The 123,116-nt window shown below is 44.2% G+C and overlaps 3 protein-coding genes across 3 annotated transcripts; all 3 read left to right on the forward strand.

Annotated features, from left to right (window-relative positions):
• Positions 1 to 2,288: 2,288 nt before the first annotated feature.
• LOC128330919 (vomeronasal type-2 receptor 26-like) lies at positions 2,289 to 28,763 on the forward strand (the record flags this gene model as incomplete). The annotated part of the gene is made up of 7 exons (XM_053264285.1): positions 2,289 to 2,371; positions 4,551 to 4,842; positions 7,543 to 7,713; positions 8,176 to 8,391; positions 9,009 to 9,204; positions 12,504 to 13,112; positions 28,465 to 28,763. Coding segments are annotated over exons 1-7 (1,866 nt in total), but the record flags the coding sequence as incomplete, so codon positions are not given.
• Positions 28,764 to 40,768: 12,005 nt separating this feature from the next.
• On the forward strand, positions 40,769 to 53,684 carry LOC128330920 (vomeronasal type-2 receptor 26-like; the record flags this gene model as incomplete). Its single annotated transcript, XM_053264286.1, has 4 exons — positions 40,769 to 41,227; positions 43,892 to 44,740; positions 45,457 to 45,652; positions 52,816 to 53,684. Coding segments are annotated over exons 1-4 (2,373 nt in total), but the record flags the coding sequence as incomplete, so codon positions are not given.
• A 36,313-nt stretch (positions 53,685 to 89,997) lies between these two features.
• Positions 89,998 to 117,149, forward strand: LOC128330921 (vomeronasal type-2 receptor 26-like). Its single transcript, XM_053264287.1, has 7 exons — positions 89,998 to 90,135; positions 90,852 to 91,079; positions 106,038 to 106,307; positions 109,647 to 109,862; positions 110,497 to 110,724; positions 111,152 to 111,278; positions 116,248 to 117,149. Exons 1-7 carry the CDS (start codon positions 89,998 to 90,000, stop codon positions 117,147 to 117,149), a joined length of 2,109 nt encoding a protein of 702 aa, XP_053120262.1.
• Positions 117,150 to 123,116: the final 5,967 nt, after the last annotated feature.

Below are 123,116 nucleotides of genomic sequence, written 5' to 3' on the forward strand. Positions count from 1 at the left end.
TCCACAACAGGATAGTGAGTAGTGCATCTTTTGATTTAATGGTTGTATTGGGTCTTTTAGGTAGGACTGATCTAATGTATGCCTATCTGGTTTAAATTATTCTAGTGGAGATTCATTATCAATGTCAGCTTCTGATATGCCTAACATTGAGGCTGCAGCATCTAGCCATGGTGTGTGAATGGACCTTAGCAAATCTAATAGCACAGTCTGATCTCTAATCATTTGCATTACAAATCTCCTGGGTTTGATCTCTGGCATCTCCAGGCACAACTGGGAAACTGCTCTGTCTGAAAGCAGATTCCCTGCCAGTCCCAATAAAGAATAGTGACCTAGCTAGACCAATGGCCTGATTCAATATAAGGCAACTTGATATCCTTGTATGTCCATATATCATACCAAGCACAATGATTTCCAAGGAGGTAATGTAATGTAATGTCATGTAATTTTATTTACAGTCATTGACCAAACAGAGAGTAAAAACCAGTAAACATTAAAATATGTATATACATATATACAGTTTAAGATTGGGGTGATATCCCATTATACCTTTTAAAAGCAATATAACTAAACTTAGCTACAGGAATAGAAATTAAAGCATCTTTGTCTGAAAGCCGATGTTTTACAAGGTTAGCATCGGATTGATCTGCCAGTTTACATATTAGAGGAGCAATAAGGCGTTCCCTGGGATACAAATGGAGATTACAGTGGAGAAGGATATGTGCGACAGTTTCTGTATCTCCTCATCCACAACGGCAGTGTCGTTCTTCTAAAGGCACACCTTGAAACCTCCCAGCTAGAAGTGCGGATGGAAAGGAATTAACCCTTACTCTTGTGAATATCCATCGAAACTTAGAAAAAGTAATTGTCGACAGATATTTTGCGGGGAAAAGATCCATATTAGTTCTTATAGCTCTATCAAACTCTGGAAGCGCAGCCCAGTTTTCTTGGATCTCAATATCAACAAAGCGTTGTTTCACTACTCTTTTCGCGTTCACTAGACCCAATTCCAGCAGTTGGGCTGGGTCTAAGCCTAGAGAGGTGAGCTTCGTACTTACTGTAGTACACCATAATGGCTGGGGACTAACTGAAAGAAACTCAGGAATTAAACCAACTGGTCGCAGATGTATTTTCAACCAGAAATAAATAATCAAAAGCCAGGCCTGAGATTCAATTTTTATGAAGCCAGCCTCTGTCCTTAAAGTCACATTTGCTGTACATTTTGGTGTACCAAATAAATTCCTCAAGAACCCTGATTGGGTTCTTTCCAAAGTGTCAAACCTTTAGTATGGACCTAGTTGTATGCCATACAATAATTGCGGAATGACCTTTGCAGTATAAAGCTTTAAGGCAGCTGGTATGTAGCCTGCACCCTGAGTTCTGAAAAATCTTAAGATTGCTGCTGTGCTGCGTTTTGCCGAGTCTGTGACCATACTAAGATGTGCTGATTTCCCAGCATTATGTTGAAAAATTACCCCCAGGTATTTTATTTGATTTACCTGTTCTAGTCAGTGTCCATCTAGCATCCATACAAATTTTTTAACTTTATTGGTGAAACACATGATTTTAGATTTGTCATAATTAATCTGTAGATGCTCATCTCTGCAGTAAAGTGCTATGGCATCTAACGCTCTTTTGAGCCCAACCCTGGTTTGAGACAGAATTACTGCGTCGTCAGCATACATCTGGATTGGGATTTTCTTGTTGGCTAGTTTTGGTGGGTGTGTGTCAGATGTCTGCAAACACTTTATCAAATCGTTAATGCAAAGGTTGAATAGGTAAGGGGCTAGTACACACCCTTGTCGCACCCCTTTCCTAGTGGGTACTAAGTTTGTAAGGTTACCAGCATGGTCTAAACGCACTCTTAAAAAGGAATTTTCATGCATTTTGATGAGCAAGAGTAGAAGCCTTCGGTCCATAGAAGTAGCCGCCAATTTAGACCAAAGACGGCCTCTAGAAACTGCATCAAAAGCCATCTTAAGGTCTATAAACGCGGCAAACAGGGGTCGCTTATTCCTTTTTACCTGTTTGTCCACAAGATGTTGTAATATTAGACAGTGGTCTAATCCAGATCTGTTAGCTCTAAATCCTGCCTTCTCATCCTCAATAATGCACTCCTGCTCCATCCAAGCACATAGTTTGACACAGAAGTGCTTGGCATAAAGTTTACTTATGATATTTAAAAGGCTTATTGGTCTATAATTAAAGGGATCATCCCTTCTGCCTTTCTTATGGATGGGAACCACAATCGCCGTTCCCCAATCCTGGGGGAATTGTGCTGTTTGATCAATATGTCTGAAGAGAGCAGCCAGCACAGGAGCCCACCAATCTTTGTAGAGCTTCAGAAGTTCCGGCGGGATACAATCGTTTCCAGGTGCTTTCCCGCATTTCAGTTGCATGATTAATTGCTCTATCTCTTTAGTGGAGACCAGAGACCAGTGTGGTAATGAACCTATTTGAAGGGGGCCTTGGGGAGAGATATCATTATAAAGTGCCCGAAAATGAGTTTCCCATCATTCTTGGGTTATTGAACAGGCCTGAGTGGAGTGTATCTTATTATTTGCTATTGAAATTAGTCTCCAAAAGCTCATTGAGTCGTTGTTCTTCACTGCACTTATTAAAAGTGACCACTTCTTTTGTGTATCAGCCCTTTTTTTTTTATCTAAGAAGGGCTTTATATTCCTTTTTCTTTTTCAATATTTCTATAACCAGGTCTGCAGAGGGATTAGAGCTAGCATATTTTGAAAGAGTAACAAGATGTTTTTTAGCCCTAATACACTCATAATCGAAACCATTTTTTAGGGCGGTAAGATTTTAGTTTTGATCTGGCGTGGTCCGGTTTGGTTATTAAAGCTTTAATTGAGCAAATAAGGATCTCATAGTTCTCAGTGACACAATGGTCTCTATCCTGGTCGGTTAAAACACCGAGTAGATTCCTCCTAGTCACTTTGCCAATCTCTGAGTTATATTCATGTGTGTTCAGGTGTATGTGAAGCAACACTATTCCTAGGGTTCTAGATTGCCCACCCAACCATCAAAAGTCAAAAGAGTCTGAGGAAGCCAGTTCCAGTTGACAGTTGGTCAGGAGTCGTATTTTCAAATTTCTAGTTTTAAATAGTTTTTCTCTCTTTTGGTTAGAAGTAGGACAATCATTCTTTAGCAAAAGGACATTTAGCAGCACAGTATAGCTCAACGTTGCCTGGAAAAAGAAACTGGCAGGAATACAGAACAAGGATGCAGAGGTGAAGGGAGAGAGCAGCTAAATAGACCTGGTGCAGTAGGGAAGCAGCAATTTATTAGACCCTTCCCCTCCCCAGGAAGCCCTCTGGGCCACCTGAAAATCTGCACAGCACTCAGGGACATATTTTCAGGTGGAACACCTGAAGAGAGGGCTTTTGGGGGGAGGGGAATGTGCAGAAAATTGCTACTTCCCTGCTGAGCATGTGCAGTTAGTTAGGCAGTTCTGTTAGATGGCTTTCTTGCTGCACTGCCACAAGAAACATTCCCCGGTGTTTGGGCAAAACCCTTGTGGTTGTCCGTGCTCTGGAGATAGCGCTTCTGCTAATGTCATAGGTGTTCAGCTGTGTATGCAGGGAACAGGGGATAGAGAGGACCTCATTCAGGTCTGTCATAATACTCCCTGCTGGTGTATGGTGGAGGGGTGGGGGTTTGCATCCGGACAGACAGTGGATAATACTCTTTTTATTCCTCCCCAATTGTTCTTTCCAGTGCATGACTCTACTCCTGCCTCCCCTGAGTGGAGGCTGTCTTTGAAGCTCTATTAGAGTCAAAACCTCTGAAAGGAAAATCAGACACACCAATACAAATATTCTCAGCAGGAATATTGATCGATATTGCTACATCTTTCACATTAACCTATGATCTTAGGAACTCACCCTCATATTGTCGAAATGGAGAGGATGCCACCTTTTCTTTATGGAGGGCAGCAGCATCTCTAAGACCTCCTTTGTCATACAGCTGTATGACAAATGGCAATAGTAAAGTATAGATCAGTGGTAGAGCATCTTTTTTTCATGCAGTGGGTCCAAGGTTCAATCCATGACACCTCCAGGTTGGGCTGGGAAAGACTCCAGCCTGGAACTTTGGATAGCCATCACCAGTCAATGTAGACACCACTGAGCAATAGTATGACTCGGATTAGACCAGTTTCCTATGTCCCTAGGAATTCATGAAGGGGAGCTTTCTCCCAATGGCTGCATATCAACAATGGGGAAAGATGTACTGGCTGCATATCTGTATGTCAGAAAAAATATACAGTTGGGCTTAAAGTCATTCAACTATGTTTGTTTGTTTAACACATTTGTATTCTGCCCAAAATGCAAGTCTCTGGGCGGTTTACAACAAAACAATAAAAACAACCAATAAAAAGATTAAAACATTTCAACCATTAAAATTTAAAATGTTAAAACTATTAAAAACACAATCAACCTATTATATGTTGTCTTCCATACTTGCAAGCAGAATAAATAGAAATGCAATAGACTTGTTTTGCTGATCTATGCATGTAAAACTACATTAAAATCTCATTGCAGTTTAATGCCTAAAAATTACCAGCATGTTCTTGCCTTCATCTTTGCAATTCAAGAGATCAACAGGAATGACCATCTCTTACCCAATATCACACTGGGATTGGAAATCTATGACAATGTTTTCAATCCGCTGAGAGCCGTTGGGAACACTCTGCAGTTCCTCTTCACAGGGCAGGGGAATCCCTTCAATTACAACTGTGATGGGAAGCAGCAGCTAGTCCTTGCCATTGGTGGGCTCACCTCCCCAAATTCCATGCAGATGGCCAGTGTCTTCAATACCTACAAGATCCCACAGGTATGTCTGTTCCTACAGAGGAGTAGCTGTAGTCATTCAGAAATGGCTACGTTCCTGAGGTAGCTCAGTTTGGAAGCAGCTTTTGAGAAGAAAGGGCTTCCTTGTCTGGAGGAGGAAAACGTCTGTTTTCTTTCCTAAAGAAGAAACCAAGAGGGCAAGCAAACCAACCAACAAGGGGGAAAGGAGAAGGTAAGTTTCTTAGGGTTAGTCTTTTATAGGGTTTAATTTCTGGCTGTACCCCTACTAATTGTGCAAAGAGGCACCTTTTTGATGTGGTGATTAACTTTATTTAGCAGAGGGAGAGTAACTGGCCTGATCCAACCACAGCACAGTATCTTCAATGACTGTTGCTGATGTCTATATTTCTTTTTAGATTGTGAGCCCTTCAGGGACAGGGATTCATCTTATTTATTTATTATTTCTCTATGTAAACCACTCTGGATACTTTTGCTGAGAAGTGGTATATAGATATTTGTTGTTGTTGGCTGGCTAGGGGTTCATTTTTGACAGGGCAGTTTCAATTTCAGTTTCAGTTGTGCCTAGAGAGAAAATGGGTGGGGATTAGCTACCGCTATGCTCTGAATGTGGCTCTTTTTGGAAGCCACCCTTGAGAAGACAATGCTGAGACAAGGGCAGTTTTTCTTTTTGGAGATCTGTGAGCAGGAGTTTGGTAACAGACATCAAATGAGTTTTGTGAGGGGTTTAGTAGGGAAGTTGCATGTGGGCCCAGAAGTGGTCTCCCTTTATCAGAAACAAGACACCAAGCATGAAAAAGTGAGTACTGCCCCACTTTTGTAACTTTCCTAGAGGAAGAGCTTGATACCTTTAATTAGATGATGATTGCAGCTTAGACCAATCTGTGAAGGAAACAATCTCTATGTCTGCATTCACACAGAACATGAAACCGGAGGTGAAGTGACCTCCAGTTTCAAGAACTGTATGTCTGTTTGTGGACAACCACAATTTCAACAGAAAATGAAGTTGAGGTTTTCCTCCTCTGAGAGTGATTTGCAGTTTTGGTTTGTAATGAGGACCACCACCTGGACAGTTCCACCTGAGGACTTGGAACCAGAGTTCCAAACCACAGTTTGTTCTATGCAAATTCAGCCACTATATTCTAAATTCTAAATAACCAATAAAACCAGTTATGAAGCAAGAATGCCCGCTGAAGAGGGGGTGCCTCCCAGAGTGTGACTATCTGCCTGAGGTACAGAAGTTGTGGGTGTGCGTTCGGTGCAAAGAGCTCCTGGCTCTCAGGTAACAAGTGCAAAGAGCTCCTGGCTCTCAGGTAACAAGTGCATTCTCTTGAAGCAAAGATGGCGGACCTGGAGAAGCTCAGGGAAGCAGAGAGGTTTGTGAATGAGGCCCTCAGGAATGTGATAGCGGCATCCTATTCCCATGCTCACAGCTCCTCTACTCTCATAGATGATGATGATGATGATGATGATGATGAAGATGATTAATTCAATTTCTATACCGCCCTTCCAAAAATGGTTCAGGGCAGTTTACACAGAGAAATAATAAATAAATAAATAAGATGGCTCCCTGTCCCCAAAGGGCTCACATTCTAAAAAAAAAAGTGAGATAGAAACCAGCAACAGTCACTGGACGTACTGTGCTGGGGGCGGATAGGGCCAATTACTCTCCCCCTGCTAAATAAAGAGAATCACCACAGTGAAAGGTGCCTCTTTGCCCAATTAGCAGGGTTGAAGATCTTAGGGATGTAGGGCATCAGTCTGAAGAAGTGAGGACTACTCTCTTAGAAGGGACACCTTCTTTGGGTAGTGCTCCCAAATCCTCTCACACATAGGATACTCCTCCGGGGATTGGGGGCCTCCTAGTAGTGGGCAATTTGATAATTAGGAACTGGGGAAGAAGAGTGAAACAAAGATGATCAGGGGCATGGTGCACCTTTCTTATAAGGTAAGTCTACAATGTCTGGGGCTTTTTAGTTTGGAAAAGGGGTGGCTATGGGGAGACATGATGGACGTTTATAAAATTATGAATGGAAAAGAGAGAGTGGACAGAGAGAAATCTTTCTCCCTCTCTAACAAATCTCATGGGTCTGAAGGCCAGGTAAAATAGGACCAACTAAAGGAAGTCATTTTTCACAGAGCAGAAAATTAATCTATGGAATTCTCTGCTATGGGATGTGGCAAATATACAGTAGAACCAAAAAAAAAAAAAGGCATGCCCTTACCTCTTGCCAGTTGGCTTCTCAGAGGCATCTGGTAGGCCACTGTGTGAAACAGCAAGGCTGTTCTTATGTTCTTGAATGGAAAGGTTTTCATCCCCTTCCAAGTCCTTAGAGTGTTTTCTCAAAAAATTAAGGAATAATTACTCAGTCCACTGTGCAATGTCTTGTTTTCAATACATTATTATTGTCATTTTCTTTCAATATTAGGGCCACAACTCCCCTGAGCACATTTTCTTTCAATCTGTGTTTCAACCTTGCCCCAGCTTTCACTTTCACGTAGGAATAGTCTTTAATTTTTCTTCATCCTGTTTAGAATCCTATCCCAGTATAAGACTCAATGGTACCAGTCGTTCCTACTCAAAATAGAAGTATTGTCTTATCTGATATATTTGATGGAAGCTGAAATTTAGTGAATTGAAGAAGTAATACCTTAATCAAGAACAAAGGGATGTCCTTGTAATACTGTTTTTAAAAAACAAAAAACAATTTCCCCCCCCTTTTAGCTGAGTTATGGATCTTTTGACCCTGTGCTAAGTGATCAAACCCGGTTCCCTTTTTTCTTCCGGATGGTTCCAAGTGAAGACCTTCAATATATCGGGATTATTTTTCTGCTGAAGCATTTCAAGTGGAATTGGATCGGTCTGCTCACATCAGATGATGAAAGTGGAGAAACATTTCTTCAAAATATGAGACCAAGACTTCTCCAGAGCAATATTTGTATTGCTTTGGCACAATCCATTCCAAAAGTAACGAGTCACACATTAAATACACACACTAAAAAAATGCTGGTGGAAATAGCTAATGCTGTCTGGAAGGAAGCAAAGATGAATGTGGTTCTTGTCTATGGGGATATTCATTCTGTGGAGGGTTTACGAATAATCTTAGAATCCTACGAATTTCATCATAAGCTTCCATTGCAGAGAGTGTGGCTCATAACTGCTCAGTGGGATTGCACAACTCTTTCTTCATGGAATAAATTCACAGGGAAATCCTTCAATGGTTCTTTGTCATTCACACTTCACACAAAAGTGGTTCCAGGATTTCAGGAGTTCCTGGAGAGCATAAATCCATACCACTCTATGATATTTTTCATCCATCAGTTCTGGTCGTATGCTTTTCTCTGTTCACTCCCAAAGCATGGCTTATATGTTCCAAATCAAGACAACTGCACTGGGGAGGAGAAACTGGGGAGCCTCCCTGAATCTGTGCTTGAAATGGGCATGTCTGGGCAGAGCTATAACATCTACAATGCTGTTTATGCTGTAGCACATGCTCTCCATACTATGTATTCTTCGAAAACTAAACAGAAGGAAATGGAGAAACTCGGGGGAAAGAGTCTTCTGTTACGGCCTGTATGTGTTTCCTCCTCCTTGTTTGCATTTCACTTCTCATTGCATTAGTTCATAACTCATAATAGCAGTTCTGTGATATAATGTCTGATTGTGGCATGCAGTTCCTGACATCCTGACTAACAAAGCACTGGTGAAGCAGTGTGAGGTAGCTTTGGCTGAGAGAGAAGAAACACCCAGAATCACCCATGAACTTCATGGCTAAATGGGGATTTGAATCTCAATTTGGGAAATTCAATTGGAAATCAAATCAAATTGCCCTTTTATGGGGTGACACAATTATTATGCTTTTCAACAAAAATAAATTTCAGGAAGCAAACCTTATATCAAACATCTTGTAAATGTTTATTCAATATTCAGTATTGTTTGATGTTTTAATTAATAAGTGAATATTCACTGCTGTAAGATCCTGTACTACTCATCAACAGGAATTGCTGTTGCTTCCCGTGGCTTGCTACCAATATAAACATGCTTAAAGGTATATTCCTGATAGGTATATAGTATATCTTCTCAGCGACATCTTCCAGTTGGTGATCAAGGGATTTGTGGTTAAAGTGATAATGTTAATGCAATTTTCCACAATTTGACCCAGGGTGTGAACTTTTTCTCCTCCCAATTAGCTTCATGCTTTTCTGAGCAATATCCATTTCAACAATAGTGCTGGGGAAGAAATCTTTTTTGATGAGGAAGGGAGCCTGCCATCAGGATACGATATCATCAACTTGGTCACATTCCCCAATGACACCTTCCAGAAAGTCCAAACTGGAAGGATGGATCCCCTGGCTCGTGAAGGAAAAAGGTTCACCATGAATGCAAGTGCTACGGTATGGAACCACAAGTTTAAAGAGGTATGGAGACCTGTCCCGCCTCACCTTGCTAGTTTCCCTGACTTTAAGGGGTTTTCTCACAACCCAGCTCCAATATCAGGAGTCAAGAGGGTTGGGAGGGAGAAATGGGCTGAAAGGAATGGAGTGCCATGATGGGGGATGCTCTGCTTCTCTCCTCTGGGCAATGCTCCGGCAGTCTCAGATTGAGGACTCCAGCAGTAGGGTCCAGGTGACCTCCCCCCACCCCCAACAGAGGAAATTATCAGCCTGACCCAAGACTTGCCTTGACCATGTTTGATGCCTCTGACCTCTTTTTGTCTGCCTGCAGTCAGACCCAACTTGGCTTTTGCCTGGTTCAGGGAATAGAGCCTGAATATGTGGATATTTGGTTTTGAGAATAATAGAAGTGGGGGAAATCGGAACATACTTCCTTGTTGTTCCTGTTAGATGCAACCCCGTTCCCGGTGTGTCGAGAGCTGCCATCTTGGATCCAGCATGATTGCCCAGCAGGGAAGACAAGTTTGTTGCTATGATTGTGCTCAGTGTCCTGCGGGAAGGATTTCAATACAGATTGGTAAAAATATATATATTGGGAAACCAAATCCAAATGTTTAAAATTCTCTATCTTATTTTCTACATCAAATAGATGACTGAATTTCTCAACATACTTCTGTTGAACTCAAGTACCCTCTGTGCACTACACCTCCACTCACCCTGGGCCACCCCAGCACCCCCCAAGTGCAGTTATGGGGCTGCTGAAACCTCCATTATTGCCTATTGAGAAAAACTAGGGGTGAGTCCGAACCGGTCCGGCGGCCATTCTAAGGAATGGCCGAACTGCCGGACCGGTTCGGCCCTTGCTGGTTCGGGTCCGGGTGGGGGGTATAACTTTAAGGGCGGGAGGGCTTTCTTACCCCTCCCGCCTCTTTGCCCCCTCCAACGCCCGTATTTAACTGAATAACGGGGCGCTGGAAACCAGCCGCCCCCGCCCCCGCCCCCCCCCGAGCAGATTTACATGCAAAGGTACCCATACCCCTGCCGCCGCCGCCGTCGCCCGCCCGCCAGCCAGCCAGCCAGCCCTCCCTCCCTCCCTCCCAGCTGCCCGCCCGCCCACCCGAGTCCTTACCCAATGCTTTAGGAGAAAACGAGAGGAGATACCGAACAGAGCTCCTCTCGTTAGGAAGGCCTCCAGCAGATGGATGGCGCTTTGCGCGTGCTCGCATGCGCGCGCCGCAAAGGACACCAATCGCCGGAGGCCCGGTCTACCCGCCTGGAAAAGACATACGAGCGCGCTCAGACATATGAGCGCGCGCAAAGTGCCTTCAGTCTGCTGGAGGCCTTCCTAACGAGAGGAGCTCTGTTCGGTAGCTCCTTTCGTTTTCTCCTAAAGCATTGGGTAAGGACTCGGGCGGGCGGGCAGTTGGGAGGGAGGCAGGGAGGGCTGGCTGGCTGGCTGGCGGGCGGGCGGTGGCGGCAGGGGTATGGGTACCTTTGCATGTAAATCTGTTCGGGGGGGAGCGGCGGCGGGGGCGGCTGGTTTCCAGCGCCCCGTTATTCAGTTAAATACGGGAGCTGGAGGGGGTGAAGAGGCGGGAGGGGTAAGAAAGCCTCCCGCCCTAAAAGAAAGGGCCCCCCTTCGGTGCCGGTCCGGACTGGTCCGGACCGTGCACATCTCTAAGAAAAACCTTAAAGACGCGTAAACTTCAAAAATCACTTTAAAATGATCCCTTTGCCCAATTCCTTTGAAATAATTCTGGTAGCTTACTTGCCCCCTTTGGACACTACCACCCACCACACTCCACCCTGGGCCACCCGTTTCCCCCCAATGCGAAGAGATGCATTTGCTGAAACCTCCATCATTCCCTATTGAGAAAAACCTTAAAGACACTTAAATTTTAAAAATCACTTTAAAAAAAAAACAGCCCCTTTCCCAATTCCTTAGAAATAATTCTGGTAGCTTCCTTGCCACCACTAGGCACTAACACCAACTATACTCCAACCTGGGCCATCCCTTTCCCCCTGACATGAAGGAGAAAATCTTAAAGATGTGTGAACTTCAAAAAAATCACCAAAAATCAGTCCTTTGCTCAATTCCTCTGAAATTTGAGTGGTAGCCTCCACCCATTAGGCACTTCCATCCCATACCACTCTTTTGGCTCCAGGACGAGTTTCTTTGGATGATAATCAGTTCATATTCAGATTTGGATTAATTCGGAACCGAATCGAATCTAGGGTGATTTGGATGGGTCTGATTTGGACCCAAAATGAAACAGAGATGTTTTGATTTGGGTCCAAAATCAAACATCAAATATCCGTAATGCACACCCCTAGTGTAGATCACAGATAAAATGAAATAAATCATTAAATTAAAAACTATAAGAACAGCAAAAATAAGAGTAGCTTAAAATCTATCAACGTCACATGAGAGGGAGCAAACGTTAACAACCTGGTCTGTAGTAAAACAAGCCAGTCAGCAGATTCCAATTAAAGTTGAACAATGTTTGTGTATCTTGGAAAAACAAAGACTTTGTTGATGTATTTCAGATGCAGACCAGTGTGAGATGTGCCCAGAAGATCAATGTCCAAATGAGAAACAGGATCAATGCATCCCCAAAATAATAACTTATTTATCCTATGGAGAACCATTGGGAGTTTTGATTTGGGTCCAAATTGGAACAGAGAAAATCCGAAATGCACACCCCTAGTGTAGAACACAGATAAAATGAAATAAATCATTAAATTAAAAACTATAAGAACAGCAAAAGTAAGAGCAGCTTAAAATCTATCAACATCACGTGAGAGGGAGGAAACGTTAACAACCCGCTTTGTAGTAAAACAAACCAGTCAACAGATTCGTTAAAGTTGAACAATGTTTGTGTATCTTGACAAAACAAAGACTTTGTTGATGTATTTCAGATGCAGACAAGTGTGAGATGTGCCCAGAAGATCAATGTCCAAATGAGAAACAGGATCAATGCATCCCCAAAATAATAACTTATTTATCCTATGGAGAACCATTGGGAGTTTTGATTTGGGTCCAAATTGGAACAGAGAAAATCCGAAATGCACACCCCTAGTGTAGAACACAGATAAAATGAAATAAATCATTAAATTAAAAACTATAAGAACAGCAAAAGTAAGAGCAGCTTAAAATCTATCAACATCACGTGAGAGGGAGGAAACGTTAACAACCCGCTTTGTAGTAAAACAAACCAGTCAACAGATTCGTTAAAGTTGAACAATGTTTGTGTATCTTGGCAAAACAAAGACTTTGTTGATGTATTTCAGATGCAGACCAGTGTGAAATGTGCCCAGAAGATCAATGTCCAAATGAGAAACAGGATCAATGCATCGCCAAAACGATGACCTATTTATCCTATGGAGAACCGTTGGGAGCAGTTTTGATTTCTTTTGCTCTTTTGTTTTCCCTGATCACCTTTGCTGTGATTGGGATCTTTGTTCTGCTCTCCAAAACTCCCATTGTGAAAGCTAATAACTGGAGCATTACCTGTACCCTTCTCTCCTCTCTGCTGCTTTGCTTTCTCTGCTCCTTCCTATTCATTGGTCAGCCTAGGAAGGTGACCTGTCTCCTCAGACAAACCGTGTTTGGCATCACCTTTACTGTCGCAATTTCCTCTGTGTTGGCTAAAACCATCACTGTTGTTCTGGCCTTCCTGGCCACCAAGCCAGGAAACAGGATGAGGAGATGGATAGGGAAGAGGCTGGCAGTATCGGTCATCATTCTCTGTTCACTTATTCAAATTGGAATCTGTGCTGTGTGGCTGGCAAACACTCCCCCTTTCCCAGAGTTTGACATGCACTCTCAGATCAGTGAGATCATTGTGCAATGCAATGAAGGCTCAAACACCATGTTCTACATCGTCCTGGGCTACATGGGTTTTCTGGCCATCATCAGCTTCACTGTGGCCTTCCTTGCGAGAAAGTTACCAGATAGCTTTAATGAAGCCAAGCTGATCACCTTCAGCATGCTGGTCTTCTGCACTGTTTGGATTACTTTTGTCCCAAGCTACTTGAGCACCAAGGGGAAATACATGGTGGCTGTGGAAGTCTTCTCCATCATGGCCTCTAGTGGTGGACTGTTGAGTTGTATCTTCCTCCCCAAATGCTACATTATTATTCTTAGACCTGATCTGAACACCAGAGAGCAACTAGTAAGGAAACAATATTGAGGCACTGGACTCTTTCAGCCTTTTCTTGTTCTTCGGCACCATGTCTCTCATCATTATATTCCCATATTAGTAGTGAAGGAAGGCGTAGATTAGAGAATACAGTCAACATGGGTGGTATCGGTGACTAAGCGTAGGTGATATTGATGGCGTGGGTGATATTGAAACTACTAGAGGGAATACACAGTAGTAAGCATCCTTCTAGCAGAGCAGATCCTTCAGTTTAGTTAAACATACTGGCGTAGCTTATGTCAAGCTGTGAACTTCTATATCTAATTTATCATACATCAATATCGGGACAATGGGGGGAACTGTGGAAGAGCTGCTTCAACAATCATACATATTGCACAGCTCTGGCACTGCTTTGAAGGACACAGCAGCCCTGCAGCACCATGTGTCCAGAATGCAGCACTGGATGTCAGCCAGCCTACAGTGTGGGCCACAGACTAATAGTTCTCTCAAAGAAGGGAGATAACTGTAGACAGGCTTATACTTAAGGTTAGGTGAAAAAAGAATGGCTGACAACCAGACTAACGCAGTGTGTGGCCATCAAATGAAGCACGTGTGTTTGACATGCATTCCACATTCATCCAGATCATGGTGCAGTGCAATGAAGGGTCTGTTACATGGGTTTTCTGGCCATCATCAGCTTCACTGTGGCCTTCCTTGCTAGAATGTTACTGATGGATTTAAATTTATTTATTTATTTATTTATTAAGTATTTAACATATTTTTATACTGCCCAAAACTTACGTCTCTGGGTGGTTTACAACAAGATAAAAACAAAAGTAAAACATTAGTTAAAAACATAAACAAGATATTTTAAACAAAATTTAAAATTTTTGAAACAATATTCTAAAAACAGCATTAAAACAATTTAAAGAGGCCAAGCAGATCACCTTCAGCATGCTGGTCTTCTGCAGTGTTTGCATGTCCTTTGTTCCAAACTACTTGAGCACCAAGGAGAAATACGTGGTGGCCGTAGAGGTCTTCTCCATCTTGGCCTCTAGTGGTGGACTGTTGAGTTGTATCTTCCTCCCCAAATGCTACATTATTATTCTTAGACCTGATCTGGACACCAGAGAGCAGTTTGTATGGGAAAAGAATTGTGGCATTGAAGTCTTTGGTTGTTTTTGTTGAGTAATTTCCTACTATTCCTCCTATTTATTATTTTATTTATTATTTATCATTAAAACTTTTATACTGCCCTTCCAAAAGGCTCAGAGCAGTTTACATTAAAACACCATTAAAATCAGTTAATAATTAAAACAAAAATTATAAAGCATAAAACAATGATTAACAATTAAAAACATTGTAAAATAGCAACTAAATAATCAGAACAATTTAAAAACAAGTTTTAAAAAGCTGAGAAAGCCTGGTTGAAGAGATGTTTTTTCAGAAGTTGTTTAAAAATTGCCAGACATGAGGAGGCTCACATTCCAGAACGGAGCGCATTCCACAATCTCGGGGCAGCAGCCGAGAAGACCCGTCTTTGTGTGGCCACCATATGAGTTGGCAGTAACTGGAGACGGACCTCCTCATAGCGAAGAAGATGCTCTCTTAAATACCCAGGGCCTAAGCCGTTTAGGGCTTTATAAGTTATAACTAGCACTTTGTATTTTGTCAGGTAACCTATTGGCAGCCAGTGTATCTCCATCAGTAAAGGAGTAACGAGGTCTCTCCGAGATGACCCAGAGACCAGCCTGGCTGCCACATTCTGAACCAACTGAAGTCGACCACGTACAAAAGCAGGCCCACGTAGAGCGCATTACAGAAGTCAAGTCTGCAGCTTACCCAGAGGCGTAACTAGGGAAAACGGTGCCTGGGGCAAGCGCTGAAATTGTCATGTGTGTTCCCCCACCACGCACCCCCCCCGCCACCCCCGGAAATATATGGAAATGTGTCACAGCCATAGTCAAATGTGGGTTGTGGGCTGCATCCGTGCAAGTATACTGGGACAGGAAAAAGGAAACATGAGGCTACAAGGCTCTTTAGAAATATATATTTTAAAGAAATGTCTTGCACACCAGCAGCCTAAGTTTGCAGTCCTCATGGCCAGAAAATAAATGCTTTTAAACATAGTATAGTAATAGGTTTTGTGTCCCAAAATGGAAAAGACAAGACAGGTATTCAGAGGCGTAACTAGGGAAAATGGCGCCTAGGACAAGCACTGAAATTGCGCCACTGTCCAAGCAGGAATGATGGGACTTGTAGTCAGCAATATCTGGAAATCCCCGTTAAAAGGAACACTGTACCATCTAGACATGGTTGTTGATCAAAACCTGAAAACATGAGCCATCTCTGTAAAAGACTTAGAACAACAGTCAGGAGTTATGCGAGGATTCCAAGTGTCATTTTCTCTGTCTCCTCTCATTCTTTAAAAAACATGACTTTGTCCTAGAGGATCACCTGCCCAAATAGCCACTAGCAAAACAGGGGAAGAAGAAGGTAGTGGTGGTGGTGGGGGGGTAAATGATTCCTGCCAGCCTTTGTCTTATGATGGCTGTTGGCTCATGATGGGGTATATGTGCATTCACCACACTAGTGCTTACTTTGACACCAAAAGGGAGGAGGATACATTAGTTTGCCACACTAGACAGAGGAATTTGCAACAGGAGCAGATAGCCAAGTTCTGCCTGGGCCAAAACCAGCCCCTGCCAAACTAAGAAATCATTGTAATTTGCCCCTTCCTGTCACAAGCAGTGTGCTGTTCTTTTATTATTGACTCTAACTCTCAGATATCCCAGTCATGGATGGAAAATTCAGGGTCAATTTACAAGAGACACATTTTCTACATGGAAGTTTCTTCTGTGCAGGTGCTGTGCAGAAACCCATGTGTAGTGATCAATACATATGTAACTATTCCGCCAGGGGCATAGCAAGGTTGGAATGGGTCCAGAGACAGGATTTCAAAATGGGCCCCCAGACCCTCAAAGTCCAGGGCCTCCACACACCCCAGGCCCCCAAGGATTTAAGTCTGATATTTCAAAATAAGTATGCTACCTGGAAATACATTTCACTGAATACACGCATGCACACTTCACAGTATATAGTGATATACATTGAGTACTATATATTTGTGCTACTTTTAATGCCTAGAACACACTAGCAATGCTAATTATTAAAATGGACTCCTTGCTGCAGATTAGCAAATGATACTTTCAACCATGCAGGGTGAGCCTATGTTGGTTTTCTCAGAATTCTGAACAAATTCAGTCAAGTTTGATTCCAGGAGTCTTTTCACACCAGGCTTTTAAAGCCCTTTAACACACATCTCCTCTGGAATAGAGGTGCTGCATTCACATGTTGGCCAGATTTACCCTGAAGTCCCTGCAAGTTATTGGGGAGCAGTTCACACACAAGAAAAACAAAACAAAATAAAATCACAACACATGCTTCACAGTTCTCACTCAGACCTTCTGGATTGCAAAACAACTTGAACATAAGTGCATTTATGAATGAATGAATGAATGAATGAATGAATGAAAATAAATAAAATATACTTGTTCCAGAAGTGTTTGTAATTTTCTGACATGAAACAAGCCACCTATAGGCCTTTTAAGATAGTTTTTGTTTTTAAAGCCAGCACATTTTCCAGTCTGTTTTAAATTAAATATTCAGAGACTTCTCAGTCTCGCCCCACCCCCCCATATCAAAGCCCTATGGCAAGCAGATCCCTATATATGGGGGTAACCACAAAAAGGAATTCACAGCCTACCTAGCAATAGCTGTTCTGGATGGTCTGGTCTGGGCAGAGGGTCTGCTGCCTGCTTCCTCCTTCCTTCCTTCCTTGCTTGGGGCCTACTCGAGTTCAGGCTTCAGGGAGGCCTACTGGGAGGCCTCTCTGGAAGCCCCGCCCACCCGCCGATCAGCTGAGAGGCGGGGAGAGAAGAGCTCTGCAGTTTGCAGGCCTTGCCGATCCTAGGCCTCTTTGCCGATCAGCCGGAGCTGGAGGCAAGTGGCTGAGGGGCCCTGGGGCTGGGCAGGTGGGCAATGGGGTGGGGGTGACAGGGACTGGTATGGTGCCCCCACCTCAATGGCTCCTGGGGCACGTGCCCCCCCTGCCCCCCCCCAGTTACGCCTATGAGCTTACCAACAAATGTACCACTGTTTTGAGGTCATTGATCTCAAGAAACGGGCTAGGCTGGGGTATCAGCCGAAGCTGAAAGAAAGCACCCCTGGCCACCACCTCAACCTGAGAAACCAAGGAGAGACGTTGATCCAGAAGTACACCCAGACTGCAAATCTGTCCCTTTTGAGGAATGTGACCCCGTCTAGAACAGGTAGATCAAAATAGTCTCTAAAGTTCTGACCCCGCACAGTAAGTACCTCCGTCTAATTGGGATTTCAGCTTCAGTTTATTCTCCCTCATCCAGCACATTACTGCTTCCAGGCAGGCATTTAGGGAGGATATGCCAACTCCTGAAGAAGTAGACATGGAGAAGTAGATCTGGGTATCATCAGTGTACTAGTAACACCGCTGAACAACACCGCTGGACGTGAACTCGCAGAGGCAATACAGGCAGAAAAGAACCGCTTCTTTGCTGCACGTATCGCCTGAGCATAGATCTTTAAATGTGCTCCATGTAGTAATCTGCCTGATTCAAGTCGAGTCTTTCTCCACTTGCACTCCAGTTGCCTACCTTGCTGCTTCAGTCCCGGTAGATCTTCCGATTACCAAGGGGCCAATTTTGAAGCAGGTCAGAGGGGACGCTTAGGAGCAATCGTGTCTACTGCCCTGGTGAGCAAGTTGTTCCAGTTCTCAACCAGGGCATCAACAGGATCACCAGCAGAGCCAACACTGAATCCCTCGAAGGCTTCTTGGAATCCTACCGGATCCAGTAACCTCTTCGGGCAGACCATTCTAATAGGCCCCTCGCCCCTGCGAAGGTGGAAAGCGGTTGTAATTCCAACCTTAACCAGATGGTGGTCCGTCCATGACAAAGGGGAGATCGTGGGAGTCCCCACCCACGGAACACCACCCTGATCAGAGTCAAAGAACAAATCAAGTGTGTGACCTGCAATATGCGCCGATCCAGAGACTGCTTGGGATAGGCCCATCGTTTTCATGGCCGCTATGAACTCCTGAGCCGCCCTGGACAAATTGGTCCCGAAATGAACATTGAAGTCCCCTAGCACCAAAAGTCTGTGAGACTCCAACGCAACTTCCGCGGCCAAGTCCGTGAGCTCAGTAAGGGATTCTGTTGGGCAACGGGGCAATCGTTACACCAACAGAAGTCCCAAACTATCCCTGGTCCCCAAACTCAAGTACACACATTCAATATGGTCCGATACCCTAACAGGGAGATATTATCCTTATAGACCACAGCCACTCCACCTCCCCTCCAACATCCCCTCACCCACTCCTCTACAGAATATCCTGGAGACAGAAGCTGGGACCAGACTGGGCCACTAGCCTCCCCCAGCCAAGTCTCACTAATACACACCAGGTCGGCCCTTTCATCCATGATCAGATCATGGATGAGTTCTGATTTATTTTGGACCAACCTGGCATTGCAGAGGAGCAAGGTAAGGTTATGTGGGATGTTGGCAGTGCTCCCCGAGGTCAAAGAGCTGGCAGGACAGCTAGAAGGGGAGACAGCTATTAGGTTTCTGACTACCCTTCCCCTGGAACAGCCTTCTGACCTGCCAACGTTATTTCTTCTATTCCCCATCACCACCGGAATAACTGCCCCACATTCAACAAAGGCGCTCCCTGCCTCCCCTTTTCCAGACAAACCCACACACATTGCAACTTCAACCCAACTTCAGCACAATTTAAAACTGATTAAACAGAAGCCCCACTATTGAACGCCTCCCTCTATACAAATAGTTGGACAAAGTGTCCAGCCCTCGCCCTCGTTTCTGCCCCAGTGTGGCTCACCCAAAGGGGTGACCCCGCCACTGAAGGGCCTTATATTATTGGTCAAGCAAAATAAAGATACTATTTCAAATAAAGCCATCACCGTGGGTGCTAAAGTCTGGGAGACATCAAGCTCTGGCTACTTGCACATAAAAATGTCACACAGTTCCTGATTATTTCCCCTTCTTTGTTCATCATTTCATTCCATCTTTCTTATCCTTATTAGTGTCCACACAATTATGTCTGTAACTGTCCCCCATTATCAAATTATCTTTACTTTGAAAATGTACAGAAGGAAGCACTGAAAATATGTTTTGGTTTAGTTTCTGGATGATTTCTCTGCTGTGGTATTGGTTATAATTTTGCCAGTCCCCGCCACCATGCCAGCGCAATGAGGTGGGGTTCTGGGTTGTGCCCCATCACATGAGGCAGTCACAGGCACAATCTTGCCCCCTGCCTCCACATGGCAGGAATCAGTCAATTAGGGAAGGAGGTGGGCCGATTGGGTCCTGGCTGCCTCCGTTCCATTCAGCTTGGCACCAGTGAGGATCACTGCGGTAGCTCTCTCCATAGTGGCCATGTGGACAGGCTGGGACAGGACTGACGAGAAGGGCCATCGCCAGCAGCATCATGGAGGTGGGGGGCGAGTGCATCAGCGGAGAGTGGCGGAGACTTGGGGCCAGTACAATGAGGCAGGGTTGTGCCCCTGGCACATGAGGCAAGCACGGGCACCATCTTGCCTCCCCCTCCACATGGCAGGGATCAGTCAATTAGGGAAGGAGGCAGGCCGATTGGGTCCCGGCTGCCTCCATTCCATTCAGGTGCTCCACAGCTTGGCACCAGTGAGGATCACTGCGGAAGCTCTCTCCATAGTGGCCATGTGGACAGGCTGGGACACGACTGACAAGATGCGCCATCGCCAGCAGCATCACGGAGGTGGGGGCGAGTGCATCAGTAGAGAGTGGCGGTGGCTTGGGGCCAGTGCGATGAGGCGGGGTTGTGCCCCTGGCACATGAGGCAAGCACGGGCACCATCTTGCCTCCCCCTCCACATGGCAGGGATCGGCCAATGAGGGAAAGAGGTGGGGCAATTGGGTCCCGCCTGCCTCCATTCCGTTCAGTTGCTTCACAGCTTAGCACCCACCCATCACCCTGTACGGGGCCAAGTAGGAAATTTTTGGGTCACCCCAGATTGGCACTAGGCATGGCCTTTTTATGCCTACTTCACACTGAGTCCTTTGGCTTTCAGTCATAGGTTGGCACTGAAGGAACCGATCACTTGGCAGGAGAGTGCTGGTGTTGGGTAGGTAGACTGAATAACGGTTTTCAGCTGGAGGCCAATTTGGGGTGGGAGCAGGGCTGGATTAAGCTAGGGTGGGGCCTGTAACATATGTCATAAAGGGGCCCCAAATTTTTAAAATGCACATAAATTTTAAAACATAAATTATTTACTTGCTCAGTAAAGTCATTCAATTTTTTCATTTGCTATACATATCATAGGATAGCCAAGGTAATGTTAAGAATTGCTGCCAGGGCTGGACTGGGCACACTGAGAGGGCAGTGGAATGTATGTGGGGAGTGAGACAGGTTTTGAGCAGAATGGCTACCTAAGGGTGGGAGTATTCATTGCTGCCGAGTGCAGCGGGGCACAGTCAACATGGAGACCAAGGGTCCCTCAATGGTGTGCGCGTGTGCATGTGCTCACACGGTTTTTGATGTAAGCTCAGTTAATTGTAGCTCCCACACAGGTTGAATCAGGAAGGCCATACTCTAAATGCACATGGTGCCCACACACTGCCTTGATACTGTCACTCAGAACAAAACTCACTCCACATACATGGAAAAAAATTAGAGAGAACACTGATTGAGACCAGGGCTCCCAGAAGCATCGTGTATCAATGGGACATATTGCAATACATGCTTGGAGTGCAGAATGTGAAAAAAAATATGCATGAATACAGATCAGCAATCATGTTCACGGGCCACAGATTTCACAAGTGTTGAGCACAACACATGAATACATGAATTGCTGCTGTTCATTCTCAGCTCTACGACTGCAGTGGGGGAGGAAAGGGGGTTAATCTTTGCAAGGGTGACAGCAGTGCCCTCCACCTTTGACCCAGCTTCTGGAGGGGAATATAGTATTTGTGCATACATAGAGATGTACCCCACCCACAATACCTCTGCATATTCCTCCCATCATAATGATAGGCATTTTGCGAGCCAATAAATCATGCAGTAAGGTATGCATGGAAGAATGGGGTGGGTTGAGGAGGTTGAAAGGAGGGATCACTGTTGTATCAGGCAAAAAGGTTTCCCTTCCTACTTCAGATCTGGAAACATAAACCCACACAGACAGGTCATGCCAAAAAATCTGGTCCTGAAGTCATGAATAAGGAGGAAAAGCAAAAACCATTGATGGAAACTTGGAGCCAGTTCATAGTTTCAAATCAATATGAGGAGTCTTTATTGGAGAACTCCATTCTAGATAGGAAAGTGGAGAGACACAATCTCTAATCTAGCTAGCTAGCTGGATGCAGAGAGATGCTGTCTGCATCTTTGCACACATGGCGCAGAGAGCGAGGTGAGTGTGTGTGATAGGGAGAAGAAGGGGGGGCAGGCAGGCAGGAAGTCCCTGAGAGTAGCAATCTACATATCAAAGAGATAGTGTCAGAACAGTAGAGAGAAGGAATGACCAATGTCTTGACCCCTCTAGCCCTCTGACTCACTAGTCTGTCCCCCTCTGTCATTGAGGCATGAGGCAGCACAGAGTCCTTCATTTCCAACAATATGTTCACAGCTTGCCAGCACTATTCAGGAAACTAATCTTGTTGCTCTTTGGAGTCACAGCTAAATTTGAACTAGCAGGTAGCAATGTCTTTTTCAATTAACCCTTGAAAGATATGAGATAAAGGTAAGGATAGCTGTTCCTGAATATTTTCAGAGTGCCTTCCTCCCCTCTGAATATACACAACACACTTCCACATGCTAGGCAGAAAGCCTGGCGTTCAGGCAGAGATTCTCCTGCAGCTTCTCCCCTTGGCAGCTTTTGCCTACATGCATTCCATTTAGAACCGTTATTTAAAGAAGCATAATTACATAACTAACTGTACTGCATTGCTTCTTTCCTCCTAACATTTGTTCTGGATGAACTGAAGATGGGAAGAAGGCAAGGATTTGTTGGCATTGCCCGATATTGCTAATGGGCCTGCCTACTTTGCCGGACCTACTTTTATGCATGGAGAAGAGAGAGTGGACAGAGAGAAATCTTTCTCCCTCTCTAACAAATCTCATGGGTCTGAAGGCCAGGTAAAATAGGACCAACTAAAGGAAGTCATTTTTCACAGAGCAGAAAATTAATCTATGGAATTCTCTGCTATGGGATGTGGCAAATATAGAAAGAAAGAAAAAAGGCATGCCCTTACCTCTTGCCAGTTGGCTTCTCAGAGGCATCTGGTAGGCCACTGTGTGAAACAGCAAAGCTGTTCTTATGTTCTTGAATGGAAAGGTTTTCATCCCCTTCCAAGTCCTTAGAGTGTTTTCAACTTGGTCATCATCAACTTGGTCACATTCCCCAATGACACCATCCAGAAAGTCCATTCTGGAAGGATGGATCCCCTGGCTCGTGAAGGAAAAAGGTTCACCATGAATGGAAGTGCTACTATATGGAACCACAAGTTTAAAGAGGTATGTGGAGACCTGTCCCGCCACACCTTGCTAGGGTCCCTGACTTTAAGCGGTTTTCTCACAACCCAGCTCCAATATCAGGAGTCAAGAGTGTTGGGAGGGAGAAATGGGCTGAAAGGAATGGAGTGCCATGATGGGGGATGCTCTGTTTCTCTCCTCTGGGCAAAGCTCCAGAGGTCTCAGATTGAGGACTCCAGCAATAGGGTCCAGGTGACCTCCCCCACTCCCTGACAGAGGAATTTATCAGCCTGACCCCAGATTTGCCTTGACCATGTTTGATGCCTCTGACCTCTTTTTGTCTGCCTGCAGTCAGACCCACCTTGGCTTTTGCCTGGTTCAGGGAGTAGACCCCTATTCCATACTCTTTATATGTGGATATTTAGTTTTGGGAATAATAGAAGTCGGGGAAAATCAGAACATTCTTCCTTCTTGCTCCTGTTAGATGCAGCCCCGTTCCCGATGTGTTGAGAGCTGCCATCTTGGATCCAGCAGGATTGCCCAGCAGGGAAGACAAGTTTGTTGTTATGATTGTGCTCAGTGTCCTGCGGGGAGGATTTCAACACAGACCAGTAAAAATATGTATATTGTGTAACCAAATCCAAATGTTTAAAATTCTCTATCTTCTTTTCTACATCAAATAGATGAATGAATTTCTCAACATACTTCTGTTGAACTCAAGTACTAGTGCCAAGATCTGAGAGTTTTATTTAGTCTGGCAAATCTTTTCACTTGAAAAACTTTCCCTACTCCTTCTCCAGGAGCAGCAATCTGCCCTCTGCAGCATCATCTAGGATTTAATCTTCAGGTATTAGCACCCTTGCAGGGAAAGGAAACATTTTGTTTTCTAACAACTAAATTCTCAGAATATCTAGGCTTTTCATGTGAAGCCAGAATCTGTAACCTTTCCAAAATTAGAAAGAGTTTATGCAGGATAGAGACTATGGCATTTATGATGAGCATTCCTTTAGTTTAAGTTTTCAGGTGCTGGCCTTTGCAGAAGAATATCCTGGATTCTTTGAAAGTTAAAACAATAAGCTGCAATGGCCGATGTTCCCATTAGAAAAAGCTGATGCTACGTGATATGCATTGATGCTGCTGAAGGGGTCAATGAATGGAACACTGCTACTCACTTGGGGACAGTGAATTTGGATGATCGCCCCTTCCCCCCAGAAGCATTCTTCACCAGTTGGAAATATGTCCCTGAGGGTCATGTAGCTCTCAGGGACATATTTTTGACTGGCGCAGAGCACTTCCGGGGGATAGAAGAGATCATCAAAAATTAATCTCTCTCTCATAGGTGCTGGTGCTGTATTACACTTCATAGGTAGTACCAGCATTTTGCAACTCAACATTTCTGCCAATATAAACAAAATAAATCATTGCCCCCCAAAAAGCCTATAATTGGCACAGTGTCTACAAATGAGAAACATCAACTTGGCTTTTTTGTTTTTAATTGCTTTGCATTGCTTTTTTGTTTTTAATTTTCATATTGCCTCTTGTTAAAATTCTATGTATAATAGGGAAGTGGAAAATGTTTTGGGTGTTCCGGCACCGAAACGAAAAACCCAATCACCATCCTGAAATATTTTGGAGCCGAAACAAATCACCCTTGTTTTGGTTCCAAACATGTTGTCATTTCAGCCCTCCATTTTGTGACCGAGAATGTGCTTCTCCTTTCTCCTCCAATTTGAGTTCTGATGTGTGCTTGAATTTCCTGCCTTTCAGCCTCCCATTGACTTCCGCAAAGTTCCAAAATGTGCGTCTTCTTCCTCCTCCATTGAGTTCGGTGACATGTGCTTGAATTTCCTGCCTTTCAGCCTCCCATTGACTTCAATGCAATGTTCTGATGTGCAAAATAATGCCCATATTTGGCTCTACAGGAGCCAAATTAATCTTCCATTAGCTAAGGGGAGGTGGAGGAGGGGGCAAGGGGGGGGATTTCGGTAGATATTTCAGGAGGGTATTAAAGGGCCAGTAGCCATTTCTTCCTTGCTGTGCCTTGTGTGGGGAGAGAGCTCTTTTTCATGATTGCTCAGCCTTTCCATCACATATCCACCATTGCCTCCAACCATTGTTCAGCATTGCCACCATTGCCACATTTTTTTTCACCAGCAATTTTTTTAATTGAGAAAAATAAGAAGATTCCATCTTTTATTCCTTCTGTCTTGCTAACACGGAAAGCCTGCTACCTGAGCCATCCTTGGACCTTGTCTGGATTCTCTCCTGTATTTGTTGAGAAAGCGTCGGCGAAAAGATGGGTTTTGAGGTGTTTTTTAAAAATTGCCAGAGATGGGGAGGAGATATTAAGGGAGATATTATAATCCACCTCCCCACCAACGTCCCCTCACCCACTCCTCTATAGAATATCCTGGAGGGAGAAACTGGGACCAGAATGGTCCACTAGCCTCCCCCAACCAAGTTTCACTAATACGTACCTGGTCGGCTCCCTCAACAATGATCAAATCAGGGATGAGTTTAGGTTTATTTTGGACCATCTTGGCATTACAGAGGAACAGGGTAAGGCTTTGTGGATTGTTGGCAGTGACCCCCAAGGTCAATGAGCTGGCAGGACAGCCGGAAGGGGAGACCGCTATTAATTTTCTGACTTCCTTCCCCTGGAATGGCCTGCTGACCTGCCAACATTACTTCTTCTATTCCTCACCACTACCAGGATAGCTGTCCCATAGTCAACAAAGGTGATGTCAAAGAGATGTGCCAAAAAATTGTGTGCCACCATTGTTGTTGTTGTCATCATCACTCTTTCAACTTGTGCAGGTGAGAGGGGGGCAAAACCTCACTATTCCACTGGCAGAATATGTTGTTTAGCAGCATCCTTACTTTACTTGCTTTGGAAACCCGGTTCTCTTCTTTGCAAAGCTCTACTGTTGTTGTTGACGTGTGCTGTTAATGCAGATTTGGGACAGAAAGAGTGGGGGTAGTGGTAGTGCTCCAATGGGTGCCTGCCACCACCCAGTTCCCATAGGGATTAGGCAAATGACTGGGTTTTGGTGATTTGTTGAAGTTTGAGTGACTTTGGGGCAGATTCGGGGCGGAAAGGGGACATCTCGGGTGGAAGAGTGGGGTGGGGTGATAGCGCCCCAATGGATGCCTGTCATCACCCAGATCCCAAAGGGATTGGGCAAAGGGATGATTTTCGGTGATTTGTTGAAGTTTCTTTGGGGCAGATTTGAGGCAGAAAGGGGGCATTTGGGGTGGAAGAGTGGGGTGAGGTGGTAGTGCCGTACCCCAGTGGGTGCCTGCCACCACCCAGATCCCAAAGGGATTGGGCAAAGGGCTGATTTTTTGTGATTTGTTGACGTTTATGCGTCTTTAAGGCTTTTCTCCATAGGAATAATGGAGGTTTCAGCAGCCCCATAATTGCACTTGGGGGGCACTGGGGTGGCCCAGAGCAAGTGACGGTGTAGTGCACAGGGGGTGCCAACCACCCCCATGGGTTGCTAACCCATGGGGTACAGGGTTTTGTTGTTTCTGAGGTGTTCTGAGTGTCTATTCTCTGGTAGCATATGGGATTTATAATGACAAACCATGAATCCACTCTCATTTGCTACCAGTGAAACTACACTAAGAACCCCTCAGAAACAACAAAACCCTATACCCCATGGGATAGCAACCCATGCGAGTGGTTGGCACCCTCTGTGCACAAAACCTCCACTCACCCGGGCCACCCCAGCGTCCCCCAATTGCAGTTATGGGGCTGCTGAAACCTCCATTATTCCCTATTGAGAAAAACTTTAAAGACGCATAAACTTCAAAAATCACTTTAAAATGATCCCTTTGCCCAATTCCTTTGAAATAATTCTGGTAGCTTCCTGGCCCCCTTTGGACACTCCCACACACCACACACCACCCTGGGCCACCCATTTCCCCCCAATGTGAAGAGATGCATTTGCTGAAACCTCCATTATTCCCTATTGAGAAAAACCTTAAAGACACTTAAATTTTAAAAATCACTGTTTAAAAAATCAGCCCTTTTCCCAATTCCTTAGAAATAATTCTGGTAGCTTCCTGCCACCACTAGGCACTACCACCAACCACACTCCACCCTGGGCGATCCCTTTCCCCCCAAACTTAAAGGAGAAAATCTTAAAGATGTGTGAACTTCAAAAAATCACCAAAAATCAGTCCTTTGCTCAATTCCTCTGAAATTTGAGTGGTAGCCTCCACCCATTAGGCACTTCCATCCCATACCATTTTTTTGTCTCCAGGACCGGTTTTTTGAATGCTAATCAGTTCATATTCAGATTTGGATTAATTCGGAACCAAATCGAATCTGGGGTGATTTGGATGGGTCTGATTTGGATCCGAAATGAAATAGGGGTGTTTTGATTTGGGTCCAAAATCAAACATCGAATATCTGAAATGCACACCCCTAGTGTAGATCACAGATAAAATGAAATAAATCATTAAATTAAAAACTATAAGAACAGCTAAAGTAAGAGCAGCTTAAAATCTATCAATATCACATGAGAGGGAGCAAACGTTAACAACCCGGTCTGTAGTAAAACAAGCCAGTCAGCAGATTCCAGTTAAAGTTGAACAATGTTTGTGTATCTTGGAAAAACAAAGACTTTGTTGATGTATTTCAGAAATGAAATCTCTGTAATGTGTGTCAGTCCTTTATTACGGTCATGGACCAGTGCATAGCTAAAACATACATACTTACATGCTTACATATAAGAAAAGAGACTTAGCATAATAAAATGGATTATAACACAATAGTACCAAGTTAAAATTAGAACAGTTATGGTGAACTCCAAATAGGTCTGACTGAAAACCTTATTAAACAGGGCACCCTCCATTGCAATCGTGAAACAAGAATCACAGGGGAAGAAAAGAAAAGAACAGAACATTATTAAAAACCTGAGCGGATGGTGCAAATGATATGACAATACCTTGCCATTTTGATGATTAGATGTATTTCAGATGCAGACCAGTGTGAGATGTGCCCAGAAGATCAATGTCCAAATGAGAAACAGGATCAATGCATCGCCAAAACAATGACCTATTTATCCTATGGAGAACATTAGGAGCAATTTTGATTTCTTTTGCTCTTTTGTTTTCCCTGATCACCTTTGCTGTGATTGGGATCTTTGTTCTGCTCCGCAAAACTCCCATTGTGAAAGCCAATAACTGGAGCATTACTTGTACCCTTCTCTCCTCTCTGCTGCTTTGCTTTCTCTGCTCCTTCCTATTCATTGGTCAGCCTAGGAAGGTGACCTGTCTCCTCAGACAAACCGTGTTTGGCATCACCTTTACTGTCGCAATTTCCTCTGTGTTGGCTAAAACCATCACTGTTGTTCTGGCCTTCCTGGCCACGAAGCCGGGAAACAGGATGAGGAGATGGATAGGGAAGAGGCTGGCAGTATCGGTCATCATTCTCTGTTCACTTATTCAAATTGGCATCTGTGCTGTGTGGCTGGCAACCACTCCCCCTTTCCCAGAGTTTGACATGCACTCTCAGATCAGTGAGATCATTGTGCAATGCAATGAAGGCTCAAACACCATGTTCTACATCGTCCTGGGCTACATGGGTTTTCTGGCCATCATCAGCTTCACTGTGGCCTTCCTTGCGAGAAAGTTACCTGATAGCTTTAATGAAGCCAAGCTGATCACCTTCAGCATGCTGGTCTTTTGCAGTGTTTGGGTGACCTTTGTCCCAAGCTACTTGAGCACCAAGGGGAAATACATGGTGGCTGTGGAGCTCTTCTCCATCATGGCCTCTAGTGGTGGACTGTTGAGTTGTATCTTCCTCCCCAAATGCTACATTATTATTCTTAGACCTGATCTGAACACCAGAGAGCAACTAGTAAGGAAACAATATTGAGACACTGGACTCTTTCTGCCTTTTCTTGTTCTTCGGCACCATGTCTCTCATCATTATATTGCCATATTAGTAGTGAAGGAAGGCGTAGATTAGAGAATACAGTCAACATGGGTGGTATCGGTGACTAAGCGTGGGTGATATCGGGACAATGGGGGGAACTGTGGAAGAGCTGCTTGAAGAATGAGCCATATTGCACAGCTCTGGCACTGCTTTGAAGGACACATCAGCCCGGTAGCACCATGTGTCCAGAATGCAGCACCGGATGTCAGCCAGCCTACAGTGTGGGCCACAGACTAACAGTTATCAAAGAAGGGAGATATATGTAGACAACCTTATACTTAAGGTTAGGTGAAAAAAGAATGGCTGACATCCAGACTAACACAGTGTGTGGTCATCCAATGAAGCACATTTGTTTGAAATGCATTCTACATTCATCCAGATCATGTTGCAATGCAATGAAGGGTCTGAGGGTCTCTTACATGGGCTTTCTGGCAATCATCAGCTTCACTGTGGCCTTCCTTGCTAGAATGTTACTGATGGATTTATTTATTTAGTCAGTCATTTATTTAAAATATCTTTATACCACCCAAAACCTACGTCTCTGGGCGATTTACAAGAAGATAAAAACAAATATAAAACATTAGTTAAAAACAAAAACAAGAAATTTTAAACACAACAATTTATTTTTTAAAAAACAATATCCTAAAAACAACATTAAAACAATTTAATGAAGCCAAGCAGATCACCTTCAGCATGCTGGTCTTCTGCAGTATTTGGATGTCCTTTGTCAAAAGCTACTTGAACACCAAGCGGAGATACATGGTGGCTATGGAGGTCTTCTTCATCTTGGTCTCTAGCGGTGAACTATTGAGTTGCATTTTCCTCCCCAAATGCTACATTATTATTCTTAGACCTGATCTGGACACTAGAGAGCAACTAGTACGGAAAATGAATTGTGGCATTGGACTCTTTGGTTATTTTTGATGAGTTTTCTACTATTTCCTACTATTTCCTACTATTCCTCCTGTATTAGTGGTCATGCAAAATAAAGATACTGTTTCAAACAAAGCCATCACCCTGGATGCTAAAGTGTGGGTGACGTCAAGCTCTGGCTACTTGCACATAAAAATGTCACACAGTTCCTGATTATTTCCCCTTCTTCGTTCAACATTTCATTCCATCTTTCTTGTCCTTAATAGTGTCCACACAATTATGTCTGTAGCTGTCCCTCATTTTCAAATTATCTTTGCTTTGAAAATGTACCGCAAGAGACAGAGGAAATAAGTTTTGGTTTGGTTTCTGGATGATTCCTCTGCTATGGTATTGGTTCTAATTTTGCCAGTCTCTGCCGCCGTGCCAGCACAATGAGGTGGGGTTCTGGGTTGTGCCCCCATTCCATGAGGCAGTCACGGGCACCATCATGCTCCCCTCCACGTGACAGGGATCGGCCAATTAGGCAAGGAGGCGGCCCAATTTCGTCCCGGCTGCCTCCATTCCGTTCAGTGGCTCCGCAGCTTGGCACCAGCGAGGATCACTGGCATAGCTCTCTCCATAGTGGCCATGTGGAGGGGCTGGGACAGGACTGACGAGAAGGGCCATCGCCAGCAGCATCATGGAGGTGGGGGGCGAGTGCATCAGCGGAGAGTGGCGGAGGCTTGGGGCCAGTACAATGAGGCAGGGTTGTGCCCCTGGCACATGAGGCAGCCACGGGCACCATCTTGCCTCCCCCTCCACCTGGCAGGGATCGGCCAATAAGGGAAAGAGGTGGGGCGATTGGGTGCCGGCTGCCTCCGTTCCGTTCAGTTGCTCCACAGCTTGGCACCCACCCAACACCCTGTACTCAGTGAGGGATAGCCGGTAGCCTGTGGGGGCCAAGTAGGAAATTTTTGGGTCGCACCAGATTGGCACAAGGCATGGCCTTTTTTTGCCTACTTCTTACTGAGTCCTTTGGCTTTCAGTCATAGGTTGGCACTGAAGGAACCGTTCACTTGGCAGGAGAGTGCAGGTTGTTTTTCCCCCCAAATTCAATCTTTATTGATTTTAACAATAGTAATATTATCATTAACAAATAAACAAAAGTGGACTTCCCGCACACATCTCTTCGTGAATCATCAGCTATAAAATTTACCCTTGCTATAATAATAATTCAAAACATAAATTTAAACCCTTACAAACACAGTTAGTCTACCCAACCTGCAATTTTTACTAAATTTCAAACCCTGCTGTAAGGTCCATGGTAGGAAAATAGTTCTTTAAATACAACAAAAATGGTTTCCAATCTTCTTTAAAACATTCTAAGTTTTGGTCTCTCATCAATGTTGTAAGTTTTGCCATCTCCGCATATTCCAAAAATTTTATCAGCCAATCTTCTTTTCAAGGCAGTTCATTACTCTTCCATTTCTGTGCATATATTATTCTAGCTGCCGTAGAAGCGTACATAAAAAATGTTAAATTAGTTGTAGAAATTACACCTTGTGTTATTCCCAGCAGGAAGGATTCTGGCTTCTTAGGAAATGTCATTTTAAATATTTTCTTTAACTCATTATATATCATATCCCAATAGGCCTTAGCCTTCTCACAGGTCCACCACATATGAAAAAATGTACCTTCAGAATGTCCACACTTCCAACATTTGTTTGAAACATTTTTATACATTAATGCCAATTTTTTTGGTGTCAAATACCATCTATACATCATTTTATAATAATTTTCTTTTAAAGTATTACATGCAGTAAATTTTAAATCATTTTTCCATAATTTTTCCCAGGCTGCCATTTCTATGTTACACCCCACATCTTGAGCCCATTTTATCATTGTTGTTTTAACCACTTCTTCTCTTGTCTCCTCCAGAAGTAAAAGTTTATACATTTTAGAAACTAATTTTTCATCATTTTCACATAAGTCCTTCTCAAAGTTCGAAGTCTGATCTTCAAATCCAACTTCAAAATCCTTCTTATATAACTCTTTCAACTGATGGCATTGAAACCAATCTCTGACCAAATTTTGTACTTCAGTTAAACTTTTTAACTTACAGTCCTTGTCCTGAAAATATAGCAAATCCCTATAGGTACCCCAATGCAATTGCATATTTACTTCTTTACGTGATAAAGCTTCAGTTGGAGATACCCATAACGGAGTTTTAGGTTCCAACCATTTTTTATATTTTAACCACACCCTCATTAAACACCTTCTCACATAATGGTTCAAAAAATCTTTATGTATTTTACTTTTTTCATACCACAGATATGCATGCCATCCAAACCTTCTATCAAATCCTTCCCAGTCAAGTATTCTAGGGTTTTTTAATGTTATCCATTATTTTAGCCACGTCAAACAAACAGCATCGAAATACAACCTTAAGTCCGGTAAGGTAAGACCACTTCTTTCCTTTGCATCTGTTAAATTCTTAAAATTAATTCTTGGTCTTTTCCCTTCCCAAACAAACTTAGTTATATCCTTCTGCCATTGCTTAAAACAAGTTAAAGTACTGATTATAGGAATAGTCTGAAAGAGAAATAACATTTTAAGCAAGACATTCATTTTCACCACTGAAATTCTTCCCATTCAAGACAAATTCATTTTAGACCATCTTTGTAAATCAATTTTCACTGTATTCCATATTTTAACATAATTATTTGTAAACAACAAAGAATTATTGTTTGTTAACCAGACCCCCAAGTATTTAATTTTCTTCTCCACTTTCAACTCACTTATTTCAGAGAATCTATCCTTGGAGTTCTGATCCATATTTTTAGTCAGAACCTTAGTTTTGGCCTTGTTTATATAAAATCCAGCCAGCTGGCCAAATTGTTGTATTTTTTCCAAGAGTCTTCCAATCTTGTCCATTGGATTTTCTAGAAAAAACACAACATCGTCCGCAAAGGCTCTCAACTTGTAGTCTTGTTTCCCAATTTTGGGGCCATATATTTTATCATCTTCTCTAATACTTCTACAAAGCACTTCTAGGACCAATATGAAAAGCAATGGGGAAAGTGGACATCCTTGTCTGGTCCCTTTTTGTATTTCACAATTGTCTGATAATTCCCCATTTACAATAATCTTAGCATATTGCTCCGAATAAATGGTCTTAATTGCCCTAATAAAGTTGTTGCCAACACCCATTACATCTAATAGTCTCCACATAAATTGCCACGAAACATTATCGAAGGCTTTCTCTGCATCTAAAAAAATCATCGCCATCTGTTTGTCATTATGTTTTTCATAATACTCCAGGCATAATCCCTTTTTGTAAGATATCATTCATAGTCCATTGAAAAGGCTGTAAAATTTGGTCTTTGAATGACTTGTAATACAAAGCTGACAATCCATCAGGTCCTGGGGCCTTGTTGGACTTACTTTGATTTATTGCTTCTATTATTTCCATGATTTTTATCGGAGCATTCTTAATTTCTATATGTTCCTTAGAAAGTTTTGGAATATTTTTGGTTCTAAGAAACTGCTCAATTTTTTTGTCTTCAACTATCTTATCTTTATATAATTCTGAATAATATTTTAAAAATTCAGCTCTTAGTCCCTTTCCATCATAAGAGAGCCCGTTTTTTGTAAGTATTTTAGATATATAATTTTTTTCTCTCAGATCTAATTTTCCAAGCTAACAACTTGCCTGGCTTATTTGCGAACTCAAATACCCTTTGCTTAGCATACTTCAAATTCCGTTCAAATTCATTTGCTACTAACATAGAAAGTTGTTGTAACATTTTGATAGCTTGAGTAACCATCTTCTTATCTTTGGCCCATAATAATTCTCTTTCTTTTTTGGAAATCTGCATCAATAATGTCTCTTTTTTCAATCCTTTATGCTTTTTAAAATATGCATTTTGCTGTATGAAAAAACCTCTCATAACTGCTTTGCTTGCATCCCAGATTATTTTATTGTCCATTCCTTGATTTAAATTCAATTCAAAATAGTCCTTTAACTTCTTTTTGGCTTTCTCCACAACATCTGTTTTTTTCAAGAGGTACTCATTCAATCTCCAATGAAATGAAGTCGTTCCTTTCTTCTTCCATGTAAAACAAATTGGATTATGATCTGAAAAAGTCCTGGGTAAAATATCCATTCTTTTCATACATGGTGTAATAGCTTTAGATGTCCAAACCATATCTATCCTTGAATGTCATTGATATCTTTCAGAAAAATAAGTATATTCTTTTGCATTTAAATTTTTAATTCTCCACAAATCATAAAGATCCATGTGTTCTGCTAAATCAAAGAATGCTTTAGGAAGTTTACCTTGTAAATTCTTTTCCGATCTATCAGATTTTCTGTCCATAGATGTAGAAACAACACCATTAAAGTCTCCCATTATAATCAAATTGACATTCGATAACTCAGCCATCTTTTGATCCAAATAGTTATAAAATTCAACTTTCTTTTCATTAGGGGCATAGATTCCAATTATCACCGTTTTAATTCCAGAGATTAAAATTTCCAATGCTAGTAGCCTACCTTCATCATCTTTGAAAATCAATTTAGGTTCAAATTGTTGTTTGACATAAAATACTACCCCTCTTTTTTTTTCCCCTTATCTAAGGAAACAAATTCTTGTCCTAGAGCCTTGTTGACCAAAAATTTTCTATCTTGTTTTCTAATATGTGTCTCCTGTAAACACACAATGTCCAAATTTTGTTTCTTAAGAAAATGAAAGACTCTATTTCTTTTTGCTTTTGTGTTTAACCCATTAATGTTCCAAGAAAGACTCCTATAGTCTCTTAATTTGTAATCCATCTGGTCTAATTTGAGTTATGTGTTGAGGGAGCTGGATGCTCAGAAGATAAGTTTTTTTTTTATTTCCACCAGAATTCTTGCGCCTTGAGGAGCTCAGTGAATCTATTCTTCTTGCCCTTATAAAAAAAGGAAACTCCCTCCGGTATTTCCCACCTAAAACGTATTCCATTGGCATTCAAAGCATCTTTCAAAAATTTGTAATCCTTACGTTTTCTTAGAATTCTGGCTGGTATTTCTTTCAAAAACTTTATCTGCTTGGTTTCAATAGTAAGAGCTGTAGCAAAATGAGCCTGAACAATTCACTTATTAATTGATTTTGAACTAAATTGCACCAAACAGTCTTTAATGTATTTATTCCTTGTAGCAAAATCCAAATTTAAACAAAAAGCTACCTCAATCTGTGGCTCCATCTCTTCAGCTGTAATTCCCAAAAGTGATGCAAGCTCCTCCCCAAGTAATTTTTTGATGTCTTGGCCAGCTTTTTCTGGAATACCTCTGAACCTTAAAAAACTCTCTTTTTGTCTTAATTCCAACAATGCCAATGGGTAGGTAGACTGAATAATGGTGATTGGCTGGAGGCCAATTTGGGGTGGGAGCAGGGCCAGATTAAGCTAGTGTGGGGCCTGTAACATATGTCATAAAGGGGCCCCAAATTTTTAAAATGCACATAAATTTTAAAACATAAGCCAAGGCAATGTTAAGAATTGCTACCAGGGCTGGACTGGGGGCACTGAGAGGGCAGTGGAAAGTATGTGGAGAGAGAGCCAGGTTTTGAGCAGAATGGCTACCTAAGGATGGAAGTATTCATTGCTGCCGAGTGCAGTGGGGCGCAGTCAACATGGAGACCAGGGGTCCCTCGATGGTGTGCGCGTGTGAATGTGCTAACACGGTTTTTGATGTAAGCTCAGTTAATTGTAGCTCCTGCACAGGTTGAATCAGCAAGGCCCCACTCTGAATGCACATGGTGCCCACACACTGCCTTGAAACTGTCACTCAGAACAAAACTCATTCGACACACAGAGATGAAGAAAATTTAGAGAGAACACCGATGGAGACCAGGCCTCCCAGAAGTGTCGTGTATCAATTGCACATATTGCAATACGTGGTTGGAGTGCAGAAATGTCAACAAACATGCATGCATACAGATCAGCAATCATGTTCACTGGCCACAGATTTCACAAGTGTTGAGCACACATGAATGGCTGCTGTTCATTCTCAGCTCTACGATGGCAGTGGGGGAGGAAAGGGGGTTAATCTTTGAAAGGATGACAGCAGTGCCCTCCACCTTTGACCCAGCTTCTGGAGGGGAATATAGTATTTGTGCATGCATGGAGATGTACCCCCCCTCCCAACACACACACACATACACACAATGCTTCTGCATATTCCTCCCATCATAATGATAGCCATTTTGCGAGCCAATAAATCATGCAGTAAGGTGTGCATTGAAGAATGGGGTGGGGTGGGGAGGTTGAAAGGAGGGATCACTGTTGTATCAGGTAAAAGGGTTTACCTTCCTACTTCAGATTTGGAAACATAAACCCACACAGACAGGTCATGCTAAAAACTCTGGTCCTGAAGTCATGACTAAGGACGAAAAGCAAAAACCATTGATGAAAAGGCAGGCAAGTGGGTCAGGTGGAGCAGGGGGAGAGGACAACCTCCATCTAAACCATCTGATTCACACAATACATGCCAGAGAGTGAACTGAATGAAATTACTATGGTCCAGGACCAGCAGACAGTACCTGCGAACCAACAAATCACAGATACAGGTCAGAGGCCATTTCCGTTGTTGGAAAAATAAGGCAGCCACCTTTGAGACCCAGATCCCTCTTTCCACACCCCACTAGTCATGAGAACAATCCTCAAAGGTCTCTTTCCAGGATCTGCTTACAGAACAACTGTGAGGAGGGAAATGGCCATGCTCCTTCCTTCAGAGGTCAAACAAGAGAACCAACCGGCTTCCTTAAAGATTGGTGGGTTTTACAGGAGAGGCTTCTTGGAAAGTCACCTGTGGGTTCAAGCAGTGCTCTAGGTAAGTACATGTGAATTGGGGAGCGAGAGATCCCTTTCTCTCTTCTACATTCACACACTAACCCCTTGCTGAGTGTGATACTCCAGAAAGAGAAGGCGGCACCAGTAGATTACAAGCAGAAAGGCACGTGGGAATGCAGGGGGGGATATTTGTCCCTAAATAGCTCCCTCTCTCACACACGTGCAAAAATGCACAATGGCACCAACTCACTCTCCTAACGGTGGGGGGATTTTGCAAGCAGAAAAGACAAGACACCTTGTGAAGGGAGAAGAAAGGGAAGCCCGGCGTCCCTGCGTGAAAGTGCAGGCTGGCACTCAGCAGACTGAGCAGAGCAGCACGGAGAGATACGACTCAGCTATGCGCAGGCGCCTGAATTGTTTTATCTCCCCGCCCTCTCTGCCCACAGTCAATCACAAACTAAAAGATGGAAACTGAGCCACATCGCAGGACTTGTGGGATTTGGAGTTTCTTTCCTCCAAGAGCTTCCATGGAAAATGCTTCACTTCCAGTTAGCGGCAGAAGAACTACAATTCCCAGGTGCCAAAGGGCGTCGATGATAGAGTCACTCGTGAACTGACCCACCGTTCTCTCAAATACAGGGCCCTCGAAAATGTGGGGCCTGTAGCATTTTATACTTTTGCTACTAGATTAATCTGGCAATGGTGAGGTGGCCAAGGAACAGCCTTCCAGGGTTTTTGCGGCCCAAAGTGTTGGGAATGGGGGGGAGGGGAGGCTCGACTCACCAACTCAGAGTTCCCCTCCCCCCACCCAGCTGGTTGCTGTGCCCGTTGTCATCAGTTGAGTTTTCTTTAAATTTAGTCATAGTCCCATTTTTTGACTGTGCTCCTTGACTTTCATTTCTAGAGCTTGCAGATCATCTGCATTCTCAGCTATCAGAATGGTGTCATCAGTATTGTGCAGGTTATTGATGTTTCTTCCTCCAACTTTAAAATCATGATCATCTTCTTCCAATCTGGCTTCTCTCAGTATATGTTCAGCATATAAATTGAATAAAAAGGGAGAAAGTATACAGCCTTGTCGTACTCTGAACGTCTGGTTCACCACTATGGAGTAAATCCACCTGTCTCCGTGGAAACACAGCTGCAGCTCATTCAGACATATCCTCGTGTGTCTATTCCAGGGGGCCAAGGAACAGCCTTCCAGGGTTTTGGCGGCACAAATTGTTGGGAATGGCGGGGGTGGCAGGCCGGACTGCGGGCACTGAGAGGGTGGGGGAATGTTTGTGGGGAGGGTGCCGGGTTTTGAGCAGAATGGGTAATTAAGGGTGGGAATTGGGGCACAGGTGCACCCCGCAGGGTGTGGCACACCGGGAATATTCCCTGTTGCCCTGTGGGCCAGTCTGAGCCCAGGTGGCTCGACTCACCAACTCAGAGTTCCCCTCCCCACACGTGCGCTTTAAAGTTTTAACAGGAAAGCCTTTTTAGGCTAGGAGATCCCCTGTATTTGTAAAGGGGAATCAAAGCTGGATTCTCAGTTACAAGTATATCCCTCGCCGTACTGGCCTGCAAGCCAGTTCCATGAAATGGGGGGGTGGTCCCAATTCTAACTTGGACTTGCACCCCCCCCCCTTTTGAGGGCCGGTCTGGTTCATCCTCAGGCCACCCAAACTGGCCTGGCTCAGTCTGAGCTGGTTTGCACAACCCTCTTTCTCTCCCCTCTCTGTCTACACTAAGCCAGAAGCAAAGCCTCCTTGGAATCTGCCATTCCCCAAATCTCATCCTTCCCTACCTTCCCTGAATATCCGGTGCACCACTATGGGATATTTTATCACACTAATTCTGCCATGTAATGTATTTGTTTCACTAATTTACTTTCATTCTCTTTTAATAAATTTGAATTTGTTCACTGAAACCTTGTTTTGTCCCTTTGTTTTGTTATTAGTTCCATCTCTACCACAGAGGGATAGACATTACAGTAGCAGCCCTAGGCCCCGCATCTTGTAACCGTGATTTCTGCCATAACACAGGTCCGGATGATCAAAGACAGCAAGGTTACTGAACATGAACAAAGGTTCTGCACTGTCTGAATCCTGAAATTATTATTTTATTTTTACAAACTTGGGTAGATTTTTTCCTGACCATGAATCCATTTATATACCACATCTTTGCAGTGCAGCCTAGAAACATTTCCATTCAATTGATTATTTTCTTTCTTGGGGATTGACATCTAATACTTGGTCATCCCTGCCTGGGCCATTTTGAGGGAAGACATTGCTGATGAATGCTAGGATACCCTATGGAAGTGGAAGAAGGGGAATGTTCTGCCTGACATTTTAGAAGTTAGTCACATTGGCTATGTAGGACACATTGGCGATCTGTACCCACTGGATATAAAATCAATGAAATATATAAAAATAAAATACATAAATCTTTTGGATGCATTTACCAGAAGCCCCTTACTGCATGTTTAGTTTTCCTCGCACTCAACGCAAGGCCCAATGACCAGCAGGCGTTTGGGTCCCCGAAGTGTTAAGTGAATCATGTTATTGCTTGCTAAAGAACAAATATTGGTTAGGAGGGAATAAAAAATGTTTTCTTGGATTGTATAGGGACCAGAGGACAGCAGGGAAAGTGTCAATCCACCCTGTAATTATCAAAATCACGATTATTCAGTTATGCTTCTTGTGGAAGCCCCATGGCTAGATAGAGGTAATTTAATGATAAGATTGGTTAATTATAACTCAGTAGCTCATACTAGGCTACATTCACTCAGTGTTTAAGGATTTTAAAATGACTGTGTGTGCCCTAGAACTCAGAAGACATTTACATGAAACAAACAAGGCTCTGTCAAATGGAATTTCTGTGTTGGTAAAGTTCTTTATGGGTAGTCTTCTCTAGCTGACAAAGCAAGTGTGCAGCTGGGGTGAGATTCAAAATTTGCAGGAGCTCAGAATGCTTTGGTTACTACCATTCCTCCTATATCTGCCTGCTATTTTCAGCAGGCAGAACAGCAGGCAAAGATATCTGTGCAAAATTCAGCACAATTCCAAGACAAGTTCCAGAGAAGACATTACCATTGGGGAATTTGGATCCATCTTACAGGGTGATGTGCTTCCATTCAACTTTACAGTATTACCAGACAATTCCACAGCAGGATAGTGAGTAGTGCGTCTTTTGTTTTAATGGCTGTATTGGGTCTTTTAGGTAGGGCTGAGCTAATAGCAATAGCAATAGCACATACATTTATATACCGCTCTATAGCCGAAGCTCTCTAAGCGGTTTACAATGATTTAGCATATTGCCCCCAACATTCTGGGTACTCATGTATGCCTATGTGGTTTAAATTATTCTAGTGGAGATTCATTATCAATGGCAGCTTCTGATATGCCTTGCATGGAGGCTGCAGCATCTAGCCGTGGTGTGTGAATGGACGATAGCAAATCTAATAGCACAGTCTGATCTTTAATCATTTGCATTCCAAATCTCCTGGGTTTGATCTCTGGCATCTCCACGCAGGGCTGGGAAACTCCTCTTTTTGAAACCAGATTCACTGCCAGTCCCAATAAAGAATAGTGACCTAGCTAGAACAACAGCCTGACTCAGTATAAGACAACATGATATGCTTGCATGTCCATATATCATACCAAGCACAATGATTTCCATGGGGGTTTATTCACGTGTATTCATATGTACGTGAACCAAGACTATTCCTAGGGTTCTAGATTGCTAACCCAGCCATCAAAAGTCAAAACACTCTAAGGAAGCAGATCCATTTGACAGTTGGTCAGAAGTAGTATTTTCAAATTTCCAATTTTAAATAGTTTTTCTCTATTTTAGTTAGAAGTAGGACAATCATCCTTTAGGAAAAAGACATTTATCAGCACAGTATAGCTCAACGTTGCCTGGAAAAAGAAACTGGCAGGAATACAGAACAAGGATGCAGAGGTGTAGGGGGAGAGCAGCTAAAGAGACCTGGTGCAATAGGGAAGCAGCAATTTATGAGACCCTTCCCCTCCCCTCGAAGCCCTCTGGGCCACCTGAAAATCTGCACAGCCCTCAGGGACATATTTTCTGGTGGAACACCTGAAGAAAGGGCTTTTGGGGGAAGGGGAATGTACAGAAAATTGCTTCTTCCCTTCTGAGCATGTGCAGTTAGTTAGGCAGTTCTGTTAGATGCCTTTCTTGCTGCACTGCCACATCCTTGCTCTGTATGTCAGCAACATGCCCCGATGTTTGGGCAAAACCCTTGTGGTTGTCCGTGCTCTGGAGATAGCGTTTGTGCTAATGTCATAGGTGTTCAGCTGTGTATGCAGGGAACAGGGGACAGAGAGGACCTCATTCAGGGACTTGTTTTGCTGATCTATGCATGTAAAACTACATTAAAATCTATTTGCAGTTTAATGCCTAAAAATTACCAGCATGTTCTTGCCTTCATCTTTGCAATTCAAGAGATCAACAGGAATGACCACCTCTTACCCAATATCACACTGGGATTCGAAATCTATGACAATGCTTTCAATCCACTGAGAGCCGTTTGGAACACTCTGCAGTTCCTCTTCACAGGGCAGGGGAATCCCTTGAATTACAACTGTGACGGGAAGCAGCAGCTAGTCCTTGCCATTGGTGGGCTCACCTCCCCAAATTCCATACACATGGCCAGTGTCTTCAATACCTACAAGATCCCACAGGTATGTGTGTTCCTAGCGATGACTAGCTGTAGTCATTCAAAAATGGCTATGTTCCTGAGGTAGCTCAGTTTGGAAGCAGCTTTTGAGAAGACAAGGCTTCCTTGTCTGGAGGAGGAAAACGTTTGTTTTCGTTCCTAAAGAAGAAAGCAAGAGGGCAATCAAACCAACCAACAAGGGGGAAAGGACAAGGTATGTTTGTTAGGCCAGTTTTTTATTGGGTTTAATTTCTGGCTATAGCCTTACTAATTGTGCAAAGAGGCACCTTTTTGATGTGGTGATTCTCTTTATTTAGCAGGGGGAGAGTAACTGGCCCGATCCAACCGCAGCACGGTACCTCCAATGACTGTTGCTGGTGTCTATATTTCTTTTTAGATTGTGAGCCCTTCAGGGACAGGGATCCCTTTTGCTGAGAAGTGGTATATAGATATTTGTTGTTGTTGGCTGGCTAGGGGTTCATTTTTGACAGGGCAGTTTCAATTTCAGTTTCAGTTGTGCCTAGAGAGAAAATGGGTGGGGATTAGCTACCGCTATGCTCTGAAGGTGGCTCTTTTTGGAAGCCACCCTTGAGAAGACAATGCTGAGACAAGGGCAGTTTTTCTTTTTGGAAATCTGTGAGCAGGAGTTTGGTAACAGACATCAAATGAGTTTTGTGAGGGGTTTAGTAGGGAAGTTGCATGTGGGCCCAGAAGTGGTCTCCCTTTATCAGAAACGAGACACCAAGCATGAGAAGGTGAGTACTGCCCCACTTTTGTAACTTTCCTGGGGGAAGAGATTGATACCTTTAATTAGATGATGATTGCAGCTTAGACCAATCTGTGAAGGAAACAATCTCTATGTCTGCATTCACACAGAACATGAAACCAGAGGTGAAGTGACCTCCAGTTTCAAAAACTGTATGTCTGAATGTGGACAACCACAGTTTCAACAGAAAATGAAGTTGCGGTTTTCCTCCCCTGAGAGTGATTTGCACTTTTGGTTTGTAATGAGGACCACCACCTGGACAGTTCCACCAGAGGACTTGGAACCACAGTTCCAAACCACAGTTTGTTATATGCAAATTCAGCCCCTATATTCTAAATTCTAAATAACCAATAAAAACAGTTATGAAGCAAGAATGCCCGCTGAAGAGGGGGTGCGTCCCAGAGTGTGACTATCTGTCTGAGGTACAGAAGTTGTGGGTGTGCGTTCAGTGCAAAGAGCTCCTGGCTCTCAGGTAACAAGTGCATTCTCTTGAAGCCAAGATGGCAGACCTGGAGAAGCTCAGGGAAGCAGAGAGGTTTGTGAATGAGACCCTCAGGAATGTGATAGAGGCATCCTATTCCCATGCTGAGAGCTCCTCTACTCTCATAGATGATGATGATGATGATGATGATGATGATGATGATGATGATGATGATGAATTCAATTTCTATACCGCCCTTCCAAAAATGGCTCAGGGCAGTTTACACAGAGAAATAATAAATAAATAAATAAATAAATAAATAAATAAATAAATAAGATGGCTCCCTGTCCCGAAAGGGCTCACATTCTAAAAAAAAAAAAAGAGATAGAAACCAGCAACAGTCACTGAACGTACTGTGCTGGGGGTGGATAGGGCCAGTTACTCTCCCCCTGCTAAATAAAGAGAATCACCACAGTAAAAGGTGCCTCTTTGCCCAGTTAGGGGGGATGAAGATCTTAGGGATGCAGGGCATCAGTCTGAAGAAGTCAGGAATGCTCTCTTAGAAGGGACATCTTCCTTGGGTAATGCTCCCAAATCCTCTCACACATAGGATACTCCTCCGGGGATTGGGGGCCTCCTAGTAGTGGGCAATTTGATAATTAGGAACTGGGGAAGGTGAAGAAGAGTGCAACAAAGATGATCAGGGTCATGGTGTACCTTTCTTATAAGGTAAGTCTACAGTGTCTGGGGCTTTTTAGTTTGGAAAAGGGGTGGCTATGGGGAGACATGATGGACGTTTATAAAATTATGCATGGAGAAGAGAGAGTGGACAGAGAGAGATGTTTCTCCCTCTCTAACAAATCTCATGGGTCTGAAGGCCAGGTAAAATAGGACCAACTAAAGGAAGTCATTTTTCACAGAGCAGAAAATTAATCTATGGCATTCTCTGCTATGGGATGTGGCAAATATACAGTAGAACCAAAAAAAAAAAAAAAGGCATGCCCTCACCTCTTGCCAGTTGGCTTCTCAGAGGCATCTGGTAGGCCACTGTGTGAAACAGCAAGGCTGTTCTTATGTTCTTGAATGGAAAGGTTTTCATCCCCTTCCAAGTTCTTAGAGTGTTTTCTCAAAAAATTAAGGAATAATTACTCAGTCCACTGTGCATTGTCTTGTTTTCAAAAGATTATTATTGTCATTTTCTTTCAATATTAGGGCCACAACTCCACTGAACACATTTTCTTTCAAACTGTGTTTCAAGCTTGCCCCAGCTTTCACTTTCAAGTAGGAATAGTCTTTAATCTTTCTTCATCCTGTTTAGAATCCTATCCCAGTATAAGACTCAATGGTACCAGTAGTTCCTACTCAAAATAGAAGTATTGTCTTATCTGAAATATTTGATAGAAGCTGAAATTTAGTGAATTGAAGAAGTAATACCTTGATCAAGAACAAAGGGATGTCCTTTTAATACTGTTTTTTTTAAAAAAAAAAATTCCCCCTTTTAGCTGAGTTATGGATCTTTTGACCCTGTGCTAAGTGATCAAACCCGGTTCCCTTTTTTCTTCCGGATGGTTCCAAGTGAAGACCTTCAATATATCGGGATTATTTTTCTGCTGAAGCATTTCAAGTGGAATTGGATCGGTCTGCTCACATCAGATGATGACAGTGGAGAAACATTTGTTCAAAATATGAGTCCAAGACTTCTTCAGAGCAATATTTGTATTGCTTTGGCACAATCCATTCCAAAAGTAACAAGTCGCACATCAAATACACACACTGAAAAAATGCTGGTGGAAATAGCTTTTGCTGTCTGGAAGGAAGCAAAGCTGAATGTGGTTCTTGTCTATGGGGATAGTCATTCTATGGAGGGTTTACGAATAATCTTAGAATCCTACGAATTTCATCATAAGCTTCCATTGCAGAGAGTGTGGCTCATAACTGCTCAGTGGGATTGCACAACTCTTTCTTCATGGAATAAATTCACAGGGAAATCCTTCAATGGTTCTTTGTCATTCACACTTCACAGAAAAGTGGTTCCAGGATTTCAGGAGTTCCTGGAGAGTATAAATCCATACCAGTCTATGATATATTTCATCCATCAGTTCTGGTCGTATGCATTTCTCTGTTCACTCCCAAAGCATGGCTTATATGTTCCAAATCAAGACAACTGCACTGGGGAGGAGAAACTGGGGAGCCTCCCTGAATCTGTGCTTGAAATGGGCATGTCTGGGCAGAGCTATAACATCTACAATGCTGTTCATGCTGTAGCACATGCTCTCCATACTATGTATTCTTCGAAAACTAAACAGAAGGAAATGGAGAAACTCGGGGGAAAGAGTCTTCTGTTACGGCCTGTATGTGTTTCCTCCTCCTTGTTTGCATTTCACTTCTCATTGCATTAGTTCATAACTCATAATAGCAGTTCTGTGATATAATGTCTGATTGTGGCATGCAGTTCCTGACACCCTGACTAATAAAGCACTGGTGAAGCAGTGTGAGGTAGCTTAGGCTGAGAGAGAAGAAACACCCAGAATCACCCATGAACTTCATGGCTAAATGGGGATTTGAATCTGAATTTGGGAAATTCAATTGGAAATCAAATCAAATTGCCCTTTTATTGGGTCACACAATTATTATACTTTTCAACAAAAATAAATCTCAGGAAGCAAACCTTATATCAAACATCTTGTAAATGTTTATTCAATATTCAGTATTGTTTGATGTTTTAATATGGCTGATTCCCATTCCAGAATAAGGTAAATGGATGTCAGTTTTTCCAAAAGTCTTTCCCTTTGTAATAATTATCCCAAACTTGCTTTGTATATCAATTTATATGTGAGTATTCTTTGCCGTAAGATCCTGTACTATTCGTCAACAGGAATTGCTGTTGCTTCCCGTGGCTTGCTACCAATATAAACATGCTTAAAGGTATATTCCTGAAAGGTATATAGTATTTCTTGTCAGTGACATCTTCCAGTTGGTGATCAAGGGATTTGTGGTTAAAGAGATAATCTTAATGCAATTTTCCACAATTTGACCCAGGGTGTGAACTTTTTCTCCTCCCAATTAGCTTCATGCTTTTCTGAGCAATATCCATTTCAATAATAGTGCTGGGGAAGAAATCTTTTTTGATGCGGAAGGGAGCCTGCCATCTGGATACGATATCATCAACTTGGTCACATTCCCCAATGACACCTTCCAGAAAGTCCAAACTGGAAGGATGGATCCCCTGGCTCGTGAAGGAAAAACGTTCACCATGAATGCAAGTGCTACTGTATGGAACCACAAGTTTAAAGAGGTATGGAGACCTGTCCCGACTCACCTTGCTAGTTTCCCTGACTTTAAGGGGTTTTCTCACAACCCAGCTCCAATATCAGGAGTGAAGAGTGTTGGGAGGGAGAAATGGGCTGAAAGGAATGGAGTGCCCTGATGGGGAATGTTCTGCTTCTGTCCTCTGGGCAATGCTCCAGGAGTCTCAGATTCCAACAGTAGGGTCTAGGTGACTTCCCCCCCAGACAGAGGAAATAATCAGCCTAACCCCAGATTTGCCTTGACCATGTTTGATGCCTCTGACCTCTTTTTGTCTGCCTGCAGTCAGACCCACCTTGGCTTTTGCCTGGTTCAGGGAGTAGACCCCTATTCCATACTCTTCATATGTGGATTATTTGGTTTTGAGAATAATAGAAGGGGTGGGGGAATCGGAACATTCTTCCTTCTTGCTCCTGTTAGATGCAGCCCCGTTCCCGATGTGTTCAGAGTTGCCATCCTGGATCCAGCAGGATTGCCCGGCAGGGAAGACAAGTTTGTTGCTATGATTGTGCTCAGTGTCCTGAGGGGAGGATTTCAACACAGATCGGTAAAAATATGTATATTGTGTAACCAAATCCAAATGTTTAAAATTCTCCTTTTCTACATCAAATAAATGACTGAATTTCTAAATTTGAAATAGAATTATGTGAAAGTGATGTGAAACTAATTACGAAAATGTACAATTTCTTATTATGTGAAGAAATGAGAGATGAAGTGGTAAAATCAACAATGGTAAAATGGGCACAAAATGTAGGTCAGAATATTAACTTAGAGGCCTGGGAGAAGCTATGGAAGAAAGATCTTAAATTTATAGCATGTTATCATTTAAAAGAAAATTTAATAAAAATGATGTACAGGTGGTATTAAACACCTAAGAAACTAGCTTTAATGTATAAAAATGTATCTAATAAGTGCTGGAGATGTAAAGATAGTGAGGTGTCCTTTTATCACATGTGGTGGTCCTGCAGAGAGGTAAAGAGGTTTTGGCATATGATTTATGATGAACTTTAAAAGATTTTTAAATGTATATTTCATAAGAGACCTGAATCCTTTCTGTTGGGTATAATCAATGAAGAAATCTTGGGGCCGGGGGGGGAATAGAAATTTATTCCTATATCTTACGATGACAGCTTAATCTTCAGGTATTAGCACCCTTGCAGGGAAAGGAAACATTCTGTTTTCTTACAACTAAATTCTCAGCATATGTAGGCTTTTCATGTGAAGCCAGAATCTGTAACCATTCCAAAATCTAGAAAAAGTCTGTGCAGAATAGAAACTATGGCATTTATGATGAGCAATCCTTTAGTTTAACTTTTCAGGTGCTGGCCTTTGCAGAAGAACATCCTGGATTCTTTGAAAGTTAAAACAATAAGCTGCAATGGCCGATGTTCCCATTAGAAAAAGCTGGTACTAGGTGAGATGCACTGATGCTGCTGAAGGGGTCAACGAAGGGAACACTGCTACTAACTTGGGGACAGTGAATTTGGATGATTGCTACTTCCCCCCAGAAGCATTATTTGCCAGTTGAAAATATGTCCCTGAGGGTCATGTAGCTATCAGGGACATTGTTTAGACTGGCGCAGAACACTTCAGAGGGAAGGAGAGATCATCAAAAATTGATCTCCCTCTCATGGGTGCTGGTGCTGTATTACCCTTCATAGGTAGTACTGGCTTTTAGCAACTCAACATTTCAGCCAATATAAACAAAATAAAACAAACAGAAAAGATGCCTACAAATGGCACAGTTCCTGCAAATGAGGAACAGCAAGTGTTTTGCTCCTAAAAATGGTCAAAGAGATTTTATTTATTGCTTTTTTGTTTTTCATTTTCATATTGCCTCCTGTTAAACACTTCAAGGCAGTGTAGAATAGGGATGTGCGAAACTTTTTGGGTGTTTCGGCACCAAAATGAAACACCCAATCACCATCCCAAAATGTTTTAGAGCCAAAACAAATCGCCCCTGGGTCGCCCCTGGGTCGGCAGCCATTTGTTCCTTTCTGCTGCCTCGTGTGGGGAGAGAGTTCTTTTGCCTGATTGCTCAGCCTTGCCATCACACATCCACCATGGCCTCCAACCATTCTTCAGCATTGCTGCCATTGCTGCCTTTTTTTCTCCAGCAATTTTTTAATTGAGAAAAAGAAGAGGATTCCATCTTTTATTCCTTCTGCCTTGCTGACACAAACAGCCTGCTACCTGAGCCATCCTGGGACCTTGGCTGGATTCTCTCCTGCTTTTTCCCCTTTTGTATCTGTGAAAAAGAGAATTGGATAATTCCACCTTTTTTGGCCATCACATAGTTGTTCTGCCCTGTACTGAGAGAAGAATGCTACTACCTGCACAAGCAGCCACCACCACCAGCCCCAGATCTTCCAGATTTTTGAGCCTTTTGTGGATGCCCCATCTGAAGACTGAAGAAGGAGCAGGAGAGAGAGACCACCAGACCAACAGAAGTAGCAGCCCAACATTTTGGAGAAGAGAAGACTTAGTGGTGAGTTTATTTTAACACACACATACTGTACACACACGCACCACTCTGGGCCTAGTCGCTGCCTGTGAGTCCGTGTGTGTGTTTTAAATAAAGCAGTCCATCCTCCCATTTTATAGATCAGCAGCAGTATATTAAACCGATTCTCTCCGCCATTATTTTGTATCTTCTTGTCCGGCTGGCTATACCACATTGTGTCTCTGCTGTTGGGACATTGTATCTCTGCTCTTTTTATCCATCCATCTCCTCCTACTAGCAACTATTATTATTGACAATGTTGCCTCCTCTTTTCTTTCATTGAATATTTTGAGTTGATGCTGAAATGAAAATGATGAATGTTAATGTGATAATATTAATATGATATATATAATGCTGATGCCCTGATATGATGTGATGATGATTATGAGTTGCTGTTGTTCATGCATTTCTGTTTTGTGATGTGCTTTGCTTTCTGAACCACTTGCCTCTTTAATGTTTATTATCTGAGACTTTGCTTTATGGCAGAAGGTTCTCTCTCTCTGTGTGGACTTCTTGTTTGCAATGAAAAAGTGGATGGAGTCATATTGTGAGTTGTAGCATCATCAGAGTTTTTATTCAAAGATTGCTTGCATCATGATGTGCTGGTGCCACAGGCTCTGATCCGGTGCAGAAATTTATTCATTCATTCATTCATTCATTCATTCATTCATTCATTCAAACTTTTACACTACCTCTAAATGTCATCTCTGTGCAGTTGACAATAATATAAAACAAGTTTAAAACATATACAAAAAACTTAAAACAATTTAACAATTGAAAAATAAACCAGAGATTAAAACCTAAAAAAATTTAAAAGCTGGGAAAGCTTGGTGAAAACATGGGTTTTGAGGTGCTTTTTAAAAATATTACCAGAGATGGGGAGAATCGTATCTCAGCAGGGAGCACATTCCACACTCTTGGGGCAGCAGCTGAGAAGGCCCGCCTCTGTGTAGCCACCAAATAAGTTGGTGGTAACTGGAGATGGACGTCCTCAGATGACCTCAATGGGCGGTGAGGCTCGTAGTGAAGAAGACGCTATCTTAGATACACAGGGCCTAAGCCGTTTAGGGCTTTATAAGTTATAATTAGCACTTTGTATTTTGTCCGGAAACCTATTGGCAGCCAGTGTAGCTCCATCACTAAAGGAGTAACGTGGTCTCTCCAGGATGACCCAGAGACCAACCAGGCTGCCGCGTTCTGAACCAACTGAAGTTTCTGGACTCCGTACAAAGGCAGCCCCACATAGACTGCATTACAGAAGTCCAGTGTGGAGGTTACCAACAGATGTACCACTGTTTTGAGGTCATTGATCTCGAGAAACGGGAGCAGCTGGCGTATCAGCCGCAGCTGATAGAAAGCACCCCTGGCCACCCTTATTGTTCTGACCCCGCACAATAAGTACTTCTGTCTTATTTGGAGTCAGCTTCAGTTTATTCTCCCTCATCCAGCCCATTACTGCTTCCAGGCAGGCATTTAGGGAGGATATGCCAGCTCCTGAAGAAGTTGACATGGAGAACTAGATCTGCGTGTCAAAAGTATACTGGTAACACCGAACTCCAAATCCCCTGATGATCTCTCCCAGCGGTTTCATGTAGATGCTAAAAAACGTTAAGTATGGAGCCTTGAGGGGAACCATACTTAAGCTCAGAGTTCGAAGAGCAACAGTCTCCAATTGACACCATCTGGAATCTGTCCGAGAGGTAGGAGCAGAACCTCTGTAAAAGAGTGCCTCCCACCCCCAACCCCCTCAGACATTCCAGAAGAATACTACGGTTGATAGTATTGAAAGCCTCCGAGAGATCCAAAAGGACCAAAAGGTCACACTTCCTCTGTCAATTCCCAATTGGACATCATCCATCAGGCTGACCAAGGCAGTCTCCACCACATAGCCAACCCTTGGGTCTATATAATCAGTTTCCTCCAAGACCGACTAGAGTTGAGGCCACCACCTTCTCAATTACCTTGCACGGCCATGGGAGGCTGAAAACAGGCCTATAATTGCTCAGCTCTGAGGGATCTAATGCAGGTTTCTTTAGAAGAAGTGTAATGATTGCCTTCTTAATACAAGGAGGCATCCTGCCCTCCCTCAGAGAAGCATTTATGATTTACACCAGGCTGTCTACAACAGCCCCCTTGCTAGACAGAACAAGCCATGTTGGACAAGGGTCAAGTGAACAAGTGGTAGGCCTCAATGCTCCAAGCAGCTTGTCCACCTCCTCAGGAGTTACAAACTGAAACCGATCCAGTCAAATCACCTGTTGTTGGGCACCTCCAGTGCAGACATCAAATTAATTGTGGAGTCTCTATCTATGTCGGCCTGAATCTGAGAGATTTTATGTGGGAAAAACTATTTAAACACATGGCAGGGGTAATTGATGGTTCCAAATTCTGGTTCAAGGGAGGGGAATACTAGTCCCCTCACAACCCTGAACAACTCCACTGGACGTGAACTCGCAGGGCAATATGGGCAGAAAAGAACCGCCTCTTTGCCGCAGGTATTGCCGGAGCATAAATCTTTAGATGTGCTCTATATCTCAATCTGTCGGATTTGAGCCGAGTCTTTCTCCACTTGCACTCCAGTTGCCAGCCTTGCCACTTCAGCCCCCATAGATCTTCCGTATACCAAGGGGCCAATTTTGAAGCGGATCAGGGAGCAATCGTGTCTACTGCCCTGGTGAGCAAGTTGTTCCAATTCTCAACCAGGGTGTCAACACGAGCACCAGCAAAGCAACATTGAATTCATCCAAGGCTTCTTGGAATCCTACTGGATCCAATAACCTCTTCAGGTGGACCATTCTAATAGGCCCCTTGCCCCTGCAGAGGTGGGAACTGCTTGTAAGTCCAACCTTAACCAGATGGTGGTCTGTCTATGACAATGGGGAAATCACAGGTGTCCACATCCATGGAATACCCCCATGATCAGAGTAAAAGACCAAATCAAGCATGTGACCTGCAATATGTGTCCGTCCAGAGACCACTTGGGACAGGCCGATAGTTGTCATGGCCGCTATGAATTCCTGAGCTGCCCTGGACAGATTGGTCCCAAAATGAACTTTGAAGTCCCCCAGCACCAAGAGCCTGGGAGACTCCAACGCGGTTTCCGCAACCAAGTCCGTGAGCTCAGTAAGGGATTCCGCTGGGCAGCAGGGTGATCGGTACAACAAAAGAAGTCTAATCTATCCCTGGTCTCCATACTTAAGTACACACATTCCATATGGTCTGATACCCTAACAGGGACCCTGATAAGGGAGAAGTTATCCTTATAGATCACAGCCACTCCACCTCCCCACCCACGTCCCCTCACCTGCTCCTCTACAGAATATCCTGGAGGGTGAAGCTGGAACCAGACTGGACCATTAGCCTCCCACAACCAAGTCTCAGTAATACATACTAGGTGGGATTCTTTATCCATAATCAAATCTTGTATGAGCTCTGGCTTGTTTTGGACTGACCTGGCATTGCAGAGGAGCAAGGTAAGGCTATGTGGCTTGTTGGCAATACTCCCTGAGGTCAAAGAGCTGGAGGGACAGCCAGAAGAGGAGACAGCTATTAAATTTCTGACTACCCTTCCTCTGGAACAGCCTGCTGACCTGCCACCGTTTCTTCTTCTATTCCCCACCACTACCAGGATAGCTGCCCCATAGTCAATGAAGGCAATGTCAAAGAAATGCACCAAAAAATTGTGTGCCATCATTGTTGTCATTGTCGTCATCACTCTTTCGACTTGCGGAGGTGGAAGGGGGGCAAAACCTTGCTGTTTGAGATTTTTAATGACAAACCATGAATCCACTCACATTTGCTACCAGAGAATCTACACTCGGAAAACCTCAGAAACAACAAAACCCAGTACCCCATAGGTTAGCAACCCATGGGGGTGGTTGGTACCCTCTGTGCACTACACCGCCACTTGCTCTGGGCCACACCAGTGCCCCCCAAGTGCAGTTATGGGGCTCCTGAAACCTCCATTATTCCCTATGAGCAAAAACCTTAAAGATGCGTAAACTTCAAAAATCACTTAAAAATCACCCTTTGCCCAATTCCTTTGAAATACTTCTGGTAGCTTGCTTGCCACCACTAGGCACTACCACCAACCACATTCTTCCCTGAGCCACACCTTTCCTCCTGACATGAAGAGGAAAACCTTAAAGATGCATGAACTTCAAAAGATCACCAAAAATCAGCCCTTTGCCCAATTCCTTTTTGGGTGGTAGCCTCCACCCATTAGGCGCTACCACACCACCCTACTCTTTTGGCTCCAGGACCAGTTTTTGGATCCTAAATGATTCCGATTCAGATATTGAATAATTCAGATCCGAAGCGAATCTGGGGTGATTTGGATGGGTCTGATTTGGATCCGAAATGAAACAGAGATGTTTTGATTTGAGTCCAAATTGAAACACAGAAAATCCGAAATGCACACCCCTAGTGTAGAACACAGATAAAATGAAAGAAATCATTAAATTAAAAACTATAAGAACAGCAAAAGTAAGAGCAGCATAAAATCTATCAACATATCACAGGAGAGGGAGGAAACGTTAACAACCTGCTTTGTAATATAACAAACCAGTCAACAGATTCGTTCCTTGGCAAAACAAAGACTTTGTTGATGTATTTCAGATGCAGACCAGTGTGAGATGTGTCCAGAAGATCAATGTCCAAATGAGAAACAGGATCAATGCATCGCCAAAATGATGACCTATTTATCCTATGGAGAACCATTGGGAGCGGTTTTGATTTCTTTTGCTCTTTTGTTTTCCCTGATCACCTTTGCTGTGATTGGGATCTTTGTTCTGCTCCACAAAACTCCCATTGTGAAAGCCAGTAACTGGAGCATTACTTGTACCCTTCTCTCCTCTCTGCTGCTTTGCTTTCTCTGCTCCTTCCTATTCATTGGTCAGCCTAGGAAGGTGACCTGCCTCCTCAGACAAACCGTGTTTGGCATCACCTTTACTGTTGCTCTTTCTTCTGTGTTGGCCAAAACCATCACTGTTGTTCTGGCCTTCCTGGCCACCAAGCCGGGAAACAGGATGAGGAGATGGATAGGGAAGAGGCTGGCAGTATCGGTCATCATTCTCTGTTCACTTATTCAAATTGGCATCTGTGCTGTGTGGCTGGCAAACACTCCCCCTTTCCCAGAGTTTGACATGCACTCTCAGATCAGTGAGATCATTGTGCAATGCAATGAAGGCTCAAACACCATGTTCTACATCGTCCTGGGCTACATGGGTTTTCTGGCCACCATCAGCTTCACTGTGGCCTTCCATGCTAGAAAGTTACCAGATAGCTTTAATGAAGCCAAGCTGATCACCTTCAGCATGCTGGTCTTCTGCACTGTTTGGATTACTTTTGTCCCAAGCTACTTGAGCACCAAGGGGAAATACATGGTGGCAGTGGAGGTCTTCTCCATCATGGCCTCTAGTGGTGGACTGTTGAGTTGTATCTTCCTCCCCAAATGCTACATTATTATTCTTAGACCTGATCTGAATACCAGAGAGCAACTAGTAAGGAAACAATATTGAGACACTGGACTCTTTCTGCCTTTTCTTGTTCTTCGGCACCATGTCTTTCATCATTATATTCCCATATTAGTAGTGAAGGAAGGCGTAGATTAGAGAATACAGTCAACATGGGTGGTATCGGTGACTAAGCGTGGGTGATATCGGGACAATGGGGGGAACTGTGGAAGAGCTGCTTCAACAATCATCCATATTGCACAGCTCTGGCACTGCTTTGAAGGACACATCCGTCCGGCAGCACCATGTGTCCAGAATGCAGCACTGGATGTCAGCCAGCCTACAGTGTGGGCCACAGACTAATAGTTCTCTCAAAGAAGGGAGATAACTGTAGACAGGCTTATACTTAAGGTTAGGTGAAAAAAGAATGGCTGACAACCAGACTAACGCAGTGTGTGGCCATCAAATGAAGCTGGTGTGTTTGACATGCATTCCACATTCATCCAGATAATGGTGCAGTGCAATGAAGGGTCTGTTACATGGGTTTTCTGGCCATCATCAGCTTCACTGTGGCCTTCCATGCTAGAATGTTACTGATGGATTTAAATTTATTTATTTATTTATTTATCATTTATTTATTTAATTTGTATTAAACATATTTTTATACCGCCCAAAACTTACATCTCTGGGTGGTTTACACCAAAAACAAGAAATTTTAAACACAACAATTTAAATTATTTAAAACAATATTCTAAAAACAACATTAAAACAATTTAATGAAGCCAAGCAGATCACCTTCAGCATGCTGGTCTTCTGCAGTGTTTGGATGCCAGGGCTGGACTGGGGGCAATGAGAGGGCGGTGGAATGTATGTGGGGAGGGAGCCAGGATTTGAGCAGAATGGCTACCTAAGGGTTGGAGTATTCATTGCTGCCAAGTGTAGCGGGGCGCAGTCAACATGGAGACCAGGGGTCCCTCGATGGTTTTTAATGTAAGCTCAGTTAATTGTAGCTCCCGCACAGGTTGAATCAGGAAGGCCCCACTCTGAATGCACATGGTGCCCACACACTGCCTTGAAACTGTCACTCAGAACAAAACTCACTCTACACTCAGATGAAAAAAATTAGAGAGAACACTGATGGAGACCAGGCCTCCTAGAAGCGTTGTGTATCAATGGCACATATTGCAATACATGCTTGGAGTGCAGAAATGTGGGGAAAAAAATGCTGAATACAGATCAGCAATCATGTTCACTGGCCACATATTTCACAAGTGTTGAGCACACATGAATGGCTGCTGTTCATTCTCAGCTCTACGACAGCAGTGGGGGAGCAAAGGGGGTTAATCTTTGCAAGGATGATAGCAGTGCCCTCCACCTTTGACCCAGCTTCTGGAGGGGAATATAGTATTTGTGCATGCATGGAGATGTACACACACACACACACACACACAAAATGCCTCTGCATATTCGTCCCATCATAATGATGGGCATTTTACGAGCCAATAAATCATGCAGTAAGGTGTGCATTGAAGAATGGGGTGGGTTGGGGAGGTTGAAAGGAGGGATCACTGTTGTATCAGGCAAAAAGGTTTCCCTTCCTACTTCAGATCTGGAAACATAAACCCACACAGACAGGTCATGCTAAAAAATCTGGTCCTGAAGTCATGATTAAGGAGGAAAAGCAAAAACCATTGATGAAAAGGCAGGCAAGTGGGGCAGGTGGAGCAGGGGGAGAGGACAACCTCCATCTAAACCATCTGATTCACACAATACATGCCAGAGAGTGAACTGAATGAAATTACTATGGCCCAGGACCAGCAGACAGTACCTGCGAACCAACGAATCACAGGTACAGTTCAGAGGCAATTTCCGTTGTTGGAAAAATAATGCGGCCACCTTTGAGACCCAGATCCCTCTTTCCACACCCCACTAGTCATGAGAACAATCCTCAAAGGTCTCTTTCCAGGATCTGCTTACAGAACAACTGTGAGGGGGGAAATCGCTATGCTCCTTCCTTCAGAGGTCAAACAAGAGAACCAACCGGCTTCCTTAAAGATTGGTGGGTTTCACAGTAGAGGCTTCTTGGAACGTCACCTGTGGGTTCAAGCAGTGCTCTCGCTGAGTTCGTGTGAACTGGGGAGTGAAAGATCCCTTTCTCTCTTCTACATACACACACAGAAGGCGGCACCAGTAGATTACAAGCAAAAAGGCATGTGGGAATGCCGGGGGGGATATGTGTCCCTAAATAGCTCCCCCTCTCACACACGTGCAAAAATGTGGGGCCCATAGCATTTTCTACTTTTGCTACAAGGTTAATCCGGCAGTGGTGAGGTGGCCAAGGAACAGCCTTCCAGGGTTTTTGCGGCCCAAAGTGTTGGGAATGCGGGGGGGGGGGGAGGCTCCCCCCACCCAGCTGGTTGCTGTGCCCGTTGTCATCAGTTGAGTTTTCTTTACATTTAGTCATAGTCCCATTTTTTGACTGTGCTCCTTGACTTTCATTACTAGAGCTTGCAGATCATCCGCATTCTCCGCTATCAGAATGGTGTCATCTGTATAGTATTGGTTATTGATGTTTCTTCCTCCAACTTTAAAACCACGCTCATCTTCTTCCAATCCAGCTTCTCTCAGTATATGTTCAGCATATAAGTTGAATAAAAAGGGAGAAAGTATACAGCCTTGTCTTACTCTGAATGTCTGGTTCAACACTATGGAGTAAATCCACCTGTCTCAGTGGAAACAAAGCTGCAGCTCATTCAGACATGTCCTCGTGTGTCTATTCCAGGGGGCCAAGTAACAGCCTTCCAGGGTTTGGCGGCCCAAAGAGTTGGGAATGGCGGGGGTGGCAGGCCGGACTGCGGGCACTGAGAGGGTGGGGCAATGTTTGTGGGGAGGGCGCCGGGTTTTGAGCAGAATGGGTAATTGAGGGTGGGAATTGGGGCGCAGGGGCACCCCGCAGGGTGTGGCACACCGGGAATATGCCCTGTTGCCCTGTGGGCCAGTCTGAGCCCGGGTGGCTCGACTCACCAACTCAGAGTTCCCCTCCCCACACGTGCGCTTTAAAGTTTTAACAGGAAAGCCTTTTTAGGCTAGGAGATCCCCTGTATTTGTAAAGGGGAATCCCAGCTGGATTCCCATTTACAAGTATATCCCCCGCCGAGCCAGGCTGCCAGCCAGTTCCATGAAATGGGGGGTGGTCCCAATTCTAACTTGGACTGGCACCCCCCCCCTTTTGAGGGCCGGTCTGGTTCATCCTCGGGCCACCCAAAGGGGCCTGGCTCAGTCTGAGCTGGTTCGCATAACCCTCTTTCTCTCCCCTCTCTGTCTATACTAAGCCAGAAGCAAAGCCTCCTTGGAATCTGCCATTCCCCAAATCTCATCCTTCCCTACCTTCTCTGAATATCCGGTGCACCAGAATGGGATATTTTATCACACTAATTCTGCCATGTAATGTATTTGTTTCACTAATTTACATTCATTCTCTTTTAATAAATTTGAATTTGTTCACTGAAATCTTGTTTTGTCCCTTTGTTATGTTATTAGTTCCATGTCTACCACAGAGGGATAGACATTACAGTAGCAGCCCTAGGCCCCGCATCTTGTAACCATGGTTTCTGCCATAACACAGGTCCGGATGATCAAAGACAGCAAGGTTACTGAACATGAAAAAAGGTTCTGCACTGTCTGAATCCTGAAATTATTATTTTATTTTTACAAACTTGGGTAGATTTTTTCCTGACCATGAATCCATTTATATACCACATCTTTGCAGTGGAGCCTAGAAACATTTCCATTCAATTGATTATTTTCTTTCTTGGGGATTGACATCTAATACTTGGTCATCCCTGCCTGGGCCATTTTGAGGGAAGACCTTGCTGATGAATGCTAGGATACCCTATGGAAGTGGAAGAAGGGGAATGTTCTGCCTGACATTTTAGAAGTTAAGTCACATTGGCTATGTAGGACACAGTGGCGATCTGTACCCACGTTATAAAATCAATGAAATATACATGAATAAAATAAATAAAGCCCCTTACTGCATGTTTCGTTTTCCTCGCACTCAACGCAAGGCCCAATGACCAGCAGGCACTTGGGTCCCCAAAGTGTTAATTGAATCCTGTTATTGCCTGCTGAATAGCAAATATTGGTTAGGAGGGAATAAAAAACGTTTTCTTGGTTTGTATAGGGACCAGAGGACTGTAGGGAAAGTGTCCATCCACCCTGTAATTATCAAAATCACTAGTATTGAGTTCTGCTTCTTGTGGAAGCCCCATGGCTAGCTAGAGGTCATTTAATGATAAGATAGGTTAATTATAGCTCAGTTGCTCATACCAGGCTACACTCCCTCAGTGTGTAAGGATCTAAAAGTGCCCGTGTGTGCCCTAGAACTCAGGAGACGTTAACATGAATCAAACAAGGCTCTGTCAAATGGAATTTCTGTGTTGGTAAAGTTCTTTGTGGGTAGTCTTCTCTAGCTGACAAAGCAAGTGCACAGCTGGGGTGAGATTCAAAATTTGCAGGAGCTCAGAATGGTTCGGTTACTACCATTCCTCCTATATCTGCCTGCTATTTTCAGCAGGCAGAACAGCAGGCAAAGACATCTGTGCAAAATTCAGCACAATTCCAAGACAGATTCCAGAGAAGGCATTACCATTGGGGAATTTGGATCCTTCTTACAGGGTGATGTGCTTCTATTCAACTTTACTGTACCACCAGACAGATCCACAACAGGAGAGTGAGTAGTGTGTCTTTTGATTTAATGGTTGTATTGGGTCTTTTAGGTAGGACTGATCTAATGTATGCCTATCTGGTTTAAATTATTCTAGTGGAGATTCATTATCAATGTCAGCTTCTGATATGCCTAACATTGAGGCTGCAGCATCTAGCCATGGTGTGTGAATGGACCTTAGCAAATCTAATAGCACAGTCTGATCTCTAATCATTTGCATTCCAAATCTCCTGGGTTTGATCTCTGGCTTCTCCAGGCACAGCTGGGAAACTGCTCTGTCTGAAAGCAGATTCACTGCCAGTCCCAATAAAGAATAGTGACCTAGCTAGACCAATGGCCTGATTCAATATAAGGCAACTTGATATCCTTGTATGTCCATATATCATACCAAGCACAATGATTTCCAAGGAGGTAATGTAATGTAATTTTATTTACAGTCATTGACCAAACAGAGAGTAAAAACCAGTAAACATTAAAATATGTATATACATATATACAGTTTAAGATTGGGGTGATATCCCATTATACCTTTTAAAAGCAATATAACTAAACTTAGCTACAGGAATAGAAATTAAAGCATCTTTGTCTGAAAGCCGATGTTTTACAAGGTTAGCATCGGATTGATCTGCCAGTTTACATATTAGAGGAGCAATAAGGCGTTCCCTGGGATACAAATGGAGATTACAGTGGAGAAGGATATGTGCGACAGTTTCTGTATCTCCTGATCCACAACGGCAGTGTCGTTCTTCTAAAGGCACACCTTGAAACCTCCCAGCTAGAAGTGTGGATGGAAAGGAATTAACCCTTACTCTTGTGAATATCCATCGAAACTTAGAGAAAGTAATTGTCGACAGATATTTTGCGGGGAAAAGATCCATATTAGTTCTTATAGCTCTATCAAACTCTGGAAGCGCAGCCCAGTTTTCTTGGATCTCAGTATCAACAAAGCGTTGTTTCACTACTCTTTTCGCGTTCACTAGACCCAATTCCAGCAGTTGGGCTGGGTCTAAGCCTAGAGAGGTGAGCTTCGTACTTACTGTAGTACACCATAATGGCTGGGGACTAACTGAAAGAAACTCAGGAATTAAACCAACTGGTCGCAGATGTATTTTCAACCAGAAATAAATAATCAAAAGCCAGGCCCGAGATTCAATTTTTATGAAGCCAGCCTCTGTCCTTAAAGTCACATTTGCTGTACATTTTGGTGTACCAAATAAATTCCTCAAGAACCCTGATTGGGTTCTTTCCAAAGTGTCAAACCTTGAGTATGGAAATAGTTGTATGCCATACAGTAATTGCGGAATGACCTTTGCAGTATAGAGCTTTAAGGCAGCTGGTATGTAGCCTGGAGACCGGAGACCAGTGTGGTAATAAACCTATTTGAAGGGACCTTGGGGAGAGATATCATTATAAAGTGCCCGAAAATGAGTTTCCCATCATTCTTGGGTTATTGAGCAGGCCTGAGTGGAGTGTATCTTATTATTTGCTATTGAAATTACTCTCCAAAAGCTCATTGAGTCGTTGTTCTTCACTGCACTTATTAAAAGTGACCACTTCTTTTGTGTATCAGCCCTTTTTTTTGATCTAAGAAGGGCTTTATATTCCTTTTTCTTTTTCGATATTTCTATAACCAGGTCGGCAGAGGGATTAGAGCTAGCATATTTTGAAAGAGTAACAAGATGTTTTTTAGCCCTAATACACTCATAATTGAACCATTTTTTAGGGCGGTAAGATTTTAGTTCTGATCTGGCGTGGTCCGGTTTGGTTATTAAAGCTTTAATTGAGCAAATAAGGATCTCATAGTTCTCAGTGACACAATGGTCTCTATCCTGGTCGGTTAAAACACCGAGTAGATTCCTCCTAGTCACTTTGCCAGTCTCTGAGTTATATTCATGTGTGTTCAGGTGTATGTGAACCAACACTATTCCTAGGGTTCTAGATTGCTCACCCAACCACCAAAAGTCAAAACAGTCTAAGGAAGCCAGTTCCAGTTGACAGTTGGTCAGGAGTGGTATTTTCAAATTTCTAATTTTAAATAGTTTTTCTCTCTTTTGGTTAGAAGTAGGACAATCATTCTTTAGCAAAAGGACATTTAGCAGCACAGTATAGCTCAACGTTGCCTGGAAAAAGAAACTGGCAGGTATACAGAACAAGGATGCAGAGGTGAAGGGAGAGAGCAGCTAAATAGACCTGGTGCAGTAGGGAAGCAGCAATTTATTAAACCCTTCCCCTCCCCAGGAAGCCCTCTGGGCCACCTGAAAATCTGCACAGCCCTCAGGGACATATTTTCAGGTGGAACACCTGAAGAGAGGGCTTTTGGGGGGAGGGGAATGTGCAGAAAATTGCTGCTTCCCTGCTGAGCATGTGCAGTTAGTTAGGCAGTTCTGTTAGATGGCTTTCTTGCTGCACTGCCGCAAGAAACATTCCCCAGTGTTTGGGCAAAACCCTTGTGGTTGTCTGTGCTCTGGAGATAGCGCTTCTGCTAATGTCATAGGTGTTCAGCTGTGTATGCAGGGAACAGGGGATAGAGAGGACCTCATTCAGGTCTGTCATAATACTCCCTCACTCCCCTGCCAAGCGGTTACAATACTGGTGTATGGTGGAGGGGTGGGGGTTTGCATCCGGACAGACAGTGGATAATACTCTTTTTATTCCTCCCCAATTGTTCTTTCCAGTGCATGACTCTACTCCTGCCTCCCCTGAGTGGAGGCTGTCTTTGAAGCTCTATTAGAGTCAAAACCTCTGAAAGGAAAATCAGACACACCAATACAAATATTCTCAGCAGGAATATTGATCGGTATTGCTACATCTTTCACATTAACCTATGATCTTAGGAACTCACCCTCATATTGTCGAAATGGAGAGGATGCCACCTTTTCTTTATGGAGGGCAGGAGCATCTCTAAGACCTCCTTTGTCATACAGCTGTATGACAAATGGCGATAGTAAAGTATAGATCAGTGGTAGAGGATCTTTTTTTCATGCAGTGGGTCCCAGGTTCAATCCATGACACCTCGAGGTCGGGCTGGGAAAGACTCCAGCCTGGAACTTTGGATAGCCATCACCAGTCAATGTAGACACCACTGAGCAATAGTCTGACTCTGATTAGAGCAGTTTCCTATGTCCCTAGGAATTCATGAAGGGGAGCTTTCTCCCAATGGCTGCATATCAACAATGGGGAAAGATGTACTGGCTGCATATCTGTATGTCAGAAAAAATATAAAGCTAGTCTTAAAGTCATTCAACTATGTTTGTTTGTTTAACACATTTGTATTATGCCCAAAACGCAAGTCTCTGGGAGGTTTACAACAAAACAATAAAAACAACCAATAAAAAGGTTAAAACTTTTCAACCATTAAAATTTAAAATGTTAAAACTATTAAAAACACAATCAAACTATTATATGTTGTCTTCCATACTTGCAAGCAGAATATATATAAATGCAATAGACTTGTTTTGCTGATCTATGCATGTAAAACTACATTAAAATCTCATTGCAGTTTAATGCCTAAAAATTACCAGCATGTTCTTGCCTTCATCTTTACAATTCAAGAGATCAACAGGAATGACCATCTCTTACCCAATATCACACTGGGATTCGAAATCTATGACAATGTTTTCAATCCGCTGAGAGCCGTTGGGAACACTCTGCAGTTCCTCTTCACAGGGCAGGGGAATCCCTTGAATTACAACTGTGATGGGAAGCAGCAGCTAGTCCTTGCCATTGGTGGGCTCACCTCCCCAAATTCCATGCAGATGGCCAGTGTCTTCAATACCTACAAGATCCCACAGGTATGTCTGTTCCTACAGAGGAGTAGTTGTAGTCATTCAGAAATGGCTACATTCCTGAGGTAGCTAAGTTTGGAAGCAGCTTTTGAGAAGACAAGGCTTCTCAAGTGGAAGACAAGTGGAAAACAAGTGGAAGACAAGTGGAGAACATTTGTTTTTGTTCCTAAAGTAGAAAGCAAGAGGGCAAGCAAACAAACCAACAAGGGGGAAAGGACAAGCTAAATTTGTTAGGGCTAGTCTTTTATTGGGTTTAATTTCTGGCTGTACCCCTGCTAATTGTGCAAAGAGGCACCTTTTTGATGTGGTGATGATTCTCTTTATTTAGGAGGGGGAGAGTAACTGGCCCAATCCAACCTCAGCACAGTACCTTCAATGACTGTTGCTGGTGTCTATATTTCTTTTTAAATTGTGAGCCAGTGAGGGACAGGGATCCATCTTATTTATTTATTATTTCTCTAAGTAAAGCATTCTGGAAACTTCTACTGAGAAGTGGTATATAAATATTTGTTGTTGTTGGCTGGCTAGGGGTTCATTTTTGACAGGGCAGTTTCAATTTCAGTTTCAGTTGTGCCTAGAGAGAAAATGGGTGGGGATTAGCTACAGCTTTGCTCTGAAGGTGGCTCAGTTTGGAAGCCACCCTTGAGAAGACAAGGGCAGTTTTTCTTTTTGGAGATCTGTGAGCAGGAGTATGGTAACAGACATCAAATGAGTTTTGTGAGGGGTTTAGTAGGTAAGTTGCATGTGGGCCCAGAAGTGGTCTCCTTTTATCAGAAACAAGACACCAAGCATGAGAAGGTGAGTACTGCCCCACTTTTGTAACTTTCCTGGAGGAAGAGATTGATACATTTAATCAGATGATGATTGCAGCTTAGATCAATCTGTGAAGGAAACAATCTCTATGTCTGCATTCACACAGAACATGAAACCGGAGGTGAAGTGACCTCCAGTTTCAAAAACTGTATGTCTGTTTGTGGACAACCACAATTTCAACAGAAAATGAAGTTGAGGTTTTCCTCCCCTGAGAGTGATTTGCACTTTTGGTTTCTAATGAGGACTACCACTTGGACAGTTCCACCAGAGGACTTGGAACCACAGTTCCAAACCACAGTTTGTTATATGCAAATGCAGCCACTATATTCTAAATTCTAAAAAACCAATAAAACCAGTTATGAAGCAAAAATGCCTGCAGAAGAGGGGGTGCCTCCCAGAGTGTGACTATCTGCCTGAGGTGCAGAAGTTGTGGGTGTGCGTTCGGTGAAAACAGCTCCTGGCTCTCAGGTAACAAGTGCATTCTCTTGAAGCCAAGATGGCGGACCTGGAGAAGCTCAGGGAAGCAGAGAGGTTTGTGGATGAGACCCTCAGGAATGTGATAGAGGCATCCTATTCCCATGCTGACAGCTCCTCTACTCTCATAGATGATGATGATGATGATGATGATGATGATGATGATGATGATGATGAATTCAATTTCTACACCGCACTTCCAAAAATAGCTCAAGGCGGTTTACACAGAGAAATAATAAACAAATAAGATGGCTCCCTGTCCCCAAAGGGCTCACATTCAAAAAAAAAAAGACAAGATAGAAACCAGCAACAGTCACTGGAGGTACTATGCTGGGGGTGGATAGGGCCAGTTACTCTCCCCCTGCTAAATAAAGAGAATCACCACAGTGAAAGGTGCCTCTTTGCCCAGTTAGCAGGGGATGAAAATCTTAGGGATGCAGGGCATCAGTCTGAAGAAGTCAGGAATGCTCTCTTAGAAGGAACACCTTCCTTGGGTAATGCTCCCAAATCCTCTCACACATAGGATACTCCTCCAGGGATTGGGGGCCTCCTAGTAGTGGGCAATTTGATAATTAGGAACTGGGGAAGGGGAAGAAGAGTGCAACAAAGATGATCAGGGGCATGGTGCACCTTTCTTATAAGGTAAGTCTACAGTGTCTGGGGCTTTTTAGTTTGGAAAACGGGTGGCTATGGGGAGACATGATGGACGTTTATAAAATTATGCATGGAGAAGAGAGAGTGGACAGAGAGAAATCTTTCTCCCTCTCTAACAAATCTCATGGGTCTGAAGGCCAGGTAAAATAGGACCAACTAAAGGAAGTCATTTTTCACAGAGCAGAAAATTAATCTATGGCATTCTCTGCTATGGGATGTGGCAAATATAGAACCCCCCCAAAAAAGGCATGCCCTCACCTCTTGCCAGTTGGCTTCTCAGAGGCATCTGGTAGGCCACTGTGTGAAACAGCAAGGCTGTTCTTATGTTCTTGAATGGAAAGCTTTTCATCCCCTTCCAAGTTCTTAGAGTGTTTTCTAAAAAAAATTAAGGAATAATTACTCAGTCTACTGTGCAATGTCTTGTTTTCAATACATTATTATTGTCATTTTCTTTCAATATTAGGGCCACAACTCCCCTGAACACATTTTCTTTCAAACTGAGTTTCAACCTTGCCCCAGCTTTCACTTTCAAGTAGGAATAGTCTTTAATTTTTCTTCATCCTGTTTAGAATCCTATCCCAGTATAAGACTCAATGGTACCAGTAGTTCCTACTCAAAATAGAAGTATTGTCTTATCTGAAATATTTGATGGAAGCTGAAATTTAGTGAATTGAAGAAGTAATACCTTGATCAAGAACAAAGGGGTGTCCTTTTAATACTGTTTTAAAAAACAATTTCCGCCCATATAGCTGAGTTATGGATCTTTTGACCCTGTGCTAAGTGATCAAACCCGGTTCCCTTTTTTCTTCCGGATGGTTCCAAGTGAAGACCTTCAATATATTGGGATTATTTTTCTGCTGAAGCATTTCAAGTGGAATTGGATCGGTCTGCTCACATCAGATGATGACAGTGGAGAAACATTTCTTCAAAATATGAGACCAAGACTTCTCCAGAGCAATATTTGTATTGCTTTGGCACAATCCATTCCAAAATTAACGAGTCGCACATCAAGTACACACACTGAAAAAATACTGGTGGAAATAGCTAATGCTGTCTGGAAGGAAGCAAAGATGAATGTGGTTCTTGTCCATGGGAATAGTCATTCTATGGAGGGTTTACGAATAATCTTACAATTCTACGAATTTCATCTTAAGCTTCCATTGGAGAGAGTGTGGCTCATAACTGCTCAGTGGGATTGCACAACTCTTTTTTCATGGGATAAATTCACAGGGAAATCCTTCAATGGTTCTTTGTCATTCACACTTCACACAAAAGTGGTTCCAGGATTTCAGGACTTTCTTGAGAACATAAATCCATACCAGTCTATGATATATTTCATCCATCAGTTCTGGTCGTATGCATTTCTCTGTTCACTCCCAAAGCATGGCTTATATGTTCCAAATCAAGACAACTGCACTGGGGAGGAGAAACTGGGGAGCCTCCCTGAATCTGTGCTTGAAATGGGCATGTCTGGGCAGAGCTATAACATCTACAATGCTGTTTATGCTGTAGCACATGCTCTCCATTCTATGTATTCATCGAAAGCTAAACAGAAAGAAATGGAGAAACACGGGGGAAAGCGTCTTTTGTTGTGGCCTGTATGTTTCCTCCGCTTTGTTTCCATGTCACTTCTCATTGTATTAGTTCATAACTCATACTAGCAGTTGTGATATAATGTCTGATTGTGGCATGCAGTTCCTGACATCCTGATTAGCAAAGCACTGGTGAAGCAGTGTGAGTTGGTTTAGGATGAGAGAGAAGAAACTCACTCAGAATCACACAGAATCACCCATGATCTTCATGGCTAAATGGAGATTTGAATTTGAATTTGAAAAATTCAATTGGAAATCAAATCAAATTGCCCTTTTAAGGGAAGAGACAATTATTATGTTTTCAACAAAAATAAATTTCAGGAAGAAAACCTTATATCAAAGATCTTGTAAATGTTTATTCAATATTCAGTATTGTTTGATGTTTTAATATGGCTGATACCCATTCCACAATAAGGTAAATGGATATCAGTTTTTCCAAAATTCTTTCCCTTTGTTATAATTATCCCCAAATTGCTTTGTATATCAATTTATATGTGAATATTCACTGCTGTAAGATCCTGTCCTATTCTTCAACAGAAATTCCTATTGCTTCCAGTGGCTTGCTACCAATATAAACATGCTTAAAGGTATATTCCTGATAGGTATATAGTATTTCTTCTCAGTGACATCTTCCAGTTGGTGATCAAGGGATTTGTTGTTAAAGTGATAATGTTAATGCAATTTTCCACAATTTGACCCAGGGTGTGAACTTTTTCTCCTCCCAATTAGCTTCATGCTTTTCTGAGCAATATCCATTTCAACAATACTGCTGGGGAAGAAATCTTTTTTGATGAGGAACGGAGCCTGCCATCTGGATACGATATCATCAACTTGGTCACATTCCCCAATGACACCTTCCAGAAAGTCCAAACTGGAAGGATGGATCCCCTGGCTCGTGAAGGAAAAAGGTTCACCATGAATGGAAGTGCTACTGTATGGAACCACAAGTTTAAAGAGGTATGGAGACCTGTCCCGCCTCACCTTGCTGGGTTCCCTGACTTTAAGGGGTTTTCTCACAACCCAGCTCCAATATCAGGAGTCAAGAGCGTTGGGAGTGAGAAATGGGCTGAAAGGAATGGAGTGCCCTGTTGGGGGATGCTCTGTTTCTCTCCTCTAGGCAAATCTCCAGGAGTCTCAGATTGAGGACTCCAGCAGTAGGGTCCAGGTGACCTACCCCACTCCCTGACAGAGGAAATTATCAGCCTGACCCCAGATTTGCCTTGACCATGTTTGATGCCCCCAACCTCTTTTTGTCTGCCTGCACTCAGACCCACCTTGGCTTTTGCCTGGTTCAGGGAGTAGACCCCTATTCCATACTCTTCATATGTGGATATTTGGTTTTGAGAATAATAGAAGGGGTGGGGGGAATCGGAACATTCTTCCTTCTTGCTCCTGTTAGATGCAGCCCCGTTCCCGATGTGTTGAGAGCTGCCATCTTGGATCCAGCAGGATTGCCCAGCAGGGAAGACCAGTTTGTTGTTATGATTGTGCTCAGTGTCCTGCAGGGAGGATTTCAACACAGACCGGTAAAAACATGTATATTGGGAAACCAAATCCAAATGTTTAAAATTCTCTGTCTTATTTTCTACATCAAATAGATGACTGAATTTCTCAACATACTTCTGTTGAACTCAAGTACTAGTGCCAAGATCTGAGGGTTTTATTTAGTCTGGCAAATCTTTTCACTTGAAAAACTTTCCCTACTCCTTCTCCAGGAGCAGCAATCTGCCCTCTGCAGCATCATCTAGGACTTAATCTTCAGGTATTAGCACCCTTGCAGGGAAAGGAAACATTTTGTTTTCTTACAACTAAATTCTCAGAATATCTAGGCTTTTCATGTGAAGCCAGAATCTGTAACCATTCCAAAATTAGAAAGAGTTTATGCAGGATAGAGACTATGGCATTTATGATGAGCATTCCTTTAGTTTAAGTTTTCAGGTGCTAGCCTTTGCAGAAGAATATCCTGGATTCTTTGAAAGCTAAAACAATAAGCTTCAGTGGCCAATGTTCCCATTAGAAAAAGTTGATGCTAGGTGATATTCGTTGATGCTGCTGAAGGGGTCAATGAATGGAACACTGCTACTCTCTTGGGGACAGTGAATTTGGATGATTGCCCCTTCCCCCCAGAAGCATTCTTCACCAGTTGGAAATATGTCCCTGAGGGTCATGTAGCTCTCAGGGACATAGTTTTGACTGGTGCAGAGCACTTCTGGGGGAAGGAGAGATCATCAAAAATTATTCTCTCTTTCATAGGTGCTGGTGCTGTATTACCCTTCATAGGTAGTACCAGCATTTTGCAACTCAACATTTCTGCCAATATAGACAAAATAAAACAATGCCAAAAAAATGCCTAAAATGGCACAGTGCCTACTAATGAGAAACATCAACTGTTCTGCTCCTGAATATGGACAAAGAGATTTGATTTTATTTATTGGTTTTGTGTTTTTAATTTTCATATTGCCTCCTTTTAAAATTCTATGTATAATAGGGAAGTGCAAGACATTTTGGGTGTTCCGGCACCAAAACGAAAAACCCAATCACCATCCTGAAATATTTTGGAGCCGAAACAAATCGCCCTAGTTTCGGTTCCGAAAATGTTGTCGTTTCGGCCCTCCATTTTGTGACCGAGAACGTGCTTCTCCTTTCTCCTCCAATTTGAGTTCTGATGTGTGCTTGAATTTCCTGCCTTTCAGCCTCCCATTGACTTCCGCAAAGTTCCAAAATGTGCTTCTTCTTCCTCCTCCATTGAGTTTGGTGACATGTGCTTGAATTTCCTGCCTTTCAGCCTCCCATTGACTTAAATGCAAGTTCTGATGTGCAAAATAATGCCCATATTTGGCTCTACAGGAGCCAAATTAATCTCCCATTAGCTAAGGGGAGATGGAGGAGGGGGCAAGTGGGGGGGGGTTTGTGAGATGTTTTCAGGAGGGTATTAAAGGACCAGCAGCCATTTCTTCATTGCTGCTGCCTTGTGTGGGGAGAGAGCTCTTTTGCATGATTGCTCAGCCTTGCCATCACACATCCACCATTGCCTCCAACCATTGTTCAGCATTGCCACCATTGCCACCTTTTTTTCTCCAGCAATTTTTTTAATTGAGAAAAAGAAGAGGAATCCATCTTTTATTCCTTCTGTCTTGCTAACACGGAAAGCCTGCTACCTGAGCCATCCTTGGACCTTGGCTGAGCCATCCTTGGACCTGGGGGATCTAACACAGGCTTCTTTAGAAGAAGTCTAATGATTGCCTCCTTAAGACAAGGAGGCATCCTGCCCCCCTCAGAGGAGCATTTATGATTACCACCAGGCTTTCTACAACAGCCCACCTGCTAGATCGAACAAGCCATGTTGGAGAAGGATCAAGTGAACAAGTGGTAGGCCTCACTGCTCCAAGCAGCTTGTCAACCTCCTCAGGAGTTACAAACTGAAATTGATCCAGTCAAATCACATAAGAGGAGTTTTTGGGCACCTCCAGTTCAGACAACAAATTAATTGTGGTTTCTCCATCTAGGTCTGCCCGAATCCAAGATATTTTATCTGCGAAAAACTCAAAAAATACATCACCGTGGGAAACTGATGACTCCAAATTCTGGTTCAAGGTGGAGGGGTGGATACTAGTCCCTTCACAACCCTGAACAACTCCACTGGACGTGAACTCGCAGAGGCAATGTGGGCAGAAAAGAACCACCTGTTTGCCGCGCGTGTTACCTGAGCATAGATCTATAGATGTGCTTTATGTCGCTATCTGTCGGATACGGGTCTTTCTCCACTTGTGCTCCAATCGCCTGCCTTGCCACTTCAGCCCCTGTAGATCTTCCGTATACCAAAAGGGGCCAATTTTGAAGCGGGTCAAAGGGGACGCTTGGGAGCAATCATGTCTACTGATCTGGTGAGCAAGTTGTTCCAATTCTCAACCAGGGTGTCAACAAGATCACCGGCAAAGACAACACTGAATCCTTTCAAGGCTTCTTGGAATCCTACTGGATCCAATAACCTCTTTGGGCGAAAAATTCTAATAGGTCCCTCGCCCCGGTGGAGGTGGGAAGTGCTTGTAAGTCCAATCTTAACCATCCATGACAATGGGGAAATCACAGGCATCCCCACCCACAGAACACCACCCTGATCAGTCAAAGACCAAATCAAGCATGTGACCTGCAATATGCATCGGTCCAGAGACCACTTGGGATAGGCCCATAGTTGTCATGGCCGCTATGAACTCCTGAGCTGCCCTGGACAGATTGGTCCCGAAATGAACATTGAAGTCCCCCAGCACCAAGAGTCTGGGAGATTCCAATGCAAGTTCTGCAACCAAGTCCATGAGCTCAGTAAAGGAATCTGTTGGGCAACGGGGCAATCAGTACACCAACAGAAGTCCCAATCTATCCCTGGTCCCCAAACTTAAATACACACATTCAATATGATCTGATACCCTAACAGGGACCCTGGTAAGGGAGATGTTAGCCTCCACCTCCCCACCCACGTCCCCTGACCCGCTCCTCTACAGAATATCCTGGAGGGAGAAGCTGGGACCAGACTGGACCACTAGCTTCCCCCAACCAAGTTTCACTAATACATACCAGGTTGGCTCCTTCATCCATGATCAAATCAGGGATGAGTTTAGGTTTATTTTGGACCATCCTGGCATTACAGAGGAGCAGGGTAATGCTATGTGGATTGTTGGCAGTGCCCCCCCAAGGTCAAAGAGCTTGCAGGACAGCTGGAAGGGGAGACCGCTATTAAATTTCTGACTTCCTTCCCCTGGAATGGCCTGCTGACCTGCCAACATTACTTCTTCTATTCCCCACCACTACCAGGATAGCTATCCCATAGTCAACAAAGGTGATGTCAAAGAGATGTGCCAAAAAATTGTGTGCCACCATTGTTGTTGTTGTCATCATCACTCTTTCAACTTGCGCAGGTGAGAGGGGGGCAAAACCTCGCTATTCCACTGGCAGAATGTGTTGTTTAGCAGCATCCTTACTTTACTTGCTTTGGAAACCTGGTTCTCTTCTTTGCAAAGCTCTACTGTTGTTGTTGATTTGTGCTGTTAATGCAGACTGGGGACAAAAAGAGTGGGGGTAGTGGTAGTGCTCCAATGGCTGCCTGCCACCACCCAGATCCCAAAGGGATTGGGCAAAGGACTGGGTTTTGGTGATTTGTTGAAGTTTGAGTGTCTTTGGGGCAGATTCAGGGCAGAAAGGGGCCATCTGGGGTGGAAGAGTAGGGTGGGGAGATAGTGCCCCAATGGATGCCTGTCATCACCCAGATCCCAAAGGGATTGGGCAAAGAGATGATTTTTGGTGATTTGTTGAAGTTTGAGTGTCTTTGGGGCAGATTTGGGGCAGAAAGGTGGCATTTGGGGTGGGATAGCGGGGTGAGGTGGTAGTGCCATACCCCAGGGAGTGCCTGCCACCACCCAGATCCCAAAGGGATTGGGCAAAGGGCTGATTTTTTGTGATTTGTTGAAGTTTATGTGTCTTTAAGGCTTTTCTCCATAGGAATAATGGAGGTTTCAGCAGCCCCATAACTGCACTTGGGGGGCACTGGGGTGGCCCAGAGCAAGTGACGGTGTAGTGCACAGGAGGTGCCAACCACTCCCATGGGTTGCTAACCCATGGGGTACAGGGTTTTGTTGTTTCTGAGGTGTTCTGAGTGTCTATTCTCTGGTAGCATATGGGATTTATAATGACAAACCATGAATCCACTCTCATTTGCTACCAGTGAAACTACACTAAGAACCCCTCAGAAACAACAAAACCCTATACCCCATGGGATAGCAACCCATGTGGGTGGTTGGCACCCTCTGTGCACTACACCTCCACTCACCCTGGGCCACCCCAGCATCCCCCAAGTACAGTTATGGGGCTGCTGAAACCTCCATTATTCCCTATTGAGAAAAACCTTAAAGACACGTAAACTTCAAAAATCACTTTAAAATGATCCCTTTGCCCAATTCCTTAGAAATAATTCTGGTAGCTTCCTTGCACCCTTTGGACACTACCACCCACCACACCACACCCTGGGCCACCCATTTCCCCACAATGTGAAGAGATGCATTTGCTGAAACCTCCATTATTCCCTATTGAGAAAAACCTTAAAGACACTTAAATTTTAAAAATCACTTTTAAAAAAATCAGCCCTTTTCCCAATTCCTTAGAAATAATTCTGGTAGCTTCCTTGCCACCACTAGGCACTACCACCAACTATACTCCACCCTGGGCCATCCCTTTCCCCCCGACATGAAGGAGAAAATCTTAAAGATGTGTGAACTTCAAAAACATCACCAAAAATCAGCCATTTGCTCAATTCCTCTGAAATTTGAGTGGTAGCCTCCACCCATTAGGCACTTCCATCCCATACCACTCTTTTGGCTCCAGGACCAGTTTTTTCAATGATAATCAGTTCATATTCAGATTTGGATTAATTCGGAAGCGAATCGAATCTGGGGTGATTTGGATGGGTCTGATTTGGATCCGAAATGAAATAGGGGTGTTTTGATTTGGGTCCAAAATCAAACATCGAATATCCGATATGCACATCCCTAGTGTAGATCACAGATAAAATGAAATAAATCATTAAATTAAAAACTATAAGAAAAGCAAAAGTAAGAGCAGCTTAAAATCTATCAATGTCACATGAGAGGGAGCAAACGTTAACAACCCGTTCTGTAGTAAAACAAGAAAGTCAACAGAATCCAGTTAAAGTTGAACAATGTTTGTGTATCTTGGCAAAACAAAGACTTTGTTGATGTATTTCAGATGCAGACCAGTGTGAGATGTGCCCAGAAGATCAATGTCCAAATGAGAAACAGGATCAATGCATCGCCAAAACAATGACCTATTTATCCTATGGAGAACCATTAGGAGCAATTTTGATTTCTTTTGCTCTTTTGTTTTCCCTGATCACCTTTGCTGTGATTGGGATCTTTGTTCTGCTCTGCAAAACTCCCATTGTGAAAGCCAATAACTGGAACATTACTTGTATCCTTCTCTCTTCTCTGCTGCTTTGCTTTCTCTGCTCCTTCCTATTCATTGGTCAGCCTAGGAAGGTGACCTGTCTCCTCAGACAAACCGTGTTTGGCATCACCTTTACTGTCGCACTTTCCTCTGTTTTGACTAAAACCATCACTGTTGTTCTGGCCTTCCTGGCCACCAAGCCGGGAAACAGGATGAGGAGATGGATAGGGAAGAGGCTGGCAGTATCGGTCATCATTCTCTGTTCACTTATTCAAATTGGCATCTGTGCTGTGTGGCTGGCAAACACTCCCCCTTTCCCAGAGTTTGACATGCACTCTCAGATCAGTGAGATCATTGTGCAATGCAATGAAGGCTCAAACACCATGTTCTACATCGTCCTGGGCTACATGGGTTTTCTGGCCATCATCAGCTTCACGGTGGCCTTCCTTGCGAGAAAGTTACCAGATAGCTTTAATGAAGCCAAGCTGATCACCTTCAGCATGCTGGTCTTCTGCACTGTTTGGATTACTTTTGTCCCAAGCTACTTGAGCACCAAGGGAAAATACATGGTGGCTGTGGAGGTCTTCTCCATCATGGCCTCTAGTGGTGGACTGTTGAGTTGTATCTTCCTCCCCAAATGCTACATTATGATTCTTAGACCTGATCTGAACACCAGAGAGCAACTAGTAAGGAAACAATATTGAGACACTGGACTCTTTCTGCCTTTTCTTGTTCTTCGGCACCACGTCTCTCATCATTATATTCCCATATTAGTAGTGAAGGAAGGCCTAGATTAGAGAATACAGTCAACATGGGTGGTATCGGTGACTAAGCGTAGGTGATATTGATGGCGTGGGTGATATTGAAACTACTAGAGGGAATACACAGTAGTAAGCATCCTTCTAGCAGAGCAGATCCTTGAGTTTAGTTAAACATAATGGCGTAGCTTATGTCAAGCTGTGAACTTCTATATCTAATTTATCATACATCAATATCGGGACAATGGGGGGAACTGTGGAAGAGCTGCTTCAACAATCATCCATATTGCACAGCTCTGGCACTGCTTTGAAGGACACAGCAGCCCTGCAGCACCATGTGTCCAGAATGCAGCACTGGATGTCAGCCAGCCTACAGTGTGGGCCACAGACTAATAGTTCTCTCAAAGAAGGGAGATAACTGTAGACAGGCTTATACTTAAGGTTAGGTGAAAAAAGAATGGCTGACAACCAGACTAACGCAGTGTGTGGGCATCAAATGAAGCTGGTGTGTTTGACATGCATTCCACATTCATCCAGATTGTGGTGCAGTGCAATGAAGGGTCTGTTACATGGGTTTTCTGGCCATCATCAGCTTCACTGTGGCCTTCCATGCTAGAATGTTACTGATGGATTTAAATTTATTTATTTATTTATTTATTTATTTATTTAGTATTTAACATATTTTTATACCGCCCAAAACTTACATCTCTGGGTGGTTTACAACAAGATAAAAACAAAAGTAAAACATTAGTTAAAAACAAAAACAAGATATTTTAAACAAAATTTAAAATTTTTGAAACAATATTCTAAAAACAGAATTAAAACAATTTAATGAAGCCAAGCAGATCACCTTCAGCATGCTGGTGTTCTGCAGTGTTTGCATGTCCTTTGTTCCAAACTACTTGAGCACCAAGGAGAAATACGTGGTGGCTGTAGAAGTCTGCTCCATCTTGGCCTCTATTGGTGGACTGTTGAGTTGTATCTTCCTCCCCAAATGCTACATTATTATTCTTAGACCTGATCTGGACACCAGAGAGCAGTTTGTATGGGAAAAGAATTGTGGCATTGAAGTCTTTGGTTGTTTTTGTTGAGTAATTTCCTCCTATTCCTCCTATTTATTATTTTATTTATTATTTATTATTAAAACTTTTATACTGCCCTTCCAAAAGGCTCAGAGCAGTTTACATTAAAACACCATTAAAATCAGTTAATAATTAAAACAAAAATTATAAAGCATAAAACAATGATTAACAATTAAAAACATTGTAAAATAGCAACTAAATAATCAGAACCATTTAAAAACAAGTTTTAAAAAGCTGAGAAAGCCTGGTTGAAGAGATGTTTTTTCAGAAGTTGTTTAAAAATTGCCAGAGATGAGGAGGCTCACATTCCAGCAGGGAGCGCATTCCACAATCTCGGGGCAGCAGCCGAGAAGACCCATCTTTGTGTGGCCACCAAATGAGTTGGCAGTAACTGGAGACGGACCTCCTCATAGCGAAGAAGATGCTCTCTTAAATACCCAGGGCCTAAGCCGTTTAGGGCTTTATAAGTTATAACCAGCACCTTGTATTTTGTCAGGTAACCTATTGGCAGCTAGTGTAGCTCCATCAGTAAAGGAGTAACGAGGTCTCTCCGAGATGACCCAGAGACCAGCCTGGCTGCCGCATTCTGAACCAACTGAAGTCGACCACGTACAAAAGCAGGCCCACGTAGAGCGCATTACAGAAGTCAAGTCTGGAGCTTACCCAGAGGCGTAACTAGGGAAAACGGCGCCCGGGGCAAGCACTGAAATTGTGCCCCCCCCGCCGTGCACCCCCCCGCCACCCCCGGAAATATGGAAATGTGTCACAGCCATAGTCAAATGTGGGTTGTGGGCTGCATCCGTGCAAGTATACTGGGACAGGAAAAAGGAAACATGAGGCTACAAGGCTCTTTAGAAATATATATTTTAAAGAAATGTCTTGCACACCAACAGCCTAAGTTTGCAGTCCTCATGGCCAGAAAATAAATGCTTTTAAACATAGTAATAGGTTTTGTGTCCCAAAATGGAAAAGACAAGACAGGTATTCAGAGGCGTAACTAGGGAAAATGGCGCCTAGGGCAAGCACTGAAATTGCGCCACTGTCCAAGCAGGAATGATGGAACTTGAAGTCAGCAATATCTGGAAATCCCCGTTAAAAGGAACACTGTACCATCTAGACATGGTTGTTGATCAAAACTTGAAAACATGAGCCATCTCTGTAAAAGACTTAGAACAACAGTCAGGAGTTATGCGAGGATTCCAAGTGTCATTTTCTTTGTCTCCTCTCATTCTTTAAAAAACATGACTTTGTCCTAGAGGATCACCTGCCCAAATAGCCACTAGCAAAATAGGGGAAGAAGGGGGGGGGTGTCTATAAACCAGTGAATGATTCCTGCCAGCCTTTGTCTTATGATGACTGTTGTCTCATGATGGGGTATATGTGCATTCACCACACTAGTGCTTACTTTGACACCAAGAGGGAGGAGGATACATTAGTTTGCCACACTAGACAGAGGCATTTGCAACAGGAGCAGACAGCCAAGTTCTGCCAGGGCCAAAACCAGCCCCTGCCAGACTAAGAAATCATTGTAATTTGCTCCTTCCTGTCACACGCAGTGTGCTGTTCTTTTATTATTGACTCTAACTCTCAGATATCCCAGTCATGGATGGAAAATTCAGGGTCAATTGACAAGAGACACATTTTCTACATGGAAGTTTCTTCTGTGCAGGTGCTGTGCAGAAACCCATGTGTAGTGATCAATACATATGTAACTATTCTACAATATGCTACATCATTGTAAACCGCTTAGAGAGCTCCGGCTATAGAGCGGTATATAAATGTAAGTGCTATTGCTATTGCTATTGCTATTCCGCCAGGGGCATAGCAAGGTTGGAATGGGTCCAGAGACAGGATTTCAAAATTGGCCCCCAGACCCTCAAAGTCCAGGGCCTCCACACACCCCAGGCCCCCAAGGATTTAAGTCTGATATTCCAAAATAAGTATGCTGCCTGGAAATACATTTCACTGAATACACGCATGCACACGTCACAGTATATAGTGATATACATTGAGTACTATATTTTTGTGCTACTTTTAATGCCTAGAACACACTAGCAATGCTAATTATTAAAATGGACTCCTTGCTGCAGATTAGCAAATGATACTTTCAACCATGCAGGGTGAGCCTATGTTTGTTTTCTCAGAATTCTGAACAAATTCAGTAAAGTTTGATTCCAGGAGTCTTTTCATACCAGGCTTATAAGCCCTTTAACACACGTCTCCTCTGGAATAGAGGTGCTGCATTCACACGTTGGCCAGATTTACCCTGAAGTCCCTGCAAGTTATTGGGGAGCAGTTCACACACAAGAAAAATAAAATAAAATAAAATCACAACACATGCTTCACAGTTCTCACTCAGACCTTCTGGATTGCAAAACAACTTGAACATAAGTGCATTTATGAATGAATGAATGAATGAATGAAAATAAATAAAATATACTTGTTCCAGAAGTGTTTGTAATTTTCTGACATGAAACAAGCCACCTATAGGCCTTTTAAGATAGTATTTGTTTTTAAAGCCAGCACATTTTCCAGTCAGTTTTAAATTAAATATTCAGAGACTTCTCAGTCTCGCCCCACCCCCCCATATCAAAGCCCTATGGCAAGCAGATCCCTATATATGGGGGTAACCACAAAAAGGAATTCACAGCCTACCTAGCAATAGCTGTTCTGGATGGTCTGGTCTGGGCAGAGGGTCTGCTGCCTGCTTCCTCCTTCCTTCCTTGCTTGCTTGGGGCCTACTCGAGTTCAGGCTTCAGGGAGGCCTACTGGGAGGCCTCTCTGGAAGCCCCGCCCACCAGCCGATCAGCTGAGAGGCGGGGAGAGAAGAGCTCTGCAGTTTGCAGGCCTTGCCGATCCTAGGCCTCTTTGCCGATCAGCCGGAGCTGGAGGCAAGTGGCTGAGGGGCGCTGGGGCTGGGCAGGTGGGCAATGGGGTGGGGGTGACAGGGACTGGTATGGTGCCCCCACCTCAATGGCTCCTGGGGCACGTGCCCCCCCTGCCCCCCCCAGTTACGCCTATGAGCTTACCAACAAATGTACTACTGTTTTGAGGTCGTTGATCTCAAGAAACGGGCTAGGCTGGGGTATCAGCCGAAGCTGAAAGAAAGCACCCCTGGCCACCACCTCAACCTGAGAAACCAAGGAGAGACGTTGATCCAGAAGTACACCCAGACTGCAAATCTGTCCCTTTTGAGGAATGTGACCCCGTCTAGAACAGGTAGATCAAAATAGTCTCTAAAGTTCTGACCCCGCACAGTAAGTACCTCCGTCTTATCGGGATTTCAGCTTCAGTTTATTCTCCCTCATCCAGCACATTACTGCTTCCAGGCAGGCATTTAGGGAGGATATGCCAACTCCTGAAGAAGTTGACATGGAGAAGTAGATCTGGGTATCATCAGTGTACTAGTAACACCGCTGAACAACACCGCTGGACGTGAACTCGCAGAGGCAATACAGGCAGAAAAGAACCGCTTCTTTGCTGCACGTATCGCCTGAGCATAGATCTTTAAATGTGCTCCATGTAGTAATCTGCCTGATTCAAGTCGAGTCTTTCTCCACTTGCACTCCAGTTGCCTACCTTGCTGCTTCAGTCCCCGTAGATCTTCCGATTACCAAGGGGCCAATTTTGAAGCAGGTCAGAGGGGACGCTTAGGAGCAATTGTGTCTACTGCCCTGGTGAGCAAGTTGTTCCAGTTCTCAACCAGGGCATCAACAGGATCACCAGCAGAGCCAACACTGAATCCCTCGAAGGCTTCTTGGAATCCTACCGGATCCAGTAACCTCTTCGGGCAGACCATTCTAATAGGCCCCTCGCCACTGCGAAGGTGGAAAGCGGTTGTAATTCCAACCTTAACCAGATGGTGGTCCGTCCATGACAAAGGGGAGATCGTGGGAGTCCCCACCCACGGAACACCACCCTGATCAGAGTCAAAGAACAAATCAAGTGTGTGACCTGCAATATGTGTCGATCCAGAGACTGCTTGGGATAGGCCCATCGTTTTCATGGCCGCTATGAACTCCTGAGCCGCCCTGGACAAATTGGTCCCGAAATGAACATTGAAGTCCCCTAGCACCAAAAGTCTGTGAGACTCCAACGCAACTTCCGCGGCCAAGTCCGTGAGCTCAGTAAGGGATTCTGTTGGGCAACGGGGCAATCGTTACACCAACAAAAGTCCCAAACTATCCCTGGTCCCCAAACTCAAGTACACACATTCAATATTGTCCGATACCCTAACAGGGAGATATTATCCTTATAGACCACAGCCACTCCACCTCCCCGCCAACATCCCCTCACCCACTCCTCTACAGAATATCCTGGAGAAAGAAGCTGGGACCAGACTGGGCCACTAGCCTCCCCCAGCCAAGTCTCGCTAATACACACCAGGTCGGCCCTTTCATCCATGATCAGATCATGGATGAGTTCTGATTTATTTTGGACCAACCTGGCATTGCAGAGGAGCAAGGTAAGATTATGTGGGATGTTGGCAGTGCTCCCCGAGGTCAAAGAGCTGGCAGGACAGCTAGAAGGGGAGACAGCTATTAGGTTTCTGACTACCCTTCCCCTGGAACAGCCTTCTGACCTGCCAACGTTATTTCTTCTATTCCCCATCACCACCGGAATAACTGCCCCACATTCAACAAAGGCGCTCCCTGCCTCCCCTTTTCCAGACAAACCCACACACATTGCAACTTCAACCCAACTTCAGCACAATTTAAAACTGATTAAACAGAAGCCCCACTATTGAACGCCTCCCTCTATACAAATAGTTGGACAAAGTGTCCAGCCCTCGCCCTCGTTTCTGCCCCAGTGTGGCTCACCCAAAGGGGTGACCCCGCCACTGAAGGGCCTTATATTATTGGTCAAGCAAAATAAAGATACTATTTCAAATAAAGCCATCGCCGTGGGTGCTAAAGTCTGGGAGACATCAAGCTCTGGCTACTTGCACATAAAAATGTCACACAGTTCCTGATTATTTCCCCTTCTTTGTTCATCATTTCATTCCATCTTTCTTGTCCTTATTAGTGTCCACACAATTATGTCTGTAACTGTCCCCCATTATCAAATTATCTTTACTTTGAAAATGTACAGAAGGAAGCACTGAAAATATGTTTTGGTTTAGTTTCTGGATGATTTCTCTGCTGTGGTATTGGTTATAATTTTGCCAGTCCCCGCCACCATGCCAGCGCAATGAGGTGGGGTTCTGGGTTGTGCCCCATCACATGAGGCAGTCACAGGCACAATCTTGCCCCACATGGCAGGAATCAGTCACTTAGGGAAGGAGGTGGGCCGATTGGGTCCCGGCTGCCTCCATTCCATTCAGGTGCTCCACAGCTTGGCACCAGTGAGGATCACTGCGGAAGCTCTCTCCATAGTGGCCATGTGGACAGGCTGGGACACGACTGACAAGATGCGCCATCGCCAGCAGCATCACGGAGGTGGGGGGCGAGTGCATCAGCAGAGAGTGGCGGTGGCTTGGGGCCAGTGCGATGAGGCGGGGTTGTGCCCCTGGCACATGAGGCAAGCACGGGCACCATCTTGCCTCCCCCTCCACATGGCAGGGATTGGCCAATGAGGGAAAGAGGTGGGGCAATTGGGTCCCGCCTGCCTCCATTCCGTTCAATTGCTTCACAGCTTAGCACCCACCCATCACCCTGTACGGGGCCAAGTAGGAAATTTTTGGGTCACACCAGATTGGCACTAGGCATGGCCTTTTTATGCCTGCTTCACACTGAGTCCTTTGGCTTTCAGTCATAGGTTGGCACTGAAGGAACCGATCACTTGGCAGGAGAGTGCTGGTGTTGGGTAGGTAGACTGAATAACGGTTTTCAGCTGGAGGCCAATTTGGGGTAGGAGCAGGGCTGGATTAAGCTAGGGTGGGGCCTGTAACATATGTCATAAAGGGGCCCCAAATTTTTAAAATGCACATAAATTTAAAAACATAAATTATTTACTTGCTCAGTAAAGTCATTCAATTTTTTCATTTGCTATACATATCATAGGATAGCCAAGGTAATGTTAAGAATTGCTGCCAGGGCTGGACTGGGGACACTGAGAGGGCAGTGGAATGTATGTGGGGAGTGAGACAGGTTTTGAGCAGAATGGCTACCTAAGGGTGGGAGTATTCATTGCTGCCGAGTGCAGCGGGGCACAGTCAACATGGAGACCAGGGGTCCCTCGATGGTGTGCGCGTGTGCATGTGCTCACACGGTTTTTGATGTAAGCTCAGTTAATTGTAGCTCCCGCACAGGTTGAATCAGGAAGGCCGCACTCTAAATGCACATGGTGCCCACACACTGCCTTGATACTGTCACTCAGAACAAAACTCACTCCACATACATGGAAAAAAATTAGAGAGAACACTGATTGAGACCAGGGCTCCCAGAAGCATCGTGTATCAATGGGACATATTGCAATACATGCTTGGAGTGCAGAATGTGGAAAAAAATATGCATGAATACAGATCAGCAATCATGTTCACTGGCCACAGATTTCACAAGTGTTGAGCACAACACATGAATACATGAATGGCTGCTGTTCATTCTCAGCTCTACGACTGCAGTGGGGGAGGAAAGGGGGTTAATCTTTGCAAGGGTGACAGCAGTGCCCTCCACCTTTTACCCAGCTTCTGGAGGGGAATATAGTATTTGTGCATACATAGAGATGTACCCCACCCACAATACCTCTGCATATTCCTCCCATCATAATGATAGGCATTTTGCGAGCCAATAAATCATGCAGTAAGGTGTGCATGGAAGAATGGGGTGGGTTGAGGAGGTTGAAAGGAGGGATCACTGTTGTATCAGGCAAAAAGGTTTCCCTTCCTACTTCAGATCTGGAAACATAAACCCACACAGACAGGTCATGCCAAAAAATCTGGTCCTGAAGTCATGAATAAGGAGGAAAAGCAAAAACCATTGATGGAAAGGCAGGCAAGGGGGGGCAGGTGGAGGGGGGGAGAGGACATCCTCCACCTAAACCATCTGATTCACACAATACATGCCGGAGAGTGAACTGAATGAAATTACTATGGACCAGGACCAGCAGACAGTACCTGCGAACGGACGAATCACAGATACAGGTCAGAGGCCATTTCCATTGTTGGAAAAATAATGCGGCCACCTTTGAGACCCGGAACCCTCTCTCCACACCCCACCAGTCATGAGAACCATCCTCAGAGGTCTCTTTCTGTTGGGAATTCTCTCTGGTAAGCAATATCCTTCTATTACAGCAGAATGAATAGAGGCAAAACACAGCGGAGTCTGCCCAGTCATGCGTGTTTGTTAAGAGCAAAAGAAACTTGGAGCCAGTTCATAGTTTCATAGTTTCAAATAGTTGGAGAACTCCATTCTAGATAGGAAAGTGGAGAGACACAATCTCTAATCTAGCTAGCTAGCTGGATGCAGAGAGGTGCTGTCTGCATCTTTGCACACATGGCGCAGAGAGCGAGGTGAGTGTGTGTGATAGGGAGAAGAAGGGGGGCAGGCAGGCAGGAAGTCCCTGAGAGTAGCAATCTACATATCAAAGAGATAGTGTCAGAACAGTAGAGAGAAGGAATGACTGTAGGCTGATAAGGGTAAACACCCCACCCAGGACTGGCATACCATACTGGAATGTGGCGGTCGCACCCTGATAAGCACTCCTCCCATACTGCGGCAAAATAGAACCAATCCGCTCTTTCCACGCTCTCTCCCTATACATTTGCACCACCTCTTTTGTACTCTATAAATAAACGCACCCTTCTGATGTTCAGGAGGTCCTGCATTGACACCGTTTCCGCCTTGTTTGTTCCCTCATCTGGTGACCCCGACGTGATCCAGATCCCTCAGCACCCTGCTTACGCGACTGGAACAGTCTTCTTAGTGCACTCAGCTTCGGCTCCCTCGTAAGTATGGGCTCTAGTCTTTCTGTTGATCAGAAACAGCATGCGGAAGAATTGCAAAAAATTATCCGGCAACATTCCGGGGAGGTGGTGCCTGTGCATGATCTCGCTGATCTCTTACGGGAGGTCGATTGTCAATGCCCTTGGTATCCGTACAAAGGGACATTGAAAGCAGAACATTGGAGAAAGATAGGGACCGAGCTGCAGGCGGAGCCACGAGCTCCGATCCAGCACCTCCTGCTCAGCAGAAAGGTGCTGGAAGCAGTCGCGGCTTTCTTCGGTGGGGAGCCTGTGCTCCTGAAATCTGAAGTTGTGGATGCCGCACCCCCTCCATACCCTGTGTTGCTGCCCGCCGTCACGCCGACGGCCTCGGGGCCCCCGAACTCCAGGGCTCTTAAGGAGAAGCTGGGCTTTCGAGGGGTTGTTGTGGAGGGACTCCATCATGCCAAAAAGTCCGGACAAATCCTGGTAGATGGGGAAGAATGGGCTGGAGAGAACCCAGCTCTGTTCCCAGTGATGCGAGGTCCGGTAGACGGCCAAGGAAACGCCCACGTGGACTGGGAACCACTTCCGTATTCGGTCCTCCGGGAGTTAAATCGAGCCGTGAAGGACTCAGGACTCCAGTCTACCTTTGTCCAGGGCATTTTGGAAGGTCTTAACAATGGATACCTCATGACCCCGCACGACTGGAAGGCGTTGTTTCGTATGATTTTAACGCCTTCACAGTATGTGGTGTGGGATAGCGAATACCAGCAGGCAGCCCGTTTGGGCGCCACAGCGCAGATTACAGCAGAGCAGGTTTATGGTTCTGGGCAGTTCGAGCCTCTGGCCATGCAATGCCAGTTGCCTGATGGACACATTAAGGCGGTTGGAATGTGTGTCCTCCGAGCGCTCCGCAGGGTGCCCTCGGCTGGCACCCCGGCTCGCTCCTTTGCAGTGATCAAGCAAGGACCCTCAGAGCCATACACAAGCTTTGTGGACCGTTTGAAGGTTGCGATCGCTCGGCAGTTGGACAATGTTGAGGCTCAGGGAGAGCTGCTGCAAAAATTGGCATTTGAGAATGCCAACGCGGACAGCAAAAAGGCCTTGCAGGGAGTTATCCACCGTCAGACTTATTCCCTGGCGGACATGATTCAGGCTTGTGCTGAAATCGGCTCAAAATCGTACGATATGGGCCTGTTAGCTATGGCTTTGAAACAATCCAATAAGCCCACGGGGAACTGCTACAACTGCCAGAAGCCTGGCCACTTCCGTGCTGCGTGCCGAGCGCCAGGCGGAGGAGCACATAAATCTGGATCGAACCAGAAGAATGCTGGTCGCCCCTCGAAGAAGTGTCCCAGATGTAGCAAGGGCTACCATTGGGCTAACCAATGCCGTACTAACCCTGTAGGAACAGAGACCTCCCCGGGAAACCGGGGAGCGGGCCTTCCTCGGGCCCCGGAATAAAGAAAGAGGAATCATTGCCGACACCCGGATGTGCTGTCGCGCTTGTGCTTCAAAAGAATGCCACCTCAGTGTTCCCAGGGGAAGTTATACTTGTTCCCACATTGCCAGCGACTCCCTTTGAGGGTCCTGAGCCACTGCTTATTTTACCAACGCAAGCAGCGAGCCCTCAAGGGATTTTTGTGGTCCCGGAATTGCTTGACTACATTCCCCAGACATCTATCATGCTTCAGGTTTGGGGGCACATGCCCCTGACCCTTAAGCAGGGAGATTCGTGGGCTCATTGCCTAAGCGTACGGAACCTCACCCCAGTGGGGCCTAAGGCCTCTATGTTATCCCCACAGGTTGCGCTGGTCCAGACGAACATTGCCAGTGGAAAGCCAACTCGTAAGTTTTGGATTCATGGGCACTGCCTCGAAGGGTTGTTGGACACTGGGGCGGATGTGTCGGTCATTACGGTAAAGGAATGGCCGTCTCAGTGGCCTAAGGAGCCCGCCCCCTCTATTTGGGGAGTGGGTGGGGAACAATCTTCTAGCCAGAGCACTGAGTGGTTGGCGGTGAGAGCAAGTCAAGCCGGTCCAGTTATAGCTCACTTTCAACCAGTCATAATACCGCTCCCTTTTAACCTATGGGGACGCGACCTCCTGCAACAGCTGGGAACTCGGATCAACATGCGGGAGTAGCTTCCCCGCACCGAGCATTGGCCCTCACCTGGAAAACTGAAGAACCCATTTGGGTAGAGCAATGGCCTTTGCCAAAAGACAAATTAGAGGCTCTGCTGCACCTGGTAAAGGAGCAGGTGCAAGCTGGACACTTGGAATTTTCCTCTAGCCCCTACAATACCCCTGTTTTTGTGATAAAGAAAAAATCAGGGAAATGGCGACTCTTACATGATTTGAGGGAAGTAAATAAAATTATTGAACCCATGGGCCCCTTGCAATGTGGACTACCTAATCCTAACTTAATACCTGCGGGTTACCAGGTCGCCATCGTAGATTTGAAAGACTGTTTTTACACTATTCCCCTTCAGCCTCAAGATAAGAAAAAGTTTGCTTTCACGGTACCAGTTCTGAATAATGCCCAGCCCACACAAAGGTATCATTGGTCTGTATTGCCCCAGGGCATGTTGAACAGCCCTGTGCTGTGTCAGCTTTACGTGCATCAAGCATTATCGGAGTTTCGTAAGCGTTATCCGACCCTCCTAGTTATTCATTACATGGATGATATCTTGGTATCGGGGCCTAGATTACCTCTTAATTGGTTACCTATTCTAACTCAGTCCCTGAGAGAGTTTGGGTTAATAATTGCACCTGAAAAAATCCAGCTCTCCGAGCCCTTTTTGTATCTTGGCCACCGTTTGATGAGCGCCTACGCCATGCCCCAACTACCCGAAATTATTTTGCCACCAAAGCTGACTTATGTACACTTACAACAAATCTTAGGGACCCTTAATTGGGCACGGCCATACTATAAATTGACAACTAATGACCTCCACCCGCTTTTTGAGGCTCTTAAGCAAGGCCGACAACCGGCTGACCTCATTACATTATCTCAGCCTCAGTTAGAAGTGATTAAGAAGGTGAATATCGCCCTAAAAGAGCGTTGGGTAGATCGTGCAATAGAAAATATGCCCCCTGCACTTCTAATCGTAGCAACCCGACCTCAGTTCACCGGAGCAATCGCTCAAGTCTCCTCGTCGGAGGTGCATATCTTGGAGTGGCTCCACCTTGCACATACGCCAAAAACCACTGTCTTGACTCAATTGGCTATGCTAGCTTTGATCCTCCGCAAAGGGCGCGATCGTTGCTTGGCCCTTTTTGGCATGGATCCTATTCGACTCCACATACCCATCCCCCAAAGTGACTGGGAGTCTGGTTTCCGTTCTTCCTTAGCCTTGCAACTCGCGTTAGCTGATTTTACTGGAGAGGTTGCATACCACCTTCCCAAGGATGTACGGTTGCAACTTCTCCCCCATTTGCCTATTAGACTCGGCACTTGCCTAAGCCCAGCCCCCCTCCAAGGGGCGCCCACTGTCTTTACTGATGGGTCACCTACCAGAGGTGTGATGACTTGGCAGGTGGATGGTGAATGGAAAGCCCGATATACTACCCCACAAACATCTCCGCAACGTGCAGAGCTTGCTGCGGTAGTCCTGGCTTGCACAGTGTTTGCAGACTCTAGTTTTAATTTAATCACTGACAGCTTGTACGTTTATAATGTCCTCACTGTACTTGAAGGAAGTTATGTCTCTCACAATCTAGACAGGAACCTTCTTGGTTTGTTTATTGCGTTGCAACGTCTGCTGGCGCAGCGCAGAACGCTTCTCTTTGCCGCCCATATTCGCAGCCATCAACCCTTTCCAGGCTCGCTGGCAGAGGGAAATGCAAAAGCTGATCAGCTGTTACGCGCCTTTCCAGTCTCCCCAGCGCAAAGTCATGCCATGCACCATCAATCTGCCCGCAGCCTCGCCCATAGGTTCTCTATTCCCCTCACAGACGCCCAGGCCATTATTCAACAGTGCCCCCAATGTTCAGGCCAAGCCTCTTACCCGTCCACAGGGGTAAATCCCAGGGGGTTGGGAGCCAATGCGTTGTGGCAGATGGATGTAACGCAGTGGCCCCCATTTGCTCCCTGGCGCTGGCTTCACGTTACAATCGATACTTACTCAGGGTACATTTGGGCCACCCCGCAGAAGGGCGAAAAAACTCGCCATGTCTGCAATCACCTTGTCCGCTGCTTTGCAGTCATGGGACAGCCGTCCGCTTTAAAAACTGATAATGGCCCTGCCTACTGTTCCTCGGCCTTTGCTTCCTTCTGTGCGCGTTGGGACATCCGTCATACTTTCGGCATACCTTACAACTCAACAGGCCAAGCTATCGTTGAACGGGCCAACCGCACTTTGAAGGCTGCTTTGGTTCGACAAGACAGGAAAGGGGGAAGTCCCCTGTCCTTGCCGGACAGGGAGCAACTGCTTGCACATGTTCTATTTACTATTAATCACTTAAACCTTATTTTCTCTGATTCTCATTATTTATCCCGCGTACAAAAACACTTTCGCACCACCGAGCCGTCCCCCCGGCCCTTGGTGCGTTACAAGCGCCTGCCGGACCCGCAGTGGAAAGGTCCTGTTCCCCTGATCACTTGGGGCCGGGGTTATGCTGCTGTGGATCTCCCAACAGGCCCGTTGTGGGTACCTGCCCGCTGTGTTCGACCCACCCAGGATGTCGTGGCATCAAGGTCTGTCCAACCCGATCCCGAACTTCGGTCTCCACCTGAAGGAGAGCTTCCCGGCACAGCCCCGACAACGAGGCAGCAACAGGAAGAACAACCCGCCAGTGACCTGGGGAATGGTGAAGAATCTGGCAGCGCAGGCGACCGTGCTCCTGGAGCAGGAGGAAAAAGAAAAGACCCCTGAGAACTTTCTGGCAGCCGTGTTTGCAGCCCTGAATGCAAATTCTTGCCTTATTCTGTTTTGTTATTTCTTCTGCCTTTTTTATGTACCTACTGAAGCTTTGCCCTTGGCTTCCCTTTCACACCCCAACATGTGGGTCCGTCACGCGTATTATATGTTTCACACCCATGGAACCAATGTCTCCCTGATATATGAGCACCCTTTATCTGTGTCCCACCTGTCCTTTTTGCCCACCCCCATCAATAGCCCGGAAGTAATTGTAGGCCAGATGCAGAACCTTAAGCGGTCCATGCTATTTTCCGACCCCCCCGGTGAATTGAATGCAACGACGTTCCGTCTTTTACGGTATCGTCGCGCGCTCCCAGGCCTTTGCTTCTGTTGCCATAATTCTGGCACCTGGGATAACAAGTGGAAAGATCATAAAAAGGTGGGCTATTGGAGAAAAGGCGCAGGCAACTACTCGGGATGTACTGATCGGTTTTACTTGTATGGAACGTATAATAATTCTTACGTGTTTAATGTAACAGCTTTGAATGGCTCTTTAGATGATCTTTACACCGCCTTCCCCATGTTCACTCCCAACTTGACTGGCCTCTCTGGGGGCTCCATCTGCAACGGATGGCAAATCAAGGACCCCAACTTATGGTTCTTTTTTAACTCCACTGCCACAAACTATCATCCCGGCCAACACCTGTGCGCGGCAGTGGGCTACCTAACGCTTCCGGTGCAAGTTGTGACACCGGCAGCAACCCGTCCCAGCCCGCAACGAGCCCGTAGGGAGGCCATGGGGCCGCAGTGCCAAGATGAGGTCATTGTGGGACCTCAACTCTCTGAGGGCTCTTCGGGCGGGCGGGCCTTCGCAGGTTTGTTTACTGGATTTCTGACTCTTGGCTCCTATCCAGGAATCATAGCGCAGGAAAACCGGCGGTCCATTATTGGCCTCACGTGCCGCTTAGAAAAAACCATCAATGCTACTGGACGCATAGCTCGCGACCTCCAGGAGGAACTAGCTGGCCTCCACCAAGATCAAATGCAGCTTCGATTTGCAGTAGACTTTCTTTTAGCTAAGAGTGGAGGATTCTGCTCTGTTGTAGGCTCCTCTGGCTGTCAGGTACACTACCATGATTTAAACCGCACAATTGAAGATGAGCTTGCTCATCTGCAATCCCTGATCACAAATAATGTGGCAGGCGCCCAGAATCCCTTCGCCTGGCTTTGGGACTGGTTGCCTGGCCTCCCTTGGCTTCGCTATGTCCTCCTGACTATCGTCGGTGTATTGAGTGTCGGGGTTCTGCTATGTTGCTGTATACAATGTGTCCCCTCCTTTTTTACCCTCCTCCGACCACACGCTCCTACACGCCGAGAGCTTTATTATGCATATCACCGTGTGAAAACAGAAAAGGGGGAGATGTAGGCTGATAAGGGTAAACACCCCACCCAGGACTGGCATACCATACTGGAATGTGGCGGTCGCACCCTGATAAGCACTCCTCCCATACTGCGGCAAAATAGAACCAATCCGCTCTTTCCACGCTCTCTCCCTATACATTTGCACCACCTCTTTTGTACTCTATAAATAAACGCACCCTTCTGATGTTCAGGAGGTCCTGCATTGACACCGTTTCCGCCTTGTTTGTTCCCTCAAATGACCAATGTCTTGACCCCTCTAGCCCTCTGACTCACTAGTCTGTCCCCCTCTGTCATTGAGGCATGAGGCAGCACAGAGTCCTTCATTTCCAACAATATGTTCACAGCTTGCCAGCACTATTCAGGAAACTAATCTTGTTGCTCTTTGGAGTCACAGCTAAATTTGAACTAGCAGGTAGCAATGTCTTTTTCAATTAACCCTTGAAAGATATGAGATAAAGGTAAGGATAGCTGTTCCTGAATATTTTCAGAGTGCCTTCCTCCCCTCTGAATATACACAACACACTTCCACATGCTAGGCAGAAAGCCTGGCGTTCAGGCAGAGATTCTCCTGCAGCTTCTCCCCTTGGCAGCTTTTGCCTACATGCATTCCATTTAGAACCATTATTTAAAGAAGCATAATTACATAACTAACTGTACTGCATTTCTTCTTTCCTCCTAACATTTGTTCTGGATGAACTGAAGATGGGAAGAAGGCAAGGATTAGTTGGCATTGCCCGATATTGCTAATGGGCCTGCCTACTTTGCCGGACCTACTTTTATGCATGGAGAAGAGAGAGTGGACAGAGAGAAATCTTTCTCCCTCTCTAACAAATCTCATGGGTCTGAAGGCCAGGTAAAATAGGACCAACTAAAGGAAGACATTTTTCACAGAGCAGAAAATTAATCTATGGAATTCTCTGCTATGGGATGTGGCAAATATAGAAAGAAAGAAAAAAGGCATGCCCTTACCTCTTGCCAGTTGGCTTCTCAGAGGCATCTGGTAGGCCACTGTGTGAAACAGTAAGGCTGTTCTTATGTTCTTGAATGGAAAGGTTTTCATCCCCTTCCAAGTCCTTAGAGTGTTTTCTCAAAAAATTAAGGAATAATTACTCATTCCACTGAGTAAATTCACAGGGAAATCCTTCAATGGTGCTTTGTCATTCACACTTCACACAAAAGTAGTTCCAGGATTTCAGGAGTTCCTGGAGAGAATAAATCCATACCAGTCTATGATATATTTCATCCATCAGTTCTGGTCGTATGCATTTCTCTGTTCACTCCCAAAGCATGGCTTTTATGTTCCAAATCATGACAACTGCACTGGGGAGGGGAAACTGGGGAGCCTTCCTGAATCTGTGCTTGAAATGGGTATGTCTGGGCAGAGCTATAACATCTACAATGCTGTTTATGCTGTAGCACATGCTCTCCATTCAATGTATTCACCGAAAGCTAAACAGAAAGAAATGGAGAAACTCGGGGGAAAGAGTCTTTTGTTACGGCCTGTATGTTTTTCCTCCTCTTTGTTTCCATGTCACTTCCCATTGTTTTAGTTCATAACTCATACTAGCAGTTCTGTGATATAATGTCTGATTATGGCATGCAGTTGTATGCAGTTCCTGACACCATGACTAAAAAAGCACTGGTGAAGCAGTGTGAGGTAGCTTAGGCTGAGAGAGAAGAAACACCCAGAATCACCCATGAACTTCATGGCTAAATGGGGATTTGAATCTGAATTTGGGAAATTCAATTGGAAATCAAATCAAATTGCCCTTTTAAGGGGTGACACAATTATAATGCTTTTCAACAGAAATAAATTTCAGGAAGAAAACCTTATATCAAGCATCTTGTAATTGTTTATTCAATATTCAGTATTTTTTAATGTTTGATTCCCATTCCAGAATAAGGTAAATGGATGTCAGTTTTTCCAGAAGTCTTTCCCTTTGTAATAATTATCCCAAATTTGCTTTGTATATCAATTTATATGTGAGTATTCTTTCCCGTAAGATCCTGTACTACTCATCAACAGGAATTGCTGTTGCTTCTCATGGCTTGCTACCAATATAAACATGCTTAAAGGTATATTCCTGATAGGTATATAGTATTTCTTCTCAGTGACAACTTCCAGTTGGTGATCAAGGGATTTGTGGTTAAAGTGATAATCTTAATGCAATTTTCCACAATTTGACCCAGGGTGTGAACTTTTTCTCCTCCTAATTAGCTTCATGCTTTTCTGAGCAATATCCATTTCAATAATAGTGCTGGGGAAGAAATCTTTTTTGATGAGGAAGGGAGCCTGCCATCAGGATACAATATCATCAACTTGGTCACATTCCCCAATGACACCTTCCAGAAAGTCCAAACCGGAAGGATGGATCCCCTGGCTCGTGAAGGAAAAAGGTTCACCATGAATGGAAGTGCTACTGTATGGAACCACAAGTTTAAAGAGGTATGGAGACCTGTCCCGCCTCACCTTGCTGGGTTCCCTGACTTTAAGGGGTTTTCTCACAACCCAGCTCCAATATCAGGAGTCAAGAGTGTTGGGAGGGAGAAATGGGCTGAAAGGAATGGAGTGCCATGATGGGGGATGCTCTGTTTCTCTCCTCTGGGCAATGCTCCGGGAGTCTCAGATTGAGGACTCCAGCAGTAGGGTCCAGGTGACCTCCCCCCCCCCCGACAGAGGAAATTATCAGCCTGACCCCAGATTTGCCTTTACCATGTTTGATGCCTCTGAACTCTTTTTGTCTGCCTGCAGTCAGACCCACCTTGGCTTTTGCCTGGTTCAGGGAGTAGACCCCTATTCCATACTCTTTATATGTGGATATTTAGTTTTGAGAATAATAGAAGTGGAGGGAAATCGGAACATTCTTCCTTCTTGCTCCTGTTAGATGCAACCCCGTTCCCGATGTGTTGAGAGCTGCCATCTTGGATCCAGCAGGATTGCCCAGCAGGGAAGACAAGTTTGTTGTTATGATTGTGCTCAGTGTCCTGCGGGGAGGATTTCAACACAGACTGGTAAAAATATATATATTGGGAAACCAAATCCAAATGTTTAAAATTCTCTATCTTCTTTTCTACATCAAATAGATGACTGAATTTCTCAACATACTTCTGTTGAACTCAAGTACTAGTGCCAAGATCTGAGGGTTTTATTTCGTCTGGCAAATCTTTTCACTTGGAAAACTTTCCCTACTCCTTCTCCAGGAGCAGCAATCTGCCCTCTGCAGCATCATCTAGGATTTAATCTTCAGGTATTAGCACCCTTGCACGGAAAGGAAACATTTTGTTTTCTTACAACTAAATTCTCAGAATATCTAGGCTTTTCATGTGAAGCCAGAATCTGTAACCTTTCCAAAATTAGAAAGAGTTTATGCAGGATAGAGACTATGGCATTTATGATGAGCATTCCTTTAGTTTAAGTTTTCAGGTGCTGGCCTTTGCAGAAGAATATCCTGGATTCTTTGAAAGTTAAAACAATAACCTGCAATGGCCGATGTTCCCATTAGAAAAAGCTGATGCTAGGTGATATGCATTGATGCTGCTGAAGGGGTCAACGAATGGAACACTGCTACTAACTTGGGGACAGTGAATTTGGATGAATGCTACTTCCCCCCAGAAGCATTATTTGCCAGTTGAAAATATGTCCCTGAGGGTCATGTAGCTCTCAGGGACATAGTTTTGACTGGTGCAGAGCACTTCTGGGGGAAGAAGAGATAATCAAAAATTAATCTCTCTCTCATAGGTGCTGGTGCTGTATTACACTTCATAGGTAGTACCAGCATTTTACAACTCAACATTTCTGCCAATATAAACAAAATAAATCATTGCCCCCAAAAAAGCCTATAAATTTCACAGTGTCTACAAATGAGAAACATGAACTTGGCTTTTTTGTTTTTAATTGCTTTGCATTGCTTTTTTGTTTTTAATTTTCATATTGCCTCTTGTTAAAATTCTATGTATAATAGGGAAGTGCAAAATGTTTTGGATGTTCCGTCACCGAAACAAAAAACCCAATCACCATCCTTAAATTTTTTGGAGCCGAAACGAATCGCCCTCGATTTGGTTCCGAATGTGTTGTCGTTTCGGCCCTCCATTTTGTGACCAAGAACGTGCTTCTCCTTTCTCCTCCAATTTGAGTTCTGATGTGTGCTTGAATTTCCTGCCTTTCAGCCTCCCATTGACTTCCGCAAAGTTCCAAAATGTGTGTCTTCTTCCTCCTCCATTGAGTTCGGTGACATGTGCTTGAATTTCCTGCCTTTCAGCCTCCCATTGACTTCAATGCAATGTTCTGATGTGCAAAATAATGCCCATATTTGGCTCTACAGGAGCCAAATTAATCTCCCATTAGCTAAGGGGAGGTGGAGGAGGGGGCAAGGGGGGGATTTCGGGAGATATTTCAGGAGGGTATTAAAGGGCCAGTAGCCATTTCTTCCTTGCTGTGCCTTGTGTGGGGAGAGAGCTCTTTTTCATGATTGCTCAGCCTTGCCATCACACATCCACCATTACCTCCAACCATTGTTCAGCATTGCCACCATTGCCACCTTTTTTTATCCAGCAATTTTTTTAATTGAGAAAAATAAGAAGATTCCATCTTTTATTCCTTCTGTCTTGCTAACACAGAAAGCCTGCTACCTGAGCCATCCTTGGACCTTGACTGGATTCTCTCCTGTATTTGTTGAGAAAGCTTTGGCGAAAAGATGGGTTTTGAGGTGTTTTTTTAAAAATTGCCAGAGATGGGGAGGATCATATCTCAGCAGGGAGAACATTCCACAATCTTGGGACAGCAACCAAGAAGGCCCGGCTGTGGGTAGCCACCAAAAGAGTTGGCGGTAACTGGAAACGGACCTCCTCAGATGACCTCAATGGGTGGTGAGGCTCATAGTGAAGAAGACGCTATCTTAGATACCCAGGGCCTAAGCCATTTAGGGCTTTATAAGTTATAACTAGCACTTTGTATTTTGTCCGGAAACCTATTGGCAGCCAGTGTAGCTCCATCAGTAAACGAGTAACATGGTCTCTCCAAGATGACCCAGAGACCAACCTGGCTGCCACATTTTGAACCAACTGAAGTTTCTGGAATATGTACAAAGGCAGCCTCACGTAGAGCGCATTACAGAAGTCAAGTCTGGAGGTTACCGACTGTTTTGAGGATACTGAACTTGAGAAACAGGTGCAGCTGGCGTATTAGCCAAAGCAGATAAAAAGCACCCCTGGCCACCACCTCAACCTGAGAAACCAGGAGAGATGTGGATCCAGAAGTACTCCTAGATGCGAAGCTGTTCCCTTAGGGGAAGTGTGACCCCTTCTAGAACAGGTAGATCAGAATAGTCTCTGGAGTTCTGGCCCCACACAATAAGTACCTCTGTCTTATCTGGATTCAGCTTCAGTTTATTCTCCCTCATCCAGCCCATTACTGCTTCCAGGCAGGCATTTAGGGAGGATATGCCAGTTCCTGAAGAAGTTGACATGGAGAAGTAGATCTGGCTGTCATCAGCGTACTGGTAACACCCAGCTCCAAATCCCCTGATGATCTTTGCCAGAGGTTTCATGTAGATGTTAAAAAACATTGGAGAAAGTATGGAGCCTTGAGGGGCACCATGCTAAAGCTCAGATTTCGTAGAGCAATAATCTCCAATCAACACCATCTAGAATCTATCTGAGAGGTAGGAGCAGAAACACTGTAAAAGAGTGCCTCCCACCCACAACAAACTCAAATGTTCCAGAAGGATACTATGGTCGATAGTATCAAAATCCGCTGAGAGATCCAAAAGGGACAACAGAGTCACTTCCCCTGTCAATTGCCAATTGGAGATCATCCATCAGGCCGGCCAAGGCAGTCTCCACTCCATAGCCCGCCCGGAAACCAGTTTGAAATGGGTCTAGATAATCGGTTTCCTCCAAGGCCACCTGGAGCTGAGAGGCCACCACCTTCTCATTTACTTTGCCCGGCCATGGGAGGTAGGAAACAAGCCTATAATTGCTCAACTCTGAGGGATCTAACACAGGCTTCTTTAGAAGAGGTCTAATGATTGCCTCCTTAAGACAAGGAGGCATCCTGCCCCCCCCCGAGGAACATTTATGATTTGCACCAGGCTTTCTACAACAGCCCCCCTGTTAGATCGAACAAGCCATGTTGGAGAAGGGTCAAGTGAACAGGTGGTAGGCCTCACTGCTCCAAGCAGCTTGTCCACCTCCTCAGGAGTTACAAATTGAAATTGGTCCAGTCAAATCACATAAGAGGAGTTTTTGGGCACCTCCAGTTCAGACACCAAATTAATTGTGGTTTCTCCATCTATGTCTGTCTGAATCCGAGAGATTTTATCTGCGAAAAACTCAATAAACACATCACAGCGGGAAACTGATGACTCCAAATTCTGGTTCAAGGTGGGGGGTGGATACTAGTGCCTTCACAACCCTGAACAACTCCACTGGACATGAACTCGCAGAGGCAATATGGGCAGAAAAGAACCGCCTGTTTGCCACGCGTGTTGCCTGAGCATAGATCTTTAGATGTGCTCTATGTCGCTATCTGTCAGATACGAGTCTTACTCCACTTGCGCTCCAATCTCCTGCCTTGCCACTTCAGCCCCTGTAGATCTTCCGTATACCAAAAGGGGCCAATTTTGAAGCAGGTCAAAGGGGACGCTTGGGAGCAATCGTATCTACTGCCCTGGTGAGCAAGTTGTTCCAATTCTCAACCAGGGTGTCAACAAGATCACCGGCAAAGACAACACTGAATCCTTTCAAGGCTTCTTGGAATCCTACTGAATCCAATAACCTCTTTGGGCGAAAAATTCTAATAGGCCCATCACCCCTGTGGAGGTGGGAAGTGCTTGTAAGTCCAATCTTAACCATCCATGACAATGGGGAAATCACAGGTGTCCCCACCCACAGAACACCACCCTGATCAGAGTCAAAGACAAAATCAAGCATGTGACCTGCAATATGCATCGGTCCAGAGACCACTTGGGATAGGCCCATAGTTGTCATGGCCGCTATGAACTCCTGAGCTGCCCTGGACAGATTGGTCCCGAAATGAACATTGAAGTCCCCCAGCACCAAGAGTCTGGGAGACTCCAACGCGAGTTCTGCAACCAAGTCCATGAGCTTACTAAAGGATTCAATCGGTACACCAACAGAAGTCCCAATCTATCCCTGGTCCCCAAACTTAAGTACACACATTCAATATGGTCTGATACCCTAACAAGGACCCTAGTAAGGGAGATATTATCCTCCACCTCCCCACCCACGTCCCCTCACCCACTCCTCTATAGAATATCCTGGAGGGAGAAACTGGGACCAGAATGGTCCACTAGCCTCCCCCAACCAAGTTTCACTAATACGTACCTGGTCGGCTCCCTCAACAATGATCAAATCAGGGATGAGTTTAGGTTTATTTTGGACCATCTTGGCATTACAGAGGAACAGGGTAAGGCTTTGTGGATTGTTGGCAGTGACCCCCAAGGTCAATGAGCTGGCAGGACAGCCGGAAGGGGAGACCGCTATTAAATTTCTGACTTCCTTCCCCTGGAATGGCCTGCTGACCTGCCAACATTACTTCTTCTATTCCTCACCACTACCAGGATAGCTGTCCCATAGTCAACAAAGGTGATGTCAAAGAGATGTGCCAAAAAATTGTGTGCCACCATTGTTGTTGTTGTCATCATCACTCTTTCAACTTGCGCAGGTGAGAGGGGGGCAAAACCTCGCTATTCCACTGGCAGAATATGTTTTTTAGCAGCATCCTTACTTTACTTGCTTTGGAAACCCGGTTCTCTTCTTTGCAAAGCTCTACTGTTGTTGTTGACGTGTGCTGTTAATGCAGATTTGGGACAGAAAGAGTGGGGGTAGTGGTAGTGCTCCAATGGGTGCCTGCCACCACCCAGTTCCCATAGGGATTGGGCAAATGACTGGGTTTTGGTGATTTGTTGAAGTTTGAGTGACTTTGGGGCAGATTCGTGGCGGAAAGGGGGCATCTGGGGTGGAAGAGTGGGGTGGGGTGATAGCGCCCCAATGGATGCCTGTCATCACCCAGATCCCAAAGGGATTGGGCAAAGGGGTGATTTTTGGTGATTTGTTGAAGTTTCTTTGGGGCAGATTTGGGGCAGAAAGGGGGCATTTGGGGTGGAAGAGTGGGGTGAGGTGGTAGTGCCTTACCCCAGTGGGTGTCTGCCACCACCCAGATCCCAAAGGGATTGGGCAAAGGGCTGATTTTTTGTGATTTGTTGAAGTTTATGCGTCTTTAAGGCTTTTCTCCATAGGAATAATGGAGGTTTCAGCAGCCCCATAATTGCACTTGGGGGGCACTGGGGTGGCCCAGAGCAAGTGACGGTGTAGTGCACAGGGGGTGCCAACCACCCCCATGGGTTGCTAACCCATGGGGTACAGGGTTTTGTTGTTTCTGAGGTGTTCTGAGTGTCTATTCTCTGGTAGCATATGGGATTTATAATGACAAACCATGAATCCACTCTCATTTGCTACCAGTGAAACTACACTAAGAACCCCTCAGAAACAACAAAACCCTATACCCCATGGGATAGCAACCCATGCGGGTGGTTGGCACCCTCTGTGCACTAAACCTCCACTCACCCGGGCCACCGCAGCGTCCCCCAATTGCAGTTATGGGGCTGCTGAAACCTCCATTATTCCCTATTGAGAAAAACTTTAAAGACGCATAAACTTCAAAAATCACTTTAAAATGATCCCTTTGCCCAATTCCTTTGAAATAATTCTGGTACCTTCCTGGCCCCCTTTGGACACTCCCACCCACTACACCACACCCTGGGCCACCCATTTCCCCCCAATGTGAAGAGATGCATTTGCTGAAACCTCCATTATTCCCTATTGAGAAAAACCTTAAAGACACTTAAATTTTAAAAATCGCTTTTTAAAAAATCAGCCCTTTTCCCAGTTCCTTAGAAATAATTCTGGTAGCTTCCTTGCCACCGCTAGGCACTACCACCAACCACACTCCACCCTGGGCCATCCCTTTCCCCCCAAACTTAAAGGAGAAAATCTTAAGGATGTGAGAACTTCAAAAAATCACCAAAAAACAGTCCTTTGCTCAATTCCTCTGAAATTTGAGTGGTAGCCTCCACCCATTAGGCACTTCCATCCCATACCATTCTTTTGTCTCCAGGACCGGTTTTTTGAATGCTAATCAGTTCATATTCAGATTTGGATTAATTCAGAACCAAATCGAATCTGGGGTGATTTGGATGGGTCTGATTTGGATCCGAAATGAAATAGGGGTGTTTTGATTTGGGTCCAAAATCAAACATCGAATATCTGAAATGCACACCCCTAGTGTAGATCACAGATAAAATGAAATAAATCATTAAATTAAAAACTATAAGAACAGCAAAAGTAAGAGCAGCTTAAAATCTATCAATGTCACATGAGAGGGAGCAAGCGTTAACAACCCGGTCAGTAGTAAAACAAGGCAGTCAGCAGATTCCAGTTAAAGTTGAACAATGTTTGTGTATCTTGGCAAAACAAAGACTTTGTTGATGTATTTCAGATGCAGACCAGTGTGAGATGTGCCCAGAAGATCAATGTCCAAATGAGAAACAGGATCAATGCATCGCCAAAACAATGACCTATTTATCCTATGGAGAACCATTAGGAGCAATTTTGATTTCTTTTGCTCTTTTGTTTTCCCTGATCACCTTTGCTGTGATTGGGATCTTTGTTCTGCTCCGCAAAACTCCCATTGTGAAAGCCAATAACTGGAGCATTACTTGTACCCTTCTCTCCTCTCTGCTGCTTTGCTTTCTCTGCTCCTTCCTATTCATTGGTCAGCCTAGGAAGGTGACCTGTCTCCTCAGACAAACCGTGTTTGGTATCACCTTTACTGTCGCACTTTCCTCTGTGTTGGCTAAAACCATCACTGTTGTTCTGGCCTTCCTGGCCACCAAGCCGGGTAACAGGATGAGAAGATGGATAGGGAAGAGGCTGGCAGTATCGGTCATCATTCTCTGTTCACTTATTCAAACTGGAATCTGTGCTGTGTGGCTGGCAACCACTCCCCCTTTCCCAGAGTTTGACATGCACTCTCAGATCAGTGAGATCATTGTGCAATGCAATGAAGGCTCAAACACCATGTTCTACATCGTCCTGGGCTACATGGGTTTTCTGGCCATCATCAGCTTCACTGTGGCCTTCCTTGCGAGAAAGTTACCAGATAGCTTTAATGAAGCCAAGCTGATCACCTTCAGCATGCTGGTCTTCTCCACTGTTTGGATTACTTTTGTCCCAAGCTACTTGAGCACCAAGGGGAAATACATGGTGGCTGTGGAGGTCTTCTCCATCATGGCCTCTAGTGGTGGACTGTTGAGTTGTATCTTCCTCCCCAAATGCTACATTATGATTCTTAGACCTGATCTGAACACCAGAGAGCAACTAGTAAGGAAACAATATTGAGACACTGGACTCTTTCAGCCTTTTCTTGTTCTTCGGCACCATGTCTTTCATCATTATATTCCCATATTAGTAGTGAAGGAAGGCCTAGATTAGAGAATACAGTCAACATGGGTGGTATCGGTGACTAAGCGTGGGTGATATCAGGACAATGGGGGGGGAACTGTGGAAGAGCTGCTTGAACAATGAGCCATATTGCACAGCTCTGGCACTGCTTTGAAGGACACATCAGCCCGGCAGCACCATGTGTCCAGAATGCAGCACCGGATGTCAGCCAGCCTACAGTGTGGGCCACAGACTAACAGTTATCAAAGAAGGGAGATATATGTAGACAACCTTATACTTAAGGTTAGGTGAAAAAAGAATGGCTGACATCCAGACTAACACAGTGTGTGGTCATCCAATGAAGCACATTTGTTTGAAATGCATTCTACATTCATCCTGATCATGTTGCAATGCAATGAAGGGTCTGAGGGTCTCTTACATGGGCTTTCTGGCAATCATCAGCTTCACTGTGGCCTTCCTTGCTAGAATGTTACTGATGGATTTATTTATTTAGTCAGTCATTTATTTAAAATATCTTTATACCACCCCAAACCTACGTCTCTGGGCGATTTACAAGAAGATAAAAACAAATATAAAACATTAGTTAAAAACAAAAACAAGAAATTTTAAACACAACAATTTATTTTTTTAAAAACAATATCCTAAAAACAACATTAAAACAATTTAATGAAGCCAAGCCGATCACCTTCAGCATGCTTGTCTTCTGCAGTATTTGGATGTCCTTTGTCAAAAGCTACTTGAGCACCAAGCGGAGATACATGGTGGCTATGGAGGTCTTCTCCATCTTGGTCTCTAGCGGTGAACTGTTGAGTTGCATCTTCCTCCCCAAATGCTACATTATTATTCTTAGACCTGGTCTGGACACCAGAGAGCAACTAGTACGGAAAATGAATTGTGGCATTGGACTCTTTGGTTATTTTTGATGAGTTTTCTACTATTTCCTACTATTCCTCCTATATTAGTGGTTATGCAAAATAAAGATACTATTTCAAACAAAGTCATCACCCTGGATGCTAAAGTGTGGGAGACATCAAGCTCTGGCTACTTGCACATAAAAATGTCACACAGTTCCTGATTATTTCCCCTTCTTTGTTCAACATTTCATTCCATCTTTCTTGTCCTTATTAGTGTCCACACAATTATGTCTGTAGCTGTCCCTCATTTTCAAATTATCTTTGCTTTGAAAATGTACTGCAAGAGACAGAGGAAATAAGTTTTGGTTTGGTTTCTGGATGATTCCTCTGCTATGGTATTGGTTCTAATTTTGCCAGTCTCTGCCGCCGTGCCAGCACAATGAGGTGGGGTTCTGGGTTGTGCCACCATTCCATGAGGCAGTCACGGGCACCATCATGCTCCCCTCCACGTGACAGGGATCGGCCAATGAGGGAAGGAGGTGGGGCGATTGGGTGCCGGCTGCCTCCGTTCCGTTCAGTTGCTCCACAGCTTGGCACCCACCCAACACCCTGTACTCAGTGAGGGATAGCCGGTAGCCTGTGGGGGCCAAGTAGGAAATTTTTGGGTCGCACCAGATTGGCACAAGGCATGGCCTTTTTTGGCCTACTTCTCACTGAGTCCTTTGGCTTTCAGTCATAGGTTGGCACTGAAGGAACCGTTCACTTGGCAGGAGAGTGCTGGAGTTGGGTAGGTAGATTGAATAACAGTGTTCGGCTGGAGGCCAATTTGGGGTGGGAGCAGGGCCAGATTAAGCTAGTGTAGGGCCTGTAACATATGTCATAAAGGGGCCCCAAATATTTAAAATGCACATAAATTTAAAAACATAAATTATTTACTTGCTTAGTAAAGTCATTCAATTTTTTCATTTGCTATACATACCATAGGATAGCCAAGGCAATGTTAAGAAGTGCTGCCAGGGCTGGACTGGGGACACTAAGATGGCGGTGGAATTTATGCGGAGAGGGCGCCAGGTTTTGAGCAGAATGGCTACTTAAGGGTGGGAGTATTCATTGCTGCCGAGTACAGCGTGGCACAGTCAACATGGAGACCAGGGTTCCCTTGAAGGTGTACACGTGTGCATGTGCTCACACGGTTTTTGATGTAAGCTCAGTTAATTTTAGATCCCGCTCAGATTGAATCAGGAAGGCCCCACTCTGAATGCACATGGTGCGTGCACACTGCCTTGAAACTGTCACTCAGAACAAAACTCATTCGACACAGAAATGAAAAATATTAGAGAGAACACCAATGGAGACCAGGGCTCCCAGAAGCGTCGTGTATCCATGGCACATATTGCAATACGTGCTTGGAGTGCAGAAATGTGAACAAACATGCATGCACACAGATCAGCAATCATGTGCACTGGCCACAGATTTCACAAGTGTTGAGCACAACACATGGATACATGAATGGCTGCCATTCATTCTAAGCTCTACGACTGCAGTGGGGGAGGAAGGGGCTTAATCTTTGCAAGGATGAAAGCAGTGACCTCCACCTTTGACCCAGCTTCTGGAGGGGAATATAGTATTTTTGCATGCATGGAGATGTACCTGCCTCCGTGGAAACACAGCTGCAGCTCGTTCAGACATGTCCTCGTGTGTCTATTCCTGGGGGCCAAGGAACAGCCTTCCAGGGTTTTTGCGGCCCAAAAGGTTGGGAATGGTGGGGGTGGCAGGCCGGACTGCGGGCACTCAGAGGGTGGGGGAATGTTTGTGGGGAGGGCGCCGGGTTTTGAGCAGAATGGGTAATTAAAGGTGGGAATTCGGGCACAGGGGCACCCCGCAGGTCGTGGCGCACCGGAAATATGCCCTCTTGCTAGGAGATCCCCTGTATTTGTAAAAGGGAATCCAGCTTGCTGGATTCCCATTTACAAGTATACCCCCCACCAAGCAAGCCTGTGAGCCACTTCCATGAATGGGGGGTGGTCCAGTTCTAAATCAGACTGGCACCCTCCCCCATACACCTTATGAGGACTGGCCTGGTTCATCCTCGGACCACCCAAACAGGCCTGGCTCTGTCTGAGCTGGTTCGCACAACCCTATTTCTCTCCCTACTTTGTCTACACTAAGCCAGAAGCAAAGCCTGCCTGGAGTCTGCCGTTCCCCAAATCTCATCCTTCCCTAACTTCTCTGAATGTCCGGTGCACCATTATGGAATATTTTATCCCACTAATTCTTCTACTCTCTTTTCTTTCTAAAGAAGAAAGCAAGAGGGCAAGCAAACAAACAAAGAAAGGGGAAAGGACAAGTTAAGTTAGGGCTAGTCTTTTACAGGGTTCAATTTCTGGCTATACCCCTACTAATTGTGCAAAGGTGCACCTTTTAACATGGTGCATCTCTTTATTTAGCAGGCCTTATCCACCCTCAGCACAGTACCTCCAGTGACTCTTGCTGGTGTCTGTCTTACGTTTCTTTTTAGATTGTGAGCCCTTTGGGGACAGGGAGCCATTTTATTTATTTATTATTTTTCTGTGTAAACAGTCCTGAGCCATTTTTGGAAGGGTGGTATAGAAATTGAATGAATGAATGAATGAATGAATGTAATGAATTTGTTTCAATAATTTACTTTCATTCTCTTTTAATAAATTTGAATTTCTTCACTGAAACCTTGTTTTGTCCCTTTGTTTTGTTATTAGTTCCATGTCCACCACAGAGGGATAGACATTACAGTAGCAGCCCTAGGCCCCGCATCTTGTAACCATGGTTTGTGCCATAACACAGGTCCGGATGATCAAAGACAGCAAGGTTACTGAACATGAACAAAGGTTCTGCACTATGTCTGAATCCTGAAATTATTGTTTTATTTTTACAAACTTGGGTAGATTTTTTCCTAACCATGAATCCATTTATATACCACATCTTTGCAGTGGAGCCTAGAAACATTTTCATTCACTGGTTTATTTTCTTTCTGGGGGATTGACATCTAATAGTCAATTAAGCCCTGCTTTGGGCCATTTTGAGGGAAGACCTTGCTGATGAATGCTAGGATACCCCATGGAAGTGGAAGAAGGGGAATGTTCTTCCTGACATTTTAGAAGATAGGTCACTTTGCCTATGTAGGACACATTGGCGATCTGTACCCACTCATTATAAAATCAATGAAATATATATAAATAAAATATAATAAAATAAATCATCTGAACGCTTTTACCAGACGCCTCTTACTGCATGTTTCCCTTTCTTCTCACTCCATGCAATGCTCAATGACCAGCAGGCACTTGGGTCCACAAAGTGTTAACTGAATCCTGTTATTGCCTGCTAAACAACAAATATTGTTTAGGAGGGAATAAAAAATGTTCTCGTGGATTGTATAGGGACCAGAGGACTATAGGGAAAGTGTCAATCCACCCTGTAATTATCAAAATCACTATTGTTCAGTTCTGCTTCTTGTGGAAGCCCCATGGCTAGCTAGAGGTCATTTAATGATAAGATCGGTTAATTATAACTCAGTAGCTCATACTAGGCTACATTCACTACATTAAGGATTTTAAAGTGCCAGTGTGTGCCCTAGAAGACGTTAAAATGAATCAAAAAAGGCTCTGTCAAATGGAATTTCTGTGTTGGTAAAGTTCTTTGTGGGTAGTCTTCTCTAGCTGACAAAGCAAGTGTACAGCTGGGGTGAGATTCAAAATTTGCAGGAGCTCAGAATGGTTCGGTTACTACCATTCCTCCTATATCTGCCAACTATTTTCAGCGGGTGGAACAGCAGGCAAAGACATCTGCGCAGAATTCAGCACAATTCCAAGACAAGTTCCAGAGAAGACATTACCATTGGGGAATTTGGATCCTTCTTACAGGGTGGTGTGCTTCTATACAACTTTACTGTACCACCAGACAGATCCACAGCAGGATAGTGAGTAGTGCGTCTTTTGATTTAATGGTTGTATTGGGTCTTTAAGGTAGGGCTGATCTAATGTATGCCTATCTGGTTTAAATTATTCTAGTGGAGATTCGTTATCAGTGGCAGCTTCTGATATGCCTCGCATGGAGGCTGCAGCATCTAGCCATGGTGTGTGAATGGACCTTAGCAAATCTAATAGCACAGTCTGATCGTTAATCATTTGCATTCCCAATCTCCTGGGTTTGATCTCTGGCATCTCCAGGCACGGCTGGGAAACTGCTCTGTCTTAACCAGATTCACTGCCAGTCCCAATAAAGAACAGTGACCTAGCTAGACCAATGGCCTGATTCAATATAAGGCAACTTGATATGCTTGCATGTCCATATATCATACCAAGCACAATGAATTCCAAGGGGGTTTATTCACGTGTATTCAGATGTATGTGAACCAACACTATTCCTAGGGTTCTAGATTGCTAACTCAACCATCAAAAGTCACAACAGTCTCAGGAATACAGTTCCAGCTGACAGTTGGTCAGGAGTCGTATTTTCAAATTTCCAGTTTTAAATAGCTTTTCTCTATTTTGGTTAGAAGTGGGACAATCATCCTCTACTCCTGCTTCCCCTGAGTGGAGGATGTCTTTGAAGCTCTATTAGATAGACAGTCAAAACCTCTGAAAGGACATTTAGCAGCACAGTATAGCTCAACATTGCCTGGAAAAAGAAACTGGCAGGCATACAGAACAAGGATGCAGAGGGGCAGGGAGAAAGCAGCTAAATAGAACTGGTGCAGTAGGGAAGCAGCAATTTATTAGACCCTTCCCTTCCACAGGAAGCCCTCTGGGCCACCTGAAAATCTGCACAGCCCTCTGGGAGATATTTTCTGGTGGAACACCTGAAGAGAGGGCTTTGGGGGGAAGGGGAATGGGCAGAAAATTGCTGCTTCCCTGCTGAGCAGGTGCAGTTAGTTCGGAAGTTCTGTTAGATAGCTTTCTTGCTGCACCACTGAATCCTTTCTCTCTATGTCAGCAACATTCCCCGGTGTTTGGGCACAACCTTTGTGGTTGTCCGTGCTCTGGAGATAGCATTTGTGCTAATGTTATAGGTGTTCAGCTGTGTATGCAGGGAACAGGGGACAGAGAGGACCTCATTCAGGTCTGTCATAATGCTCCCTCTCTCCCCTGCCAAGCAGTTATTATGCTGGTGTATGGTGGAGCGGTGGAGGTTTGCATCTAGACAGATGATGGATAATACCCACTTTATTCCTTTCCAATGGTTCTTTCCAGATCATGACTCTATTCCTGCCTCCCCTGAGTGGAGGCTGTCTTTGAAGCTCTATTAGACAGAGAGTCAAAACCTCTGAAAGGAAAATCAGACACACCAATTCTCTGCAGGAATATTGATTGGTATTGATACATCTTTCACATTAACCTATGGTCTTAGGAACTCACCCTCATATTGTCCAAATGGAGAGGATGCCACTTTTTCTTTATTAAGGGCAGTGGCATCTCTAAGACCTCCTTTGTCATACAGCTATATGACAAATGGCGATAGTGGGGTATAGATCAGTGGTAGAGCATCTTTTTTGCATGCAATGGGTCCCAGGTTCAATCCATGACACCTCCAGGTAGGGCTGGGAAAGACGCCAGCCTGGAACTTTGGATAGCCAACACCAGTCAATGTGGACACTACTGAGAAATAGTCTGACTCGGATTAGAGCCATTTCCTATGTCCCTAGGAATTCATGAAGGGGAGCTTTCTCCCAATGGCTGCATATCAACAATGGGGAAAGATGTACTGGCTGCATATCTGTATGTCAGAAAAAATATACAGTTGTGCTTAAAGTCATTCAACTATGTTTGTTTATTTAACACATTTGTATACCGCCCCAAATGCAAGTCTCTGGGCGGTTTACAACAAAACAATAAAAACAACCAATAAAAAGATTAAAACATTTCAACCATTAAAATTTAAAATGTTAAAACTATTAAAAACACAATCAAACTATTATATGTTGTCTTCCATACTTGCAAGCAGAATATACATAAATGCAATAGATTTTTTTGCTGATCTATGCATGTAAAACTACATTAACATCTCATTGCAGTTTAATTTCTAAAAATTACCAGCATGTTCTTACCTTCATCTTTGCAATTCAAGAGATCAACAGGAATGACCATCTCTTACCCAATATCACACTGGGATTCGAAATCTATGACAATGCTTTCAATCCGCTGAGAGCCGTTGGGAACACTCTGCAGTTCCTCTTCACAGGGCAGGGGAATCCCTTCAATTACAACTGTGACGGGAATCAGCAGCTAGTCCTTGCCATTGGTGGGCTCACCTCTCCAAATTCCATGCAGATGGCCAGTGTCTTCAATACCTACAAGATCCCACAGGTATGTCTGTTCCTAGCAATGACTAGCTGTAGTCATTCAGAAATGGCTATGTTCCTGAGGTAGCTCAGTTTGGAAGCAGCTTTTGAGAAGACAAGGCTTCCTTGTCTGGAGGAGGAAAACGTCTGTTTTCTTTCCTAAAGAAGAAAGCAAGAGGGCAAGCAAACCAACCAACAAGGGGAAAGGAGAAGGTAAGTTTGTTACGGTTAGTCTTTTATAGGGTTTAATTTCTGGCTGTACCCCTACTAATTGTGCAAAGAGGGACCTTTTAGATGTGGTGATTCTCTTTATTTAGCAGAGGGAGAGTAACTGGCCCGATCCAACCACAGCACAGTATCTTCAATGACTGTTGCTGATGTCTATATTGCTTTTTAGATTGTGAGCCGTTCAGGGACAGGGATCCATCTTATTTATTGATTGATTATTTCTCTATGTAAACCACTCTGGATAATTTTGCTGAGAAATGGTATATAGATATTTGTTGTTGTTGGCTGGCTAGGGGTTCATTTTTGACAGGGCAGTTTCAATTTCAGTTTCAGTTGTGCCTAGAGAGAAAATGGGTGGGGATTAGCTACCGCTATGCTCTGAAGGTGGCTCTTTTTGGAAGCCACCCTTGAGAAGACAATGCTGAGACAAGGGCAGTTTTTCTTTTTGGAGATCTGTGAGCAGGAGCTTGGTAACAGACATCAAATGAGTTTTGTGAGGGGTTTAGTAGGTAAGTTGCATGTGGGCCCAGAAGTGGTCTCCCTTTATCAGAAACGAGACACCAAGCATGAGAAGGTGAGTACTGCCCCACTTTTGTAACTTTCCTGGAGGAAGAGCTTGATACATTTAATTAGATGATGATTGCAGCTTAGAGCAATCTGTGAAGGAATCAATCTCCATGTCTGCATTCACACAGAACATGAAACCGGAGGTGAAGTGACCTCCAGTTTCAAAAACTGTATGTCTGAATGTGGACAACCACAGTTTCAACAGAAAATGAAGTTGCGGTTTTCCTCCCCTGAGAGTGATTTGCACTTTTGGTTTGTAATGAGGACTACCACCTGTACAGTTCCACCTGAGGACTTGGAACCACAGTTCCAAACCACAGTTTGTTATATGCAAATGAAGCCACTATATTCTAAATTCTAAATAACCAATAAAACCAGTTATGAAGCAAAAATGCCTGCAGAAGAGGGGGTGCCTCCCAGAGTGTGACTATCTGCCTGAGGTGCAGAAGTTGTGGGTGTGCGTTCGGTGCAAAGAGCTCCTGACTCTCAGGTAACAAGTGCAAAGAGCTCCTGGCTCTCAGGTAACAAGTGCATTCTCTTGAAGCCAAGATGGCGGACCTGGAGAAGCTCAGGGAAGCAGAGAGGTTTCTGAATGAGACCCTCAGGAATGTGATAGAGGCATCCTATTCCGATGCTGACAGCTCCTCTACTCTCATAGATGATGATGATGATGATGATGATGATGATGATGATTGATGATGATTAATTCAATTTCTATACCGCACTTCCAAAAATGGCTCAGGGCAGATTACACAGAGAAATAATAAATAAATAAATAAGATGGCTCCCTGTCCCCAAAGGGCTCACATTATAAAAAAATATATGAGATAGAAACCAGCAACAGTCACTGGACGTACTATGCTGGTGGTGGATAGGGCCAGTTACTCTCCCCCTGCTAAATAAAGAGAATCACCACAGTGAAAGGTGCCTCTTTGCCCAGTTAGCAGGGGATGAAAATCTTAGGGATGCAGGCCATCAGTCTGAAGAATAGAGGAATGCTCTCTTAGAAGGGACACCTTCCTTGGGTAATGCTCCCAAATCCTCTCACACATAGGATACTCCTCCGGGGATTGGGGGCCTCCTAGTAGTGGGGAATTTGATAATTAGGAACTGGGGAAGGGGAAGAAGAGTGCAACAAAGGTGATCAGGGGCATGGTGCACCTTTCTTATAAGGTAAGTCTACAGTGTCTGGGGCTTTTTAGTTTGGAAAAGGGGTGGCTATGGGGAGACATGATGGAGATTTATAAAATTATGCATGGAGGAGAGAGAGTTGACAGAGAGAAATCTTTCTCCCTCTCTAACAAATCTCATGGGTCTGAAGGCCAGGTAAAATAGGACCAACTAAAGGAAGTCATTTTTCACAGAGCAGAAAATTAATCTATGGAATTCTTTGCTATGGGATGTGGCAAATATAGAACCAAAAACTAAAAGGCATGCCTCTTGCCAGTTGGCTTCTCAGAGGCATCTGGTAGGCCACTGTGTGAAACAGCAAGGCTGTTCTTATGTTCTTGAATGGAAAGGTTTTCATCCCCTTCCAAGTTCTTAGAGTGTTTTCTCAAAAAATTAAGGAATAGTTACTCAGTCCGCTGTGCAATGTCTTGTTTTCAATACATTATTATTGTCATTTTCTTTCAATATTAGGGCCACAACTCCCCTGAACACATTTTCTTTCAAACTGTGTTTCAACCTTGCCCCAGCTTTCACTTTCAAGTGGGAATAGTCTTTAATGTTTCTTCATCCTGTTTAGAATCCTATCCCAGTATAAGACTCAATGGTACCAGTAGTTCCGACTCAAAATAGAAGTATTGTCTTATCTGAAATATTTGATGGAAGCTGAAATTTAGTGAATTGAAGAAGTAATACCTTGTTCAAGAACAAAGGGATGTCCTTGTAATACTGTTTTTAAAAAACAAAAAACAATTTCCCCCTCTTTTAGCTGAGTTATGGATCTTTTGACCCTGTGCTAAGTGATCAAACCCAGTTCCCTTTTTTCTTCCGGATGGTTCCAAGTGAAGACCTTCAATATATTGGGATTATTTTTCTGCTGAAGCATTTCAAGTGGAATTGGATCGGTCTGCTCACATCAGATGATGACAGTGGAGAAACATTTCTTCAAAATATGAGACCAAGACTTCTCCAGAGCAATATTTGTATTGCTTTGGCACAATGCATTCCAAAAGTAACAAGTCACACATTAAATACACACACTAAAAAAATGCTGAAGAAGATAGCTTCTGCTGTCTGGAAGGAAGCAAAGATGAATGTGGTTCTTGTCTATGGGGATAGTCATTCTATGGAGGGTTTACGAATGATCTTAGAATCCTACGAATTTCATCCTAAGCTTCCATTGGAGAGAGTGTGGCTCATAACTGCTCAGTGGGATTGCACAACTCTTTCTTCATGGGATAAATTCACAAGGAAATCCTTCAATGGTTCTTTGTCATTCACACTTCACACAAAAGTAGTTCCAGGATTTCAGGACTTCCTGCAGAGCATAAATCCATACCAGTCTATGATCTATTTCATCCATCAGTTCTGGTCATATGCATTTCTCTGTTCACTCCCAAAGCATGGCTTTTATGTTCCAAATCAAGACAACTGCACTGGGGAGGAGAAACTGGGGAGCCTCCCTGAATCTGTGCTTGAAATGGGCATGTCTGGGCAGAGCTATAACATCTACAATGCTGTTTATGCTGTAGCACATGCTCTCCATTCTATGTATTCACCGAAAGCTAAACAGAAAGAAATGGAGAAACACGGGGGAAAGAGTCTTCTGTTACGGCCTGTATGTGTTTCCTCCTCCTTGTTTGCATTTCACTTCTCATTGCATTAGTTCATAACTCATAATAGCAGTTCTGTGATATAATGTCTGATTGCGACATGCAGTTCCTGACATCCTGACTAACAAAGCACTGGTGAAGCAGTGTGAGGTAGCTTAGGCTGAGAGAGAAGAAACACCCAGAATCACCCATGAACTTCATGGCTAAATGGAGATTTGAATCTGAATTTGAAAAATTCAATTGGAAATCAAATCAAATTGCCCTTTTATGGGGTGACACAATTATTATGCTTTTCAAAAAAAATAAATTTCAGGAAGCAAACATCAAACATCTTGTAAATGTTTATCAAACATCTTTTAAATGTTTATTCAATATTCAGTATTGTTTGATGTTTTAATTTATATGTGAATATTCACTGCTGTAAGATCCTGTAATATTCTTCAACAAATATTGCTATTGCCTCCATTGGCTTGCTACCAATATAAACATGCTTAAAGGTATATTCCTGATAGGTATATAGTATTTCTTCTCAGTGACATCTTCCAGTTGGTGATCAAGGGATTTGTGGTTAAAGTGATAATCTTAATGCAATTTTCCACAATTTGACCCAGGGTGTGAACTTTTTCTCCTCCCAATTAGCTTCATGCTTTTCTGAGCAATATCCATTTCAATAATAGTGCTGGGGAAGAAATCTTTTTTGATGAGGAAGGGAGCCTGCCATCAGGATACGATATCATCAACTTGGTCACATTCCCCAATGACACCTTCCAGAAAGTCCAAACTGGAAGGATGGATCCCCTGGCTCGTGAAGGAAAAAGGTTCACCATGAATGCAAGTGCTACTGTATGGAACCACAAGTTTAAAGAGGTATGGAGACCTGTCCCGCCTCACCTTGCTAGGTTCCCTGACTTTAAGGGGTTTTCTCACAACCCAGCTCCAATATCAGGAGTCAAGAGGGTTGGGAGGGAGAAATGGGCTGAAAGGAATGGAGTGCCCTGATGGGGGATGCTCTGTTTCTCTCCTCTGGGCAATGCTCCAGGAGTCTCAGATTGAGGACTCCAGCAGTAGGGTCCAGGTGACTTCCCCCCACCCCCGAAAGAGGAAATTTTCAGCCTAACCCCAGACTTGCCTTGACCATGTTTGATGCCTCTGACCTCTTTTTGTCTGCCTGCAGTCAGACCCAACTTGGCTTTTGCCTGGTTCAGGGAGTAGACCCTGAATATTTGGATATTTGGTTTTGAGAATAATAGAAGTGGGGGGAAATCAGAACATACTTCCTTGTTGTTCCTGTTAGATGCAACCCCGTTCCCGGTGTGTCGATAGCTGCTATCTTGGATCCAGCAGGATTGCGCAGCAGGGAAGACAAGTTTGTTGCTATGATTGTGCTCAGTGTCCTGCGGGAAGGATTTCAATACAGACTGGTAAAAATATGTATATTGAGAAACCAAATCCAAATGTTTAAAATTCTCTATCTTATTTTCTACATCAGATAGATGACTGAATTTCTCAACATACTTCTGTTGAACTCAAGTATTAGTGCCAAGATCTGAGGATTTTATTTAGTCTGGCAAATCTTTTCACTTGAAAAACTTTCCCTACGCCTTCTCCAGGAGCAGCAATCTGCCCTCTGCAGCATCATCTAGGACTTAATCTTCAGGTATTAGCACCCTTGCACGGAAAAGAAACATTTTGTTTTCTTCAACTAAATTCTCAGAATATCTAGGCTTTTCATGTGAAGCCAGAATCTGTAACCATTCCAAAATTAGGAAGAGTTTATGCAGGATAGAGACTATGGCATTTATGATGAGCATTCCTTTAGTTTAAGTTTTCAGGTGCTGGCCTTTGCAGAAGAATATCCTGGATTCTTTGAAAGTTAAAACAATAAGCTTCAGTGGCCAATGTTCCCATTAGAAAAAGTTGATGCTAGGTGATATGCATTGATGCTGCTGAAGGGGTCAACGAATGGAACACTGCTACTCACTTGGGGACAGTGAATTTGGATGATTGCCCCTTCCCCCCAGAAGCATTCTTCACCAGTTGGAAATATGTCCCTGAGGGTCATATAGCTCTCAGGGACATAGTTTTGACTGGTGCAGAGCACTTCTGGGGGAAGGAGAGATCATCAAAAATTATTCTCTCTTTCATAGGTGCTGGTGCTGTATTACCCTTCATAGGTAGTACCAGCATTTTGCAACTCAACATTTCTGCCAATATAGACAAAATAAAACAATGCCAAAAAATTGCCTAAAATGGCACAGTGCCTACTAATGAGAAACATCAACTGTTCTGCTCCTGAATATGGACAAAGAGATTTTATCTTATTTATTGGTTTTGTTTTTTTAATTTCCATGTTGCCTCTTTTTAAAATTCTATGTATAATAGGGAAGTGCAAAACATTTTCGGTGTTCCAGCACCGAAACGAAAAACCCAATCACCATCCTGAAATATTTTGGAGCCGAAACAAATCGCCCTTGTTTCGGTTCCGAAAATGTTGTCGTTTCGGCCCTCCATTTTGTGACTGAGAACGTGCTTCTCCTTTCTCCTCCAATTTGAGTTCTGATGTGTGCTTGAATTTCCTGCCTTTCAGCCTCCCATTGACTTAAATGCAAGTTCTGATGTGCAAAATAATGCCCATATTTGGCTCTACAGGAGCCAAATTAATCCCCCATTAGCTAAGGGGAGATGGAGGAGGGGGCAAGTGGGGGGGGATTTTGTGAGATGTTTTCAGGAGGGTATTAAAGGACCAGCAGCCATTTCTTCCTTGCTGCTGCCTTGTGTGGGGAGAGAGCTCTTTTGCATGATTACTCAGCCTTGCCATCCCACATCCACCATTGCCTCCAACCATTGTTCAGCATTGCCACCATTGCCACCTTTTTTTCTCCAGCAATTTTTTTAATTGAGAAAAAGAAGAGGAATCCATCTTTTATTCCTTCTGTCTTGCTAACACGGAAAGCCTGCTACCTGAGCCATCCTTGGACCTTGGCTGAGCCATCCTTGGACCTGGGGGATCTAACACAGGCTTCTTTGGAAGAGGTCTAATGATTGCCTCCTTAAGACAAGGAGGCATCATGCCCCCCTCATAGGAGCATTCATGATTACCAACAGGCTTTCTACAACAGCCCACCTGCTAGATCGAACAAGCCATGTTGGAGAAGGATCAAGTGAACAAGTGGTAGGCCTCACTGCTCCAAGCAGCTTGTCAACCTCCTCAGGAGTTACAAACTGAAATTGATCCAGTCAAATCACATAAGAGGAGTTTTTGGGCACCTCCAGTTCAGACACCAAATTAATTGTGGTTTCTCCATTTAGGTCTGCCCGAATCCAAGAGATTTTATCTGCGAAAAACTCAAAAAACACATCACAGTGGGAAACTGATGACTCCAAATTCTGGTTCAAGGTGGAGGGGCGGATACTAGTCCCTTCACAACCCTGAACAACTCCACTGGACGTGAACTCGCAGAGGCAATGTGGGCAGAAAAGAACCACCTGTTTGCTGCGCGTGTTACCTGAGCATAGATCTTTAGATGTGCTTTATGTCGCTATCTGTCGGATACGGGTCTTTCTCCACTTGTGCTCCAATCGCCTGCCTTGCCACTTCAGCCCCTGTAGATCTTCCGTATACCAAAAGGGGCCAATTTTGAAGCGGGTCAAAGGGGACGCTTGGGAGCAATTGTGTCTACTGCCCTGGTGAGCAAGTTGTTCCAATTCTCAACCAGGGTGTCAACAAGATCACCGGCAAAGCCAACACTGAATCCTTTCAAGGCTTCTTGGAATCCTACTGGATCCACTAACCTCTTTGGGCGAAAAATTCTAATAGGCCCCTCGCCCTGGTGGAGGTGGGAAGTGCTTGTAAGTCCAATCTTAACCATCCATGACAATGGGGAAATCACAGGCGTCCCCACCCTGATCAGTCAAAGACCAAATCAAGCATGTGACCTGCAATATGCATCGGTCCAGAGACCACTTGGGATAGGCCCATAGTTGTCATGGCCGCTATGAACTCCTGAGCTGCCCTGGACAGATTGGTCCCGAAATGAACTTTGAAGTCCCCCAGGACCAAGAGTCTGGGAGATTCCAATGCGAGTTCTGCAACGAAGTCCATGAGCTCAGTAAAGGAATCTGTTGGGCAACGGGGTAATCGGTACACCAACAGAAGTCCCAATCTATCCCTGGTCCCCAAACTTAAATATACACATTCAATATGATCTGATACCCTAACAGGGACCCTGGTAAGGGAGATGTTAGCCTCCACCTCCCCACCCACGTCCCCTGACCCGCTCCTCTACAGAATATCCTGGAGGGAGAAGCTGAGACCAGACTGGACCACTAGCCTCCCCCAACCAATTTTCACTAATACATACCAGGTCGGCTCCTTCATCCATGATCAAATCAGGGATGAGTTTAGGTTTATTTTGGACCATCCTGGCATTACAGAGGAACAGGGTAATGCTATGTGGATTGTTGGCAGTGCCCCCCCAAGGTCAAAGAGCTGGCAGGACAGCCAGAAGGGGAGACCGCTATTAAATTTCTGACTACCTTCCCCTGGAATGGCCTGCTGACCTGCCAACATTACTTCTTCTATTCCCCACCACTACCAGGATAGCTGTCCCATAGTCAACAAAGGTGATGTCAAAGAGATGTGCCAAAAAATTGTGTGCCACCATTGTTGTTGTTGTCATCATCACTCTTTCAACTTGCGGAGATGAGAGGGGGGCAAAACCTCGCTATTCCACTGGCAGAATGTGTTGTTTAGCAGCATCCTTACTTTACTTGCTTTGGAAACCCAGTTCTCTTCTTTGCAAAGCTCTACTGTTGTTGTTGATGTGTGCTGTTAATGTAGACTGGGGACAGAAAGAGTGGGGGTAGTGGTAGTGCTCCAATGGGTGCCTGCCACCACCCAGATCCCAAAGGGATTGGGCAAAGGACTGGGTTTTGGTGATTTGTTGAAGTTTGAGAGACTTTGGGGCAGATTCAGGGCAGAAAGGGGTCATCTGGGGTGGAAGAGTGGGGTGGGGAGACAGTGCCCCAATGGATGCCTGTCCTCACCCAAATCCCAAAGGGATTGGGCAAAGGGATGTTTTTTGGTGATTTGTTGAAGTTTATGCGTCTTTAAGGCTTTTCTCCATAGGAATAATGGAGGTTTCAGCAGCCCCATAACTGCACTTGGGGGGCACTGGGGTGACCCAGAACAAGTGACGGTGTAGTGCACAGGGGGTGCTAACCACCCCAATGGGTTGCTAACCCATGGGGTAGAGGGTTTTGTTGTTTCTGAGGTGTTCTGAGTGTCTATTCTCTGGTAGCATATGGGATTTATAATGACAAACCATGAATCCACTCTCATTTGCTACCAGTGAAACACACTAAGAACCCCTCAGAAACAACAAAACCCTATACCCCATGGGATAGCAACCCATGCGGGTGGTTGGCACCCTCTGTGCACTAAACCTCCACTCACCCGGGCCACCCCAGAGTCCCCCAATTGCAGTTATGGGGCTGCTGAAACCTCCATTATTCCCTATTGAGAAAAACTTTAAAGACACATAAACTTCAAAAATCACTTTAAAATGACCCCTTTGCCCAATTCCTTTGAAATAATTCTGGTACCTTCCTGGCCCCCTTTGGACACTCCCACCCACCACACCACACCCTGGGCCACCCATTTCCCCCCAATGTGAAGAGATGCATTTGCTGAAACCTACATTATTCCCTATTGAGAAAAACCTTAAAGACACTTAAATTTTAAAAATCACTTTTTAAAAAATCAGCCCTTTTCCCAATTCCTTAGAAATAATTCTGGTAGCTTCCTTGCCACCGCTAGGCACTACCACCAACCACATTCCACCCTGGGCCATCCCTTTCCCCCCAAACTTAAAGGAGAAAATCTTAAAGATGTGTGAACTTCAAAATATCACCAAAAATCAGTCCTTTGCTCAAGTCCTCTGAAATTTGAGTGGTAGCCTCCACCCATTAGGCATTTCCATCCCATACCATTCTTTTGTCTCCAGGACAAAACGGTTTTTTGAATGCTAATCAGTTCATATTCAGATTTGGATTAATTCGGAACCAAATCGAATCTGGGGTGATTTGGATGGGTCTGATTTGGATCCGAAATGAAATAGGGGTGTTTTGATTTGTGTCCAAAATCAAACATCGAATATCTGAAATGCACACCCCTAGTGTAGATCACAGATAAAATGAAATAAATCATTAAATTAAAAACTATAAGAAAAACAAAAGTAAGAGCAGCTTAAAATCTATCAATGTCACATGAGAGGGAGCAAACCTTAACAACCCGGTCTGTAGTAAAACAAGGCAGTCAGCAGATTCCAGTTAAAGTTCAACAATGTTTGTGTATCTTGGCAAAACAAAGACTTTGTTGATGTATTTCAGATGCAGACCAGTGTGAGATGTGCCCAGAAGATCAATGTCCAAATGAGAAACAGGATCAATGCATCGCCAAAACAATGACCTATTTATCCTATGGAGAACCCTTAGGAGCAATTTTGATTTCTTTTGCTCTTTTGTTTTCCCTGATCACCTTTGCTGTGATTGGGATCTTTGTTCTGCTCCGCAAAACTCCCATTGTGAAAGCCAATAACTGGAGCATTACTTGTACCCTTCTCTCCTCTCTGCTGCTTTGCTTTCTCTGCTCCTTCCTATTCATTGGTCAGCCTAGGAAGGTGACCTGTCTCCTCAGACAAACCGTGTTTGGTATCACCTTTACTGTCGCACTTTCCTCTGTGTTGGCTAAAACCATCACTGTTGTTCTGGCCTTCCTGGCCACGAAGCCGGGAAACAGGATGAGAAGATGGATAGGGAAGAGGCTGGCAGTATCGGTCATCATTCTCTGTTCACTTATTCAAATTGGCATCTGTGCTGTGTGGCTGGCAAACACTCCCCCTTTCCCAGAGTTTGACATGCACTCTCAGATCAGTGAGATCATTGTGCAATGCAATGAAGGCTCAAACACCATGTTCTACATCGTCCTGGGCTACATGGGTTTTCTGGCCATCATCAGCTTCACTGTGGCCTTCCTTGCGAGAAAGTTACCAGATAGCTTTAATGAAGCCAAGCTGATCACCTTCAGCATGCTGGTCTTCTGCACTGTTTGGATTACTTTTGTCCCAAGCTACTTGAGCACCAAGGGGAAATACATGGTGGCTGTGGAGGTCTTCTCCATCATGGCCTCTAGTGGTGGACTGTTGAGTTGTATCTTCCTTCCCAAATGCTACATTATTATTCTTAGACCTGATCTGAACACCAGAGAGCAACTAGTAAGGAAACAATATTGAGACACTGGACTCTTTCAGCCTTTTCTTGTTCTTCGGCACCATGTCTTTCATCATTATATTCCCATATTAGTAGTGAAGGAAGGCGTAGATTAGAGAATACAGTCAACATGGGTGGTATCGGTGACTAAGCGTGGGTGATATCGGGACAATGGGGGCAACTGTGGAAGAGCTGCTTGAACAATGAGCCATATTGCACAGCTCTGGCACTGCTTTGAAGGACACATCAGCCCGGTAGCACCATGTGTCCAGAATGCAGCACCGGATGTCAGCCAGCCTACAGTATTGGCCACAGACTAATAGTTCTCAAAGAAGGGAGATATATGTAGACAACCTTATACTTAAGGTTAGGTGAAAAAAGAATGGCTGACATCCAGACTAACACAGTGTGTGGTCATCCAATGAAGCACATTTGTTTGAAATGCATTCTACATTCATCCAGATCATGTTGCAATGCAATGAAGGGTCTGAGGGTCTCTTACATGGGCTTTCTGGCAAGCATCAGCTTCACTGTGGCCTTCCTTGCTAGAATGTTACTGATGGATTTATTTATTTAGTCAGTCATTTATTTAAAATATCTTTATACCACCCAAAACCTACGTCTCTGGGCGATTTACAAGAAGATAAAAACAAATATAAAACATTAGTTAAAAACAAAAACAAGAAATTTTAAACACAACAATTTATTTTTTAAAAAACAATATCCTAAAACCAACATTAAAACAATTTAATGAAGCCAAGCCGATCACCTTCAGCCTGCTGGTCTTCTGCAGTATTTGGATGTCCTTTGTCAAAAGCTACTTGAACACCAAGCGGAGATACATGGTGGCTATGGAGGTCTTCTTCATCTTGGTCTCTAGCGGTGAACTGTTGAGTTGCATCTTCCTCCCCAAATGCTACATTATTATTCTTAGACCTGATCTGGACACCAGAGAGCAAATAGTACGGAAAATGAATTGTGGCATTGGACTCTTTGGTTATTTTTGATGAGTTTTCTACTATTTCCTACTATTCCTCCTATATTAGTGGTTATGCAAAATAAAGATACTATTTCAAACAAAGTCATCACCCTGGATGCTAAAGTGTGGGTGACGTCAAGCTCTGGCTACTTGCACATAAAAATGTCACACAGTTCCTGATTATTTCCCCTTCTTTGTTCAACATTCCATTCCATCTTTCTTGTCCTTAATAGTGTCCACACAATTATGTCTGTAGCTGTCCCTCATTTTCAAATTATCTTTGCTTTGAAAATGTACCGCAAGAGACAGAGGAAATAAGTTTTGGTTTGGTTTTTGGATGGTTCCTCTGCTATGGTATTGGTTCTAATTTTGCCAGTCTCTGCCGCCGTGCCAGCACAATGAGGTGGGGTTCTGGGTTGTGCCACCATTACATGAGGCAGTCACGGGCACCATCATGCTCCCCTCCACGTGACAGGGATCGGCCAATGAGGGAAGGAGGTGGGGCGATTGGGTGCCGCCTGCCTCCGTTCCGTTCAGTGGCTCCACAGCTTGGCACCCACCCAACACCCTGTACTCAGTGAAGGATAGCCGGTAGCCTGTGGGGGCCAAGTAGGAAATTTTTGGATCGCACCAGATTGACACAAGGCATGGCCTTTTTTTGCCTACTTCTCACTGAGTCCTTTGGCTTTCAGTCATAGGTTGGCACTGAAGGAACCGATCACTTGGCAGGAGAGTGCTGGAGTTGGGTAGGTAGATTGAATAACAGTGTTCGGCTGGAGGCCAATTTGGGGTGGGAGCAGGGCCAGATTAAGCTAGTGTAGGGCCTGTAACATATGTCATAAAGGGGCCCCAAATATTTAAAATGCACATAAATTTAAAAACATAAATTATTTACTTGCTTAGTAAAGTCATTCAATTTTTTCATTTGCTATACATACCATAGGATAGCCAAGGCAATGTTAAGAAGTGCTGCCAGGGCTGGACTGGGGACACTAAGATGGCGGTGGAATTTATGCGGAGAGGGCGCCAGGTTTTGAGCAGAATGGCTACTTAAGGGTGGGAGTATTCATTGCTGCCGAGTACAGCGTGGCACAGTCAACATGGAGACCAGGGTTCCCTTGAAGGTGTACACGTGTGCATGTGCTCACATGGTTTTTGATGTAAGCTCAGTTAATTTTAGATCCCGCTCAGATTGAATCAGGAAGGCCCCACTCTGAATGCACATGGTGCGTGCACACTGCCTTGAAACTGTCACTCAGAACAAAACTCATTCGACACAGAAATGAAAAATATTAGAGAGAACACCAATGGAGACCAGGGCTCCCAGAAGCGTCGTGTATCAATGGCACAGGGGCGTAACTATGATAGGGCAAGGGGAGACATTTGTCTGGGGGCCCACTGCCTTGAGGGGCCCCCCAGAGGGAAGTCACATGACTGACTCCCCCAGCCGTGCACCCACCTGAGTTTCCCTCAGTTGTATTCATCCTCCGAAATTGATGTGAGTGTTAAGACCTGGAGCTACCAGAACAGCATGTCTTTCTCTAGTACCATTAAATGACTTGCATCGTCCACAATTTACAAAACCTTTCAAAAAATAATTTAGGATGATGTTCTATTGTGGCACATAGGATATATAAATTTTACTCTGCTTTTGGTTACCACTATTCAGCTTCATTTACAATTTCTTTACTTCATGAGCTGAGCTTCAGTGACAGGGGGCCTATTTTAAAATCTTGTCTCTGGGCTCACTCCAACCTTGCTACGCCTCTGCAATGGCACATATTGCAATACGTGCTTGGAGTGCAGAAATGTGAACAAACATGCATGCATACAGATCAGCAATCATGTGCACTGGCCACAGATTTCACAAGTGTTGAGCACAACACATGGATACATGAATGGCTGCCATTCATTCTAAGCTCTACGACTACAGTGGGGGAGGAAGGGGTTTAATCTTTGCAAGGATGAAAGCAGTGACCTCCATCTTTGACCCAGCTTCTGGAGGGGAATATAGTATTTTTGCATGCATGGAGATGTACCTGTCTCCGTGGAAACACAGCTGCAGCTCGTTCAGACATGTCCTTGTGTGTCTATTCCAGGGGGCCAAGGAACAGCCTTCCAGGGTTTTTGCGGCCCAAAGGGTTGGGAATGGCGGGGGTGGCAGGCCGGACTGTGGGCACTGAGAGGGTGGGGCAATGATTGTGGGGAGGGCGCCGGGTTTTGAGCAGAATGGGTAATTAAGGTGGGAATTCGGGCACAGGGGCACCCCGCAGGTCGTGGCGCACCGGAAATATGCCCTCTTGCTAGGAGATCCCCTGTATTTGTAAAAGGGAATCCAGCTTGCTGGATTCCCATTTACGAGTAGACCCCCTACCAAGCAAGCCTGTGAGCCACTTCCATGAATGGGGGGTGGTCCAGTTCTAAATCAGACTGGCACCCTCCCCCATACACCTTATGAGGACTGGCCTGGTTCATCCTCGGACCACCCAAACAGGCCTGGCTCTGTCTGAGCTGGTTCGCACAACCCTATTTCTCTCCCTACTTTGTCTACACTAAGCCAGAAGCAAAGCCTGCTTGGAGTCTGCCGTTCCCCAAATCTCATCCTTCCCTAACTTCTCTGAATGTCCGGTGCACCATTATGGAATATTTCATCCCACTAATTCTTCTACTCTCTTTTCTTTCTAAAGAACAAAGCAAGAGGGCAAGCAAACAAACAAAGAAAGGGGAAAGGACAAGTTAAGTTAGTTAGGGCTAGTCTTTTATAGGGTTCAATTTCTGGCTATCCCCCTACTAATTGTGCAAAGAGGCACCTTTTAACGTGGTGCATCTCTTTATTTAGCAGGCCCTATCCAACCTCAGCACAGTACCTCCAGTGACTCTTGCTGGTGTCTGTCTTATGTTTCTTTTAAGATTGTGAGCCCTTTGGGGACAGGGAGCCATTTTATTTATTTATTATTTTTCTGTGTAAACAGTCCTGAGCCATTATTGGAAGGGTGGTATAGAAAATGAATGAATGAATGAATGAATGAATGAATGAACGAACGAATGAATGAACAAATGAATGTAATGTATTTGTTTCACTAATTTTCTTTCATTCTCTTTTAATAAATTTGAATTTGTTCACTGAAACCTTGTTTTGTCCCTTTGTTTTGTTATTAGTTCCATGTCTACCACAGAGGGATAGACATTACAGTAGCAGCCCTAGGCCCCGCATCTTGTAACCGTGGTTTCTGCCATAACACAGGTCCGGATGATCAAAGACAGCAAGGTTACTGAACATGAACAAAGGTTCTGCACTATGTCTGAATCCTGAAATTATTATTTTATTTTTACAAACTTGGGTAGATTTTTTCCTGACCATGAATCCATTTATATACCACATCTTTGCAGTGGAGCCTAGAAACATTTTCATTCACTGGTTTGTTTTCTTTCTGGTGGATTGACATCTAATAGTCAATTAAGCCCTGCTTTGGGCCATTTTGAGGGAAGACCTTGCTGATGAATGCTAGGATACCCCATGGAAGTGGAAGAACGGGAATGTTCTGCCTGACATTTTAGAAGATAGGTCACTTTGCCTATGTAGGACACGTTGGCGATCTGTACCCACTCATTATAAAATCAATGAAATATATATAAATAAAATATAATAAAATAAATCATCTGGACACATTGACCAGATGCCTCTTACTGCATGTTTCCCTTTCTTCTCACTCAAAGCAAGGCCCAATGACCAGCAGGCACATGGGTCCACAAAGTGTTAACTGAATCCTGTTATTGCCTGCTAAACAACAAATATTGTTTAGGAGGGAATAAGAAATGTTGTCGTGGATTGTATAGGGACCAGAGGACAGCAGGGAAAGTGTCAATCCACCCTGTAATTATCAAAATCATTATTATTCAGTTCTGCTTCTTGTGGAAGCCCCATGGCTAGCTAGAGGTCATTTAATGATAAGATAGGTTAATTATAACTCAGTAGCTCATACTAGGACACATTCACTCAGTGTTTTAAGGATTTTAAAGTGCCAGTGTGTGCCCTAGAACTCAGAAGACGTTAACATGAAACAAACAAGGCTCTGTCAAATGGAATTTCTGTGTTGGTGAAGTTCTTTGTGGGTAGCCTTCTCTAGCTGACAAAGCAAGTGTACAGCTGGGGTGAGATTCAAAATTTGCAGGAGCTCAGAATGGTTCGGTTACTACCATTCCTCCTATATCTGCCTACTATTTTCAGCAGGCAAAGACATCTGCGCAGAATTCAGCACAATTCCAAGACAGGTTCCAGAGAAGACATTACCATTGGGGAATTTGGATCCGTCTTACAGAGTGTTGTGCTTCTATTCAACTTTACTGTACCACCAGACAGATCCACAACAGGATAGTGAGTATTGCATCTTTTGTTTTAATGGTTGTATTGGGTCTTTTAAGTAGGGTTGATCTAATGTATGCCTATCTGGTTTAAATTATTCTAGTGGAGATTCATTATCAATGGCAGCTTCTGATATGCCTCACATGGAGGCTGCAGCATCAAAAGTCACAACAGTCTCAGGAATACAGTTCCAGCTGACAGTTGGTCAGGAGTCATATTTTCAAATTTCCAGTATTAAATAGCTTTTCTCTATTTTGGTTAGAAGTGGGACAATCATCCTCTGCTCCTGCTTTCCCTGAGTGGAGGATGTCTTTGAAGCTCTATTAGATAGACAGTCAAAACCTCTGAAAGGACATTTAGCAGCACAGGTATAGCTCAACCTTGCCTGGAAAAAGAAACTGGCAGGCATACAGAACAAGGATGCAGAGGGGCAGGGAGAAAGCAGCTAAATAGAACTGGTGCAGTAGGGAAGCAGCAATTTATGAGACCCTTCCCTTCCCCAGGAAGCCCTCTGGGCCACCTGAAAATCTGCACAGCCCTCAGAGAGATATTTTCTGGTGGAACACCTGAAGAGAGGGCTTTTGGGGGAAGGGGAATGGGCAGAAAATGGCTGCTTCCCTGCTGAGCACGTGCAGTTATTTAGGAAGT

Source organism: Hemicordylus capensis, chromosome 6, assembly GCF_027244095.1.
Source record: "Hemicordylus capensis ecotype Gifberg chromosome 6, rHemCap1.1.pri, whole genome shotgun sequence".
In the NCBI taxonomy this organism is placed as follows: domain Eukaryota; kingdom Metazoa; phylum Chordata; class Lepidosauria; order Squamata; family Cordylidae; genus Hemicordylus; species Hemicordylus capensis.

Coding starts and splice junctions, on each gene's coding strand:
- LOC128330921 (XM_053264287.1), top strand. CDS start 89,998: ATGGGTATGTCTGGGCAGAGCTATAACATCTACAATGCTGTTTATGCT. Junction 91,080..106,037: donor GGAACCACAAGTTTAAAGAG/GTATGGAGACCT, acceptor AAAAATTACCAG/CATGTTCTTACCTTCATCTT. Junction 109,863..110,496: donor AGAGTCTTCTGTTACGGCCT/GTATGTGTTTCC, acceptor CCTCCCAATTAG/CTTCATGCTTTTCTGAGCAA.